The sequence below is a fragment of the Canis lupus genome, chromosome 2, assembly GCF_003254725.2.
Source record: "Canis lupus dingo isolate Sandy chromosome 2, ASM325472v2, whole genome shotgun sequence".
Classification (NCBI taxonomy): domain Eukaryota; kingdom Metazoa; phylum Chordata; class Mammalia; order Carnivora; family Canidae; genus Canis; species Canis lupus.
This window is the reverse complement of record NC_064244.1, coordinates 59,612,948-59,757,126: the sequence shown is the minus strand read 5'-3', so window position 1 is coordinate 59,757,126 and position 144,179 is coordinate 59,612,948. Positions and strand designations below refer to the sequence as shown.

At 43.0% G+C, this 144,179-nt stretch overlaps 4 long non-coding RNA genes across 23 annotated transcripts; 3 read left to right on the top strand and 1 right to left on the bottom strand.

Annotated features, from left to right (window-relative positions):
- Positions 1-34,928: 34,928 nt before the first annotated feature.
- Positions 34,929-76,711, top strand: LOC112660079 (uncharacterized). 19 transcript variants are annotated; one of them, XR_007407432.1, is made up of 14 exons: positions 34,929-35,133; positions 36,023-36,252; positions 37,465-37,527; positions 46,187-46,255; positions 46,712-46,846; positions 47,273-47,346; positions 48,002-48,131; positions 49,203-49,413; positions 49,696-50,801; positions 65,088-66,543; positions 66,630-67,221; positions 68,048-68,140; positions 68,294-68,684; positions 69,289-76,711. It is a non-coding gene; the product is annotated as an uncharacterized LOC112660079 (long non-coding RNA). The 19 variants fall into 19 exon arrangements; XR_007407436.1 differs by having other exon boundaries at positions 65,088-65,676; positions 66,394-66,543; positions 66,630-68,684; XR_007407419.1 differs by having other exon boundaries at positions 68,048-68,684.
- An 8,498-nt stretch (positions 76,712-85,209) lies between these two features.
- LOC112660080 (uncharacterized) lies at positions 85,210-96,803 on the bottom strand. The gene is made up of 3 exons (XR_003136689.3): positions 96,678-96,803; positions 95,123-95,233; positions 85,210-85,398 (listed from the first exon to the last, which is right to left on the bottom strand). It is a non-coding gene; the product is annotated as an uncharacterized LOC112660080 (long non-coding RNA).
- On the top strand, positions 96,635-115,618 carry LOC112660081 (uncharacterized). Of its 2 annotated transcripts, none has more exons than XR_007407441.1 (3): positions 96,635-96,983; positions 98,018-98,234; positions 115,441-115,618. It is a non-coding gene; the product is annotated as an uncharacterized LOC112660081 (long non-coding RNA). The 2 variants fall into 2 exon arrangements; XR_003136691.3 differs by lacking the exon at positions 115,441-115,618 and adding an exon at positions 100,833-101,253 and having other exon boundaries at positions 96,641-96,983.
- Positions 115,619-134,139: 18,521 nt separating this feature from the next.
- LOC125754080 (uncharacterized) lies at positions 134,140-141,701 on the top strand. The gene is made up of 3 exons (XR_007407438.1): positions 134,140-134,350; positions 135,334-135,535; positions 138,774-141,701. It is a non-coding gene; the product is annotated as an uncharacterized LOC125754080 (long non-coding RNA).
- The last annotated feature ends 2,478 nt before the right edge of the window (positions 141,702-144,179 follow it).

The window sequence follows — 144,179 nt, the reverse complement described above, 5'->3', positions numbered from 1 at the left end:
ATTAGAATTTTTTTTTTTCCTCTGGCAAAAACAAAAAGACTAGAGTTAGCACAAATGTGGCCAACTGTTGGCTTCCTTGACTGCCTGACCCATTTACGGCGATGTTTGCATCAAGTTTAACTCAAGCCCAAATTGAAGCAACATCGTTTACTCCTCGAGGCAAAGAGAAATCATAAATATACTGTTTTAAGACTCCACCCCCCACACCCCCCTTCCTTTTGCCCTTCACCCTCGCCATGTAGCCTTAGCTACGTAAGAAAAATTAAAGTTTGGTTCTATGAGTCAAGTTAGCTCATCTCCCCATAGAGCTGTGGGGAGGGAAGCATTTACTCTGTTTCTAATGAGTCTAGGCTCTTTGGAGATCAAATAAAACAAATAAAATGGGTCCAATAGAAGCCACTGAGGGCTGCAGGCAGAGGGAAGAGGATAGCAAGCTGCTTTCAGATTCTTGAGCCCTGAGGGGATGGGGAAGATGGAGCCTCCTCAAAGGGAGATGGTCGCCCCTCCAAGGAAGACATCTTCCTCTTGAAACAATTTATGCTGCTCACACTGTAGTCCAGTTCCCCCACTCAACCTCCACCACCAATTCTGGTCGTACCACGATCCAAAGGACAAGGTATTATTTTTATTGCTTCCTCCAGATACTCCTGAAGGTGAGGGGCTTTAAGAGGCTGCTAGGACAGGGATCTTGAATTCAAGTGTCCACAGAGACCAGGAAATGGGTGAAGCTGGCAGAGGGTGAGCAATAGGGAGCAAAGGGGACTGTGGCCAATTGGAGCTTCCTTGTCTTTCCCAAAGGGAATAGCCTTTACCTGACTCCAAATTATCATTGTTTTGTTTTGTTTTTAAGATTTTATTTATTTATTCATGAGAGACAGAGAGGCAGACACATAGGTAGTGGGAGAAGCAGGCTCCCTGTGGGGATCCTGATGTGGGACTTGATCCCAAGACTCCAGGATCACAACTTGAGCCAAAGGCAGATGCTCAACCACTGAGCCACCCAGGCACCCACCAAGTTATCATTGTTGAGGGACAGTTCATATGCTGTGTTGCCAGACCTTCTGATCAGTCATGATAGGCCCCAGCTCTAGAATTTAACATAAATTGTTAAATTCTTGTTTTTGCATGTAAGCAATTTATGGAATTTAAAAAAATATGTGAGTGTATCCATCATCATCTACCATTTGTGGCTTTGGTCTATAGAAAACTGAAGGCCCTCAGCAGACACTGTGTTTTCAGGTGAGGCTTTGGGTCCTACAGACCAGGGTTTGAACCCTGCCCCTCCCCCCCCCCCATTATGAGTCAGGAGCTCCAGATCAAGCAACTTTGCTTTTATTTTTTTTTTTTTATTTTTTTTTTAAAGTACTGATTTTATAATTTTTTTTTTTTATTTATGATAGTCACACAGAGAGAGAGAGAGAGAGGCAGAGACACAGGCAGAGGGAGAAGCAGGCTCCCCATGGGAGCCCGAGGTGGGACTCGATCCCAGGGCCCTGGAATCACTCCCTGAGCTGAAGGCAGATGCTCAAGCACTGAGCCACCCAGGCGCCCAAGCTAGCACATGCTTATGTAGGAAACCTAACTGTCACCATCTCCCCTCCCCAAATTAAAATGGCTGCCGTGTTGGTTGCGTTGTCCTGCTTATCATTCGAGGCCTGGGGGCACAAGTTAATTTGAAGGCAAGATGGTGACTCAGAGGAAGATAATCTTTTGTATGTGTTATTTATACAGTGGGCTTTGGACGCCAAAGGTCTCAGTGATACCTGCCTGCGTCTTTCACTTCCTCCATGTCTGATGGCAGAGAAATAACCACATGGATGACAACCACGACGGCAGACAATCACGGTCATGTCTTCTACATCGTGCCTTCTACTTGTGTTATTTCTAATCCTGACAGTAACACTGGATGGTTAAATATTTCCATCCCCCTTTTACAGATCAAGAAACTAAGGTTCAGAGAGGCAAAATAACTTACTGAAGGCCACACAGCTAGTGTGCACAGGTATTAGGTCTTGTTGCATTCGAAACTCATGTTGTATCTGCTGTTCGACTTTGGGAAGAACTCTCTGGTGGGTCTCTTTCTCCTCTCTCTTGATTTCTTTCAAGACTTCTTCTGTCCTGCTCATTCATTCATTCATTCATTCAAGTATTTATAGAGTGCCTACTGTATTCCAGGCTTTTCCTTAGGGTGTCCCAATAGGATTGATTTCCAGCCATCGTGACAAATGGCCTGTGGGGCCTTAGGGAAGAGAAGGGGGTAGTCAGTGCTGATAGTCCTCTCTGAGGCGATTGCTAGAGATCATGGCAGCTTGCACTGGGGTACCCGGCCGTAACAGAGGCTCACCCATGCAGAGGCAGAGTGAATAGAGCACATACAGATCCAGACACTTCACGATAGTCCTGACATGAGCACCCCGGCTCTGCTCCATGCACTGGTTCAGAGTCTGGCTTCCTCTCTAGTTACCTTGTCATCCCCTCGGAGAGGGGTCAGCAGACAGTAAATGTCTTTGGCTTTGCCAGTTATATGGTCTCTGTTATGACTCCTGACTCTGCCACATTGGAGCAAGAGCAGCCCGAGGCAGTATTCAAATGATGAGCATGGCCAGATTTGGCTGTCTGTGGGCTAGATTTGGAGTGGAGTTTGCTGACCCTGCCCTAGGGCATTGTCACTGTCTGCTGAATCTCTGCTTTGTCCAGATTCCAGCCAGTCCAAGGGGCAGGAGAGCATGGAGGAGGCACACCTGATGTGTTAAAGCCCAGGACTGGAAATGACACACAATGCTTGGCTCATGTTTTATTGGCAAAAACAGAGCACGTGGCCACAGTCAACTGCAAGGGAGTCTGGGTAATATAGTCTAGTTGGTCCAAAGGACCAAAAGAGAGAATGGAGTTTGTATGGATACAGTGCAGTTCCCACCATAAACCTTAACCAGAGCAAGGGAGTCTGCACGGACAGCGATTCTCTTTCCTCAGTGACATGTGTCCTTCATTACCCCTCTGGTGTCATGTTCTGCTTGGGGCTGGTGAAGCCCATTTGGAGGCTGCAGGAGAGTGTCTTGCAGCAAAGATATCCTTTTGGATTTGATCACCTGGCTGTGAATTACATCCCAAAAGATTCTCATTTCACTATAGGTCCTTTCAAAAAGCCAGCTATCCTTGAACATTTGGAGGGAAAAATGATATGCCAAATTTCTTCTTGTGCACAACCAGTGAGGGATGCACTCCGATTTTTTTCAGATTCAGTTGTGCTCTTAGGGCTGCTCTTGCCCTGCAGAATGAGCTCCAAAGAGTCTGGAGAAGATGCTTTCTGTTTGGTGCCCTGGCATCTTGGGTCAGCCACCTCTACTGGCACCAAACGTCTGAGAAATCAGCAAGGGTTTTCCTCTAATAGCCCCAGAGATGAGGAATAATGGGAGGTAGGGCCCCTGAGGCTTTCGGGTGGAAGAGACAACAGCATCCATCCAAACTGCCCTGGGCCCAGTGGAGAATCTGGAGGTCCCAGCGTGTGCAGAACAGAAGCAGGAGGATGCCTGGGCCTTATGTTCTGCTAGAGGTCCAGAAGCCTGGGTGTGTTCAGGCATTCTCTTCTGAGGACAGGGCATGGCCAGGAGGCTACTGCAATCCCTCCCGGCAATGGGAGCCCCTGACCACCAAATGCTTGTCTGTCAGCCTCCTGACAGGGCTTGTTTTGACCAGTTTAGTCTCTACATTTGAAATATTACCACCACAGAGGCCCTGCCATCCTGCCATCCTTCAAATGCTGGGGAGGATAGAAGTATGGAAGGAGAGGCCTGGTCAGGCAACATTGTTGGCCTTTGGGAGTGTTGGGCAATAATACCTACTGCATTTTCCCTTCATCCATCCTTGAGAGGATGAGGGGTACTGGGAGTGACTGTGGGAAATGCAGTCTGTGCAAGAGGCTCACATGCTTGTCATGGAGGTATTAGTCCAAGGCCACAAGGTGGAGGAGTGCCATTTTCAGAGTCACTGATACCCCAATGAGAACCACCTCAAAGCTTTCTGCATGTTGGGATGCCTGGGGAGCTCCGTGGTTGAGCATCTGCCTTTGGCTCAGGTAGTGATCCCAGGGTCCTGGGATAGAGTCCCACATCCAACTTCCTGCGGGGAGCCTGCTTCTCCCTCTGCCTGTGTCTCTGCCTCTCTCTGTGTGTATCTCATGAATAAATAAATAAAATCTAAAAAAAAAAAAAAAAGCTTCCTGCATGTTAATAATCACAATACATGGTACCGGCCAAGACTTCATGTGTGCTACATGCCACATCATGTGCCCTTCTGAATCCCTCGATGTGTGTAAAACTCATTTAATCCCCACAGCACCCCAGGGCATTGCTCTTATTACCCACACTTTACTGATGAGAAAAAACAGGCACAGAGGAGTTACGCACATTGCCTAAGGTCACACAGCTTGGACCCGCACAACCAGAAGTCAAGCCCAGGCAGTCTGGTTTTGAGTCTGTGTTCCTACCACACTGGACTATTTCTTGGTACATGAGCTGAAGAAGCATACATCAAAAAAAGCAGCCACCCTCTTCACCTTTTCTTTTGTTATCTGCAAGTGGCCGAAGGAAAGGAAGGGAGGCAAGGAAGAGAAGGGCAGGAAGGGGAGGAGAAATGAAGGGAGGAGAAGAGGAGGGAAGAGGAAATCCAGAGAAATAATGAGCAAGAGGGAGAAATCGGCCTGGCTGAAAGCAAACCACCCTCCCACTGCTGTTGAAATCTACATTTTCTCCTGGCTTATTTACAGACTGGGTGTTAGATCCTAATAAATGGGAGGATTTTTTAAAAGGTCCTCAGGATAGCAGAGCCAAGCTAAGCAAACGGCTCGTGTACACAGCCCAGGCGAGATGAAAGGCCCCAGCCGTCCAGGACCACTCAGGCCCCTTATCTGCCCCTGGCCCTCTGTGGGTTTGAGAAAGCCCAAGTGGGTGGCACTGGCGGAAAGTTCAAAGTCACTTTTTGAACAGATAGCGCAATCAAAAGTTTGTCTATCTGTTGAAATATTTAGGAGAACAAGATATCACTTTGACCCGCCTACACCTGGGACCTTTCTGAATGCTGTTAAGATGTGTTTCAAGCTTGTTTGTAGTCTTAATCTTTAATGGGCTTCTGCGTTTTTCAAAGGGTAGAATTTGGCACAACAAAACCAAACCAAAAAAAAAAAAAAAATTTCTCCCCATCAAGAGAGGTATGCTTGGTGACCTTAGCCATTCTCATGCCTTCTGGAAATCAAAAGAGAAAAAGGTGTATGGTCCTATCTCAACCTCAGAGTGGTAGTAGTGTACCTCTAGTCTCCTTTCTTCAACCCAAAGCGCTAAGATACAGAGCTGAAGCCACCACCTGACTCCCCAGGAACTGGCCCTCAAAGAAGGCAGGGAACCTAGAAATGAGGCTTGGAGTTTATGGCGAAGTTGTTTTTGTCCTGGGGATCCTGGGTGTTTGAAACCAAACAGGATTAGTTCACAGAGTACAAGGATAGCTCTTTAGAAGAAAAGTAATCTAGCAACTGAACAAAAGAAGGCAGTTAGGGCACAGAAACTCTTCAGTAAAAACTGGAACGTCTTGACTCTCTCACCCCCAAACCAGACTGTCCCTGAGTCTGCTTATTTTTGTCCCTTACAATCTTACTGGGACTGTAAAATGGAGATAATACTGTCACCTTAACAGAGTCAGCATGAGCTCTAAAGGTACAGAGAAAAAAAAATAATAAATAAATAAATAAAGGTACAGAGAGTGTAGGTAAGATGTCCACATGCTACTTGGCATATAGAAGGAGCAAAATGTGTAGTATTGAAAACAAGCAAACAAAAAATGTAGCTTCTTTTGTCTCTTTTTCCTCCTCATCTGTATCATCAATCCTCAGGATGACTCCTGTGAGTCCCCCAAAATAGATCTTCTAGCTTGAATACAAACCCTATTTGGTTGTGTGGAGATCCCTGCTGCTTGGGGGATACCTCCTCCATCCCAGAGATGACCTCATGGCTAGCTATCCTCTCCCTAGCCCATGAGCCAAAAAAGAGAGTCCGATCTTTGACCTTCACATTCCAGTGGTAGTCTAGAGCCAGAGCAGGTGTAAAAGTAACTAGGAAAAGGGTAAGCGTTGTTCAAGATGGCAGCCCCAACCCACCTGCCATGGTCTTTCCATGTGGTGGTGATCCCAGCAGGTCAGCTATGGATCACAGCCTATTCCCCACCACCATCACCTCCACTGCTTATGTTTCTCTGGATCTATCTCTTTTTTTTTAATATTTTATTTATTTATGTATGAGAGACACACAGAGAGGCAGAGACACAGGCAGAGAGAGAAGCAGGCACCATGCAGGGAGCCTGACATGGGATTCGATCCCAGGACCCCAGGATCATGCCTTGGGCCAAAGGCAGAAGCTCAACTGCTGAGCCACCCAGGTGTCCCTCTCTGGATCTATCTTGTTAGAGCTACTATGTTTCCAGATCCTGATTCCTCGTCTATGAAATGGGGATAATCACAAGATGAATCATAGTAATAATACTTAGCCATTAATAGAATAATTAATATATGCTAGGCCCTGTGATAAGCAATATTGCTTTCTACAATTTCATTTCAATTTTCTTAGTAAGCAGACAGCTGCAAATTAAAACTGCTCTGCGACACCGTTATGTTTCCATCAGCTGGCAACAATTAAAAATGTCTGACAATACCAAGCACTGGCAAGAGCATACGATCGCACCACTGTGTCGGGAAAGAGTTGGCAATAGTCAGTAAACTAGAGTAGTGCATACCCTGTGAATTAGCCATTCTACCTCAGGCAGAGCCCTAGGGAAAGTCTCACACATGTGCCCTGGGAGACACATATAAGAATCTATACCTGGGTGGGGGGCGTCTGGGTGGCTCAGTTGGTTAAGTGAGTGACTCTTGGTTTCAGTTCAGGTCATGATATTGGGGGCGTGAGATCCAGCCTCCTGAGTGGGGCTCTGCACTCAGTGCTCAGCATGGAGTCTGCTTGAGATCCTCTCCTCTCTTTCTCCCCCTCCCCTACTATCTCTCTCTCAAATAAATAAATAGGTAGATAGATAAAATCTTTTTTAAAAAAAAGTATTTTCAGGGGTGCCTTGGTGGCTCAGTTGGTTAGGTGTCCAACTCTTGATTTTAGCTGAAGCATATGATCTCAGGGTTGTGAGATTGAGCCTCATGTGGGGCTTCGGACTGTGTGTGAAGCCTGCTTAAGATTTTCTCTCCCTCTCTTTCCTTTTCTATCCCTCTCCCTGCCTCCTCTCTCTCTTTCTGTTAAAAAAATTAAAAAAAAAATTTTTTTTTCACAAAACATTACTCTTGAGATTCAAGAAAATTGAAAATAATGTAAATGTCCATCCCCAAATGGAACATTCTATGGCAATGAAAATGACTGCTTAGTACCATACATATTAGCATGGATGAAGAAAGCATATAGCAGAAAAATATGAAAAATATTTTGTAGAGGAACATATATAAGTAGTTCGAGTATAAAGAAATACTTGGAAACGAGCAACCTTAATTCAGAGCAGCCGTTCTCTCTGAGGAAGGGGTGGGGAGAATGTAATACAAGAGAGAGACACAAAGGTGGTCTACTATATTTGTAATATTACTTATATATATGTATATGTGTATATGTATATATATATAATATATACTTTTTTTTTTTTTTTTGAGAGAGAGAGAGTGCAAGTAGGGGGTAGGTGGTGGGGATGGGCAGAAGGAGGGAATAGAAAGAATGTCAAGCAGGCTCCATGCCCACTCTGGAGCTTGCTGTGGGGCTCAATCTCACAACCCTGAGATCGTGACCTGAGCCAAAATCAAGAGTCGGCTGCTGAACCGACTGAGCCACTCAGGTGTCCCTGTAATATTATATTTCTTAAGCTGGGTATATGCATGCTCATTATATGATTTTCTCTTAATATTTGGGGGATATCTTAAACATTTCATAATTCATTGGTAAAAATAAATTAAATTTATTAAAATACAACAAGCAAATGAAATTGAGTTCAACCGTTCAACCTCTTGGAAGGAAGAACCTGCTGGAAAGGAACCCACTAGAGCTGCAAAGGCAGCCCACTGAGGTCAGCCAGGGCCCCTGGCCACCCTTCCAGGGCCATACCAACGGGTCAGGAAGGCTGGCTCCAGTCCCAGCCATAGGCCTCAGCAGAAGCACCCTGGCAGGAATTCTAGGCACAGGAAGGGTCAAGACAATGGGCTGAGAGCAGATGGGGAGCATGAAGCCCCTGGACCAACAGAGGTCCTGTCGTGAGTCGGAGGGAAATGATGGATTTATATATTTAATGGAAAGGAAACTGTGGCAGAGCAATAAAACTATGGTCATGTAAGCAGGTATGTTTGGGGGGGGGGGGTGTTTAAATCTACACTCTGGAGCTCCTGCTCTGGTACAATTCTTTTGTTAGATCAGGTAATATTTTTGAAAAACAGCATTACAAAAGGTTAAATGTAGAACAGATGTAAGTTATAAAATACAAGCTGATCAAAGCTGAGATTTTGAGACAGATATGTTAGCAAATGATGATAAATCCGTCCCAGTAGGACTGTAAGAAGCAGACAAATGTAACTATGGAAGAGCGAAAGTCAAGGGTTGAAACGGGGGGAAGGGGAAAGAGTGAAAACAAATGTTGGAACTAATTCTGGGGAACTCACACAGAACATCAATGAATCTGTGCCGAGAGAGGACCGAGACAACGGACACAATGTACTCCGTTTTCTTTCAAAGAATAATCAAATTCCTGGGTTTTGAATAATCCAATTACGGATTCCGATCCCAGAGCCTCAGCCATCTCTCCTTGCACCGGTTTCTGACTCTGGAGTTCAACCTTCGCGAGCAACAGATGCTGGGTTCTGGTTTAAGGCTTTTAAAAATCGGCTTTTTCGAATTTGGGCATCGAAACCCGCTCATTAAAAAGCCAGATAATTTATAGTCACATCATTAAACCGCTTCCTCAGCCTACCACGATAAACTTATCATGGGAAGGGGGGGGGGATTTCAACAAAACATTACCACTGCTTTCTGGGAAGGCAGCAGAGGAACAAAATTAAATAAATCAAGCCTCTCTGTGTCAATAAATGAAGCCCACGAGAAGTAAACTATTTACTGAGGCTTGAGTGAAACAGAAAACATTTAAAGATCAAGAAAGAAAAAAGGGGGTAATTGTTCAGGCTGTCAGCAGGGGACCGCTGTGATAATTTGATCTGAACTCTGCTAACAAATGACCGAGCCGTTCTTCCAACTTTAGTATCTGTTTATGCTCCTACAAATTGAAACCCCGCCGCTCAGCTGCGCAGAACAGGGCCGGGTACAATAGCACATCAGCCCGTCGATTAGTTCAAGGTGGGGATGGATTAGCTGTCCATCCCAGGCTTCCAAGCCCTCCAGAATATTTTGTCTTTCCCTGCTGGGGTAAAAGGGTGCAGACATATGTAACTAATAAAGAAACAGGCTTCTATGGACTGGAGGTTGAATGGAAGGAATGCAGAACAAAACTATAAAATAATAATAGACAAAGGGGCAGTGAGGACCAGGCGGCGGTGGGGACGTGCAGGGGGGGTTGGAACTCAATACCTCTTCTGCTTACCCAGGCGGGGCTGTAGCACCGGCGTCCCCCAAAAGTTTTCAGAATGGAAGGGGGGCCTGTTGTGTGTATGATCTCCTAGCACACGGCTCCGGGCCAGGCGTGCCAACATTCAGGACTGACGGGAGATCAAAAGCCTGATAAATGAGAGGAAAGGGAATGTTTGACCCGCTAAACCATATTCTACAAGAATCCCAGGCTTTTAAAGTAATAAGCAAGGCCATAAATTACAATGTCTTGGGTATATTCTGATATATTCTGATGCACACGAATGCTATTCGTATATAACATTTTTAGAGAGATCTATGAGCACTTGAATGCATAAGAATCTAGCTCACTATTAGAATTCTGCGTCTAGAGTCCCCATTTGGAGAAAAGCAACTTATCTTCCTGGGGTTTCAGAAGCTAAAAGGGATAATTAGGTGAAAAATATGCTTTAAATAAATGGGAGCAAATGCAAAATGACACCAGCCATCCATACACTGCTTTCTTGGATCAATAATGAGTCACATTTAGAAAGGGAACTTTGGGATCAAATGGGAAGAAAAGACGAATAAGTGAATGCTTAGGCATAGCATAGGGTTAAAACCAAGGGCTGTCGATTGATTGGAGGCGTTTCTCCACCATTTTGAGCCTGTGATCTTGGTCAGCATACTTGGCCTCCTCAAGTCTTGGTTTCCTCACGGGTGAGTAACAGCAATAATCATAGCCCCTGCGTCCCAGAGCTACGAGAAGGCGAGAGTAGGCAGGGCATGTAGGACACAGTGACCTAACCCACGGGAGGTGTTCAGTAACTATTACGTAACATTTTGTTGATATGGTTATTATCATGATCACTGACAGTGTACAGATGGAAGGAGAGGTATATTTGGTTAATCTATCAAACAACTCTGCAGAGAAATCAGAAAACTTGGGGAGACAATTATAAAGGAAGCCACTGCAAAAGTTTCCTACTAATTGGATTGTTTCATTGGCCTCCCTTTTCCAAATTTTCAAACCATTTGCCCCAACCTACTCTGAGACAAGGCTGACAAACTTTCCAGCAGAGGGCACTGGCCCCATTGAAAGTTGAGGAGGCCATTTTGAAAATGGCTGCCTTAACTGTCCCAAAGAAAACACGTCTGCTAGCCACTGAGACAAAAACATTTATTTCCGTCCAGGCAAATTTGCCTTCAGACCAAAAGCATCTCAAGATGGTCAATGGTTTTGCCTGCTAGGATGCTGCCAGATAAAACAACTGCTTACTAGGACCAAAATAACTCCAAAAGCCATGTGATGAAGAAAGCATGAAGAATGCAGAAGGAAAAGCATCCTTAACCTCAAGCCTTTCATCCTTCAGCGAGCTTGGTCGTTCTCAACCAAGGGTGATTTTGCACCCCAGGAGATATCTGGCAAGGTCTGGAGGCATTTTTGGTTGTCACACGGAGAGAGAGAGAGAGAGCTTGCTACCGGCATATGGCAGGCAGAGGGCAGGGATGCTGCTAAAGCTTCCACAGGATGTTTAGGACAGGCGTCCACAACACAGAATAGTAGGGCCCAAATATGAATAGTGCCAAAGTCGAGAAACCCTAAACTACACATAGATGTGACGCTGGTCTTCCTCTTGCCTCAGCTTAGCTGGGGCATACGTTAATGGCAGAGATGTGATGTTACTGAGTCTGAGTCTCAGCAAATTAAAACAGAAAATTATAGTGAACAAAAGCAGCTTTTGGCCAATCAAGCTTCAATCAGGAAGGAGAAAACACAGGTGCTGAAAACACGACTTTGATTTTTTTAGCCCTGAGCTTCAGAGAGGACAGCATGATTCCCGAGATTGTCCAGTTCTTTTTATTTTCTCAAGGTGGAGAAGCTAATGGCCGGAGACTGAATACTCACAGCTGTCCTTAGAATCTCTGGGGGATGCTGAATACTCTAGAAACTAACCAGAGATGGGAGCTAGATTGAGTGGGAGGAAAATCCAGAACGGTGTTAGTGTGGATCCCAGTTTAAATCATAGCTTCATCTCTTAATAATTGTGTCACCTTGGGCAAGTTAGTTAATCCCTCTGGGTCTTAGTTTCATATCCACAAAACAAGGTTATCCCCATCCACCTTGCCAGACTGCAGGAGGCTTAAGTTAAATAACGTATCTAAAGCTCCATATTCTTAACTTCAAGAATGAAAGACATGTCAAAGTGCCCAGTGGATATTGACATTAAGTTCCAAAGGTCACCAATATTTACTGAGCACTCAGTAAGTGCTGTGATTTGCATTGATTAGCTCACTTTAGCCTTCTATTACTTTCCCCATTTTACAGATGGAAAAACTGAGTAGGAGAAGCAGGGTTTGAACCATAGCGGTTGGATGCCAGAGGCCATACTCATAACCTCTACCCCACCTGCCACATTTAAAGAGGTTAGGGCTGGAAGAAATATCAGAGATCATTTAGGCAATCTTCTTCATTTCTCAGATGGACAACTGAGTCCCACGGGGACTGAGCAGTTTGCTTGTGATAAAGCTGGCATGGAAACTAGGGGTAGGGTAGGGTCCTGACTCTCATTTCTTCCAACAAAGAACAGCTCTGAATTTTTTTTTTTTTTTTTTCAAAATCAGATACCATTTTCCCAGCACAGGGTAAACACAGGACAAATCACTTAGCATGTGTATCTTAATAACCCGACTTGACTGAGATGAATGAATTCACATTCAGTCATCATATAAGCCTATTAAATATTCCAGGAGGCTGCAGTATACATTTTAATGGATGTTGAAACACTAAGCGTGTGTGTTTATGGCTCTTTTAATCTTGCCAGTTTTACTAATATGATTAGTTCAGGAACCATTTCACATTGAGACTCAGATATCAAAAGAGAAACACAGAAGTTTCTAGAATATTTTGTACCTTGAAAAAAAAATTTTTTTTGAGTGGAATATTTGGTTCTCAACCATGAGCTCAGTTAGGAGAGGAAAACATGAATGGCCGAAATCATGACTTCAGTGCCTCTGACGCATCCATGGGTAGAAATCTACCATTGCGTACTTTGAAATGCCCTCCTCTGTGGTTGTTAATTGTGCTACTTCCCTTTTGGGGGACCCCAGGACTTCACACACAGATATTCCCGGCTTCACTCAAGTTCCAGGCATGAGGGTACATAGGGCACCAAGTGGAGTGCCCCCAGTCCTGCCTCTTCACTCCCTGTGCCTGATATTTATCAGATCACCCACTGTGCCATGGTGAACAGCGGCCAAATGAGGAGCTCGGTGTCTGGGAAATGATTGAAATGGCCAAGTGCCATGGTGAGAGTTGTTTGTTCTGGGAATGGAAGGAGGAAATTGTCGGAGGAAGTGAAATAGGAAATGAAGAGATCAAAGGGAGGAGGAAATGAGATTGAATTGAACCCTTTCTGGATTCAACTTTGCACTCTTAACCCATGTGAGACAAATGATCAGGCTTTAAGCAGCTGGGGCCTGTGAAACACTCTCCAGCCGGTGCATCCTGGCAATGGCAGCCCCCATTACCTTACCCCAAAAATGACTGCAGCTGGGAAGCTGAGGGTAAGCCAAACCCACTTCTCATGGAAAGAACAGTGGTGAGTGTCCCAACCAAATCCCCAAATGCCAGTTTAACCAATAAGCCCCTTAAGCTATGGGATAGGATGAGTATATAGAGCCTGAGCCAGACTCTCTCTCCAAGAACGAAGTGAGGTCTCACCCAGAATCAGCTACTTTCCTAGTCTCCACGGTGGGAAATGGGGTTTCCAGAAGACACAGTTAACAACAGAGATTGGGTTCCAGGGCATAACGGGGTTGTGAGCTGTAGGGATTCAAGCCCCAGTGATGGTCCTTTGTCCTGGCCTGCATGTCTGGGTCATTGCAAAACCCAAGGGCAACTGTCTGCTTCCGGTCTTAAGGAGTTAATTCCTATATTATCCAACTGGAGTTCTGATCCCTCACCCCAGGTGACACAAGTCTTTCAATAACAGAAATTTATTGATCACCTAGAGGAAGACGTTAGGGAGACAGAAGTGGATAAAACAGACTAAAATCTCTGCTCTTGCTCAGCAGATGTTCTAGTGGGGCAGCAGGCAGTTAAATGAGACCAAGGTCTCTTGAGGTTAAATACATGGCATGGAATGTTCGAAGATGATAAATACTAGGGAGAAAATAAAGATAGGGAGATAGGGAGTGTTCTAGGAAAAGGGTCCAAGGGGAGCCTCCCTGGGAAGGTGAAGTTTAACGAAGGCCCTGAAGGAGGGAAGTTAATGAGACTGGGGGAACATCTGGGGAAAGAGCTTCTTTCCTTCTCTTCTCTTCTCATAGCAAGCACGTATCCACATCCTTTTTGGGTCTTAAAAGGGTTTTACTTCTTGCAAATAGGAAAACTGGTAAGACAGAAACAAACAAAAGAAGGGTCTCCTCCTATTGCAGTATCTCCCAAAGGCCCACTGAGATGCTAAATATAGGACTTTGGGTGCCCATCTCCAAATCTCCAAACCAGGCCAATCTGCATTCCAGAAAACACAGCTGGAGGGTCTTCTAGGCACTTGACCTAAGGATGAGGTGTGGGAGAGGCTGGGAGGGAAGAGGAAGGGTAGGGAAACGGCCCTGGGCCTGGAGGAGCATCCATGGGTTTGCCTGGCATCTGTCCTTCCTTCATCACCTCCTGTCATACCTCTACAGACCCTGTTGGGTTGGTAAGACTTGGGACCTGGGGTAGGGGTAGGGGTTGGAGGTAGCGTTATTCCAAACAGTGGAGAAATATCAACAGGCAGAAATTGAGACAGAAGAAAGGGGCAGGAAGATGATTTCCAAGGCCACTTTTCTGGGGAGGCTACTGTCCCTGCTCTAGGGATCCAAACAGCTGCCTTTAGACACCTACACTCCACAGCTTTGCACAGTAGAGCATGAGGAGGTCTATGGTATCAACAAGCAATACCAACATTTATAAACATGCACACACACACCCCAGACAGGATCCTAGAGAGCTGAGAGTCATTGCCAGAAGTACATGGTAATGAGGTCTATCCATGATATGCTCGAGGTCTGTAATTTCCACGTCACAAGGACTTGAACTCTGCCATCCTTTGGTTCCTTGGTGTCTGAATACCATTCCTTGTCTGAGGACAGTTTGAAACCTGACCTTCTAGTCATTTCTACTTCTTTCTGGAAACCCAGGTGGATGTTGGCTATGGTTTCCCATTCTGTAAGAACTAGATGAGATAGCTCTATCTCTCAGCCTGTGCTCTCTGTAAACAACACTGTCATCCCAGTGGCTGGCTCCTTGGGACAGTTCTGGTGCTTGAGTGCCTATTTCGGTGGCATGATCTCACTACCTGGCATGTGTGGTCCCCATGCTCCATACTCCCAGGACTCAGAGATGGAACCAGGCCCACCGTGACTCCCAACCCCTCTCTACACCCAATGCACACACGCGCACACACACGCACTCCTTTCTGTACCTAGTAAAGTTGACTTTGCTGAAGTTTTGTGATGACAGGAGAGGAAGAATGGAGATTTGGATCACAGGTACGCAAATGACTTCCTAATGGCCAACCCTACTCTTGGAAATCCTTCACTTCCAGCCATCAGAGATTTTTCCGTGGCTGAGTCACTCCATATAGCTAGCCTGCAGCCATTTCCTATTCTCTTCTCCTGGCATACCGTCCCCGAGAATTTCTAATTGAGTTCTTGTCAGCTCCTGCTCTCACACTCAGATCCAAGAGGTCTACCGTGGGCAGTCCCAAATCTATCGAGTTGTCCAGCAGAAACCAAAGATCTTTTTCATAAGATTCCCTCTTCTTGGAAAGCAAACTCCCATTTCAGATATATGTCAATAAGCTCTATAATTTGGGGGCTCAAATGGGTTAATCATGGGGCAGGACAACTCATTTCTCTGTGATGCCCCACATGATGCCAGAACACATTTACCTCTAGCATACATTTCATAGTTGTTTGGTTAAGCTAAAAACGCTGTTGGGGGAAATCTAGGAGAAGGCTCTCAGGGACTTAGGGGAGAGTGAAGGCTCTGAGTGCTCAGGAGGCAGGTGGGGAGTAGGCACAAATCTGTGATGTGAGCCTACAAAAGCAGTAAGAAGAAATTTTGTTGGCCCCTCTCTCTGCCTGTCTCTTGAAATCTGACCCATTTGTGGTGGCTGATTGTTATCCTGCTGACCATCTTTTTCTCAAGAGCGTTTACACACATCAATTGAGGCTGCCAATCATATGGCCTTACGTCATGGGCTGTGTGGTCGGCGTGTGACTCAAGCTGACCAATCAGCATATCACAGCTGTTGCCCATCAGAGGCATCTCAGGTCTTCTGCTAGAGCTTAGAGGAGAAGTGTGTTCTTGTCTCTGGGCACTAATTAAAAGGATGATGTGACTATCTTGGGTCTTGTTTTCCCCATGGGAGATGGGGGCAGGTGTCAATGCATATGCTGGTGTCGGGGCTTGAAGGGGGTTCTGCTGAGCTGCTCGTACATCCTCAGACTTACTGCCCAGGATTTCTGCCTTCATTGCCACAAGGTCAAATGGTGCCATGCTGTCTCTTCTCTCCCAGGCTGGATTTTTCAACTCCTTTTCCTGTCTCCCCACCCTTCTGTGCCCTTCCTCTGACCTGTCCCTGATGGTCATCTGCCATCTGGTTTAACACTTGATTCTGATAACCCCGAGTTTCACAAACTTCAGTCCCCTATACATCACCTTTGCTTTTATTCTTTTTTTTTTTTGCTATAACCACCTGCCATCTAAGCTACTAATTATTTAATTAGCTTCTTCACTATTTTTCTTAACCAGCTTATTTTAAAAGCAAACTGTATTTCATAAGAATAAACTGAAAACCAGTGGTTACTTGGCATAAATAGAATGTAAATAAAGACACACAAAAGTCGTGTTATTAGATGCTAGCTAAATTTGTGCCTAAGGTTCTGTCCTGAAATGCCCTTTTCATGTTAGAAGGGAAGCTGGCAAGATTTAGCAAAGTATTAAAGGCATATTGGCACCAAACTTAGACTTGCTCTTGTCATTATGAAAAAATTGAGAAGGGATGGAAATGAGTTAATTTTCTCATTAATCACTAATTAATGCCATGTACATGTACCACCTAAAATTGCTTGAGTGCCAACAGAACTTTGGAAAATGCTAAACTAATCAACAATCAATAACTATGCCATTTTATTTTATTTCCTTTTGTCCTATGCTCACCATGTTTTCTCCAACTAGACCATAAACCCCTCAAATGTGGAGGTCAGACTCCACCTTCTTGATAATTGTATCCAAGAACCCACAATTGTGGGGCCTATTAATAGTCCATCAATGCTCATCGTCCTGGTCAAAGGTTTGGAACTCTTGGCAAATGGGGCGATATTTCTCTAAAGCTTTATGGAGTACGCTCATGTTCTTAAGAGTCTCTGAATGACAATGAATGAAATTCTCAGAAATGATCGACTTCTCTCTAAAATTTACAGCGGAGAGCCTTTTGGAGGCCACATTCTGGTTACTGTCAGAGTTCCCCATGCACCCAGGCTATTTTCTCTATATTGCCCTTGAGGACGGCAGTGAGACAGATCAGCTTTGCCATCAGCTCACCAGACATGATCTGACAATGCGATTCCCCCCCACCCACGTTGAAATTGATCCATACTATGGCACTCACACACATGACAAATACTGGGATTCTGAATTGGATCTTAAGGTCAGTTTTCTTTTCCATGAGTATTTTATGGCAAGATCAGGTTTCAGAGGAGAAGCACACAAAGACTCAAGAGTAATTTTGTCTCATTAACAGCCCAGGGGAGTCCTAAACCTCTCTTCACTGTCCTGCCTGGTTTGTTTAGTGGCTGAGTTGTAGGTGGGTGGGTGGGGGTGGGGGATAGATAAATTGGTAATGAAAATTATACTTGAGAACATAAATCCTTTTTGGGAAGTTAGCAGATAGAGTGCTGATTTGTTACAAGAATAGGATCCTAGCCTTCTTGGACTAGGAATCTAGTTTTAAAATTAGCCTGATATTTAACATTTAAGGACAATATCATATGTTGCTGTAGTTAAAGACCTGAGCAGAATCTCAATGAACCCTCCAACAGGAGTGATTTGTTAGCAGGCACTTGAGATCACCAGCGACAATTCATTTCTGTAGAGTAATGTAAACTAATTATCTACAACGCAGAAGCAAGGACTGTGCCTGCATGGTAAATTGCAGAATATTGCATTATAAGAAGAAATATTAATTCACATAACATAACATTAAAATTGATGACAAACTTTTTCCTTTTTTAATTGTTTAATTTTTTAATTGCTATTGTCTTACAGCAGCAGACATCACGTACCTCAAGAGGCACACAAATGTATTTGCCTGAAAGCACATTCTTTGCAAGAAAAAGACATGGTTATTCAGAAATGACTGTCTATTAGTTCTTTCTTTCATTTCATGGAAATTTATTTACTCTCCTGAGAAATACATTTTAACATGGGGGGGGCTGGATTTTTTCTTAGTGTCTTAGTGTATTTTTAATCAGAGCAGGTCTTAAACTTTTAATAAAATAAAGGAAGCATAGCCATCAAGATAAACATGAAATCCTAAGAATTAGCATTCTGACTGGAGGGTTGGCACTTTATACTTTCTCTCGATCACAAATTGTTATTTGCCACCATTTTCTGTCCCTGAGTGCTCAAGATAAAACTGACAATTTGATGGAGAGATTCCTATCACTTAGTTCTCTCTATAGGTATAGCAGAAAAATGCCTAATTGAATTATTTATTTCTTTGCTGTTCCAAATGAAATTAACAGTGTGTGCCCAGAATGAGTAGATCTTGCCAAGAATGTCAATCAAGCAAGTGGCTCTCAGGTCATTACACTTAGATCAGATTGGGGTGGAGGAGGGGCAGAGGGGGCGGGCTTTTCAGGGCACCATGTTGTCAGCTCCAGGGCTGGTTCTTCATTCAAACTACCAGCTGACTCTTCCCTGGATTTCTCTACAGCTTTCACTTTTGTGGCACTCTGAAACTTTCTGGGGTTTGAGCGTTAAGACCCAGAGCTAAAAAAAAAAAAAAAAAAGACCCAGAGCTCCAGATTAGTGGGCATGGGCTGTGTGACCTTGTTCCCCTCCCTCCCAACCCCAGCTGATCAGACCAGAGGTTCTGACCCAAAGGCAATAAATAAATTGCTAGACAGTTCTATGGCAGAGTCTGGTGCCAAGAGTTCTGCCTAAATCGAGGCAAGGGAGTTGAACAGAGTTCCCTCCTGGGCATATGGGCTGAGAGGCTGAGTTAGTTAAGGTTGTGCAGACAGGTTGTGTAGAGTTGTGGCTGGAGGCCATGCTGAGTCAGCAGAGGTCAAGGAGGAGTGGGGAAGAGACAGAAATAGAGAAGGCAAGAAAAAAACAGAGAAAAGAAATTATGTGCCCATGGGAGAGAGGTGAAGAGGATTGCCTGGCCCTTGATCGTCAACAAATCCCCTGAAACCTGGCTGTATTGTCCTTGGATTACAGTATCCTTCCAATAACCACATATTTTTATTTCCACCAGCTTAAGTGGCTTTCTGTGCTTTGCTACCTACATCAGGATGACTAGCGCATCTTTGGAGGAAGCACATGGACTGTTTCCTGATGGTCACGTGTCCTCTTACCTTTGGATGTTTGCACACATTGCTGTCTGCCTATAGCACCTCTTCCCTGCCTTTGCCCAGTCAACAACTGCTCTTCCCTCATGTCTCAGCCAGGGAACCCCTCTCCCAGAAGCCTGCCCGTCCTACCATGAGCTAGGTGCCTCCTCTTCTGTTCCACAGCCCTCTGCTGTGGCCTTCACCACACTGTGCAGCAATCAGCATCTCGCCTGTCTTACCAGGAGCCCTGTAAAGGTAGGGCTGTAACACCCAGCTCTTAATTTGAAGAGCTGGAACACTGAAAAGGCTGTATATCTTTTCATTGCAAGTTTAAAAGTCTAAAAACCACTTCCATAATCTTGCATTCACATTCTTCAACTTGGCCTTCAAGGCTCTTGATAATCTGACCCCCATTGCAGTTCCTGACCTATTTCTCACTACCGAGTCCCATATGCTGTTCTAGTCAATCAACAAAGACATCAAGAGCCTACTTGGATGTGCAAAACACATGGTTGCCAAACTCGATGTTTGCTGTTTTTGGATCCTGTGAGTCATTTCCTCACTTCAAAAGACTTCACTTGGAGAATTATTTCTCTAATAAATGTCTCTTCTCATCCATCTCTGGTTTTCAAAATCTCCAAATTCTCAAAAGTTTCCCCCTGAATCCAGTTTAGAAACAAATTCCTTCTCAAAGTGGTCTCTGGTCCACTTGATTGATCTTCTACTTCAACTGAAAGGGAAAGTGTATCCCTAGGAATCCCTCTGCACATACCAAAGAGCAGTCTTACAGTATTCAGAATCGTCTGACCTGGATCTGCCTTATGCCCTCCTTTAAAATCATACCCTCCTCAAGAACAAGAGCCATGCCTTATCCAGGGCACCCTTGCCCCAACATGCACACAAACTAAACAAAAGATTTTTACCATGTACAACATCCTTGGGCTTAGAGAAGCTTAACTTTCCATAGTACTTTATTCTTTTTATCAGAAAGTGGGAAGTGACAGTAAAATGACATTTTGCAGACTAAGGAAAAATCCTGCAAAATTAATGCCTGGGATATTTGGCCCCATACCTATTTTCTGATCCACAGGCTAGAGGATGATACATCTTAGGTCATTCAGGTTTCAGTGACTAAAAAGAGGTTCAACCATGGCCACTATTCTACTCACTAGGTCATTTAAATGGACTGGTCCATCTTAGAAAAGATTTCAACAGGGCAGCCCAGGTGGCTCAGTGGTTTAGTGCCACCTTTGGCCCAGGGTGTGATCCTGGAGACCTGGAATCGAGTCCCACATCAGGTTCCCTGCATGGAGCCTGTTTCTCCCTCTGCTTGTGTCTCTGCCTTTCTCTCTCTTGTGTGTCTCATGAATAAATAAATAAAATCTAAAAACAAAATATATTTAAAAAAAAAGAAAGAAAAGATTTCAACAGATATTATTCTGGTTTAGTTGATTAACCCGGATCTTGCTTACTGAATTATTGTGCCTTCTTGTCCACTGAAGTGTTACTGAAGTTAAGAAACACTGAGGAGGAAAGATCTTACCCTATGTATTTAATTTTAAGCCTCAGCATTAGTACTTACCATTACTAATACCCCAAAGAGAGAATGGGTATCATCTCTGTAAAGGAAAATAAAAACAAAACAGAATTTCAGGAACATGTTACCAAAATACTACGTGTTGAATGCTTACTACATGCCAGCGATTGTTCAAAGAGCTTTATCTGTATTAGCCCACTCAGCCCTCACAGCGTCCCTGAGAAGTAGGAGCTGGTTTTTTGTAGATGAGTAAAATGAAGCACAGAAAGATTACATGACGTGCCCAATGGAAGAGCTAGTACTGATGGAGCTGGGATTTGAACCCCAGCTGGCTGGCCTATTAACTTTTTCTCAATCGCTGTGCTTTACTTCACAGAGCATATGGGTGAGCTGGGCTGCCCTACTGCAGGGCTTTTAAACTAAACCTTTGTCTGCTAATAACTGATCACTTTGCTCTGTACTCTTGCAGCCTAAGGATTTTAGAGGTGGTTTTCCTTCATCTTATCTGTCCACCAAGGAACTAAATAATGAAACAAAGCAGGTCTAGGATATTTGACCCATGGCAAATGCAGGATAGGATCTGAAAAGTCAGTTTCTTTTCTCTAAATCTCCATTTTCCCTCTTGATACCTGTGGCGGTATTTCCAGAATTCAGCCACCAAAGCGCTGCCCTTCTGGCTGTTCTCCATCTGCCAACTCCCACTCCTGATGCACTTTCATCCCTGCTCCAACCTGCTCCTTGCCCTGGGAGCCTGACCTCTGAGGACTGCATCTCTCAGCCTCTCCCTTGACCTTGGCTTCCAGTTGGGTTAGGCTGTTAGAAGGCATCAGCAGGATGGGGAAAGATTTCCCTGCTTCCCTTTGGGCAGCAGCTATCTTATTTGGCTCTGGGGAAACCTTCCCTTCCCTCACCATTCAGCCCTGAGAGGCTATGGCTTCCCACAGATCCTGATCCTCGATGCACCCCATCCCTCCTTGGTTCCCCCAATCCTGCCCACATCTCTATTACTAGTCATTTCATTAACCTCTTTCCAGCTAAAATTCCTTGAGCATGGCACCTTTGCTTTACAACAACCTTCTTGATTTTGCCATATCTGAGGACTACTCATATTAGTATTTCCCTAGTATTTTTTCTTAAAAATCAATTAATTCATCTTATGTTTTAATTCTTTTTAAAGTAGATATTCAATTCCTAGCACCTAAATTAAAAACCAGGGGCATCTGGGTGGCTCAGGTGGTTAAGCATCCACTCTTGGTTTCAGCTCAGGTCATGATCTTGGGGTCATGAGATCAAGCCCTGCATCAGGCTCCATGCTCAGCAGAGTCTTTTGGGATTCTCTTCCTTTCCCTCTCCCTCTCCCTCTGTCCCTCTTCCCACTCCTGTGTTCTCTCTCTCTCTCTCTCTAAAATAAACAACAAATAAAATATTTTTTAAAAAATGAAAAACCATGTTCACTTACTCTAAATGAAATATAACTATATATTTAAAAAAAAAAAGTAAAGCAGAAATTTTGTTATCACTAACTCTGGGCAGCTGCCGTGCTTGCCAAGACTCTGAGCCTGAGTCCTCCCCCTCTTTGGTAAAAATGGAGATGAACAAGTATTTAAAAGGTTGTTAAGGGCATTTTACCAGCAAACTGAGACATCTTGATTGATACAACCAGAAGGATCTTGAGATGACTATGAAGGTAGGGACTTTCTCATGGTGGGATCTATGTTATTTGGTACGCCATCTAAAAGGCAATTTGTATCTCAACTTGTGGATAATACTGCCCCACAGCAACCAGTAGCAAAGTTGCTACTGACTCAGTTTATAGCCTCAAATTATGTCTTTGAGATGAAACTAGAAGATAATAGAAGGTAACAGTTGCTACTACAAGATACTAGAAGATGGCACTAGCATAAGGAAGCATAATAGACACTTACACAGTTGCATGAAATAATTAGCCGTCTCTCAACACCAACAGCAACCACCCTGACAGTAATAACAAAGACACATGCTTTTTGCTTCGAAGAGATGTTGGTCTTTCTCTGCTAATACTCTTCACTACGCCAACTTGACAAACAGGAACAAGTGGGTAGGTCAAGTGTCAATGTCAACACGCGTGTGTGCATAGGTGCGTTCCTGTGAAGTTGTAGGTATGTGAGGAAGTTAAACTTTACCAGAGCAAACAGTGTGAGCCATGCACACGGTGACACTTCTTATTGGCTGGTGTGGATGGTGCAGAGACATCTGTATGTTTCTCTTTCACAGTTTGATCACCAGACTTTTCATTTCACAATCTCAGCATCAACTGTGTTGATCAGATGTACACATGCCTAATCAAGAGTTCCAGCGAGGTTGAAAACACTGGGTTAAATCATGTCCAGGGGCTTTCTTTTGTTACATTTACCCAACCCTGTTGCTCCTGCTGTGTTTTATTAGGCAAATATAAAATTAACAACACAGCAATAATTATTTCCTAAACTGGTTCCAACACAAATTTCCAATTTGAGGTCAGATGTATTGCCTAATAAAATTTTTACAGCTGCAGTCAAATGGTGGTAGTTAATTCCTGGAAAATACAATTCTTAATTCGCCAGAATTAGTTTTAAGTCTTGATTCATCCTATAAAGACGAATGTGTATTACTGCAGTTTATACAAAATGTTCAAACAGTAATATCCAATATAATAGCTTGCATAATTTCAGCTAATTCTGTTAGCGGTATTTGACCTACTTATACTTTCACTGAACCATACATCACGGCTTTAAGATCATTGGGTCTGATCTTTCTAAATTGCCCTTTCTCGAACTGTATGAGCATTGCTTAATGTTATGCAGCTAAACACGGAATCATGTCAAAGAGGAAAGAATAATTGGAATACCCATGAAGGAGGATTCTATTTGTACTCCTATTGCCACCAGTCATTTGTTACTTCGAGACCTATGCCTTAATCACAGACATTGAGCCACTGTTCTGAACTGGAAAATTTACACCCATAGACTTGCAGAATTCAAAACGTTTCATCTGCTCAGGTTCCTTGGTACCTTAAAATTAAAAATGTAATTAAAAATTTAAGGATTAAATTCAAGAAGAATATTCATAGTCAACACAGCACCTGCTATGTACCAGGCCCTGTTCTAAACGTTTCATATACGTTACCTTTTTAATCCTTACAACGGTTCCAAGAAACATGAGTTTTTTGTTTTGTTTTCTTTTTTTTTTTCCCCCACCCATGTACAGATGAGAAAACAGAGGCACAGCGACAGGAATGTATCAAATACAGTGAAGTTGCAAGACAAGTGGAAGATGTGGGATTCACACCCAGGAAACCTGGCTGTAGAGCCTCTGCTTTTGAGCATTTTGCAATATCATGCGAGATAAAGAATCATACCTTAAACAAACAAATGATCAACATTCCCCATAGATGGTGGGTCCCTCTCCTTTTCTTTTTAGCTATGTAGCGACAGCAGCAGGAGAGGATTAGGATACATATGAACGATTTAGAGATATAAAAGACCAATAGGAAGATAGCATTTGAGGTCTTCCTTTATGATCTATCTCATCTAAACATTGTTTTCTAAGTGTCCAAGACATGCATCAACAAAAATCTAGAAACTTCTCTGAGGATAAAACCTACACACTTCTGAAAGAGGCCACCTTCTGCAAAACAAATGCAGACCAACTTCTTGGCGAGAATCACGCAAGTTCAGTCATGCTTTCTTTGGCCTCTAGAAATAATTTGTTCCTTGGCACCTGGTTGCAGAGTGGTTGGAAAAAGCAAAACTGTTGTACCCTGTCAGGCCTGAGTTAATTCCTGTTTGGCCACTCCCTAGCTCTGTGGCCTGAAGCAAAGCACATAATGGGTCCATACCTTCATTCTCTTCATTTGCAAATGGAGTAGATTTTTTTCTTTCTGCCCCATCCTTTATACTCTACTTTCCAGGCACTGATTTCTCTGTCAGGGTTCAGGAGTTGCAAGCAACAGAATCCGGCTCAGACTAACCTAAGCAAAACGAGTTTGTGAGAGAGATGTGGAAAGTAAAGAAAAAGAATCAGCTGGGGAAGGAACAAGAAGCAGAGCTTCTCAGAGTTACAGCCACAGCTAAAGAGATAAAGCATGCCAAGTCCACGGCACGCTGAAAGTGCTCAATAAAGGCTCATTCTTTCCCCTTCCATCCTGGGCTTCTTTTCACCAAATTCTTCATCCATTCCGACACATACTGTGCGCCTACTCTGTGCAAAGCACAATGATCAGTATAAAGAATGTGAAAAGGAATAACTCAGCCCCTGCCAAAAAGTCAGCAATGCCCTCATCCAGAGTATTATTTTATGTTGTTGAGAAATACCCAAATGAATCATTCATCTCTGAAATAAATGGCTAATGTCAAAACATTTACTAATGCAGACAACGCTGACTGAAATAAATGGCTGAATAACCCATTGTTTGGAAATCTATGAGAGTAATATATATTACAATCAGATAAATCAAAATTACAAAGGATTTTCTGCTGCTTTTCAAAATGCTTGCCAGAAGTTGGTCAGATGACAGTAAGAAGGATAATCAGTTTAACAAGTGGTTGCCGGTTACCTCTGGGGAATGAGCTGGGGAGGGGGGTGCTGAGACACAGGAGGGGGTGGCGGACACGGAGGAGGACCACATTTCATCATATGATCTCCTGGAGAGTCTGAATTGTTCAACTAAATGTGTTTATTCTAGAGTAATGAAATAACAAGTTGAAATAAAAATATACTCATCAGGGCACTTAAGGTTGATTTAAAAAAAAAGAAAAAAAAAAAAAAAACCAAAGAGCTTGAGCTAGGCTAAGCAGAAAGTGGGGATTTAGTGGCTCTGAACTTTAGGTAAGGGAGAGAGTAAGAGTGGAACCAACCAGCCAGACATTCTCTCTTTATATCTCTGTCTCCACCACTGCTTCTCATCCTGAATCTCTTCTGGTGGCTGCTGTCATGAAGTTCAAAGTTCCATTAACAGTGGTTCCAGGGCTTGCATCCTCACAGCTTTGTGACTGGAAAGAACAAGTGTTTGTCCCTAGTTGTTGTTGGAAAATCCCTAGGGGAGGACCCCCTTCCCCCTTCCCCCTCCCAGTCACCCTTAGCCTGGGGTTGAAGGAGTGTAATTGGCTCTGCTTGGGTGAGGCGCTGACTCATCGACTAACCCCTGGGGCAGAGAGGAGGTGGTTGTCATGTGCTCCACAAAGAGGAAGGTGGGAGAGGAGCGGAGTGACATCATCAATCTAGTCCCTGGGAGGGGGGTGGCCCTCTCCATGTATGGCTCTAACCTCCTGGCTCAAAGAAGACCTTAGACACCTGATCCTCAATTTTGGACAAGTCTTAGGAGAAAGAATGTGAGCATCTGAGTTGTTCATACTAAGTCAGGAAGTAAAGAGTGAGTCACTATTCTTGCTTCCCTTCTAAGCTAAATCCAATTAGATAAAGATTAGGACTGCAAGTCCCTTGACTTTTTATCTTTGCATCCTCCGGACTGTGCATTCATGTCATGAACGTTTATAGAGTGCCTAAGATGTGCTGGATACCATGGGCATATAGCCATAGGCAAAATGCACCTGGTGGAGCATGGGTTCTAGTGAATGAGACAGCAGTAAAACACACACACACACACACACACACACACACACACACTCACGCACTGTTATACAGTTCTTCAACCATTTCAGGTTATGATGGGGAGCTAAGAAAAAGCTTAAAGCAAGGTAAGAGGCTAGAGTATCAGGTATGGGGGCTGCATTATAGAGTGTGGTCAAGGACAGCCTGTTAGAGGAAGAGACCATTCAAATGGAGACCTGAGTAGATAGAAGAGAGTTTTCTGGACAGATTCAACTGCATGTGCAAAGGCCTTACCATGAGCATAGGGTGCAGCAAGGAAGGTACCTGGTGGTGGGGGGGTGGGTGGCACAGAAGGGGAATGGGGGCGAGGCAGAGTAATGAAGAGGGACAGGCTGGTTGGCCTGCTTAGAGGCGGCCTTGCAAACCAGAGAGGACTCTGCACATTGGTGTGTGATGAGCAGCCAGGGAGTCCTTGAAGTAGGGGAGTGACAGGATCTGATCCATGTCTTTAAAGTGCCTGGCCAGTGGTAAGCTCTCAATAAATATTAGTTAACAATTAACAAAAATGCTCAGACCAAAAAAAAAAAAAAAATTAATAGTCTCCCTGGCAGGAGAGAGACGGTGCTACTGGCTACTAATGAAAACAGATTGACATTTGTCCAGTGCTTTATACTTTACAAAGCTCTTTCACCCTGATGATCTCATCTGACCTCTCATATGGACACAGATCTATGACCACAGACACCAAGGCCCGTGCGTGGCACAGACAAGTCTGCTGCTGCACTGCACACAGGTGTCTCGAACAGCTGTCAGAGGCCAGCGTGGGCTGAGAGCTCTGAAGCCCCCCCTCCTTAGCATGCTCTCCCAAACCCAAGCAGGGAGATTCTCACACTCATCTTCCTGAAACTATCCTGAAGGCTTAGTTTTGCAAACCAGGGGCCCCGGGGAGACCAGATCAAGAGCAGATTATGTATGCTCTGGAGGATTTCCTTTCTTTCTCTCTCTCCCTCTCTTCTACTCAAACATGGGGGCGGGGGAGGTGGTTTGGTGGCTAGAAAAGAAAAATTATTTAACTTGCCCCTCAGGCCTGGGATTAAGGCTATTAGAAACAATGGCAGTGGGGAGCACCTAAAGGAGTCCCTGATTTAAAGAGCTGATGACAAGGCCCTCAGTGACATCATGGGGCCACTCTTGGGAGCAGAGCTGGACAGTCACCACCCCCAGACTCACGGCGCCTCATGCCAGGGCCTCAGAAATTACAGTGTCCACTGGGTTTCTCGGTTTTCGGCTAAAGTCATCTTTCCTGGACTATTCCCCCATCCAGACAGGAAAGGGGAACTTTTACCCTTCTCTGGGCCGCCCTGGCACACAGGGAGGGGGCTGGGAGGGACGAAGATACCCAAGGAGATAGGTAGGTTCCCCCCCTCCCCGCCTCCACAATCCCAGGTAGGTCCGGGTGCTGGTTCCAATCCTCTGGCTCGCAATCTTCTGTGACTGTAGGCAATGGGTTTAACAGCTGCCCAGCCAGACAGTGCCAGATTTGAAGCTTAAAGGAGCTCCTGGTTCAAAGGCAGCGGTAAAAGACACATTTCAAGGGCAAGCCCCTTAAGACGCGGCCCAGGCAGGGATGGGAGCCCTGGAGCTCAGGGCGCCGCTCTCAGAGGCTGGCCTGGCCTCGCAGGCTGGCCTTTACCATCTCAAAATGCCATTTCTACCCTGGCATTTCACTTTAGATACGGTGCTTCAAATGTCCTCCATCTCAGTGTATTTTTAAACATTTCTTCGTGCCACTTTCCAGCTACTTCTTACAAGAGTCATAAGCTGGGGGCCTTTAGAATTTGTGGAATGAGCGCAATTGTTAACGGGCTGCCACAGACTCAGCAGCAAAATGCATGTGTGCCTTCTGGACCCAAAAATACAGTCATAGCGGAAAGAAAGCAAATCGACATTCTCTGTTGTCAATCATGTTTATTAAATTAAAAAAAAAAAAAAGTCCTCTCTCCCAGGCAGTATGAAAAGTGGGGGCCTGGGCGGGGAGCTGGGGGGCGGGAGATGAATTTATTCTGTGTTGGAGAGCTCAGCTAAAAATGTCATTAACAGACACAATTATGCATTCTGATGCAAAGTGCTTCAAGCTGACAGTGTTGGGGGGGGGACGTACAGTGCAGCTCCCAGACCACAGGCTGCAAAGTCTCTAACAACTTTATTCATCGACGCTGGCCCGCAGTTCAATCCCACTTCCTTTGAGTATCTCCTGCAAATAAAAGGCCCCATTCTTTGGCTTCCCCGGGCTTTCTTCGGAGTGAAAACATCACTTTGTGCCCACGTTGTGTTAAAATAACAGATTTGTGTTCATTCCTGTAGGTTTCGGATGAGGGGACTGGGGCGGACTATCTTCACTGCGGATGGCGAGGCGCCTTTTTGGGGAGGAGGCTGCAGAGAAAGGGTCTCCCACAGGGAACCTTTGTCCCGGAATGCAAATGAGCCTCCGCGAACGGCGGGACAATGCCAGCCCGGTCCCAGCCGCGAACCCATCCATCTGCAGCTACTTTGTTAACCCGATGTTACGTGCGTTCTTTCTCTCACACAAAATACTTGATGTTGACAGCTGTGAATTTTAAACAACCGTTCCGTGGTATGCTTTTCTAATTTTGTGTATTCAGATCGTTTCTCCATATTGGGGCAGGAGTGGGGGGGGGGGGTTGGAAGCCAAGTACCTAGGTTCCTTCCTTCGTTGAGAGATTTCGTGCTTTTGCAAAGTCAGAGCGGCCCTGGTTGGTAAACACAGTGAAGTGTGCCCCCCCCCCTTCCCCCAGCAGCATTTGGCATGACCTGGGAGGGCAGGAGTACTTTCAAAACAGCAACGGCTGCCCAAGATGACAAGCCAAGCTGGTCTGGAGGCAGGAGCCTGGAGTGACAGGCCCACTCAGACATACTCCGGGGGTGCCCAGAAGCTGGGGTCCTCCTTCATGACTCCCCTTGCTTATCTGTAGAATGGGCCACGACTAAACGTTCTCCAGAGGCCAAAAAGAAAGACCTCCTGTATCTGGGCCGACCCAATTTTATTTCCCCTGTCCAGTTCCAATCACATTGTTCTGGCTGCCATTTTTCTTCTTAAACAGAGTGCAAGAGCGTGGATGTTAAGTTTTTAAGCATAAAAGAAAACCGAGAGAGCTCTCAGACTGAGGCTTGTGTTTTTAAGACACTGGATTGGCTGCACAGTTTTTTAGTTTGTGTATTTATTTATCTCTTTGCATCTTTGACATGAGGCCAACCAAACACACACGTGACAGAAACAAGAACGCTAAACAAGGAAAAAGAAGGTTTGCGGTAGGGCCCTCAGAAGGCTCATTACGTTTGCTGTCACTGAACTTTGAAATCTGACTCAGAGCCTCCCTGGCAGCAAGAGTGAAAGGGGAATGATGACCGATGACAAAGCCTTACTGCACTGCTGCACACAGTTCTTCGGACAGGAGAAAAATTTTCCAGAAGCTTCATTTTAAAGTAAACTTTAGAAGGCACCTGGGTGGCTCAGTCGGTTAAGCATCTGACTCTTGGTTTTGGCTCAGGTCAGCGTCTTAAGACCCTGAGATCCAGCCTCATACTGGGCTCCACACTCAGCTTAAATCTGCTAGAGATTCTCTCCCTCTTCCTCTCCTTCCCCCTCTGCTCTTCCTCCCACTTGCTCACTTAAATAAATAAATTAAATAAATAAATAAATCTTTAAATAAGATAAAATAAAATAAACTTTACACTCAGAGCTCTTCAAAAGGGGGCAATGAGAACAGAAGTTTGATGCCAACATGAGATTAAACCCAGTTACACAATTCTCAGAGCTAGAACAAAAGAGTGGGGCAAATGGGTGCCTAGACTGTCTAGGGCCCATTCCAGTTGCTTGTTGGCAGCTTTGAAGACTTCTGTTGTGAGAAGGATTCAAGGCCACATCTAGGCTGGACAAAGAGGGCAGATGTTAGCCCGCATGTGCTATGTATCTCCTCACCTTGGGCTAAATATATACAGCACAAATGAGCAGATTTCTGGTGTTCCACTTAATCCAAAGATAGAACTGGAGTAGACCTCAAGAGTATATATGGCTATGGTTACCTTTAGGCGTCCCTGAATAACACTCTTCTTGGTTGGTTGGGTCTTCCAGAAGATCTAGAAGGCTGATTCGTGTTTCTATCAATGCTTATAAGTCAGAGGAAGCAAGTGACAGGGTTAATAGCCTACACTGGAGAAACCTGCCCTGTCATCACATCTCCCTTCAGAGCCACACCACCTCCTTGTGGGCCTGGGCCATATACTTTTTTTTTAATTTGTAAAATATTTATTTCTGCAGGACTTTGGGGGACTTCAACTTTCTTTTACTTTTCTGTATTGTTTGAACTTATTATAACACATACTACTTTTATGATCAAAAGGCGGTGGATAAATAATTTTAAATTAATCAGTTTTGTTTCGTCTTTTCACCTCAAGTCATACCAACATTCTATAAGGAAGGGCTAGTCTCACAGTGTACTAACACACCGAATTGATGAGCAGAACTTCATCTAGCTGAATTCCAAATGTCCAGAACCTTGTAGCTCAGGCCACCCTTGGAGGAAAGCACATGAGATAACAGTTTAGAGCATTTGTGATGTCTACAGATTCGTGTCTCTGACGGAGTCACCCACTCACACCTACGTCCCAGGAACTCCACATCCACAGGACAATGGCCCATGGTGGGGGGGTGGGTATTGAAGGCTTGCCGATTCCCCTATAATCATGAAAACAATTTTTTAAAAATCACTAATAATCCAGGCAGGAAACACAAGAAGGACAAGAAGGAAATGCGTAAAAAACAATTTTGGAAATGTGTTAAAAAATGGAAGGGGTTGTGCCAAAGACATAAATTCCAGGTAACTCGGCTGGATCCATAGGTCCTGCCTTCCACCTCACGGTGGGGATCTGTGCATGTGTGAATTTTCAAAGCAGCTTTTCTGGTTAGCCTTCAATTAACCAGAAAATCAAATTAATTGTGCATGAAGTTCTATTTCCAGGACACAGTCTGACCCATGGAATATGCAAATCTGGGTAAAAAAAAATAAGTCATGCTAAAGTGGGGCTCTCTTGTATTTGTTTTAGAGCATGGAAGAATGGAAAAACAAGACAGTGAGGGCCCCGGGCCAAAGAAAATGCTATATTTAGATGCGAAGGGCTTTGTTTGGCCCTGCTACCAGTGTAGACACAGCCAGTCAGGAACAAGGGGGCCATTCAATCAATCCACCTGACACGCTGCTGTCGCCGGCTCGGCCTTGAGTTCCACAGGCACGGAGCTCAGAACCATCCTGAAAGAGGCTGTCGGCTGAGGAGGGCTAACAGCTGCTCTGTGGCAATTAACCAGCAGTTTCTGTTGCTGAAGGAGATTATTTTGGATGGCGTAAAGAGATTCAAATAAAAATGTCAACGTGCCCATTACGGATGAAAGTTAGAAAAACTTAAGTGGCCCCGAATTAATCACTATTTGACAGGGCGGCCCGTAAATGAGTACTGAAAATCCTCCACAAATCTATTTTCCTGCCTTTTTGGTAATTGTAAAGAAGCTCGTCGGGGGTGGGGAGGGCATTTCTTGGCTACAACCTTAATTCATCTCGGAGTGAAGATTTAATGACAAAGTTACAAGCCCTTAAAGTAGCATTTATTGAGGGGCTAATGAGCGTCCCTAAGAACTCTGTTAAAAAAAAAAAAAAAAAAGAGGCAGCCACCATCACAAGAGGCCTTTGAAAATACCGAAGAGGGGGGAGTTCATTAGTCTTTTTTTTTTTTTTCTTTCTTCCCCTTTCTCAACAATGAATATTTCTGCTGCCAAACCTTCAGGAATAGGGTTGGTTTCCTTTCAAGTCATTGATGCAGATTTTGCTTCTGCGCGGAGTCCAGACAACCTCTCGGAGGAGAAGCAGGAAATCACACCGTCAAAGGGAAACTGTGCATTCCTTCCTCCCCGGCTGGGTCGGCCCCTCACAAACACTGGATTTATGCTGCGTTGCCAAACCGCCTCCGATTTCCATGCCCTCCCACGGCTAAGATAACGAACACTGCCTTCGGCCTCTGAGAGCTGCACTTATTTAAAACTCCAGCTATGCGGTAACAAAACCGGCTGCTGTCACCCCAAATCGAGCAAATGAGCTCCTGTCCTACAGCATAAAAGGTAAGAGAGTTATTGAATGTTCCCCGCAGAGCCGGCCCCATTCGCCCTTGCCCTTTCTTGGCACCTACCCCCCCACCCCCACCCCTTCTCCTGGAATCTTCTAGGCCCTCCTGCCTCCAAGCCTCCTTCTGTCTCTGGGAGCACAGGCAGGACTAGCTGGGGCCAGTCTGTTTGAAACAGATCGAGTTTTCTTAAGTCAGGATATTTTTTTTTTCTCTTTTAAGTAAAAGTCCTTATAGGGAACCCTGTAAGGAAAGTGGAAACTAGCAAAGCACTTTGACTTCCAGTCTCTTCTGGGCAGTGCCCAGGCACCAAAGTATGGTACGTCTTCCAGAAGCGTGAATACAACTGAACAGTTAACGGGACGTGGGGAAGAGACGAGGGTGGAGGGGGAAGCTGTACACCCTCAAAGGTGAAACAGGTATCCTGACTCCTCCTCACTCACGTCCAAGAGAATCATGGTTTTTGGAGCTCTTCTGCCCTGGGAGTCTCGAAAATGATCTACAGCTGCGGTGAAACTGACACGCAGAAAATATGAGTGTTTAGAAACTACTCCCGTCACAGTTTGGCCAAAACATCCTACTTCTCTTAGGACAGAAAAGAAAGGCTTTGCACTACAAGTGCCTCCATTGGGAGAATACATTCATTAAAATGACATTTTGCACAGCTGCATGAACCCGGGATCTGGGAGATGCTTCCTGTGTGTACCATAGGCCCCGGCTCGTGAGGGTTCACACCCGGTGGCACCGTACCAGGGCTTTCATGGCCAGGTCACTCGTTCTGAAGGAACTGCCCCCTCCATATCACCTGGGAAGGACTCTAATTCGCCCCTCACTGGGGACATGTCTGTATTTTGGAGACCATCTCTTTAAATACAGTCACCCCCGTAATGCTGCACATCATAGGTTTTCCTTCCGAAGGTTGACAAAATTCAACGGGCATCGGGGTTTTTTTCAGCAGCACATAGGTAGTCTTCGGCTTCCAAGAGTGAAGCTACAAAGGGGGCTGACAGCTCAGGTCATGAAGGAGAAAACATACTTGCTCTGCATCCTCAGGACAACCACTGCTGAGGATGTGAAGGGCCACTAATAATCAAGAGTGATTATATATAATGTTATTATCAGAATAGCTTTGGCTTAGGTACCAAATGATGGAGTAACACTTTGTATCCTTTTTTTTTTTTTTTTTTTCAGTTAGGCCAGGCAACATGATTTCAAGACTGATGGCACGACCTTCACTTATCTTCACCACTGAGAATCCAAGAGCTCGGAGAGGTTCATTACTGTGCCAAGCTCCCGCCGCTAGTGTGTATGGAAGATGCAGGACTCAGCCGGAACTGGCCTGCGTGCAAAGCTTTGTCCGAAATCACTGCTCTGGTCCGCCCCTTACACTGCTGCCCACATTCACACCGGCCTGACTGTGTAGCCACCCTTCTAGCAACTCTAGCGCCGCAACACTGAGCCCTGCGCTCCCCAAGGAGGGGCGTCCCCGGCCAAAGCGAGGGCATGGGCTGGAGTCAGAATGCCTGGGCTTGTTCCGAACCTGGTCTGCCGCGGGCCGGCGGGGCGGGCCTCTGCACATTTCCTAGCCTGTGCCTTCATCTTCAGAATATCAAGCTTTTCTTTTTTTTTTTTTTTTTTAAGATTTATTTATTTATTCATGAGAGACACACAGAGAGAGGCAGAGACAGGCAGAGGGAGAAGCAGGCTCCCCGTGGGGAGCCCGATGCGGGACTGGACGCTGGATCCCGGCATCGGCACCTGAGCCAGGGGCAGACGCTCCACCACTGGGCCACCCAGACGCCCCATGATCAGACATTTCTAACTAACATGGTCGCTGTAAAAAGCGAAATGGGCTAACGTGTTTAGATACAGGATAGTTTCCGGCACGTAGTAGCCACTCAGTTAATGCTAGGGAAGGAGGAAGGGAGGGAGGGAGGGAAGGAAAGAAAAAGAAAGAAGAAAGGAAAGGGAGAGGGAGAGAGAAAGAAGAGGGAGAGAGAGAGAAAGGGAAAACGAGCGAACCCAAGGAGGGGCACCTGTTCTCCTGCGCACTGAGCCACCGCAGAGGGGCGGCATCACCATCACCCCCCGAGGGTACTGGGAGCACCTCGAGGCTTCGCACGAGCCTCCCAGGCAGGCGGCCCCGGGGCCTCCCACGGCTCACGATCTCCGCGGCCTCCTCCGCACGGCCTCGTCCCCACCGGCTCCCCAGGCGGCGCCAGCGACGTCCCCGCCCCGTACCGCCCGCCCGCCCGCAGGAGCCAAGCTGCCGGTCCCAGCATCCTCAGCGCTGGGCGGGTCACGTGACCACCCCGGAGCCAATCACGGGGCCCGACGGGGGCCGCGCGCTGATTGGCTCTCTCCCGTCACGTGCCTCTGCGCTGCTCAGGGCGGGAGCCCCACGGAGAGGGCGAGGCGGGCTGGTCTGCGGAGGGAGATGGGGTGCGTGAGCGCCGGGGCCGCAGGGCGGGGGCTGCCGCGAGGGAAGCGTGCCTGCTGAGAGCGGTTCCTCGTGTTGCTGGCGTCGCTGGTTTCGAGGTCGTTGGTGTGGTCAAGGACTAGCGCGTGGGTGTGAAGCTTGGCTTCCTTCCTTGGAGCTGCGTGGCCCTGGGCAGTTAGTCCCCCTGCGCCCGCCCAGCTTCACGCCTGAGTGCGGTTAGTGCTGCGCCGCCCTCGTGGGTGGGTCGCCGCCCGCCGCCCGCCGCCCGCCGCCCCGCGGGTGTGCGTGTCAAGTGTTGAGCGCGCCCGTTGAGGCGTCTGCCGAGCGCCTGGCGCGCCCCCGACCGTTGCTAGGTTGGTGGGATGCCCCGGGGAACGCGACAGAGCAACAACAAGATCTTTGCCCTTGTGGACCTGACCCTCTAAGGCAGAGAGAGGGGACAGAGAAGAACGAGATAGTCACGCGCAAGTTAGGTAGAAGCAGGATGAAGAAAAGGAAGTGGGTCAGGGTGAAGGCGCCTGGAAGAGCAGGGGGGCGGGGGGGGGGGGGGGGGGGGGCTGGAGCCGGGACGCGGAAGCCCAGGTCTGGAGGCGTTTGGCGGGTTAGCGCTTGGTGGAGTGGGGGTATTGCAGGAAGGGGGCCTGGCAGTGCAGAACCCCAGGGTAGGAGCGTGCTTGGGATTTCTGAGGAGCAGCAAGGAGACCAGGGCGGCTGGAGACAGCAAGACAGAGAGGGCAGGGATGGTGGCGTATGACCGGGCAAGGCAAGAGAGGAGTTCAGGAAGGGCCTGGGAGCGCAGGGAAGACTTGGGATTTCACTCCTAGGAAGTGGAACCCCTTAACAGGTTTGGAGACTAGGGGGGAGCGGATGTGACTTCCTCTGTGACGGGCCGGTGGTGGCTGCGGCGTTGAAAATAGAATAGCTCTGGTTATGATTGTTCTGATGATGACTACATTTCAGTTCAGCAGGTGGGAATGCAAGTACCTGGTATGTAAAGCTCATTTGGGGATACTCCTAGAGCAAACACTCCAAGGGGGCTGTCTTGCTCTTATCTGAAAAATAAGATGCACCTCCGATGCACTTTTGGTGCATTTTCTCTTCCAGGGCTTCCAAAGAAACAGGACCAGGAGATGTGCAGATTCTTGATGTGTCAGGCTCATTTGGTATTGTAAATGACTCCTCTGAAGAGGCCTCCTTCATTCAAAGGCAACATCTGTCAGGAATACCACGGATCTCTGGGAAAAGCATGGTCTCCTGAATCAACAGCCATAATGACAGCTTGTTGAAGATTTACATGGCTTCTGATTTCAGCCTGATAATTCCGTTTTAACATGGTGAGCTGGCGGTATTGGCACTCAGCTTGCTGAGCGTATCTTATGTCATCGGATCATAAGAACTGGCCGATGGAGCCTAAAAGATAAGTCCGAGGAAGTAGATTAAGAGTGTCTATGGTGATTCTCAGCGAATGGATCCGAGTGCCAGAGGGATGGGGCCCGATGGGAGGTAGATTATATGACAGGTGCTTTTAAGAGAATTGTGTGCAGTCTCCTAGTAACCTCACCCTGTGCTGGCTAAGCTTTGGGCTTTCTTTGCAGAGAGGAGAAAAGAAGGTCCCCTGTGTGGAACACCTTGTTAGAAGGGCAGGGCAGGACAGTGAGACTTGCAGATCGTTCCATCCACTGCGTGTTTGGGATGGAAATCCACGGAGACCCTTCAGAGGAGAAAGATGCGTATTTAAATGTTTCGTATTCCTGGTCTCTTAGAAACCATTAAGGCGTCTCATTTGCAATTTGTCTAAAATCTTTTGGGATCCATCGAAGCTTCCAGCTAGTATCATCCGTTAAGGCTAATAAATCTCCTATGTTTGTTTTTCTACCTTTTGGTCTTTTAAAAACTTTGTATTACAGTATAGTATTTATACAGAAACGTGCACAGATCATACTGTACAGTTCGATGAATTTTCCCGAAGTGAACACCGTGATGTAGCCAATACCCAAGCACATAGAGTATATTGCCAGAACCTCAGAGACCTTTACAACAGAAACCACTATTCTAACTTCTAGTACTATAGAGTATATTGGGCTGGGTTTTTAGATTTTATTTAAGTGAAATTCTGTATTTGTGTATAGTTATAGGAAATTCTCTATTAATTTTATATAAATGAAATTCTACAGGACATCTTTTGTATCTAACTTCTTTCACTCATATTAATTTTGTGCGATTCATCCGTGTTGCTGTGTGTAACAGTAGTTCATTTATCTTTATTGCTATGTTCCATTTTATGAATATACTATGATTTCTTTTTTTTTTTTTTTTATACTATGATTTCTATAGCCAATTAACTAACAGACCTTTGAGTTGTTTCTAAGTTCTTACTGTTGTAAGTAAAGCTCCTATGTATATCTTTTGGTGAACATTATGCATTTCTCTTGGGTATGTATCTGGGATGGAAATGTCTGGGCCATAGGGGACACCTATGCTTGGGGTAAGTACATACTGCCACAGTTTTCTCTATGTGATTCTACCAATTTGATCCCTATCGGCAGTGCATGAGAGTCCCACTTTTCCACATCCTGGACAACATTGGCATTTTCACATTAGCCAGTCTGGTGAGTATGAAGTAGTAGCTCATTTTCATTTTAATTTGCAAACTATTATCTTTCTTAAAAAAGATTTTATTTGTTTATTAGAGAAAGAGCACAAGCAGAGGGGAAGGGTAGGTAGAGAGGGAGAAGCAGACTCCCCACTGAGCAGGGGCTAGATTCCAGGATCCTGGGATCACGTCCTGAGCAGAAGGCAGATGCTTAACAAACTGAACCACCCGGGCGCCCCTGCATACTATTATCTTGTCTTTCAACTATCAGACACTTTCTGGACTCCTCCTCTATACAGGGTCAATATAGCAGACATCTGCACACACATTATTCTCACACCAACCTTACGGGACTCAGGGTTTTTTCTCATTTCCCACAATCACATATAGGGTCTCGGTTTGGCCAGAATATGGGACTTTCAAATGCCAAAACCAGGAAAAGTCCCAGAAAACTAGGATGATTGATTATCCTATGGCTAAAAAAAATGACAGAGCAAATATTCAGAGATGTCCTCACTTCAAGTTTTCTTCATTATATGTTATGTTCTCACTACTCCAGGGGAGGTCCCTGGACCAGCAGCATCAGCTCTGTTTGGAAGCCAGTAAGAGATGCACTATCTGAGACCCCACCACAGACTTTCTGAATGAGAATGAGCATTTTTCCCCAGGTGCTGTGTTGTACCCTCACAGTTTGAAAAGCACCACTCTGTGCCGGTAGTTCTCAAACTTGATTGCACTTGGGAATCATCTAGGGAGATTTACTGTTACTGTGGCCTGGATCTCATCTCTAGAGGTTCTCAACTAGTTGGTCAGGGAAGCTGCCTGGACAGTGGATTTTTTAAAGCCTCCTGAGTTATTCCAACATGCATCCAAATTTGAGAACCAACGCTCTCTCTCATCCATGTCATGCAACCTTGGATAGTATACCTTTATTGTAGTCTTTTCAGGATTTCATAAGCAAGACTCTGATCACCTTCATTTGCATAGTTTAAAGAGTTTAAAGATTTAGGTCATCATGTCTTTAGACAACTCCCTCCTCAGACTGAAGCATCCAGCACCGGTCTTTGTTTTCTGCTCATCCTTTTGCCCTCAAATGGAAGCACTACAATTACCTTACAATTCTGAGTGTAACTCATCCTGAGTGGATCTTCTTGTCTAAGGAGAAAGAAAAAGGATTCAAGCCTGCATAACAGGTCAGAGCTCAGCTGCACAGACATTCCCCAACACCCACATACTTGACAGCAGAGACAAAACATCCAGATTATTGACCGTTTCTTCTTTTCATCCCAATGATCTGAGTTCACAGGGCTGAGATGCAATTAAAAGCTAGTCCAGGCTAACAGCCAGTGGGCCACAGTAGCTCAGGGGAGCAGTAGCTCTAAGAGCTGGCAAGCCTTTGCTTTACAGATCCTGATTATTCTTTCATGGTTTAGCTTCCAGCACATGGCCTGGTTTCCATGTAAGACGATAAGGCCTCTGTGTTCTTTCACATGCAGACTAAAGACTTCTGGTTACTTAGATGAAGAAATCAGGTCCTAGTGATGGCAAAATATTTACATGTTGATTTAAGCTTGTCCATGAAATTGGGGATAAGGAACATTTCCATTGAGAGGGGGAAACAAAGAGTTCAGAGCTACAGTGGCATTTCAGTGGTATTTATTTAGGTAGAAGAGGCTTTTCCAGTGCCTACTCCCTTCCTTTTCTTTTCCCCTGGATGATTTTGGGAAATCCTTAAGTTCCTAGTACAAAAACAACCAATATTGTGTTATCTTGTTGGGGTGTTTGTGTTTGTGTGTGTATGAAGGGTGAGAGTTGGAGAGTACAAGAGCTGTCTGAAATGTGGAATCACATAGCTCATTGCAAGATAGTTTTTTCCATATTTGCAAATGTTTCAGTCTGTGTCACACTATAACATACTGTGATTATACAAAGGGATTTCCAATTTGACTTGTTATTTGCCAGTATCTGCAAAGGTTAGTTTTTTTCTGCTTCAAAATAACATTGTTTGGGAACAGACACACTACTGTTTTAAGTTTTACAACATTCAATTATTTTTAAAGATTTTATTTATTTGAGAGAGAGCGTGCACATGAGTGTGGGGGAGGGGCAGAAACAGAGAGGCAGAGAGAATCTGAAGCAGACTCCACACTGAGTGCAGAGCCTCATTCAGGGCTCAATCCCATGACCATGAGATCATGACCAGAGCTGAAACCAAGACTTGGACGCATAACCAACTGAGCCACCCAGGTGCCCCTACAACATGTAATATTTTAAAGACTTACAAATCTTGAGAAAGATACTCCCGGAAGCATCCTCCGGACTCTGGTGGGAGATTTTATATAGTTAGGCATCATTATAATAATTTACTGTTTGTTGACATTGAGCGTGTACTATGATCCAAGGTGGTCCTATGTACTTTATACATATTAGCATATTTATTTCCAAAGCCCATTGGAAGAAATGTGTTGTTATTTACCTTTTACGAATTAAAAACTGAGTCTGCAGTTGATAAGTAACAGAACCAGGGTTCAAATCTAGGTTGTCTGATGTCCAAGCCTGTGACTTTCCAGTTTTAGTCCTGGAAGTCCTGCGTCCTGGGCAGCCCTTCAGTCCCCAGCAAACCTGGACAGTTGGTCATCCTACCTGTAAACACAATACTTGACCTCCTCCTGTATACAACTTCTTAGACTTAGGATATTCATATTCTTGCAATTCCAACACTGCTGTCCAATCCAATAAGCATTTTCAACCATCAACTGTAATCAAAAAGCTCTTTGCTAGGTGCAATTAGGATCCAGAAATAAAGATGTAAACCCTACTTTTTAGGCCACTTGCAAGTAACCTGAAGGGAAGAAAATACATGTTATTTTATCAAGAAATCATGCATTATCTTTGGCACTGTACCTGTGCAAACACCAGATTTCGGTGTTTGTGTGTAACGCAGATACTGATTTTTAGTTGGCCGCATAATTATTTGCTATGACAGTACAACATCTTTGTGAGAACAGTGTGGGGCTGGGGTGCTTGGAACTGCTCATCCATGCAAAGAATTCTTGTCAAATATTTTAATGAGAAGAAAAACATGGCAGTCATGATGAAAATCCAAGGTGACCTTGGGCTGAGCAACACATTGCTGATCACCTAATGGTTTTTTAAGGCCTTTTTTTTTATGATGATGATGATGGTGATGATGATGATGATGATGGCTTGTTTGCAGAGTTACTGTCTAGATGAGGGAGAGGAGGAGAAGCGGATTGGGAGACCACCTTAAGAAAGCATCTTTGTCTCAACATTAAACTTTCATTCCAGCAAATACCAGATAACCAGCCTCTAAAGCCTGTTTCTCCTTGGAAGAAATTCCCCTTGGTTATATGGTAGGAGGAAGCAGCATTGGCCTTACACCACCCTCTCCTCACTCCATGGCAGGCAGAGTGCACACCTAGCCTTGGCCAGCCTGACATCTCCACGCAGGACTCTGTGTCCTGGATGAACAAAGAGGAGGGCACAGTTAGGAATTCCCTTGAGAAGCAGTGGTGTTCAGAACCAGGCACAGTGACCTCCATATGTCCCATAAAAGATGGTGGAGATGTCCTGCCCATTGTCTGGGGTTCTAAATCTTTCCCTAGCTTGGTGTTCTTGGTCTCTCTTTCAGCCAGGACTGATGTTCAGTGGGTCTGAATTAGTGACCCCATGCCAGTGGTTAAAGAGTTAAAATACTTTGGCTCATTTGATGAGGAACCCACAGCCCCCAGCTCCCCAACTGCACCTGCACGTGGTGCTGCTGTGGCTGAGTGAGCCCCCTTCTTTGGAATCTACTCAGTTTCCCCCATCATCCAGGAACCTAAGGGTTCACTCTCAGAACAGCAGGAGGCCACCAGGAACTTGCTCTAGCTCCCTTCTGATTGGACAATTCCAGGTCCTGTGAGTTACTATGTTGAATATCAATTCTATGCACTCTGATAAACTTTGAATACAATCCCCTTTTCTCCTTAAGCTAAGAGAGTCCATTTCTATGTTTGCAACCCAAAGCCCTGATTGATACATGCACTTCTACACATTTAATTTTATGCAGGCTATATTTAGGGAAGGAAAATTTATTTCTGATAGGTATGGGAAAATGAGTTACAGAAGTGTACCTGCTGTGAGGGACTTATGTGAAAGTACTCCATCTTGACATGAAAATATTAAGACATGAAATTAACTTGGTAAAAAACTAACACGGATTTAATGTTTATGTTTGCAAAGGTCTTCCTTCTTTACTGTATCTCATTACAGAGCACTTTGCTCTACCCTCTACATTTGAGATACAGGTTAAGGCATGACATGTTTTGTATTATCTCAATTTAGAGTGAGGAGTGACTAATCACACAACCATGATAGCACAGAGCAGGGGTAACCAGCTGGGGCTCCTGATCTAAAAACCTGCCCTGTTCCCTTTGTATTTTGTTGCTTCTCCAGGTGGGTTGTTCACCATGGTTGAAAAATACCGAAGTCCCCTGCCTGCCAATTTCAGAAATTCTACTACTTCTCTTCCCCCTTTGGATTGAAGTATTGTCTCTAGCACAAGTTTTCCAGTTATATTTAAGCCACAGTCATCCGGAGTACTTTATCAGAGGTTACTTTTAAAAATTAGCTAATGCCTACCTAGGAAAGCAGAACATTGAGGGAATGGGAGCTTCAGAAGGGCCACAGGATCTTTGTACTTGCTATTTCCTCTGCCTGGCAACCAGAAATAGTTCATAGGCTCTGATAAAGGTCAATGTAATCCTGTTGTTTTGATTTTTTCTTTCTCCACTCCCACCCTCAGTAACACCAGCTCCCTAAATTGATGGAAGTAGAATAAGGATCAGGAGAAAACGTCAGAGAGTATAGGTTAAAAAGTCTCCCTCTTTAGTCAACAGAACATTTATGTGGAAAGTTTTGGTCAATGCCTGAAAGTAATTTCCTGGGATGGACTGAATTGGAGCATGATTACAGAAATTAACTTCATTTAATCAAAATATAGCGGGTGGGTGGGAGGTTGGTGGGGGGAGCAAATCATCTAATCTGAAACAAATCGGATTAAGACCTTTAGAGTTCCTAAACCTTGGAAATACTATGGTGCTCCCCTGATCTACCATATAGAGTTCACAAACGTATGCCACCATAAAATACAAAACTCCTATAGAATATATATGTATATAAAAATAGCTCATTGGAAGAATTTCTTAATGCAAAATTCTGGCTAAGCTCATCAGAACTTAAATTTTTGTGATGTCTCTGTTTTTTCTTATGCCATAAGCACATGTTTTGTTGGTTTCTTGAGCAATCTTGTACTCACCAGGAGTCAGAATACAGTGTCTTAGACATTTATGAACAGTGTGGTCCTGGTTTAGCCTCAGCTTCTTCGGATATAGGACTCATGATGTCTATTTGCCTCCCACAATGAGATTTTGGCTATGACAATGCTTGCTAAATAGTAAAGGGCTGTATTATGTAGGCCGTTATTAATTCCGAGTGGTTAGTGATAGATTGTAAAGACATACTCAATGTTCCCTAAAGTCTGAAAGTGCCAATGACTCTAAAAACATGTTCTATGTTATGCTCAAAGAGCAATAAGGTAGGGGAAAGTACAGTAGGTTTTTATGCTTTGAAAAGGAATCACTTGCAGCCTTAACATTTGTTGGAAAGGCTAGAAAAAGGGCATTTTCATACTCAACGAATATATATCTCATGATCATGAATCCACAGTCAGAAGTTACTGGATGATGCCCACCAAAAGATAGGGACATAGATCCAGGAAACAGAGATCCAACTTAACAAAAAGAGTAAAGGGTCTCTCCTTTTTGCCGCCATCCTGGTTGTGTGTGGTTGACTGTAATTGCCATGTCTTCTCACAAGACTTTCAGAATCAAGCGATTCCTGGCCAAGAAACAAAAGCAGAATCGTTCCATTCCCCAGTGGATTCAGACAAAAACTGGTAATAAAATCAGGTACAACTCCAAGAGGAGGCACTGGGTCTGTGAGGAAGCATCGCACATCATGAAATAGCAAACATAATTGGCACACATATTTAAGCCACGTGGAGATTACATGTTCCTATCCTATCAATATGGAAACATCCTTCCTACCTGGTCAATAGACATGTCTTATCAAGGAAATGATTTTCTCTGTTACTATGCCTCTATACCAGTAGGTTGGTTCAGTAATAAATGTGAGACCTTTCAGCCGAGCTGCTGTTGTGTCCTGATTTGTCAAGTACTGAATTCCTCCTCCTGTCAGATCTCACATAGCACTGTCTGATAGAACTTTCTGCAGTGATAGAAATGGCCCTTGACAACCAAGTATTTAAAGTGCGGCTAGGGGAGCCTCTGTCTGCTAAGCATCTGCCTTTGGCTCAGGTCTTGACGGGGAGTCTGCATGTCTCCACCTCTCTGCCCCTCCCCCTGCTTATGTGCTCTCTCTCAAATAAATAAAATCTTAAAAAAAAAAAAAAAAAAAAAAGTAAAGGGATTCCTGGGATGATGCTGAAGAAACATATAAAGAAGTCAAGGTAGAGGACAGTCAGTCCAGACTGAGTAGGAGAATGTGGTGCTGCTAGAGTCCAAAAGGGATGTCTCCTAGAAGAATCCCAAACTGACCAAATAGCAGATGTATTTTAAATGCTGAGAGAAGAGTCACAGTTTTGATAGGGAGTCTGCAAGTGGTAGCTAGAAAACAAGGCTATTAGCAACTCCAGAGAAAACAAAAAGTTCTACAAGAAGGAAATGTAATCATAATTAGTGGCTCAGTTGAGGGTAATATTGATATGAACATGACAAGGTAAAGGCTGATTATTGAACTAAATCAAATTGTGACATGACTCTATTGGGAGGAAGGTGACAGGAAGTCAGCCTGTGTGTTGCCAGGCACGTGTGTTGGGGGCAGTGGTGAGAAATGCATTAAGACCAAGAACACTCATATTCTACGGTAGGAAGTTAACAGACAATACCTGGATTTAAAAAGAAAAGCCATACAATCATGTTATTTAGAAACAAGGAAATGAGTTTCCAAACATATGTCAGAATGAACTGAATATATCTTTTAAGGGTGCACGATTGGGGTGAGTGAATAGGAAACTGAGGAAGCAAGGGGGAGTCTTATTGAATTTTAGAACCAGGAACATGTATAACTTTGGGGGAAAGTTTTTAATTCAAAAAGAGACAGGAGAATTCAGGCTAGGATGACAATAGACAGGGCAGAGGTCTGAGCTCTTCAGCCACAAACAAGGGGGAGTTAAAGCAGAAAGTGCAGCAGCCAGATTAAGAGCCGCCAGCTCTCTAGCTTGACTCTGTCTTCGCCTGGGAATTAATAGGTTACAATGAACATCTCTACCTGGGAAAGGCCTGGCTGGCGCACAGGGTCAGCACTCCACAAACACTGACAACAGCAATAATGAAGCTGCCAATCCCAGGGGCACGCCGGGGACGCATCTGCCACAGGCTGGTCTTGCAAGCTGTCAGCTTTCTTAAATGCACATTGCCAGGCCAGAGGAAAGATGTCACCTGCTCTCCCTGGTGTACCTTCACTGGTTACTGTGTCTGCTCATTTCCACAAATTAGGTCCCAATATGTCCAAATATGGGTTTCTTTTGTTATAAAGAAGGTGCTGCTCTGACTTGGACCAAAATTATTGGAGAGCCCACAAAAGTAGTCTGAAAATGGATTACTAATTTGAGATCCAGGTAGGGAAGTCTTGGTGGGTTCTTTGACGCCCCCCCCCAAAAAAAATCTACACAAACTTGCATATTTATGCAGATGTGCATCTGTTTTGTGAAGGTTCAATACTTAGCTGTGCAAAGGGCTGGGGTTGTGACCCAAAGCACCAGACTAAAAGCATCAAATACCCAGCCAGGATAGAATGATGTCTCCATCTTCGGGCATCTCACCTATTAAGGACTATAAAGAAAACACAAGCATTTTGGGGGTCCATAGGCTTTTAGATAATTCCCAGCACCATTATTTCAGGTTTCTTCATCTTGCAAGAGTCAACCCATTCAGCAACTACATGTAGAGGTAGGGATGTCAGCCTAATGTAGCAGGAAAGATGCAAGGCATCATGGAGAGCTCATTGGCGCTTCACTCTTGAACAGGACCCTGGAATTTACAATACCCTCCACCTCCGACCCCACCCCACCCCCAATGCTATATTGCCTGGTGACCCTCCAACAGCCTGGAAAGGAGCTCATTTTAGGGACTAGAGGTGAAGGCTGAGATTCATTAAACATAGGAGACTGTCAGGGCACAGTACAGGTATCTGTAGCAAAGACCTCAGGACCAGAAACACATAGAAGTGGTGAAGAGCACTGTTGTCAGAGCCACTCAGTCTTGGGTCCTGTTTGTGCCATATTAACAGATTGATTTGCGGCAAGAGGTTTCACGTCTGCAAACCTCAGCTTCCTGGTCTGTGAAATGGGAGTCATTTTACCTGAGTCTTCAGATTTTTCCCAGGATTATGTAATGATATTAAAGGATTTGATGCCAGGGAAATGGCTAGCATTCAGCAGACAGTCATTAGTATCATTACTTTATAAAAAAAAAAAATACATAAACAAACATGATGGACTCTCATCTTTTAAGGAGAAAATAATTGTAACATTATATCTGTTTTTCATTCCAACAATAATATTCTTATCTGATTACCTTCTATTTCTTTAGTTCAGTTGTTCTCAGCTGGGAGAGAAGGTTGTCCCCCAGGGGGCATGGCAATGTCTGGAGACATTTTTGGTAAGTCACTACTGGGGGGATGCTACTGGCATCTAGTGGGTGGAGGCCAGAGATGTTGCTAAGCCTCTGTAATGCACAGGGCAGCCCCCCACAACAAAGGATAATTTTGCCAATGGTGCTGAGGTGGACAAAGCCTGTTCTAACACTAAAAATGAAACTTAAATGGGAAAAATATACCCTAAGGACCCTACTGAGGGCACCCCTCCGTTCTTGGAAGAGACAGTGGTTCCATTTTAAGAACATCGTTTCCAGCTGCTCAGCTTGTCATTTCTATTCTGACAATCAGAGAGAATGAACGTCTGCGTTACTGTGTGGCCGCAGGGTGAGGCAGCCCAGCGCTGGGGATGGGGGGTACCCCTCCAGAGGGGCAAAGCTAATGTCTAGGACTTTTGTAGAACAACAAAGCTCTATGAGTGTCCATTGTGTTATTAATTTCAACTTTTTTTTTTTAAAAAGATTTATTTATTCATGATAGACACACACAGAGAGAGAGAGAGGCAGAGACACAGGCAGAGAGAGAAGCAGGCTCCATGCCAGGACCCTGGTGTGGGACTCGATCCTGGGACTCCAGGATCATGCCCTGGGCCAAAGGTAGGTGCTAAACTGCTGAGCCACCCAGGGATCCCCTAATTTCAACTTTCAGTAGGAAATCGGTTTCCAAAGGTAAATTGAAGCTTAAGGTATGTTCAAAGCATCAGAGAGCAATTTCGCAAGTGTAACTTTTTAACATCCCCAAACCTCTCAGACATCATTCTAAAATGAGGCTTACTCTGATTGAGTTTGCTGACACCGGTATTAAACGGTGATTTTCATGTCATGGTTTTGGAACCGTTGACCATCCTTGCAAATATTACCAACATAAAAACCATTGCACAGAGACAAAAATTTTAGATTATTATTTACTCAACGACACCCTGCCTGTTTCTGATTGGGTTTTCAAAGACGGAAAGGCTAAATTATAGAAATAATACAATCACCCACACATCCCTTTCTCTTCTGTTATAAATCCATACCCAGATATGTTGACATGAAGATACACGATATCACAGAAAGGACATCCAGAGTGACAGGAGGACTCCAGCGGTTGAATGGTGGGTTTTTGTTCCAGCTCCCAGAGCCCGTCATCCTCCATACCTCTCATCAGTCTTTTGTGTGAAAGTCTTTGCTAAGAGTCAAGTCTCAACTGATAAGGCCTTGGAGACATAATCATTTTCCATTGACAGCACCTTGCAACCAATTCACAAACATTTTCATATTAATATTGAGCAATTTCCCTACATTCTAATCCATCAAAGTAGGCTATTAATCCTTCCTGTACCATTCTCTATTCAAATGCTAACAATTTTCTTCTCACAAGCTAAAACATTTGTCCGACAGCCCCTCACACAAAGACCCTGCATTGTTAGCGATGATGGATCAGAGTGTTAATATGAAGGATGCAATGTAAATTATATCATTGATACTGTACATATGTAGCGGAAGAAAATCTTTTTAAGAGATCATTTGTATGCTAAAGATAATGAAAGTGATCCCATGGTACAGCAACCTTAATTTTCCTTCCTAAGAGAAAAAAAAAAGGTTCTTTATAGTAGAGAATATGGAAAATCCATCATGATTTACAAAGGCACAAATGCCATCGTTTACTTTCTGAAAAAAAATACCCCGTTTCATTTATTTATTTATTTATTTATTTATTTATTTATTTATTTATTTTATTTTAAGGATTTATTTATTTATTTATGATAGACATAGAGAGAAAGAGGCAGAGACACAGGAGGAGGGAGAAGCAGGCTCCATGCCGGGAGCCTGACGTGGGACTCCATCACGGGACTCCAGGATCTTGGGACTCCAGGATCGCGCCCTGGGCGAAAGGCAGGTGCTAAACTGCTGACCCACCCAGGGATCCCCTACCCCATTTCTTTTAAAGAACTTATTGAAATAACTGGATAAACCATGTTAAAATCTCTTAAGAATCACATACCCTATGGTTACCAGGAGAACAGTATGGATAGCAGAGCTCAGTTTGGGTTGGAAAATAAATTCAGGGTAGTGAGAGGTCAGATGATTTATATTAATTATCTAATTTATTGAATAGTATAGAAACTTGGAGGGGACTACATTTGTGGTTCCCCCCCCCCCCCCCCGCCCCAAGGAGAGTGGTGAAGATAGCATGTGTTAAGAAATAGGATGGAATTTGGTTGATGTTCACATAACAATGTTTGTAATAGCACCTGGGCTCTACATCATTATAAACTCCTGGGGGCAAGAACTGACCATCCAAATGGGGTCTTGTGTTATTTTTCCAGAATACATAGCAAATCAGAGGTCTTAAGTAGCACTAAACTAATCACTGTGATGCTTGATTCACTTATATTTATTTATTTTCCACTTCTGAGTTGTCTGGTCTCCGAGTTTCCTTCTGTATTAAATGGCTGCTTGAAGGCAGGTATCTTAAATTCACCCTTGATATCTTTTCACCAGACCCCACCTCCATCCAGTCTTAAGACTTGTCACTTCTTCCTGAAAAAACTCCCCCTTCCTCATCTGTCTCTCCATTAGCCACTTCCACCACCTTCCTCTGAGACACCACCATCTTCCATGCGGATGCTGGCTCATCTGGTCCCTTTAGGGGTCGCTTCACCCCTTCCTCACAAAGCAATCCTAGGGATCTTGAAATGCGCATTTAATCATGTCACTTCACTGCTTTAAAAAAAAATAAGTTAAAAATAAAACAGAATCAGTGGTTTTTCTTATCCTCAGGTTCATGTTCCAGTGTCTTCCTGGGGGCTGACAAAACTTTGCTAATCGGGCTCCAGCCTATCTATGTGACCTCAGCTCCTGCCACTTAAGTTAGAGAGTTCTCCCTGTTGGCCAGTGCCTTCCCTTCCAACTGTCCTTGCCTATGCTTTTGCTTGCCTGGAAAACTGTTTCTCATGTTCTTTTCTAGGTTAAGTTCTCTATGTATCCTTCAGGAATCAGCTAGAACACCATCTCTTAAGGAAACCTCCTCTGATGACAACTCCTTGTACCACCCTATCCGGCCTCCAGTCTAAACCAAATCTCCACGTACCGCCTTCATTTTCCCTTCAGAAAGATCAAGGATCTGCCTAACATTTATCTCCCATTAGGACTGCACAGTCCAAAAGAAGAAAGATAAGGTTGGTTCTGTTCATTCTTGTATCCTCTTCACCCCACACAGTACTTGTCATATAAACACTCACTAAACAGTTGAGAAGTGTTAAATGAATAAACTTATCTGCACAGAGCATTTTACTAGGAGCTTGGGGGGATAAATACAAGTATAAGACACACTATCAAGAAATTACCATGTGAAACTTGCACTCATTTAAAAAAAATGACAGCAGAAAATCTGAATCTTTATGCTTTTATCTATTTGGAAATTCTCTCCCCCATCTTTGTATGCATTTGGTTTCTTTCAGGATTTACATAGTTTTGCATCTGAAAAGATACTTGGTGGCTCTCCTCTCCTGTTGAACTCCATTAAACCTCATTATTGCTTTTCAAGGATTAAGACTTGCCCCCAAGGAATTAGTGGGGAGCACCCCCCTCTTCTCAAGCAGCTCTTGTGATAGGCTGGTCTCCAGCCCAGGGAGTAACATCCAAGGAGTTTAAACTGCTTCTGGCCATGAACCAGTCAGGTGTGATACTCAGGCAAGAGAGAAAAGAGGAGGAATGAGTAGAAAGGAGAGAGAAGGGAAGAGAAGATCAGAGAAGGAGAGTTTTGAATGGAACGTCTTCTGTGGGCATGCTCAGATAAGGACTTATGCCTCAGATCGTTCTCTCTGCTAGCTTCCCAAAGCCCTCTGTGATAGGTATCGAAGACAGGAAAGGACCCTGATCCAGAACAGAAAGAGCTCTGGGAGATCACAATGAGGAAAACCAACCATCCAGGGTCTCAGCAATCAGGGCAGGCCAAATCCCTCCATTGGGAGGACTCCCTGGTCCTCCCTGAGTGCAGCGCTGGGCATCAAACATCCTGCGAATGTCTGTACACTTGGGCTTCATTTCCTCCAACACTACATCCTGATGACTCCCTGATGATAATAAGGATCTACTTGGCACAACCAGTCTCCTTTCGCCTGCACAGAGCGCTCAGAGACCATGATAGAAAGGCTCACTCTTCTTTTTACTTAAGGAAAAGACCTGTCTGTTTACAATGTACTTGTCATCTCCACTCCCTGCTGAAGATTTGCTGCAGACAGTGAGCAATCATTTTAAACCAGATCTAGGAAGTCTTGGTATATCAGGTTTTCAGAGTATCACCTTCTGCTTTGGCTCATTGGCTTAATCTATTTTTCTTAAACCAAGTGACTCTCAAAGAGATGGTTACATAGTCACAAGACAACATGTGGCTTTTATTTCCTCTTTCCTATCAAGTGTCTGAAAAGCCCCGTGCTGGAAGTTAAAATAATCCAGGCAGTCGTAATCCTTGCCTGCTGAAGTGGTGGTGAAATGTGTGACCGAGGAACGTTTCTTGCACCTGCTGGTTTGCTATGCAGGCTGAACTTGGTGAAGCACTGGAAAGGTTGGTGGCAAGATGTCAACCCGGCAGCGTTTGTTTCTAATAACCAAACACTGAAAACAGCCTGAATGCCCACGGCTAGGGATTGGGTTATGCACATGATGGCATAGCCCTGTGGGGGAATAGAATGACCCTATCAGCCAAAGCTTGGAGAAATACATGCCCATGATATAATGATATGAAAATTGCTGAATACCCAAACACCTACATAGCATCGTCTCAACTATGTAACAATGCACAGGGTAAAACAAAACAAAACAAAACAAAAACAAACAAAAAAAACCACCCTCAAGATCTTCACTGGGAAGTAAGATCACGTACATTCCCCCCTGACTTATTTTACACTTTTGTACTTTCTGACTTTTCAATGAGGGAAATGCATTCTTTGATAGATAGAAAAGAGTTTTGTATCTATTTCTGTTTCTCTCTCTCTCTATCTATGGTCTTCTTAAGGCCAGAAAATTGGTTTCCAGAAGATATCATACATTGATCTAGATAGATAGTAAAAGATCGAACATTAGCCCCAGGCTTAGCTGCCCCCTGCTCACCCCATCTCCCTGGAGACCTGGGTCCAAAAGAGAGGAGTTTCAACCATTCTACCTACACTGGTAAATGGGCCAAAGAATCCTCCTGAGAAAGCCAACTTTTCCCCATCCCTGGTGGCCACAGGGACTAGTAGGATCCAGGCCAGTTTAAACAGAACGAGATAGTTTATCTGACTTTCAAAAGAGCTGGATAGGCATTTTGGAAGTGGAAGTGAGAGGAGAGAAACCTGCCCCTTTTTCCTGGGGCATTTAGCGGGGCGCCTCACGCAATTGCACATTTACGTTTCCTAATGAGGCTTACGTTCAGGGGTGTGGTCCACACACAACCACATGGTTGCCCAGAGCCTTTCTGCCCCTGGTGCTGAAAGCCAGGGGCTAGATAATTATTCAAGGTCAGATTTTTCGAGTTGGATGCCAGGATAAAAAAAAAAAAAAAGCAAACATTAAGGGTTAGCCAATACTTCGCAAACACTCATTTAAGGATTTCCTAATCACTCTAAGTGGCTCCTCCAGCTCTTGCACTTAAAAGGCTGCTGTTTTGTGTGATGTCATCTTTCGCCCATTATCTCAGCAGTCAATTTGCAGTGTTCGGAGAGGCAGCAAGAAAATGTTTGCAAACATCAACATTCTCGAGTCTTAAAAGATAATCCCCCTTTCAACTCCCTATGAGTGTATCAGCAGCACAGTTAGGTTTTCAGATTCCTCTAAATGGTAACACCACCAGCTGGATTGTACAGAAAACCTTTCTTCTGAAGAACTCAAAGACGTTTCTGAGTGGTATCACATCAATCACCTAGCAAGTCCTCAGAAGACTGGCCAGGCAGGTAGTTGGAGGGTAATTAGAAATGCGAATTGATAAAGCCCCTTTAAAATAGCTCCCAGAGGCAGCTCCTACCTGAGGGAATCTGGTGTACGATTTTAGTTTAAGGATAGCTGGTGCCAAGAGGTTCCGACCCACTGGACATTTGCATTGCTTCATTAAAGTCTTCAAAATAGCTATAGTATCATTAGCATCTCCATATTGCCAGGGGAAACTGAGGCAGGCAGAGGTTCAGCAACTTACGCAAGGCCATTTAGTTTAAGTGACAGCCCCAGAATTGGAACTTAACCAGATGTGTTTGACTTTTTAAAGTTTCACGTCTAACCCACCACATGGAGACACAATCTCCTTTCCCTCCTGTGGAACATTTTCACGAGCACTGTGCCAAGAAGCCTTCCTCTACCAGTGCAAATCTTGCCTGAGTAGAATGTTTTAAATCTTGGTTCCTCCAGGTATGAGCTGGGTGACCCTGGCCAGTCCCTTAACTTCTCTGAGCTGCTGTTTCTGTGTTTGCATAATGGAAATTATAGTTCTTACCTTGGAGGGTCTTTTTTTTTTTATAGAATTATTAACACTTTTTAAAAAATTTATTTATTTATGATAGTTACAGAGAGAGAGAGAGAGAGAGGCAGAGACACAGGCAGAGACACAGGCAAAGGGAGAAGCAGGCTCCATGCACCGGGAGCCCGATGTGGGATTTGATCCCGGGTCTCCAGGATCACACCGTGGGCCAAAGGCAGGTGCTAAACCGCTGCACCACCCAGGGATCCTATGGAGGATCTTTTTTTAAAAGATTTTATTTATTTATTCATGAGAGACAAACATAGGCGGAGGGAGAAGCAGGCTCCATGCAGGGAGCTTGATGCGGGACTTGATTCCAGGACTCCAGGATCATGCCCTGGGCTGGAGGCAGGCACTAAAACTGCTCAGCCACCCAGGGATCCCCTATTGTGGACATTAAATGAGATAATGCATGTTAGATACCTACCAGGGTGCCCGGACACAGTAAGTGTTCAACAAATGCTTATGTATTATTATTAGGATGTGTAATCTAGATAGTAATATAACACATATAGTTTTTATTATATCTTATTTATATAAAAGTGCAAAGAAATAGGATTGTTATTATTAGTAGTATATACATTATATATTACTATAATGCATATATTTATTTTGATATCTTATTTACATATGAGTATAACAAATAAATAGGATTATTACTATTACCATTATTAGTATATATTCATATAATGCATATTATTATTATATATTATTTACTTGAGAGTATAATAAATGAACAGAATTATTATTGCTATGATTAGTAAATATATCCTATATATTTAGTATAATGATATATTTATTTTTATATCTTATTTACATATGAATATAATAAACAGGATTATTACTATCACCATTATGATTAGCATATATATTCTATTTATTAGTATAATACATATATTTATTATCATATATTATTTATATGAGCATAATAAATGAGTAGGATTATTTTTATTACTCTTAGTAGTTATGTATCTTATATATTTGTCTGACACATATATTTATTATATATTACTTACAAACAAGTATAACAAACAGGATTATTGTTACTATTCTTCTTATTATTATATTGTCCCTAAACTCCCATCATGCTCTTCAAGGGCTCCACCTGACTTATCCCCAAACTGACCATTTGTTTAGAAGGATTGGCACGCAAACTCTGTCTTTGGGATCTGCTCACCTGAGCCTTCAGCTTCTTGAACGTGGAAGAGAAATGTTCCCACTCTGCTCTTCCTTGAGCCTGGTTCTCCCTCTGCAGTCACAGGGGAAGTATTTACTAAGTAAATCCTCAATCCACTTCCAAAGCAAGGAAGCTGCAGTTAATTTCATATGCGGGGAGAGAGCCCATGGCTCAACATTAGTATCCTAATTTATGAAGAGTGAAATAAACTCCAGACTTGGCCAGCTGATTCAGGTGAGGGGATAATAGAATAGCAAGCAACACCCTGCCAAGTAACTCAAATTGTATAAAATAAAATTCAGCAATATTTAAAAGTAATTCAGCTCATTTGAAGCTTCTAGCCATTCCCAAACTCAGTAATAACTAAAGCATGCAGCGTAATGAATAAAATGAAAATGTGACCTGGGATCTCACCATTTATTTAGAACTGAGAAACTGAAAATTGCTCTCTCTAACTGATGGGCCTAAAGTTATTACTTCATTCACTTAAGCATTTTACATAAGGCAATTCTCTGATGATAAATCACATTGAAATTGATTTCAGTTTAAAAATGAAAAAAAATCCACATTAACATGTGGACGCTTAAAGATCTGTAGATCTGAATTATTGGGGTGCTCATGCTAAGAATGGATGACAAATTGAAAAATAAGCATGTACTCACTTTTAGAAAATAAATCTGCTCCTCAGAACCACCCATTATGCAAGGAAAAATAAACTGCCTCTCATTTCATTAGGAAAACTCATTTGCATCAACATTTATACTTACATATGTAATAATGCATGGTCCCAGCCTGAATACAAGGTGGTAATTCAATCAAAAAGCTCCGTTGATATGCTATCATAAACAGCAAAAATGGAAACAGAGCCTTGGGAATAAATCACCCTCTTACTATTCAGCTGGGACCATACTGGGCTATTTTACACTACATGCATTGGTGCAATATTTCACAAATATAAAAAACTGTATTTTCCTTTTATTTACTGACATGTGGCTGTTGAACTGGCAGCTTATGGGACTCCAGCAGGTGCAGGGATGGATCCCAGTGGTGGAATCAGACGGCAAGCGATGACAATAAGGCAATTAAAAATTTTTTAATTAAAATAATTTTAATCAAAATTTCGAGGGAAAAAAAAGACACTTGAAATTTTAATCCAAAGCATAAGGTTTATACACACATCTCCATTTGGAGGGAAGAAACCCTGGTGAAAATTAGCATCATTTTCAATGCAGCCATATTTTCAGTTGCTAATTAGACATCTTCTCTTGGCTGATCATATAATTTAGAAAATGGGTAAGTGGCATTTTACAAGTCTTTACAAGGTTATTTCTTAGACAGTGTTGAGTAATCTGGGTGGCATGGTACATGCTGTTTCCTCTGCCTGGAATATTCCTCCAGTGTATCCTCCTGCGGCTGGCTCCTTATCATTCAATTTTGAATGCATTTTCTCACTGAGGCTTCCTTAATTTCCTCCCTGTCACTGACCCTGCCCATCGTTCTCCTACATCATCCTGTTTTTTTTTTTTTTAAGATTTTATTTATTCATGAGAGATGCAGAGAGAGAGAGGCAGAGACACAGACAGAGGGAGAAGCAGGCTCCAAGCAGGGAGCCCGATGTGGGACTCGATCCTGGGACTCCAGGGGTCAAAGGCAGACGCTTAACCCCTGAGCTACCCAGGCATCCCCCCATTCTGGTTTTTAAAAAAACATTATTGCAGGAATCTTTAAGCATGTATTTTTTTTAAGATTTTATATATTCATTCATGAGAGACACAGGGAGAGGCAGAGACAAAGGCAGAGGGAGAAGCAGGCTCCCTGCGGGGAGCCCGATGTGGGACTCCATCCCAGGACCCCGGGATCACTACCTGAGCAGAAGGCAGATGCTCAACCACTGAGCCACCCAGGCACCTCTCTTTAAGCATATTTAAAAGTAAAGAGAATAATGAGAATGAGTCTCAGTTTCAGCATCACTGACACTTGGTCCCCGCTTCGTTTTCCTCTCCGCGGCCCCCCACTCCACCCCTGCCCGCGGCCCCTGGCTACCTTCTCTCATGCCCTGCAAATTCAAAGCACATTCAGAACATAGTGTCCTTCCCTCTGGAAATCTGTTGGTGTGTTTCCCCAAAATAGAAGGACTTTAAAAAAATATAATCATAACATCATTATCACATCACAATTTTTTATCACAATTTTTAAATTCATAGTAATTACTATCCATATCACCACATCACCAGGCAAAGTGTTCACATTTACCCAATTTGTTTGAATTGGGATCCAAATGAGGCCCAGTCCTTGTAATTTTCTGTGCTATATCAGTCTTTAGGATTTTCTTACATCTCTTTCTATTTTTTCACTTGCAGTTTTTTGGGGGAGGATATAGTTGTGTTAAGCTAGGTCAGAGGTGCCTGGGTGGCTCAGTCAGTTAAGCATCTGCTTTTGGCTCAGGTCACGATCCCAGGGTCCTGGGATCCAGCCCCACATCAAGCTCCACACTCAGCAGGAAGTCTACTTCTCTTTCTGCCCCTCCTTCTTCTAGCGCTCTGTCTCAAAGTTTTTAAAATCTTTTTCTTTTTAAAGAAGCTAGATCATTTGTTTTGTAGAGTCTTCTATAATTTAGATTTGCTGATTGCATCCTATGGGTCATTTGATAAGTACCACTATCCCTTGTATATCCTGTAAATTGGTAATTAGGCCTAGAAGCTTGAGCAGATTCAAGTTCAATATGGTTTTGCAAGATCATTTCATTGGCAGTGTTGTGTTCTTTCAGTCGGAAGTATACACTATCTGTTTTATCTCTTTCCATAACATTACAACTCATTGGTATTCATTACCTAGATCCGTTGATTCATTAAGTCTTGCAAAAGTGATGCTCCACTTCCAACATTCCTTCTCCATTTATTAGCTAGAAAACTTTTATAAGGAAAAATTTTCCTTCATCAACTATATGGATACCCTGAGATACAAGTCATATAAAAAAGTAGGATAAATACTTGATTTATCAGTTTTTCCAAAGATTTAAGTGGTTCCCTAGAATTCCCCAAAGGGACCAATGACTCAGTGATTGATCTATAACTATCTGTCTAGCAACTATCTGTATCTATCTATGTATCTATCTAGGACCAAAGTGACCTTATTGTAAGTAAATTTATTTAGGGGGACATATAAATGTGGTTAAAAAATAAGTCAATTAAATTATAGAGGAAGTAGGACAAAGATATGTCCCAAATTGGGACAGTTGTAAGTAAGTGATGGAAGTTTGGAAAATGTTGCCTTAGAAAGCAGTTCTCACCAGGGTTGGGTAGGGGTTAGGAAGAACTGGGTTTGATCCATATCAGCCAATGGTATGAGCCTACCTGTTGTTAGAATTGATCCACCAACGGAGGGAGGTCAGCTTGGAACCTGGGAAGCACTGATACGAGGAGGCAGAATGAGATGAACCTACAGGAGGGGATAGCCTGTCCCATCAGAGTTCTGATGCCCCTGCAGGGCCAACCTGCAAAGGGTCAGAGGCGCTGGACTGTCCTCACATTTTCTTTTTTTTTTTTTTTTAAGATTTTATTTATTTATTCATGAGAGACACACACACAGAGAGAGAGCGAGGCAGAGACACAGGCAGAGGGAGAAGCAGGCTTCATGCAGAAGCCTGATGTGGGACTCGATCCCAGGACTCCAAGATCACGCCCTGGACCGAAGGCAGGCGCTAAACCACTGAGCCACCCAGGGATCCCCTGTCCTCACATTTTCTTTTATTCATCCAGCAATGGACACTTAGGTTGTTTTTATGTCTTGGCTGTTGTGAATAATGCTGCAATGAGTGTGGGGTAGAGATATTTCTTCAAGATAATAATTTCATTTCCTTGGACTAATGCTTAGAAATGGAATTGTTGGATCATATGGTAGTTCTATTTCTAATTTTTTGGGGGAACATCCATATTATTTTCCCTGGTGGTTGCACCAATTACATTCCCACCGAGAGTGCACCAGGATTCACTCTTCTCTACATCCTCCTAATGCTTGTTATCTCTAGCCTGTTTGGTAATGGCCATCCTAACAGTGTGAAGTGATATCTCATGATTTGCGTGTCCCTGATGATGAGTGGAGTTGGGCTCCTTTTCATGTATCTGTTGGCCCTTTGTATGTCTTTTTGGGAAAAACAAGTCTATTCAGTTTCTTTGTCCAGTTTTTAATCTTTTACGTTGGGAATTGTATGAGTTCCGTATATATTTTCATTTTTAACCTCTTATCAGAGATAAGGTTTGCAAATATCTTCTGCTCTTCCCTGGGCTGCCTTTTGATTTTGTTGGTTTTCTCTGCTGGGCAGAAGCTTTTTAGTTTGATGTAGTCCTAACCTGTTTATTTTTGCTTTTGTTGCTTGTGCTTTCGATGCCATATCCAAAAAAATCATTGCCAAGACCAATGTCAAGGAGCTTTCCCCGGTTTCCTTCCTCCGCCCTCTTTGAGGTTAGTCATGGTCATGTGATTTGCATTGGCCAATAAAATGTGAGCAAGTGACCCCAGTGAGGATTTGTCATGTGCTCTCCCCCTGCCACTGCAATCTACTACATTACAAAGGTGCCTATTCTCTTAGCCTAGATCCTGGAGTGAGGATGATCCTTGCAGATTGGGTAGGGAGTCCCCTACCCAACCTGCAATGGACATGGAGCATTGGTAAGGAATGAAGATTGTGGAAGTAAGCCATTAAGATATGAAAGTGTGTGTTACTATTACCTTGACTGTTACAGATAGGCACAGGTGGGTGGATGGCTGGTGGAAAGTATTCTCTGGAAAGATAGAATCCAGCCCAGAATGTCTCAACCCTGGCACTGTTGATATTTGGCCTCCATAATTCTTTGTTATAAAGGGGCTGCCCTGTGTACAGTAGGATGTTTAGCAGCATCTCTGGCCTCTACCTATTAGGCGTCAGTGCCACTCCCTTCCCGAGTTGTGACAACCAAAAATGTTTCTAGAAGATTATTATATGTTTCCCGGTTGGAGGGCCACACTCACCCCCATTTGAGAAGTCCTGCTCCAGACAGAACACGGCAAATTCAGCAAATACGTATGGGTCAGGGTGGGGCTGAGAGAACAGGGAATGGAGGAAAATGAGGCAGGAAAAGAAACGGGAACAACTCATGACAAGAGATTCAGGCTGCGGACAGACGTCATCAAATCTGTGCTTTGGAAAGATCGTCCTGGCTGTTCTGGATCACTCTGAAGTTTCCAGGCCTCTTGCCAGTGAGCCTGATCCCAGCGAAGTGACATGTGGGAGTTGCTGCCCACAGCACAAGTCCTAGTTAGCATGAATTAGTGTACTGGTTTGCATGAGCCCATCCCAAACACGGTCTGTCACCACTGGGTTCAGCATGAGCTTCTGGAAGTGAAGTGGCAGTGGGGTGACTGCACCCATTTAATACATGGGGAATTATAAGGCTCAGATAAGAGAAGTAACTACCCAGGGCAGCATGGCTAGGAAATCCACATCAATGGCACAAGACTGAAGACTTTTGCAACACACAGCCCATGCTTGACTCCAGTGAAGGGTGAACATAGATTTGAGATGAGTAGGAGAAAGAACTTTCTGACACTGAGTCATCGTAGAAGTGGTGTTTCTCACGATACTCCTACATATGGCTTATGCACGGCAAACACTCTTCAAGAAACCTTAGCAATATCCCCTCACTTAATCTGCATAAAACCCTATATGGTAGGCACTATTGTTATCCTCTGTAATATGCATGGAGAAAACAAGGCAGAGAGAGTTCACATAATTCATCCAAGCTGTAGAGCTGGGATTCAAACATGATTTGTCCATAGGCCGAACTATATTGCAGTGCTACCTCTTAGAGATCTTATCATGTTGTGGGCTTCCAGCCACTGGAAATTTCAGCCAAGGCTGCTCATTTTACTAAATGAGATAGGACATGTAAAAACACCAAGTATGGCGCTTACCACATACCAAATGCCCAAGCTCTGGAAACCGACCTTTCAGGGGGTTCCCGCATGGATGCTGAGAGCACTAGAAGTCTCTTGAGGCCCCTTGCAGCTGGTGTTGCTATCAGCATCCCCACAGAGGCATAAGCAGCCCTGCACCCTCCAGGGCTAGTCTTGCCAGGAGAAAGCCAACAGCTTGGACAAGCACCACGGCACAGAAACCTGAGCAGCTTACATGGCATAGCACCTGCCATGCGCCAGACCACATTCTGAGCAAACAGCCAAGCATTAACTCATTCAATCCTCCAACAATCCAGACTCAAATACTGTTATCACTTGGGGTTTACAGATCAGGAGGCAAAAGCTAAAGGAGATCAAGTAACTTGCCCAGGAACTAAAACGAGACTCAGATTTTTTTTACACAGTGATGCTGAAGTTACAGACTCAGAGGCTGGTCCTGAAGCCACCACCTAGTTTAGAATCGAAATGGGCCTAGATGTTATACGTTCACAAAAGCGACTCCAGTTGGAGAAAGTCAGATATTCAAGAAAGGGATGCTCACCTGTCAGTGATAAAACCAGAGGCAGAGCCTGGGTGGTGAGAGCTGTAGCAGTAAAGAGGCCCTGTGCTTGGTCTATAAAGAGCTCAGAATCCAGGCAGGGAGAACCAAGGCAGTAGGAAGTCTCTCAGAAAGAAGGGAGGACCTGGTTAGTGCCATCACAGAATGGATACCGCCCGTCTGCATTTCAGAGACTCGTTGCACGCCCCACCTCCTTTTAATTCTATCAGCAGCAAGGAACAAAGCCAACCTTACCAGTGGAGTTCTGAGTGGCCTCAACAATTCACGGAGACCTTGATACCCTGGAGAGCAAGGAATGCTCCGTTTGTTAACTATATCTCCTGCAACCGCATGCACACACACCTGCAGGTGCACACATGTGCACACACGCATATGCACACGTGCAGCAGGAAAAGGCATCAGCAGCACTGCCATTGCCTCAAGGGCTCTTGATGGTCAGGTGGGAGGAGCAGAGGCCTGAGTCTGGACACTTCCACCATCCCCCTGTTAGAGCACCTGCTTTGTGCCATGCCCTGGGATTAGTTAAAGCCAAAGGTTAATTTTTTAATTAATTTATTTTTTAAAAAGATTTCATTATTTATTCATGAGAGACACACAGAGGCAGAGACACAGGCAGAAGGAGAAGCAGGCTCCCTATGGGGAGCCTGATGTGGGACTCCATCCCAGGACCCCAGGATCACAACTTGAACCAAGGCAGATGAGACACTCAACCACTGAGCGCCCAGGTGCCCCAAGCCAGAGATTTAAACGAAAGGTGTGTGAGGTGCCAGGGAGCAATGATAGGATGTTTTCTCTGAGTGGCCTGGTCAGTGGAGGCAGGACTCTGTCCTCTTTAACCTTCAGATGCCCAGGCCCTTACGGTGTCAGCCACACAGAGTCAGCCAACAATACACATCTCTTGAACGGCTGAATGAAGAGGTCTGTGACCTTGGCCAAGGTCAGCTTCTTCCTGGCTAGCATGAGGACTCTGCAACCCTCCGGGAGGATGCCTTGTGGAAGGTCTAATGAATGAACGTCTGGGAGAGGCTTCCAGGAGTGCAAGGCAGGTGCCCACTTCCTAGGGAAAGAATCTACTTTCTGAAAATGGACCTATTCACCAGATCTCCTGTAACCATGAGAGAATAAGCTTCATCGTGCAGTTCTGAGTTTTTATTTTACTCTCTGGCTTGCTCCCAGCGAGTGAGCAGAGCTTCCTCGTCCTCTGACCCCCAGCTAGTAGGCCTGCAGAATGTTTGGGGGCACCCCCACCCCCATGCAGCTCAGCCTGTGGGCAGCCCACTTTCCCTTCCTCCGCTCGTCTCTCCAGCACGCGCCATAAAACCTTTCGCTGGACCACGGAAAGGCAGCACTGCCTCAAATGCTGGGTGATTCAGGAAGCTTCTTTCTCATTTTAATTGGTTTCCTAATTGGACTGTTTATGGGGTGTGCAATAGCCTGGGATGAAAAGGCTAGGCGAGCAATTATGTGCCTGGCATTCCTATCTGGCAGGAGTTAATACTTTCATAACAAGAAGGAGAAACCCCCGAAGTTCACCAAAATGCCATGGTTTTGTTCTCAAGAAATACCTAGATTTTGAAACAATCCCCCAAGTCAGAAATGGTGTCAAGCCCTGCTTACCCAGTAGCAAGTGGGCGCTTCGTGAGTCTTTGGGTTCCTTTTTGATTTAGTGGAACTTGCAGAACGGGGGGCTCTCTGGGGCCTGTCAGGTTTATAACTGTGCACTCCCTTCCTGGCTGCAGATAAGGGGGTAAGGAGGGCCCTTGAGGGGCCTGATTGATTCTCTGGAACGAAGGTTTGTCTTCCCTGGCGGGATGGATGACTTCATTCTGGTAGATGAGGTCACCCGAGTCAAGGCAATAAAGTGTCTGATATTCACATGAAAGCCAGTTTTCAAAGCAGCCTCTGAAGGCAGGCCTCCCCGTGCCCCCATTTGCCTATACTCCATCAGCAAGCTGTGTCTACACTAAGACCCTTCTTTCCTTGGTACAATTTATTCCAGAAACTCCCCTCCCCACCACCAAGAAAATTCTGAAATTGGATGGTTCTGATTTATAAAAATTTGGGGACGGGGCGCTGTGCAGAAAACCTGTCCTTAATGACTTGGACATTTGGCTGAAAGAGGCTGAGTGATGTTTTCCCAGAGGAAAGTATATTCTAAACACTCCACATCATTTCAGCTGGGTCTTTGGTTGTTTTCAACAAGCTCACTGGGCTCTTTCAGCCCTGGAAGTCCCTGGTATCAATTTTCTGGTAGAGAGCAGATCGGGAACATAGCTGTGGTCTAATCCTGTAGATTACAAGTAACTTTTTCATAATGCTGCTGCGCTGACATGGCAACACTGGGGGAAGGTTTGGTTTGGGGGGGGGACAGAAAAGAATTTGTTTTCCAAGAAAGGAAGAAGAGGGATGCCTGGGTGGCTCAGTGGTTGAGCGTCTGCCTTCAGCTCAGGTCATGGTTCCAGAGTCCGGGGATCGAGTCCCACGTGGGGCTTCCCGCAGGGAACCTGCTTCTCTCTCTGCCTCTCTCTCTGTCTCTCATGAATAAATAAATAAAATCTCTTTAAAAAAAAAAAAAGGAAAAAAAAAAGGAAAGATGCTCTCTATGTCAGCAAATTTGAAATCTTAGTCCCCAGGGCAAAGTCTGATTATGATTTGGGTTTTGAACTGATCTTATTTGGTCCCATTTGACGTGCTTTCTAGAAACTGGTTCAGCACTTGGTGCTTGGTGTTGGATCTGAGTCATTAGCCAACTTCCCCAAGCATTGGTTTGTTATGTTAAGTAGTTCCCACCCGAATGCAAATAAGGAAATTCTCCTGTATTTTATAGAAATTGAGATGCTCTCAGTCTGAGATGTAACATCGGTGTATGTGTCTTGGAGAAAGGAAGACCAGTGGGTATTTAAACCATATCCCAAACCTTTCTTATCATTTGGAATTTCTGTTGAAGAAGTTTTTGGAGGTTTTGTTTAGACATAGATTTTTATCACGTATCATCCTTGGCATTCATAAAAAAATGGAAGTGGGATATATCAGTTAAAGCAGTGACAACCAGGTCATGACCACTACTTGGCTGGAAGCAATTGTAAGAAACCATCAATTGAAAGATGCATGATGACCTTAGAGATGGTCAGATGAGACCTGGTGTGTGTTATAGCAGAGGGAACACGGGAGCTTGGCACAAGTAACTGCTCAATAAAGTACAATCATTATAGTATTAATTATTAATCCTGAGGGGACTTGTAATGTGTGTAATTGCAAATTTTCTCCTTTTCCACTTTTTATCACAAGGGAGATTTCAACAAGTTTAATGTCTGGGTTTTCCGGGACAAAGGCAGTGCTTGCCACCTGTCCCACAGTACCCTGGGGTCTGACAGCCAGGATCTCTTCCGGTAATTCCACTGGGGGTCATCATTGACCCCATGTAGGTCACATGTCCACCCTGAAGCCTGGATTTGGGATGTTCTGGTTTGCCAGACTTGAATCAAGTGCCCACCTCTGCAGCCAGGGCTGGAATCAGCCTTATCTCAGCATTCTCATGCAGAGGGAGTGGGAAGGAGTGGTTTCCCCCGGAGGAGGATCAAGGTGATGATGCATTACCATAAACAGGAGAGATGGCTGTGGGCAGTTAAAGCCACTTCATTGGATTCAACTTGGCACTCAGACATCCACCTTGATGAGCCACCTTGAGCCCAGTCCTTCCCAGGAATTCAGGAAGCCCCTGATACCCTCAGTTCCCCCATGAGGACCTGGAGAACTCACAAGACCCTGGCAAGCAGTAAATAAGGCACAGGGTTACTGGACAGAGGACTCCCAGCTCCCCATGTGAGACAGTCATGGAGCACTGCATCTCTTCCCAAACACATGTGCAAGGATGGCAGGGGCCAGTGCTGAGCATTCCTGGAAGGGGCTTCCAGCTACACTCAGCAAGATCACCACCCAACTGTGCTTGTGCTTCCTCTTTCATATTGCTGGCTATTGAAAAAAAAAAAATGTAGTCAAACACATCTGAAATACTTCAGCTAGGTTAACATTCCTAAAAAAGACAGAGGCCATCAGTTAAAGAGATTGAGAAAAATGTGTCAGCTGCTCATTTGTTAATGGGGAATTCTAGCTTTATCCCTTAAATACCCACCCCTTCAAGAAATATGCTAGCTTTAAGTTTTTCTAGCTGTAAAACATCACATAACTTGCAGAGATGAATTTCCAATATTATCAAATCTACTGTCGTATTTCCCAAAATGTGGGTGTGAGTGTGATGTGAAAAAAATAACTACTGTCAAATAAGTTTGGGAAATACTGTAATCATTTGTTGCAGAACTTCTCAGAGACTTTGATGATAATGGTGTTACTCAATAGTTGCTGTATTATTATTAGCACATCTATGTGTCGTTCACAAATAGTTAATTTTCTCAACAATATCTTTATAAGGTAAGGAATATAATAATATCATTCCCATTTTATAGTCAAGGGAAATGAGGCACATGTGTTCAGTGACTTGCACAAGGATGTGGCCAGAATTCAAATCCAGGCTGACCCCAGAGCTCACATTCTTTTAAGCTCTGAAACCACACTTAACACCACTTGAGTGTTGATATGCTTCATGAGTTTCCAACGGAAAAAGGAGAAAAAGTTGATTTTTTTCAAATTCATTTGACACAAATCCTTTCTTTTATAGGATCTCATGAAGTTAAGCTTGCACACATCCTGTGTTGGAAAATGCTAGCCTACAACAATTGCTCAGTTTTCTAAGCTCCACTGAGCCCATATTTATGGACCATGAACACCTAGCATATTCCAGGTGCTGCATCTGTGACTGGGGTAAGGCAAGATTCCCACCCTCGGGGAACCCACCATCTAGAAGATAAAAGGACAGATACTTCGGTGCCATGTTGGACATAAGAAAAACAGGTTGTGGATGGGGGGGCAAGGAAATCAACTCTATCTGGGGATATAGGCTATTAAAAAAGGAGGTGGGCCTTACAGGGTGAGTAGAACCCACCAACCAAAGAAAAAGGGACAAGATCATTGCAAGTGAGGAAGAAGCACAGCTACTTCTACTCCTCCCCTGTGGTAATGTTTCAGAAAGAAATGCCATCTGGAATGTTACAGGAGGCCTCAGAATTGCTTGTGAACTCTCTAACTCTTGTGAACTCTTTTCTCTCGAAGCCCCTCTAACCAGGAAGATGGCACACAGGTGATGCTGGGTCCCTGTCCCGTGGGAAGGTGGCTCGCCAGACTCGATCACCCTTACTTGTCTCCAAAAGGTGCCAACTGAGTTTTGTGAGGTCTTGAGCATCATCCAGAAGCAGATCTCATCACCGATGGGGCAAGGCTGCTCTGCACAATGACCTTATGTGGTGGTTTTAAAATAGGACTTTCTTTGACTCTCTCCTTTGAAAAGATAGAGGCTTAGTTCCCTCCCCTTGCATGTGGGTCAGATTCAGTCACTTAATTTTTTAAAAAGATTTTATTTATTTATTTGAGAGAGAGAGAGAGAGAGAGAGAAAGAGAGAACAAGTGGTGGGGAGGAGCAGAGGGAGAGAGAGCCAGAAAAGCAGAACTTTGCAGGGCTGTATCCCAGGACCCTGAGATCATGACCTGAGCTGAAGGCAGATGCTTAACCCACTGAGCCACTCAGGTGCTCCTAGTGACTTGATTTTAATGAAAACAACATGACCAAAGGGATTCTCTTTGGCTTCTGGGGCTAGGTCATAAAAAGCCTATACAGCTTCTGCCTGGCTATGTCTCTGTCTCTCTCCCTCTCTCTCTCTTCATATTTCCCTGTCTGTCTCTTTGTGTGCCTCCCTGTCTCTCTGCATCTCTGTCTCTCTATGTCTCTATCTGTGTGTATGTCTCTATCTCTCTCTGTGTCTCTGTCCCTCTCTGACTCAGTCTCTTGATGTGTCTGTCTCTTTCTGTGTGGGTCTCTGTCTCTTGTTTATCTCTCTTCCCCACTCTGGACACTCATGTCTGGAATGCAGCCACCATGTCTTGAAGAAGCCCAGACCACCTGGAGAAGCCACATGGAAGGATTCCCCGGCTCGTCCCAGCTCAGCTCACCACCAGTGCAGCCACACATGGAATCACGTGATGAGTGCCCTGAAGCCACCCAAATTTAGCTCCACAGCCAGGTAGTTGTAGTGGTCAGAGATGGGGAGTATCCAGAGAATTCCTCTCTTTCTAAAATGCCTACTTGTGTGTATCTCTTATTCACTAGGCCCCATGTGAAGAGAACCACAGGAAAAATGCAGAGGACAGCACATTTATTGGGGGCCTTGGGACCTAAGAGTGCCCAGGTCCAGAAAGTTCTAAGATTTTGGCTCATACAGAGGCTTTAGAACCTTTTTAGCAGATACCATGCAAATTCCACCAATGCTCAAAGCACAGTAGTGATGAAAAGCCTTTCAAAAGGAGTTGGAGACCTCCATGGCTCAACCAGGCACTCCTGGGCATATTCAGTCTGCTTTGCTGACTCTTGCCAACTGGCGGAAGTTTCTCTTCACTCAAGACCAGCCACTTCCCTGGAGGATCGGTGACAAAGCAGCTCCAGTGTAGCTGGGGAAATCCTGACCTTGGCCTCTGATAGTTCCTGAACCCCTCTACACAGGGGCAGGTGCTGGGTGAGGACTGTGCAGAGGAGGGAGGAGGCCATCACGCCACCCTTCGTGAGCTTCCAACCAACGCCACCCTTCTAGCCTTGGTTGGGTGAAAGCTGCTGGAGGCCACTGTCCCAGCGCAGACACTGCCAAGCTGTCAGCTTTCAATTACGGGTTGGAAGAATCTTTCCCAATCTTTCTCCTTGGAGGAAGGTAATTGGGTGTACCTTTTCTTAAATGCTTTAAGAGCCAGGATTGAAATTAAAAGAGTTTTCTCTTCAACTGTTAAAGAGAGAGCTGAATTACCCAACAAAGGCAACGGTCTAAAGCATTCTGGGGAATGGGGGTTTTTGTCTTCATTATGGAGGAAGGACCTGCTGCTTGCCAGGCTCTGCGGAGCGACAGCTCTGAGCCAGGAGCTCTGGACCCTGGGTGGAAACAGGTGGTGAATAAGTAGTGGCTGAAATGGTTAATTACTATGGCAGTAAGTGGCACCGAGAAATACAGGGGACTCTGAGGGTGGCTATGGAGGGAGAGTCAAATGCACCCAGGGAGTCAGGATTCCCTGCTTCCTTCCATCTCAACCTTGTCGAGGCTGGTGCAAAAAAGTCCCTCCCTGAGCTTTGTGGCAGCCTTGTGAGAGACAGCTCAGAGGAAGGAAGGTTGCAGCCAGCTCCCCCCTTTCTTTATAACCAGCATCCATATCCTTCCCCACGGGGCGCCTTCAGCAGGTGCATGAATCCATCTCCCACACCCGCTGCCGTCCACACAAATAAAATCCTAAGAATGGCCAATATATTCTGAGCCAAGTCACAATAGCCCGCGAGAAGAAATGCATAAACTCATAACTTCAAACCTAGGCTATTTAGCATCCCATTAAAAATATTCAAAATATAAATCAAAATTCATAGGAATAAGTAATATTCAATTTAGAATTTATGGCATTTTAAAATAGGATGATTTCCTCAAATGTGCAATAAATTTGGTTTTGTGGAATTGCGCTTGCCACCTTATCATGACAGTTGCTTTATCTACACAGCCCACCAAAGCGGAGTCACTTTATAGAATCTAAATTCACAAATCAACTGTCGTCTTCACTTCACTGATTCATTGCTGATGGGCCTTTCACAAGGTAAAAAAAAAAAAAAAGAAATCCCTTCCGAGTTGACAAGAGTAATAAATGGGGAGGTGAGCGCTGCCCATCCATCCGCTGGCCCGCTGACCTGCCTATAGTGATACACAGCAGAATAAACTCATAAACCAGCCGCCTCTTTTGACCTCTCAGAGTAAATGGAAACAGAAGAGCGTTTATGATGATCACTCTGAGGACTGGGGGTCTGACCAGAGGATTATACAAACTCGAAGAGCACCTTGAAAACAGGAACCCAGGCCAGCCTGTGGAGAATCCAAAATTTTGAGATTTTTGGAGAGGTTTTCCCTTCATCAGTTTTCATTGTCCCCGCTGTTCTGTTGTTTATTCAGGTGAGAGAGTGCTGGTGCAGGACACACAACGGGGAAGGGGCGCCTCAGAGTCTTGCAGAGAAAACATGGCCTTAAGTCTTAGGAAGAAGGGAGGAAGGAAACTGACCAAATCAAAGCACACGTTTGTATTGCAGAGATGCCTAGAGCCGCCTGTGTGTAGTTTCTCCAAACAGCGAGTTCTAGACCCAGACAAGGTAAGGAGGACCCCTACTTTGTTAATGCAAGACATGATGATGATTAATAAATACACAGCCGTTAGTTCTTTACTAAAAAATATAAAATTGTCTTTTATTTAAAAGTCAGAGCTAGAAAAAAAAATGCCCTCAGTTAATTTAAGAGTGACCCAAGCTTAATAACCTGGTTAAAAAAAAGAGCGAAATTTATAGAATGGAAAAGCATATTTCAGTCCCCAGTTGACAATATTCAAAGCCAAACTCTTAATTGTGGTTGACAGAAAAGTCAGAAATGAGTCCAGTGGCATCTTAGTCATGACACAAGCACATGGGTTTCAATTTTCTGAACTTAATTCTGGGACAGAAATAGCATGTATGGATTCAGATGACTAACAAGATGTTGAATATCAGCTAGTATCCAGAAATGCATTTCTGCTTGCAAGAAGTACTCCACAGTAGAGATGTATATAAGCAAGGGGTAATTCTGACCTCATATTTAGAATCTGTACCCAGATGCTCCATTGGCAAGGTAAATGTATGTGGGGTTTTTTTTTTTTTTTTTTTAAGATAAAGGAATTTTAAGGAACTATTTTTTTTTAAGATTTTATTTATTCATTCATGACAGACACAAAGAGAGAGAAAGAGAGAGGCAGAGACACAGGCAGAGAGAGAAGCAGGTTCCATTCCATGCAGGGAGCCCAACGTGGGACTCCATCTGAGGTCTCCAGGATCACACCCCCTGGCTGAAGGCTGCGCTACACTGCTGGGCCACCGGGGCTGCCCAGGAACTATTTTTAATAGTAAATATAGTACCACATTATTATAGGATGGTTGGAAGAGGAGAAAGGTCATGCGGAAGGACATCACCCTACTACCACAACTGCATTATTATTATTTTGTGTATTCACATTTACTTTCACGTATGTTCATGGGATAGCATATACATAATTTTATATTTTTTATTTTAATAAGTTTTTTTTACTGTTTGCTTCCTGCTTTTTGTTATTATAGTTTTAATGGCTGCATAATTATCTATCAAATAGATGCACTCTAATTCAGGTTATCATCCTTTAGTTTCTGACTGTTGGATATTTAGGCAGCTTCTAAAATTTCAGATTATAAATAAGGTTCTGATTACTAACTTCATATTTGTGAAAAATATATACTCGTTGACATTTAAATTTCAAAGGACTGGTTAAATAGCAAGTTAAATATAGCAGAGGAAGGAATTAGGGAACCACGAGATAGATCTGAGAAACTTAGCATGCAGAATGGAGGCATAAAAAGATGGAGCAGGTGAAAGAGAGATTGGGGGACACACAGGATGAAATCAGAAGATCCAAATACATTTCAGAAGAGTTCTGGAGATGAATATAGGAAGAATGGGAGGAAATATCATGTGTAAATTATAGATGAAGGCTAAGAGTTTCTCAAAATTGAATTGTCATGAGACCTCAAAAGAAACATATTAAATATTGGGGAGAACAAATTAAAGAAATCCACACTCTTATGTATGGTAATGCAAGTGCAGAATACCAAAGACAAGGGAAAGATCCTTAAAAGCAAATCAAGACTGGAATCAGAATGACAATAGGCCTATTAAAAACAATCAAGGCTAGTAAACAATAAACAATGGAAAAATGTCTTCATGTTGCTGAAGGAGAATACTTTTCAAAGTACACATAGTTAATTACTCAAAAGTAAAAATCACAGAAGTTTCCAAGTAAAGACTGATAAAACTTACTACTCAAAGATCCTTGCTACTAAAGGATGATGTAGTGAAGGAAGGAACTGAATCTTGAAGGAGGAAATGGAATTCCAGAAGCATAAGGAGTAAAACTGACAAACTTTCTACAGACCACATTCTACAACCATAAAACAACTAAGTTATAAAGAAAGAGCTAAACTTAGTGTGTATTCAGGAATGAAACAACGTGAATGACTGCAACCGAAACCTCCCATAGAGATGGGTCACAAAAGAAACTATAATCAAAACAGTAAAATATTTAGGACCAAATAGGTAATAGATTGGTTATAAAAATTCATGCTACAAAGACAAAAGTATACTAAGTAAAATAATTGTAGCTCTGAAGTCACAGATTATAAAAGAATTAATGAGATCCAACTCAAGACTTGGAAAATACACCATGTTTAAGATAGTAGGGATAAAGAAATAACAAAGAATAAAAATCAATAAAATGGAAAGTAAAATAGTTTGACTAGCAAAATTAAAAGCTGCTTCTTTGAACAAACAAATAGATAAAATTCTGGCAAGATTCATTAAGAAAATCAAGGAAGAAGGCCCAATAAGCAATATTAACAAGAAGGGGAACATAACCATAAATACATAGGACTTTTCAAAATCATGAGAATGCTATGAACAGCTTTATGTGAATAAATTTTAAAACTCAGAGGGAATGGAAATGCTCCAGAAAGAGATGGAAATAAAAATTGACTGAAGAAGAAATAGAAAACCCAAGAAGTATGTTAAATCCACATAATCAGGAGTCACAAAACCACTTTCCACAAGCATTAGGCTCAGATGGCTTTCTAAGTGAGTTTTATCAAATCATCAAAGAATTGATAACCTTTGCTTTATACAATCTATACCACAGAACAAAGAAGGTAGAAAATTTTCCATCTAAGAAACTAGTTAATCTTGACATCAAAACAAGGACAATACAGAAAAGTAAAACTACTGGCTTACTTATGAATGTAGATGTGAAAATCCTTTTTGAAAAATCTAGCAAGGAAAAAAATTCACAAGCAAGTAGGATTAATCCCTTCTAGAGCAGTTTAAGATTAGAAAAATGCATTAATGCAATTCACCATATTAATATATTTCAGTATAAAGACTGATCATAACAATAAGTGCAGAAAGAAAATTCCAATTCAACTCAACTCTTATTCATGATAAAAGTCATGGCAAACTGGAAATTGAAGAGAATGTGTTTTCCGTGATAAATAGCATCTATCAAAAACTCATAGCAGATATTCTATATGGTGGTAAAACTTGAGAAGCATTATATTTAAAGTCAATAATAAGGCAAAAATGATTTCTATTATCATTTTTATTCAACATTATTCTGGAGGTTGTATAAGGTGTAATAAAATAAGAAAAATAAAGCAGTAAAAGAATTTTAAAAGCATAAATTTTAAAAATTGCATTATTCCTATGCATTATTAATATCATTGTCTCCATAGAAAATCTAAAAGAATTTATAAAGTCTAAGATAGTGCGGTAAGGTTGCTAGGTACAAGATCAACATACCAGAAGCAGTTACGTACCTACATGCTAGTGAGACACTATCAAAAATGTAGTTGAAAAAAAAAATCTCATTTATAATAGCAGCAAGCATTATGAAGTGCCTGGGATTAAATATATACCAAAATGTGCAAGGCTTTCATGATGAACATGATAAAACTTTATGGAAGATCATGAAGTACTATAAAAATAAATTCAAACTATTTGTGGAAGGATGTCTCAACATTACAAACATGGCCATAATCCTTGAGTAAATCTGTAAATTCAGGGTGCCTGGGTGGCTCAGTCAGTTGAGTGTCTGACTCGATTTTGGCTCAGATCATGATCTCGGGGTCCTAGGATCAAGCCCCACATCAGAGCTCCATGCTCAGTGGGGAGCCTGCTTGAGATTCTCTCCCTCTCCCTCACCTCTGCCCCTCCTTGCCTGTGTGTGCACTCTCTCTCTCTCTCTCTAAAATAAATAAATAAATCTTTTTAAAAAAATCTGTAAATTCATACGATTCCAAGCAAAAGTCCAGCAGGTCCTCTTAGAAAGTCACCAGTTGATCCTGAAATTCATATGGTGTCATAAAGGTTGTTCAATCACACTCAGTAACTCTAAGCTATTTTCACCATCACCATCATCTCCATGTACAACATGGACACAAAGCAAGGACTTCAGGTCTCTCTAGTGATAATCAATTTCTGTTGTGATTTTCTTCTAAGAAAATGCATCTTGGAAATGGCAATTGCCATTTCATCAGCTACTGGAAAGACAAGTCCCATGACATTGCTTTTGCCAGCACAAAGACATTTGTTTACTGGAACTATCAAGCAGTTGCTGACGTCCAGGCCCCCGTGAGGCCATTACAAATGACAGTTTCTTACACACTAAGGATGCCTCACCTGACAGTGCAATGCCAGGAGACAAAAAGACACCATTTGAGCATGAATAAAAAACAGAGCTCTCTTTAGAATGTGAAGCAACACTTGTCGAACAAACGTGACCTTTCTGTTTTCTCAGGAACCAAGGAAACTTCCCACCATTTCTCTGGTTGTGATATTTGGTATTTTTACATGTCTTTCAGGAAATGCCATCCTTAGAAGGATGAAGGCTGGACTATCCCACTCGATGCTTAGGCTTCTCATTTGATCTTCATTCATTTACATAACAAATATTTATTGAGCATTTACTACATGCTGGGCATAGTTCTAAAGGCTAGAGGTGCAGCCATAAATAAAATGGTCAGAAATACCTTGCCTTTGAGGGGCTTACGTCCTAGTTGGGAGAGGTGGGTGTAAATGAGGTAATGAAGTAAAAATACATAATATGTTTGCTGGTGGTGAATGCTTAGCAGAAAGATAAAGCAGGAAATGGGACAGGCGGTATGTGTGAATATATATATGGTAGTGGCTTAGGGCTGAGGGGGTGTCTAGAAGAGAGAAGGTGACACAAGTAAAGATCTGTTGGAGATGCAGGAGTGAGGAACAGTGTTATGAAAAGAAGGAACAGTAAATACAAAGTATTTGAGGAAGGAGAGTCCTGGCTCATTCAGGAGACATCAAGAAGTCCATTATGACTAGAATAAAATGAGCGCAGGGCAGAGTAACAGATGAAGTGGAAGCAGTGGGGAGGAGCCCAGTTGATGCTGGGCCTTAGAACCCTTGTGAGGAACTGGCTTTTGGAGAGGTATGGGGAGCTCTAGAAGGGTTTTGAGCAGAGGAGTGACAAGACCTGACGTATGTTGTTAAGTTATCCCTCTGGCTGCTGCCCTGTCTGCATACCAGAGGGGGCTTAGGTGGAAGCTCAAAGTCCAGGTGAGAGGCCACTGAAGTGCATTTGGTGATCAGTGGTGGTACTTGGGCCAGGAAGGCAGCGAAGGAGAGGGACCCCAAGCTTCCACAGCATCATCTTCCCCTAAAGCCCAGACATTGCAGGAATTCAAGCCTCTCAAGTGCCCTGTGGCCCCTGAGAACACTTTGTTGAGAAATTGCATTATTTCAGGGGGAGCTTTATCACAAGCATATGGGGATGGTATTCAGATGAGGTAGCCACCATCTAGTGGGGGGTGGAATGGATTCTGTTTTGCCCAGCCGTGGCTGAAGATAGTCTTCTAGAAGATCCTTCCCCTGGGTGAAGATCCAAAGGTGAAGCCATGAATCCTTTGCAGAACCTACTGGAAAGAAGAATTTTCTGATGTGGTCAACAGCCCCTCCAGACGTTTCCAGTTGTCACCAACACCCTGGAACAACAGTGGGTTAGTGACCCTGACTTCCTCTACTTGATAATAAATATGTGAATGTAGATAGATATAGACAAAAAGATATACAGTGATAAATCCCTGTGTTTTTCATTACTACTTATTGATCTACTACTATGTGCCAGGCATCACATTAAGACTTCAACATAATTTATCTTATTTAATCCTCTAAAACAAACTCAGCGTGGGGGAGGTATAAATAGCCCAGTTTTACAGATGGAAAATCAGGACTCAGAAAAAAGACACAAGTCTATACATCCATTAAGTGATGGAGTTAATATGAAAGCTGGCCTGGCCTCAAAGCCTTATGCTCTGTCCACCATCCCACACTGCCTGGAATTGGTTGACAGACACTATTTCTCTTTTTTTATTATATAGTTGGCATACAATATTATATTAGTTTCAGGTGTACTGCATCCGTGATTAGATATTTATCTATATTATGAAATACTGACCACCATAAGTGCAGTTACCATCTGCCACCATAAAAAGTTATTACATTATTATTCCCACACACCCTATCCTGTATGGCCAATGGTATAGCCACCGTCATCCCTATGACTTATTTACTTTATTATTAGAAGTTTGTATCTCTTGATCCTTTTCACTTATTTTGCCCATTGCCACATGTCCCTAACCTCTGGCAACCACTACTTTGTCCTCTGTACTTACGAGTCTGTTTCTATTTTGTTTGTTCGTTTTTTGTTTTGTTTTGTTTTGTTTTTCTTTTTAGATTCCACATATAAGCGAAATCATACAGTATTTGTCTTTCTCTTTCTGACTCATTTCACTTAGCATAATACCCTCTAGGTCCACCCAGGTTGTTGCGAAAGGCAAGATCTCATCCTTTACTGTGGCTAAGGTATATTCCATTGCATGTAAATACCACTTGCCTTTTGACCATTCATCAGTTGATAGACACTTAGGATGTTTCCATATCTTGCCTATTATAAATAATGCTGCGATGAACATAGAGGCACAGGCATCTTTTAGAATTAGTGTTTTTGTTTTCTTCAGCTACATACCCAGAAGTGGAATTGCTGAATTGTATGGTAGTTCTCTTTTTTACTTTTTGAGGAACAGAAAAAGTACCATGCCCAACCGATGAGGTCCCCTTTTTGCTATATCCTCCACAACGCTTGTTATTTCTTGCCTTTTTGATACTTGCCATGCTGACAGATTTGAGGTGATTTCTTATTATGGTTTTGAGTTGCATTTCCCCGATGATGAGTGATGTTGAGCATCTTTTCATGTATCTGTGGCCATCTGTAACCTTCTTTGGAAAAATGTCTATTTTGATCCTCTGCCCATTTTTCTTTTTTTTTTTTTTTAAGATTTTATTTATTTATTCATGAGAGACACAGAGAGAGAGAGAGAGAGAGGCAGAGACACAGGCAGAGGGAGAAGCAGGCTCCATGCAGGGAGCCTGATGTGGGACTCAATCCCGGGTCTCCAGGATCACACCCTGGGCTGCAGGTGGCACTAAACTGCTGCGCCACCGGGGCTGCCCCTCTGCCCATTTTTCAATTAGATTTATTTTTTTGGTATCAAGTTGTAGGAGTTCTTTATATAATTTTGATATTAACCCCTTATCGGATATATTGTTGATAAATATCTTCTCCCATTCGTTAGGTTGCCTTTTTGCTTTGTGGATGGGCTCTCTCACTATTCAAAAGCTTTTTAGTTTGATGTAATCCCAGTTCAGACACTGTTATTTCTGAGGGTGGTTTCTGGTTCATTTCAATGGGAGGTTTTGTGGACATGAACTTTATCTGAGCTGTCACTTGGATTCTTCTTTATTCCTAAGTAAATGGTGTAGAACAGCGGTTTCCAACCTTTTTCCTAAAGGATCAGACAGAATATTTAGGCTTTGTGGCTATCTGGTCTCCATTACAACAGCTCACTTCTCCTGTTGTAGCAGGTACATGACCATAGGCAACACACAAACAAATGTGTGGGGGCCGTGTTCCAGTAAATCTTTCTTTATAAAAACATGTGACCTCGGCCCCTGGGCCAGAGTTTGTGAGACCCCTAATGTTGAGGCTGAGAGAATCGTTCCCAGATCTGGGCTGACTGGTTCACCACCCACGGAATGTGCAACCTTCAAGAATTTATTTCATCTCACTGCATGAAATTGAGACAAGGTTGTGAGGATCAAATAGCTAAATATGTATGTTACTTAGAATTTCTCAAAATGAAAAGTATTATTGTGTGCCTTCCTTCAACATTGATTTCAGCATAAAGAACTCAAGTCTAAGCAAGCCTACAGACCTTAAGATCTCAGAGGAGAGAGCACTGTGTTTTGGATGACATCCTATTGATTTTCAGCATAGTCCATATTTTCGTTGAGTACCAATCATGTGCCAGTCATGAGATGAGGATGGAAGGTGCTGATGCCCTGATGTGCTCTGTGATAATGTTTGAGTTTGAGAGAGTACGTATTTTGTTTATCAATGAAAAAAAAAAACAACTTTCAGACCAAACAATTATTTTAATTTAGTGCTTTTTTGTTTTAAAACCAATCCACTAAGATGTGACTCTGAGGTCCTTAAGTACAATTCACATCTGAATTTGACTCCAGTCGAGTTTGGTCATTACAGTTTAACCACAAGGGTATTAATTGAAACACTAGGAAATACCTCTGGTCAGTTTCATTATCTAATGGCACTTGGGCTTTCTAATGCATCTTAATAAGAGCTCCTGCATATGCATAGACTATTAGATTTTACAAGGAACAGTTTCTACTGATTAAAAAAATAAATAAAAACTGGCCACATTCTCCTTAGGCTTCAAGTACTTATTTTTTTTCTATTAATTTTTCCAAATACGATTGTACTTTAGGACAATCACTGGATTTCATTAAACGCTATTAGAATTTTTGCTGTTGTTGTTGGTCTATAAAATTTAAAATCCTCTGCTGGTTCAACTTATATATCTGAATTGAGTTCCCTAATGTTACTGAGTGCAAAGATGCATTCCCTCAAGTGTTCATAATTTCTACAAAAAAATGGTAGCTTTATGCTAGACATAACATTTTGTTTTCCTTGACTTCATTTAAGAATTAAGTGTACCATTTGCTAATTAAATTACTCAGTATTGACTCTAAAACTTTGTTTAAAACCTGATTTGATAAAAAGCCATTTGAAATGTTAGTCCACTGTGTTCTTTCAGGGTGTGGGAGCACTGATACTTCATGCTCGACACATGATCTGGGTTCCACAAGATTATATTTTTGTTTTGAAACATATTGAGAACACAGTCTAAAATAAAAATGCTCAAAGCTGTAATCATATCAATTTATTAAGTACTGACTGAGTTCAATTCAGATTTATGAGGGGAAAAAAGGAAATAAGAAATAACAAAGTCCTAACCTAATAGAAATTGTGAAAAGACCTCCTTTTATTTTTTTCTTCAAAGTTGGCTCTTGTTCAAGCTACATATGGTCACATAATCTTTTAAAAAGCACAACTCAAGTCTCAATTTAATTATGTAATAGCATAAATGGAATTACATTGTTGATGAAGTTCAGTGCTTTGGCTTAAATGCACCAGGCTGGCTGAGTGACCCTGACTCAGTGCACTTGGCCATTGAGGCAGCCCAGGGCGCCTCCACTTCTCGCCTCCCTAGAACTAAATCACAGTCACTGGGCTGGATGGATCCTTCATATTCATGGCATCCCAGTCACCTTGTAAACATGTTCATAATGCAAGGTTAATAAGTGCTTTACAGGAATGCATTCTGTACTCTCTTTCTCCTTTTTGTATTTTTGGGGGGCCAGGGATTAGCTAATGGAAAAGCGTTGGCTCTCATAGAAGAATTCTAGCTTGAACTCTGAATGGAGACTGGGTAAATATTTTACCATGCATTTTACCTTGAGCTCTATACCTTTCTAGCTGTCTGCCGCAGAGGCCAGTCTCCATATGGCTAATGATCTGCAAGGAACATAAAGGACCTGCAGATCAGCCTTTCTCTTATAGATGAAGCAACTAAAATATGGGTGAGTACCTTTGGCTAAAGGTCATACCCTCAGTGGCTTGAACTCTGGAGCCTGGCTCTTCTGATGTCAGCCCCAGACGTTGGGTTAACACCACCCTGTGGTGTACAAATCACCAAGCTAGACTCCCTCCTGTCCTGGCACTGTCAACATATGCTTCCGTCATGGAACACATCGCTGTGTCCTGGTGTTTTCCAGTAGAGTTGAAATTCTTCAAGGGATTGCTTTTTTTTCCTCCTCTGTATTCTCGGCATCTAAAACAGGGTCTGTCACATATTTATAAATGGCACTGTGACTGGACAACTGTCTCTGCACGATGACAGATCTTGATACTTTACAATTATTAACTCATAGAGATCTGTTTTCTCAGATAAAGAAACAGACCCAATTAAAGTTAGGTCATCTGCCCAGGTTCTCATTACCAAGCAAGTGGCGAGTAGGATTTGGACCTGAATCTGTCTCCCAAACCCACACTTTTTATGTCATACCCAGGACTAATGGAGCGTGAGGTGGAAAATGACAAGTTCCTACAGGAACCATATTTGAAACACCATGGGACTTGTGGAAGGAATCACCATTGGCCAGGAAATCTCCTGGGCATATCTACCCTCCAGGATTCTCAAATAACATCTGAGTGAGTCCAAGAGCTTTCTTCCCTGCTCATTTTCCAGTGGGAGTTTGTCCATGGCAGTGTGCTATACCTTTTTGCCATTAGACCCGAGAGCCATAGGAGATTAGCCTCTTCAGTGGAGGAGAAGGAGAGCACTGTGGCCCGGTTAATCAGAAAGCATGCCAAGGTACTTCCACTAAGCCCCAAATAGCTGTGCTAATGCAGGGCAAGCAGCAGCCCGTGAGCCACTTAGCAACTGAGCTTGAGCCTCTTAGTGGTGGGTAAATCCAACCATGGCTCACACAGGAAGCCACCTGCCAGAAAACCACTTGGTCACAGCACCATCCCCTGCCTGCCGCCATGTGTCATGCTACCTCATCAAAATCACTCAGCTGCTCCTTAAAATTTGTGAAGCTAATCCTTGACCATTCAACCCATTCTTGCCAAGCTCATGCTTACTGGTCATTAGCTACAACACCAACTTACATCGTCTGTGAAAAAGGATTTGTGGTGATATTTCTGGCCTTTGAACTTAACATACGATGGAGGGATGCCTTCTCACAACTCACTAACCTGCTCCCGTTAGAAGGAAGACTTCTGGTTCAAATGAACCAGGGTAACTTACAGAGTAACTATTTCTGTTGTTTCCTCTTCTATGACCTTGCCTTTTTAAAGAAACATCTATGGTTTTGTTCACTTCCTTACTTTTGAAAAAAAAGTCATCCTCTTAGAAATCAAAAGTCATCTCTTCTTCATTTTAAGTAGTAGGAGGTAATAACTCATCAGGCTTCCCTTTTTGCTTGGATTGCCAGGAAGCTCCAACCAGAATTTTTCATTGCGTATGCTTTCCCTTAGCTTAGATAGAGTCACCATAATCACTACCCCCTTATTACTCAACATTGTTCTTTTTCTATTCTTTTACTGTTTCTGACCTTTTTTGGGGGGGAGGGGGGAAACTACCTAATTCTTTTTTGAAAGGCAGAGGAGTATAAATAATTGAATCATTCTTGACCCCAATACACACTGCAGATAAACGTAGTCTTTCAGAAATGATTCTTCCCTTCACCCTGCCATTGTAAAATTCCCGCTGGCACATCCTTCATATGAGCAGAGAATCACTGATTCTATACCTTGCATTTGGCCTCCAGCCTAGACCTCAGACACAGACGCGGAGTTAAGGCCCCTCTTTGAGAACTCAGGACGATCAATGTTATTGCCACTGGCAGATTCCGGGCCCCTCCCACAGCCTCCCTCCAACAGGTTACAGGATCAAGATATTCTGATGCTTGTTATCACTTATTATGGCTGACATACAACCATCCGAGAATAACATCTATTTTAATGTCTGAATTATTTTTTCTAAAATTAATGGGCAAGATCCTAAAACTCTCCTTATTACAAAAGACAATTTGATTAATCACAAATAAAACCCCTCTGAGCATAAAACGAATAAGGTTTGAGCCACTTCGAGTTATTTTTTCCTGTCTGATAAAACCATTATCACGTTTACAGCTTTTACAATGCTGAACCACATTCCTTTGATCATCTTATAAAATTAATTGATCTTGCTTATCTATTGTTCTATTTTAAATCATTTAATTGGGGATATTAAGAGAAGTAATGGTAACAACTAAGGCATTTATTAGGCACTGATGTTCAAACTTGCAGTATGATTTTCATAATCTGAATTTCTCTATCACCAAATTCTATTCTTGTGGGAATTTACATATAGAACACCTCTAGCCACAAATAATTTGCTATTGCTTAACGTTCTGAAGGACAGACATACGCTGTGGCAAATCACTGTAGCTATACTTAATTTTAATTATTCTTTTAAATCAGATAGATACCCTGCAGTGAAATTCTTATAATTAAATAGAAATTAAAAGTTTCTAAAAGCCTTAATTTCAACTTCAAATTTAAATGCAAATGAATGCAGGGAAGAGTCTCCCTCCCCCACCCACACTCTCCAAAATTGTGAGAGAATTCCCTAAAAGCTTGGGCTGATTATGAAAGCTTATTTTGGCTTCAAAGAGACCCCTCAGCTCCAAAGCCATTTCATTTTGTGAGGCCTGGCCAGTGCCACCTACTAGATAATCTGGAAGACCCAGTTTCCCCAAATGACAGATGCCCAAGAGAATTCTTTTAGTTTGAGTTCCCCTGGAAGTAGAACCTGTGAGAAGGATCCAAGTGCAAACTGCAGGGAAGTGGTCCCAGGAAACTGAGCCGTAGAATAGAAGAGCGAGACAGAAAAGGAAGGTAGCCAATAAGAGGTATGTTAAATCAGTTGAACTGGGACTTGAGCCTGCTGGAGAACACTGGAAGTCAGTGTAGAATGCGGTGGGTCTCAGACTTATCCCATCAGACGAGTGAGGGAGCTGGGGTGTTTAACCACCCCTCCTGTCAGGCCTTGATGTGGTGTGCTTCCGAGCAAGTCAGCTCCCTGGCACTGAAGTCCTTGTGTGTGAGCCTAGTGAGGGCCTCAGCCTGAGAAAGACCCCAGGGAAAGGGCCTCAGGTCCTGAGAATCCCCGAAGGACCTGAAGAAATCAGGCCCCAGGGGGTACCGACAGCATCCCCTGCAAGGAGCTAGCCTAGAAGTTCCAAACTAGATGCAGCTGGCAGCTGTGTTTCCGTTGACTCATACAAAGTTGTTTTGTTTTTGTTTTTAACATTGAAAAGTTTTACCCAAGAATTGGGATGTCTGCATTCTTTGAAAAAAAATGATCTAATCGATATAGGACAGGATTGGAAACTTTGGAGCAAATTGACTAGCCAAAATTTGGCGACTAAGTTGTGTGTGCCAAGTATGTAGCCTGTGGCATATATTTACACAAAAGACCCCAAGACTAGGTCCTTGTCCTCCAGAAAGTGACAGATCCTCCCTGCAGCAAAGCGGTGCCAAGTGGTCTCTGAAGCTCGGAGGAAGATGCAACATGAGAAGGACTAGCTCTGAGTCCTGGGCATATGCACCAAACTTTTTTTTTTTTTAAAGATTTATTTATTTATTTATTTATTTATTTATTTATTTATTTATTTATTCATGAGAGACAGACAGAGAAAGAGAGAGAGGCAGAGACACAGGCAGAGGGAGAAACAGGCTCCACGCACGGAGTCTCCGACATGGGACTCGATCCTGGGACTCCAGGATCACGCCCTGGGCTGAAGGCAGATGCTTTTTTTTTTTTTTTTTTTTTTTAAGGCAGATGCTTTTAACCGCTGAGCCACCCAAGGATCCCAAATGCACCAAACTTTGTTCTCCAGCTATATCCTGGGACAAATATGCCCTCCAGGCCTACCCATGGTCCAGCCATGATGGACTTATATAGCACTTGGGGGTGCACCAGGCACTCTTTTAAGTGCAGTGCATGCATTTAGACTCTTTGAATTCTCGTGACATCTTATGGGGGTAGGGACTATCTATGGGGCAGGAAACATCTTTCCCACAGAGAAGTGGATGCTCAGCAAAGTTAAGTAACTTTGTCAAGGTAACACAGTAAGAAGCAATGCAGTCTGAATGCACTCTGAGTCCAGAGTTTGGGCCCTTAACCAGTAGAGCACTGTCTCTAAATGCCTTCCAGAAACAGAACCAATGCCTACCTCCTCTCTCGAGTTCCTGTCACTCCTCCCAGCTAGAGCCCTCCTGAGTCATCCTGGTAATTCAAGATCCAGCTTCCTGGCTCCCTCCAAGGTCTGCCTAGACTCTCCACCACTCCAATCACAAACTTTTGCTGAATTTCTGCATCACCTTGTGTCTGACCTCTGCAACCTGACACTGAACCCCACAGGGTCACTGACAGGGATCACAGTTCTGAGGGTAGGAAAAAACATATGGCAGGCAAAACCACAACTGGCTAGATCAAGTTCTCATCCAAAAATAAGAAAAGTGGCATTAAACATATTTTAAAAAATACATTGATATCGATGTTTCAGACAGCATCTGTTTCTGAAAAAAATTAGCTTCTTTGCCTCTAGGAACTGCTGTGGAAGGTGACATTGGCTGTGACCTCAAGGTGCCCCAAGAAAGATGTGCCCTTGACTTTTATGCCATAGATCTCTATTAAAGTTATCAGACTGGCTCTTACTGATTTGAAATTTTAATGTCATCTGCACCTGAAGTCATATCTCTGTTTTCCAAAATCCTCAACAAAATGTTAGTGTCTTCACAAATGATTAAGGTCCTTATGGATACATTTTTTTCTGGACTATCTCTCACTCAAAATTCACAAAACTCTCTTTATACAACACCCTATGTCTTTCCACATCTTCATGAAGTAAACTTAAAAGTCTTCAGGGGCAGGTAGGTTATGAGAGCAAGTAAAGTGACCCAGGTAAGAAATAGGACAAATTGAAGGTTACTGGAATGTAGGTACCTTCTATTACTGAGGGAAACCCCAAAATCCATATCGCAAAAATCTCCCCGATGATAAATATTGCCAACTAATTTAATTTTTTTCAATGTAATGCAGACCAAATTTCATACGTGTGTGTGTGAGCTGCAGAGACCCAGTTAGTAGGCTAGTAGGCAGTGCGCCTAGTAGGCAGTCATTGTCATGTTGTTTAAGCACGTGAACTTGTCACATATCAGTGGTGACAGAGGTTAAAGTTCTGAAATCTACACATAAAACCAGTGCTGTGATTGCCAAGGGTTTCGATGCTTCTTTTGAGGCTTTTCCTTCCCAAAGCAGTAAACACCCAAAGGAGACTTGCACCTGTCAACCAATTGAGTCTTTCATTCAACAAAAATTTGTGAGCACCTGCCCTATGCAAAGTCCCGCACTAGACACTGGGGGAACAGGAGTTAACAGGAAGACCAAAATTCTCCTCCTTCATGGAACTTACCTCTTAATTAGAAGATGACATCCACCACACCTGAGAAAATAGGAGTTGGGGCAGGTGCCGGACGAGACACATTGAAAGGACTGATGTCGCTGGGTGCTGAGCTCAATGCAGCCAGGCTCTACCAGCTGCCCAGCCCACAACCCACTTCCACTTCAAACCCGGGAACCTCACGGTCATTTTGGATCTCATTTTTTGCCTACAAGTAGCCGTATCCCAAGCCAGATTGAATATAAGCCCTGGCACTTTCTCTGCTTCATCTCTGCCCACGCTTCGAGGCTGTACACGGCAGCTTTGATTGTTTCACTGAAAACCATTTAGCAGACGAAATATCTCCCCGCAAAGAGTGATCGTCCCTTGACCTGTCCTTTCAGGCTGAAGTCAGCGGGAGATGCTAAGAAGGCACGTGTGTTATTTGACAAGTGTTACATCTGCTACAACAGCAGAGACACAACCTTAACGCTCATCGCATGGTGCCATTTTGAACCCGGTGCGCTGGCGGGATGGCATTAAGGGGTAATGGGAAAGCTGATGGCTCACGGCTGACACACCGGGATGCACAGACAGCAAAATAGCAGAGCGGTTATTTGCTGTGATTATGATCGTAACCCTAACACGGGACTCAGACACTCATTTTGCTCCAGAGATGTGCATGTGCGGCGCGGGGGTTCTTGAGCCGCTTTGTGGTTGAGAGAGTGGGGACATCTCGGTGACACATAGCAAATCAAAGTGAGGCTCTCCCCCACCCCCATTCCCATCCTCGCAGAAATAACACAAACTCAAGGACACTTGCAATAGGAGCAGCCAAGGAGTAGTGTTCTTACTAGAAGGGATTAGATGAAGTGTGGGTAAAAGCAAGTCTCATCTCCTCATGGAAAATACTGGATGTGGACATAGTAGAGGAGTAGCAGCAGGCTATCCGGGTTCAAGTTTTAGCTCCATCTAAGCTGCATGAATGGAAGGTATTTTTATTTGTTTTGTGAGGTTGGTGTCTTCTTCAGTTGCCACAGGACTGCCACTGTCAAATACGGAGCCCTAGTAAGGGGCTCCATCCGAGGCCCATTTTACAGATGAGGAAGCAGAGACCAAGGAAGTTGAGTGCTTCCTGGAAGTCACACACCAAGTATCTCCTCTGGGCCAAGCAGCACTGTCCCCTGTGCTGGACCCAGAGAGGATTCAGATGGGCCCAGCAAGGAAGCATGAAGTATCACTTCTGCTTGGGGTAGAGATTGACCAAGGTGAGGGGAAGCCCACAGGAGTGTGAGACAAACTTCAGGATACTGGTAGTGGGTCTGTCTGCACCCAAATCCCATTCTCCTTTTTAAATAATTGCCTATTTTGACTTACAGAGCCATTTAGATTCCACTGATCTATCTACCATGGGCACTAGAAAGAAAGAATATATATGTTCTAGCTAACTGATATAGGACATATCAGTTAAAAGCTTTTCAGTCATGAGTGATGGGAAATACAACTCAAACTGCTTAACAAAGGAATACTTTGCATTTTAATTTTATTCTTATTTTTTTCACAAACTGATCATTTTTGTTATTTTAATTTTTTTCAACAAATAATTTTTGAGTGTGTTCTTATAGGTAAAAAAAAAAAAAGATAAGATTGCCACCTTCAGGCATGGCTGGATCCAGTGGCTCAAACAACATCATTAAGATTCAGTTTCTCAGCACTTCTTAATTAATGTTTCCCTCCATGTTGGCTTCACCCTCAGGCGAGTTTTCTCCATGTGGCAGGTCCCCAGCAGCTCCGGGTTCATTCTTCATAGCTCCCAGCCTGACGAGAAGAGAAAGCTTCTTTTCTCCACGCAGCCTAAACAAAATTCCCATGCCTGACTCTCATTAGCCCAAGTTCTCTAACATGTCTATCTCTGAACCAATTGCTGTGGCCAGAGATAGGATTGTCTGATGGACCAAATCAAACCACAGGCGGGCAGTGGAGTCCACACTCCCCAAACTACGTTGGCTGAGGTTACAAGAGGGGGCAGTTGCCCTGGAAGAAAACTGAGGTGGTTGTCAGAGGGCTGATCTGAGACACAAAGATGCCCACCAAAGGAGGCTGGCCTTTGAAGAGAAAGCTAAGACCATGAGGAACCCCTGTGCCGGTGGTGGTGGGCCTGGGGAAGGTGGAGTGGAGGTCTCCCCAGGTTGCTAGGATTTCATTCAGTGGAAAACATGCAGGTAATTTTAATTCCAAAGAAATAACCAGATTGAGCAATTTCCTGTATTGGTATTCCAAAAAAACTAACTAGCAAAACCGAAAACCAACAGCGACAACAAAAAAGCCAACACCAGCCACACACCAAGCACCTCTGCCTTCGATGCCTACTGCTAGAGCGCTGACAGATTGCCAACACCCCTGCCACGGGCCTTGTTCAGCAACCTACATATTTAGGCCGCCTTCTCGGGGGCACTGGATTCCGTGGCAGAGACACTCTTGCATATTTATTGCAACGGTGCTCTGCGCACATGCTGTGTGTTGGCTTGCTGGCTCCTCACGTCTATTTCCTGGCTTTCTATTGATTTGAATAAAATCATAATTGCCACGGAAGCCTTTGTAACTCAACTGGAAGTGATCCACTCCCCAGTGTAAGATGTACCATTTGATGTCATTCTAGAGTGTTCTTATCTCGTCTCCGAGTGACTCAGAGTATTCTGGGTTGCTTGACTCTCTCCCCCTTGCAGATGCCAGATGGAATCCTGCAGATTAAGGGGTCGAGAACAGTCAGTGTCCACAGCTGAAGAGAGAGCACTGCTGCAAGCTGCGTGGGGCTGGGGTTTGCTTGCGGAACTGTAAGCCCTTCAAATAGCTCCTGTCCTAGAGTTGGTGAGCACTACTTTGAGATGATTCTTGGCCTCAGTTTCTCTTATTGGAGAGAAAGGGGTGGGGAAGCAGCTGTAGGAGAAAAAGCTAGAGTCCAGCTGTGTTAAAACTTATTTGAGTTTCATGGTTTCCCACAAAGTTTGAAATAAACAGCATTTGGGCACGAGTCACCACGCCACCAGCCCCAGAGATGGGTCTTCTGATGGACTCATCCTGCACGACACAAAGACACTCACTGTTCTACGCTTCTAAAGATGATGGGCCATTCTCAGGCACGAGTCTGAGTGCACACCCCCAGGCTTGGAAAATCTACTTCCTCTGACCGCGGCTCCCTCATGACCGGCCTCATGCGTCAGTGAGAAGTCTGGCCCAGGACCGGCCCACGGGGAATTTGAGCATCAGGCTAACTGGCTTCTGGAGGGAAGGGACCATCGGAGGGATTGGGAATCTGGGATCTTGCAGTGTTCCCTATGTGCGGGTATGGACGGCAAGGGGGCTGGAGACAGAGGCCAGGAGTGACAAGCAGGAAAATAAAAAAGAGAAAAAGGCTTGTTTGCCACTTAGACAGAAAGGGATGATCATGTGCAGTGTTCCCTAGATAGTTCAAAGCAAAAAAAAAAAAAAAGAGTTTCTAGATGGACTTATTGGCCACTACTTTCGAATGGTACCGTAACAACAAAAAGGTTTGCCTCTGGAGGTGTCTACTTCTCTGAGCATTTCTCCTCTTCTGTGGGCTGTAGACTCATAAGTTCACCAGCAAATCGGGGGCTCCTGAGTCCAGGTATGGATGCTGCTTGAATTTGCACCTCCCTCCCACTCCCCCTGCCACCAGTTTCAAATCCAGAAGCTTAAACTGAGTGTCCGTGTTAGCTTGCACTCCAGGAGTCAAGAGAGTCTTCTTGGCCTTGGTTTTCAACAAGAGGGGTCAGCAGATATGGATTCAGCCAGTTTGAGGGGAGAGTACCCTCTGTGGCGGGAGCTTGGCTAGGGCAGGAGATACTCAGGTTCGAAGGTCCTCGGAGGGCTCTCATTGAGAACTGCGCACTGATGAATCAGTTATGAACAATAAACTGTTCAGACAGTGGCAGTGGGGGTGCAAAGGAAGGGGTGCCAGTTTGTGAAGGGGGAAGCACCAGCAGGAAGGGCTTGAACCGGGCCCTGAGCCCCCTGAAAGATGAAGACGTGCGCTCATATAGCATTCAGTCTTTGCCAGGAACCGGCCCAAGAGCTTTGCATCCATGAAATAATTTCATCTTTACGAGTCTGTGATACAGGCACAGCTGTTATCCCAGATAAGGAAACCGAGGCACAGCCACAAGACCAGGACAAGGGGGAGGCCCTAGAGTATCTCCCCACATTTTACACCCTACCAACTTCCCTCACTCTACTCCTAGCCCTGTGCGCAGAGGGCCTGGGACTGGCTGAAGGTCAATGGCTAGTAAGTGGCAGAGCCGGGATTTGGAGCAAGGTGGTCTGGCCGCAGAGTCTGAGCAGAGTCAAGTCATGCTGGCCCTCCACAAGTGCGTATGGAGCCCCCCCTAGAAGCCAGGCACTGCTGTGAGCACGGAGTATAAAGACAGGAAAACACACGCTGTCCCTGCCCACAATCTAGTATGTGTGGAGGATTATCAAGGAAGCAAACAGAAAATGACAGCTCTGATATGCACTGCAAATGAGAGGTCCATAGCGCTATGAGGATAATAACAGAGGGATCTGAGCCAGTCCAGACGAGGGCCAGGATTGGGAGGGAGGAGTGAGCTTCCCAGATTGAAAACAGAGCCAAGATCAGAAGCCCGAGTAGCAGTTTGCTACAGAAAGGAGTCAAGTGTGTCAGGCCAAAGGAATAGCACATGAAAAGCCCCTTCCTGCCGCTGGAGTGAAGGGAGTGGTCAAATGTATACCTACCTGGAGAGGCAGGTGGGGGCACAGGCCCTGGGGACTATGATAGAGTTTGGTGCTGATCCTGAGGGTGCTGGGGATGGGCTGGGAGGAGCTCCAGGAAGAGCAGACAAGTAAGGAGTAAGGAAGCCATGGCAATAGTGGAAGGAAGAACGGGGAAAGACTGTTCTAAGACAGGTGCTAAGGGTGTGGAGCAAAGGAAAAGGTCCCAGGAGACATAAAAGGGGAACAACAGCCAAGACGTGGCCACCAGCTGGAGGTGGAAGATGAGGATGACCATGGTGGCTCTCCAACACTTCTTAAATTGAGCCACTCTGCTGAGGGTTAGTGGTGTCCCATTAAGGTTTTAATTTCTCTCGCCCTGACGAATCCTAATATTGAGTACCTTTTCATATTCTTCTTGATCATTCGTGTATTTTCTCTTCTGAAGTTCCAGCTCAAGTTTTCTGGCTTTGTGTGTGTATGTGTGTGTGTGTGTGTGTGTGTTTGTGTCTTTTTGTTTTGTTTTGCCCATTTTGAAATTGGTTTGTCTTCTTGATATTGATTCGTAGGAGTTCTTTATATATTGTGGATATGAATTATACTTTGTGAATATCTTCTCCCAGCCTGTGGTTAGCTTTTTAAATTTTACAACAGTTTCTTTCATCAAGAAGAGGCTTAAATTCTGATTCAAGTTTGGTTTATCATATCTTCTCTTACATGGTTAGTTCTTTTTGCGTCCTACCAAACCTGACCTGCCCCAACATTATAAAGGTATTCTCTACATTTTCTTTAAGAAGTCTTATGGTTTCAACTTTTACAATGAGGGTATATACGCCCCCGCTGGTGTCCTGGGGGTGCTGGGAGGGTAAGTGAGATGACAGGTCTGGGGTGTTTTCTTCTTGCAGAATGCCAGCTCACAGCCTGGTTCCACCCACTGCGTAGCTAAGGACTTGGTTACTACTTGCCCTCTAACTCCCCCTTCTAACCCACTGTGGCCCTCCAGTGCTGACTTCCAGAGGGAAGAGGCCGACATCCTGCTCCCGGGGAGAAAACACGCATGCATTTTTGGTTTGTGTTTAATCACTGCTGGCACAGAGTGTGATGCTGGTGAAATCTTACTTGCTCCATCTTTATAAAATATTTCGTCTTTTAATTATATGAACTGCCAAGATCCGGGTGCCTGCTTTAGTCATTTCCCCACTGAGCTCTCAGCACCATCTCTCTGTGGCCTCTTCCGAGCATCTATCACGTGTTTGCAATCGCTCCAAACCCATGAATCATATTTAAATGCTTTCCATATCCCATAATTCTCCTTTTACTGCTCTATTCAGTTAATTACACTTGCTCCCTATTCATTGGAGACATACAGTTTGGGCTGGGATTTGGAGAGAGAGGGAGAAAAAAATGAAAACAAACTTCATAATGAAAGTTCCTTCATATTTGTGAGGTTTAATCCAGGTTTGTGTTTCAGCTTGCACTTTGAATTCTTTCTCTAACTGCTCCTAAGTAACTCCATCTGCCTCTGGGTCGGTTCCCATCCTTAGACTCATTGGTGGAAATCCCTTTGTACAAGGATTGCCTTCATATTTAATATATTTCTAACATATCATCAGCATCGCACCCACTCATGTCAACCACATCAGGCCAGATCGCTCCATTTCTCCAAAGAACTGAAGACTTAAAAATGTGCACAGCACAGCCAGCTGGTGGGTAGCAATGCTACTTCTTTTAAATAGTAAAATTGAAAATGTTTGTAAATGCACGTGTGTGTGTGTGTGTGTGTGCATGTGTGTGTACACAGTTGGGGAGAACAGGTGATTGAGTGTAACGCAGAGGAGTTAGCAACAGGAATATTGACCTGATGCTGGCATCAGCCCACAAACCTGGCATTTCATTAAACAAAGAGAGAAATAAAATAATACTAAAGCTTTATCAGTTTATAGAAATTCCAACCTGGGGGAGGGCGCCTGGGTGGCTCAGCTGGTTAAGCAGCAGACTCTTGGTTTCAGCTCAGGTCATGATCTCAGGGTTCTCTAATGAAGTCTTGCCTGGGGCTCTGCACATGGCATGGAGTCTGCTAGATTCTGTCTCCCTCTCTCTCTCTCCATCCCCTTCTACTACTGCTCTCAGGCTTGTTTCAGTGCGTACTCACGCACACGTGCATGCACACACACACACACCCTCTCTCTCTTTTTCAAATAAGTAAATAAATAAATATGGAAAATCTTAAAAAGAAATTCCAACTGGGAACACAAGGTGAAAAATGAAAGGTGATATCCTGCCTATGGTCTCCATGGTCCACATGATGACTCCCTGCTCTCGCTCTGACTCCTCTTCCTCTCTTCTCCCCTGTACTCTGCTTTAAGCACACTGCCCTCCTTTCTGTTCTTCAGATACACCAAGACACTCCCACCACAGGACCTTTGCACTGGCAGTTCCCTCTTCCTGAAATGCTCTTCCTGGAGCTAGCTTCTTCACTTTCTTATGTTTGTATTCCAAAAAGTGCCTTCTCAGTAAGGTCTTCTTTGGTCCTCTTATCTAACATTTCAACAACCACCACACCAACACTTTCTTCACCTTCCACTGCTTCCTTTGCTTTGCCTTAGTACTTGTGACCATTGGGCACACTACTTATTGTAGTTATTTTTTTTTTCTTCTCTCTCATCTTTTTCCCTACTAAAATGAAGCTCTGGGGAGTGGGTTTTTTTGTTTCCTTTTGCTCACTGCCATATCTCCTGGTGCTGGCATGGAGAAGGTACTCAATAAAAATTTCAGCTAGATGAATAAACAAAGCCACAAAAAAAGATAATTTTCAATGCAGGGAACAGTGTAGCATGTTGCTGTGGGAGAATCATTCAAGTGAGTGTGAAAACTGAGGACCATCAAAGAAAGTGCAGTTGGTGAGATGATCTACTGGTTACCAATCCCTTATCCCATCTTTCTTTCTATAGGTAATTTGAAGTCATATAATATGTAAGCCTTTGTGTGGCTTCTTTTACTTAACACCACGTTTTGGAAGTTCACCCATGTTGTAGCAGATAGCAATACTTCATTTTTTTCATAGCCAAATAATATTCTAGTTTAAGTATGTACCACATTTTGTTTATCCATTCATCTGCTGATGGACATCTGGGCTGTCTCCATCTTTGGCTATTGTGAATAGTGCACAATGACCATGGGTATACAGGTAATTGATATTTAAGCAAGTACCTGTAGATATTCCTGACTTTTGAGTATATGCTTAAGAGTGAAACTGTGGCTTTATGTGATAATTCTATGTTTAATTTTTTGAGGGACTGCCGAATTGTTTTCCATAAAGACTGAACCATTTTACATTCTTCCTCCAACATACAAGAGTTCCAGTATCTCCACATTGCCACCAAGACTTGCAATTTTCTGGGTTTTGACTGGAGCCATTCCAGTAGGTATAAAGTAGTACCTCATTGTGGTTTTGATTTGCATTTCTTTAATGACTAGTTTGTCATTTCTCTAATTTCCCAACTGACTAGTGATGTTGAATATCTTTCCATATGCTTATTGGCCACTTGTATATCTCCTCTGGAGGGCTACATTTCAAGTCCTTTCCCCATTTTCAAAATTGGATAACTTGTCTTTTTGTGGTAAGATTTTGTTGTTGCTGTCATAAGAGTTCTTTATATATTGCAGATACTAAACCTTTATCAGATAGATGATCTGTAAACAGTTTCTCACATTCTGTAGGTTTATTTGCTTGTTCTTGACAATGTCCTTTGATGCACAAAAGTTTTTAACTTTCATGGAGTTCAATTTATCAATTTTTTCTTTTGTTGTCTTTGGTGACACATCTAAGGATCTTTGCCAAGTTAAAACTCATGAAAATTTACTCTTATGCTTTCTTCTAAGACTTCTATAATTTTGGCTCTGGTATTTAGGTTGTTGATCCATTTTGAGTTAGTTTTACCATATGGTATGAAGTATAGGTTCAACTTCATTCTTTTGTAGCTACATATCCAATTGTTCCAACATCATTTATTGAAGAAACTATATTTTCTCCATTGAATGGTCTTGATACCCTTGCTGAAAATCAACTGGCCATGGATGTAATTTTCATGCCTTGGCTTTGGGGACTTAACACTCACTCTGGCCTCTATCTCCTTTTCAGGCTCCACACCTTCTTCCTAGCCATTAAGGCTCAGTTCTGTGAATATTTTTTTTTTTTTTATCACTCCATACTTGCTCTTTAGGCAATCTCTAGCCTTAATTACCACTCATTTGTAAATAATGCATAAATGTGGATTTCTTGCTAACTCCTTTTCTCAGAGGTTCAAACATGCACATCCAACTGCTAACTTGCATGGGTGTACGTGGCTGTCAGAAAGTCATCTCAAAATTCACATGTCTGAAACAAAACTATGGAGCTTTTACCTCATTACCTGGTTCTCCTCTGATGTTTCCTATCTTAGTTAAGAGTATAATGAGTTCTCCTGTTACCCAAGCCCATTGTCTAAGGGTCAGTCCTCCCTAACCTCCCATGGCTGATCTTCCAGCAAAGCCTATGAATTACATATCTTATCAATCTCTCAAATCCACCCATTTTCTTCCTTCTCTACAAGTACTGCACTATATTTGAGGCCTATGTAAAAAAAAAAAACCCATAAACATTATTTGGGAACATAACGTTTTTAAAAACAAATGAAAGGATATACCATGTCCATGGACAGGAAAGTTAATATTGCACAGATGTCAATACTTCCCGGTTATAGACTCAATTCAATTATAGTCAAAGTAATTATTCATTTGCACAATAAAAAGTCACATTGGTTGAGTACTAAATGTTGACTGCTAAGTACTAAGTGACAAGGCAATTTAAGAAGTGTTCTGCAAAAAGAAATTAATAATAATAAATAAATGAAAAACTAAGAACCCTTCTGCAAATTAAATGGGCAGAGATATTGAAGATGTTGTGGAAAATAATAATGAATAATAAACTGATAAACACAAAAACATAGCATAAAACTGTAATTATTAAGCCAGCACGTTACTGACATAAGAATAGACAAAGAAATCAATGGAACTAGACATAGATTTCTGGAATGTCAAATTTCTGAGCAAATGATTGCAATCAGCAGTTTTAGAAAAACCAGTTAGCTACAGAACAAAAAGACATTTTGCTTCATATCCTATACCGGATAAAAATAACTTCTAAATCAATACAAAACTGTGTAGAAAGTGAAAAGCTAAGTATCTAAGTAGACATTAAGTAGATATATGTTTTTAGAAGGAAAAGACATTTCTAAGCCTAAATGCAAATGGAAATACCAGGGACATAACAGGAGGTTTGGATGCATAAAAGTGGAAAAGACATTACAATATCTTACATTTAATTAAAATCAAAATGTAAATATTGAATTAAGTAGAATGCAAAATATCTTATATACAGAGGGTTAATATCTTTAAGCTCTAAAGAATGTTTACAAATCAGTAAGCAAAAATGAAAGCCCTTGTAAGCAAATAGTTAAAGAATCCAAACAGCTGTATATATGTATATATACCTACATATACATACATACATATATAATGCATATACACTTATATACATATACACACACATATATATAGCTGTTTATTAAAATGCTTAATTTAATATAGCCACAGATTGCAGACAATAAGAAGGCTTGAAAATGTCTGAATGAATTAGGTATACATACTATGATGGAATACTGTACAGATATTGAATACACTATTTTAAAAAATATCTGATAAAATGAAAGTATGCTCACAATATAATGCAGTGGAAGGAAGAGAGAGTAAAGAAATATATAGGATTAAAGTGTGGGAAGAAATACCATAAAGTGTCATCAATAATTTTTCCTGAAAGGTAAGCATATGGGTGACTTTTATTTATTTGCCATCCTTTCTATCATGTTCTAAATTTTCTATCAAAAGAAAGGTATTTTTGTTACTTAAAATTTCTTTTAATAATATATGCATTATTATTATAAAGCTTTCAAATTGTGGGTTAAAATATGGAATCCTTCCCTTGCCTCCTGTCCCCTCTGTGCCTCTCTAAGAGTGATTACTATTAAATTTAATATATGTTCTTCCAGACACGTCTCTACATGTTTACAACATATGAATATACATGATAAATATTTTCACAATAACTAAGGTTATTTAATACAAAACAAAACAAAAAGAACTAGGGGAGCATAAAGAGGATTCGCTAGGTATTCCAGCCAATTATCCAAAAAGTAAAACTCAAGGAATGATGACTTTGCCTTTGTCTCAGGGCTCAATCATTCACTTTGATTTTTGAATGAGCAGAAAAGAAAATCTATGGAAAAATGCTAAGGTTGTGGTGGTGGGCAGGGTACATTACTAGATAGCTCAAATAAATTATAAGCAAATGATATATATATATATATATATATATATATATATATATATAAATGTTAAATATATATATATTTATACTAAAATGTTAAACATGCCCCAGTTGGTGCTCTTTGACGCTTTTGAATAAGTATATTTGGGAGAGTAAAAGTAATGTTTGAAATACCAATAAATACAAGGGGAAAGATCGCCTGCACAATGGGAGGGCAGAGCAAGCCATGTGGGGTGTCCCTGTCCTCAAGCCCGGCTCCTGTCGCTCCCCGGGTGCGGGTGGTGGGCAGCAAGGTGAGGCCGAGGATATTCCACGGCTCTAATCCCATTCTACTTTATGACTCGCTGTAGAAATGACCTCTAGCGAGATCTGGCCCTTGTTCTATCCAGCAACTAGATTTTTCTTACAGAAAATAAATTAAAAAGGTGTGACCTTGCTGAAGGCTTGCCGAGAAAATGAGGTACATCTTGTCACAGGCAGAGGAGCCTATTTGTTCAATTTGAAAGGCTGCCGCTTTGCTCCGATTAGAAGTTAAGATAAAGGCTGGGGATGAAAAGAGGGGAAACATTTCTAAGCAAGGAAATTAAAGGGCTACATTGGAGACCCTTTCAGCACTACAGTGGGCTTTTTGTGTGGGGTTTATCGGGCCCCATCAGCCACACCTTGTCCCTGTGCTTGGGGCTCCCTCTCCTCCGTGCACACAAAAGCCTGCCGTGTAGGGAGCGAGCAGAAGCCCCCCCCCCCCATAGCCATCAGGGGCACCCCCCACCCCCCCACCCGCTGCAGGTCGACGCTGGGAAAGTGACCCACCCAAATTTGACTCACTGGGTAGAAGACTCAAAGTCATTTCGTCCATTTCACTGAAGGGACTCAGTCAAGAAGCTTCCTATCCTCCTGGCCATTAAATGTAATATATCTTGGGAGAACTCCTCCCAAATTCACTCAAATGAAGGGACACTGAAATGCCTTTGTGTCCCTGAAAGTTTCAAGCCAACCCATGTTTCCATCCAAAGCCCCTGCAGCAAAGAAGCCTTCTTTCAACTTCTCTCCTCATGGTATAGACATCTTTTATGTCCCAGAATGTCTTTCAACTTTTGAAGTCATGGCTCATTTGGGAAAAGAGGAGGCAAGAAAAAAAAAATGCTGGGCTTTTCCACATGCTTTACATTTCTAGCCAACGTTCTGTTCCCTGGTTCTCTTTGCCCACGATAGCTGTATGGGCCAGACTTCTTAACCTAGGATTCAACGTCTTGATCACATGAGATAAACTCATCTCTCCAGTTTTCTCCCTCCTCATTCTCTCCTACATTTCAGTCTTTAAAAAAAAAAATTATTTATTCATGAGAGGCACACAGAGAGAGAGGCAGAGACATAGGCAGAGGGAGAAGCAGACTCCATGCAGGGAGCCCGATGTGGGACTCGATCCCTGGACCCAGAGATAATGCCCTGAGCCAAAGGCAGACGCTCAACCACTGAGCCACCCAGGTGTCCCTCTGTTCTAGTCTTGAACATATTTTTCACATTTCATATTTCACCTCCATGTCCTTGTGTGAGCTGCTCATGCTGCTGGAATTCCTCTCCTCACCGTACTTATGCGATCATGTGTCTTTGCTTGCTGAGACTGCCTATTTGGGGAGTGTGTTTGTTTGTGAGGGCTGCCATAACACACTAGTAGCACAGACCAAGTGGCTTCAACAACAAAGATTTAGGGCAGCCTCGGTGGCTCGGCAGTTTAGCGCCGCCCTTGGCTCGGGGTGTGGTCCTGGAGACCCAGGATCGGGTCCTGCAGACCCAAGATTGGGTCCTGCGTCAGGCTCCCTGCATGGAGCCTGCTTCTCCCTCTGCCTGTGTCTCTGCCTGCCTCTCTCTCTCTCTCTCTCTCTGTCTCTCATGAATAAATAAACAAAATCTTTAAAAAAACAACAACGACAAAGATTTATTTTCTAGCAATGTATTTACTGTTGCCCCACGAGGGCAGGGACCATACCCAGCTGGTCTCCATCATCTGCCTAGAGCCTGCAAGAGTTCCACGTCTGCACTTCATCCATCATGGACTGCCCTCCACAGAGCCTAGCATGGCTTCTCATTCTTAGCAAGCCCTCAAAGAAGGTTTGTTGCCACTGGAGTCTGCAGTAATGTTCTAGAACCAGAACAAGATCCAGAAGTGTCTTCAATTTATTAAGAATAACTTAGCTTTGTTCACTCGGGTCTTAGCACAGAGTGCGTAAACACTGAATTATTTGAGAACTGGTGGTAGTGGGAGCCTGAGGATACATCTGTGGAAGTATGCGTGGTGAGAATGGGGCTCAGAAAGAAGGTCATGTATCATCAGCCTGGCTGTCTATCAGGGTCCTGGCTCTGGCATTTACCTGCACAAATGATTTCCCTTCCCTAGGCCCTGTTTACCTATTTGAGATATACCTCAAACAATGAAAAGCCCCTTCTCCATCCCGAAGACGAGGAGGAGAAATAGGGCTTCATCTGGGCCCTCGGTGGTAATTTCATAGTGGTCTAGTCCAATTTCCTTTTCCTCTTCATGAGAACAAGGAGAGAACTGGGGTGGGGGTGATGGATTCCCCCACCAAATCCTGTGGCAAATACCATTTAGCACAGGAATACCTACTATTTCACTTCAAGGTGGCTTCTCTTCCATGATGTCAGCACCATCCCTCTCTTTTCTCAAACCTTAGCCAAATCTGCTGGGCATATGAAGGGCTCATGTGGGTGGGTTTTAATGCAGAAACCAAAATGACTAAGTCTCATACCTGAGCTGAAGGATCTCGAGTGATGGGAAGCATGGAAGTATGGCAAAGGAGTCCACAGAATAACACAATGAACCAAAAAAACAAAGTCATGTGGGATGGAAAAAAATGCCCCCACCTCCACCAAGTCAAGGAGTCAGTTACCAACTACCCTCCAAAATCTCCTGAGAGGTTAGGAAGGTCATGGGACTCTCTTCATGCTTGGAATGGGATCAGGTCAATTTCTTTTGGTTCTCAAGAGAAGGATACCTCAGCCAACATCTGAATGAGGCTAAGATGCCACAGTTGGAAGAGTCAAGTCTCATGGCCTTCTCCAATATTAACACTCCAATCAAAATGTTTCCAGAAACATTTAAACAGTACTTGGTTACCATTTTTAGTTTGGAGACAATAGTTTTTAGAAAAGAACTGAGCTTCTTCCAATATTATGCACCCCCCCATCCCAGAAATACTCTCTTTAGATGAATGTCCAGCAGAACAATTGGTCTATTGAATGAAGCCCAAAAAGTCTTACTATCAGCAAGAAGATCCCTGGGCTTAATCTTATTATGTCGATCTTATTTAGCATTCTAAGAGTGTTGGATGCTTGGTCACCTGGAAGAACAGGGAAGAAATGCCACCAACTACCAGGAAACCCAACCATCAGAAATGCCTGCTCCTTACAACAGCCAGTGACAAGGAGAATTATGACACCCTCACAATATTACTAAACACTGTCAGGAACAAATTGCGGTATCCGACCTTAATGATTGCTGGCTGAGACTGCAGGCTGAGGCTGCCTTGTGAGTATTTCTGTAGACATAGTTCTTTAGAGTCCTTCAAGTTCACCTTCTATGAAACAGGAATCCAAGGAGTATTTGTAAGACATTTGATATGCCATGCCACTTAATAACAACATTCATGGTGTCACTGTGTCCCAATTTGTTCACTCTATCTGCATCTATATTTTATGTGTGACTAAAGACAGAGCTCTATTACCTTTTGCTTCTCCCTACTGGCAATACTAATCATAATAATAACCACCATTTTTGAGTGCTTATTAAGTGTTCAACCAGAGTCTAAGCACTTTATTCGCTTTGTCTTTTAAGCCTTATCTGTAATGATCCTGTGAACTTAGCACTGTTATTTCCCCGGCCTTACGCATGAAGACAGTGAAGCTTAGAGAGATTTAAGTGTCTCCCCAAGGTCCAGGTCCCATAGCGCGCAAAAGAGACAGACAGGATTCAGATCCAGAGCTTGGGCTTCTCTCCATAGACCCCGCTTTTATCTATAATCCAACACACTCCCAGCAATGCTGATGCAGGTGAAGGGCAGTGTGGCTAAACTAGTCTGTGGTTAATGCCTCTGAACGTCTACTCAAACATGTTTCCACCTGTCATGGACAACAGAAGCAAGAAGCAGGCCAGGATAGGCGGTGGTTTTCATGACTCGCCTCTATTCTTGCAGCCCCATGCTTAATACCCGCCCTCATACCACAGTAAGATCAATGGTAAAGAGCTAAGTGAAACTACAAGTGAGTTAAAACTACCGGTATTAAGTCAAATAGTGTTTCGGGATATCTGTGTAGCATGTACGTTACAGACCTGACTATTATAACGGGTTATACGTGATGAATATTTTCAATTAGAGGGCATGAAAAGTCATTGATTACAGGCCCAGGAGAGCTGATCTAAAGGAATAACTAAGGATGATTCTAGCAGTGGGCATCGAGGCCTGACTGCAGCATCAGACAAAAAAAAATATCAGGGGATCCCTGGGTGGCGCAGTGGTTTGGCTCCTGCCTTTGGCCCAGGGCGCGATCCTGGAGACCTGGGATCGAATCCCACATCAGGCTCCCGGTGCATGGAGCCTGCTTCTCCCTCTGCCTGTGTCTCTGCCTCTCTCTCTCTCTCTCTGTGACTATCATAAATAAATAAAATTAAAAAAAATATATCAGATGGTTACCTTGATCAAAACAAGCGCCAGGGATAATGTGAAAATCCAAGAATATAGGACCATAAAGGAACTTACAGCATGAGAGGCCAGGGCACACAGAACATATTGAGAAGGGTGTTACACACATCAAGAAGAAGCTAGAGGCTCATTCCCCGGTAAAAAGGGACATGGCAGCTCTCCCCTGCTCCATCCTTATAACGATGGTCAGCCATGGTCCGTTGGGAGCTTGGCCGCATGTTAAGTTGGCCTTGAACTCCAGTTTCATGGCCTGAGGCACACGTACCTTGAAGCCTGTAAGCTCCCTTGGCTCACTTCGTTTCTCTACCTCCACATTCCTGGGGCTACAGGTGCTGCTTCCTCACATCACAGTGAACAGGAGGCTCAGCCAGAGGCTTTGCCAAGCATTGTGGGAACTGAGGGGCTCTATGAGTTCAGGGGCAAGGACACAGGGCAGGGGAAAGGTGCATTATCACCCACGGGCAGTCACTAGCTCCCTGCCCTACTTCCCCCATTCCTCCTCATGCTAAATATGCCCGCATGTCTTACTCAGAGCCCCTCAACCTTCTCCAAGGGCCCTCCAGAGTCTCCAGCTCTATCCCAAGCACTTCAAACTTTTTTGCCACAAGGAAAGATAAGATCCGGTGAGTAATACTTTCTTCATCTCATTTTCTTGGGACTATATGCGAATGTCTGGCTATAGAGAACAAAGTGGGGGTGCCATTATGAGGCCTCAAGAATCTCTGAATCAAATCCTGTATTTGGATTCGTCCTTCACTCTGTCTCCTTAGATACTACCTCACAGAAGTGAGATTTTGCTTTTTTAAAATTTATTTGAGAGAAAGAGAGAGAGGGAAGGAGCAGGGGGAGAGAGGCAGAGGCAGAGGGAGAAGCAGACTCCCCGATGAGCGGGAAGCCCGATGCAGGGCTTGATCCCAGGACTCTAGGATCATGACCTAAGTTGAAAGCAGACACTTAAACCACTGAGCCACCCAGAGCCAAACCACTGAGCCAATCAAGAATTGGGCTGAGTATCCCTGCTTTTTTATTTGAGTTGGACCTTTCAGTGCTCAGGTTTGGGGATACCGCCACCCAAAATGAGAGGTTCAAAGAATGCTTCCAAAAACCAATCTCTTGTCCTCTCCACCTCCGAACACTTCACGGGTGATCCACTTCTCCATTCAGAGCCCATCTCTAAGGTGACAATGGAGCCCACTGAGACTGGCCCGGAGCTGGTGCTCATACAATGCATGGCTGGAGCTTACATAGCAACTAGAAATACATTTAGTTTTAACCAAATTCATTCCTCTAGATAATGGAGTCAACACGCTAAACACTTCATCAGCTACACTCACAAGGGGAACTTCCCTGAGCAAAAGAGGGAGATTTCATTGCTCTAATCTGAACAATGATTCAAAAGCAACTTGAGTTCTGTTTTCTGTCTTCAGTATTACTTGCTGAAATCATGTTGTAAATGAACCAAGATGCCTGAAGAAAGTAATACGATGAAGTAAAAGAGGGGAACAGCAAGGGAGAGAAAAGCAGGAAGCTCCCTCTTTTGGAGGACTGACTACGTACCAGACACTAAGACAACTAATCCCTAGGATGATTAGAAGCTCCCGAAAATGTGTTGATTGCCTTTTTCCATTTACGTTTTTAATTAAGTGGTTTTCCAGTTTTGTAACTTTGATTTGCTATAAAAGGGCTTTTGCAACACTTTCCATCATGCTTCCTCTTTCTTAAGCTTTTCAGACCCAATTTTATATATTCTAATTGCAAACTCTAGTTCAAGTTCCTAAAACACTCTCTTATAATTATCACCAAACAAATGCAGTGATTCCACAAAGCTCAAACATGTGTCGCATTAATTCTCACAACCAAAATACTTTCATTTTTCTTGGACTCCAAGCAAAATGGACCATAAGCACAACGTTTGATAAAATGACAGGTGGAATTCCATCCAATTAAGACATAAATATTTTTCCAGAGGCTAAGCTCACTGCAAAATAATAATCTTCACTCAACACATCTTTACATGTCTTCGGCAAAACACCTGTCTAAAACTGTTAACACTAAATATTTTGGGAGCTCTGTACTTCAAAGACATCCCTGAAAACGTCAAGCATTGTTAAAATGTTGAAGTAATTTTGGTTAAATGCTTCTGTGACAACTGTCGGACTTGATTTGTTTTAGCTGAATACATTCTGAATATTGCTCGGAATCTGTGGTCACTTGCCAAAAGGTGAGAATTGGGCTGGAGTCAAAAGAATTATATGCATCAAAGAAATGAAAAAATGGGGGGCATCTTTGAGTATTTTAAAAATGCAATTTATCTTCTAGGTTGGAAGCTTCAAAAGAATATTCTTACCAAGTGATAGCACTTGCAGTAAAACCCTAAAGTATACAGTAGAAGTCATTCTGATTCCTGGCCAAATTCATACCTGTAGAGTCACACCCACAGTTCTTCATGCAGAGGAAAAAGTATATTTTAAACTACCCTTGACAAAATTAGTGATTAAGCAATAAAGACTTGATGTGTTTTCCTAGAACCTTCTAGTTAGTTGGTTAGTAAGTGCTTAGAGTTCTTGGAACCACATTAGAAATATTAGAAGTAGTGAAAATATTCATAACATTGGTCCAACAACGCTGTTTCTCCTTCCTCTCTCCCCATTTTCAGATAGGTAAATTGAGGATCCAAGACCTAGAGCCAACCATAGTTAGTGAACGGAAGTGCCTACTGCCAAGAGTTTAAAAGTTTGAGCTGAAGGGTGGGTGGTAGGGGAGATCTTTATGGAACATATCAATACATGGTAAAAGGAGAACATAAATGTCAAGGAGGTCTAGTGAGATCAATAATAAGAGGACCTGAGGTTAGCTATTAATCACAATGGGCCAGACATCGCACTAAGCAGTATATGCATGATCTCATTTAATTCTTACAGTTATCTATACACAAGAGTACCATTATTATCCTCTTTTATAGATAAAATCTCTAAACAAGTTGTCCAGATCAAGCAGATAGCAACTGATAGAGTCAAGACATGGAGTCATTTCTGATGTCAAAATCCTTGTTCTTAAACATATTTTGATCTTCTTCCCCACATGTTCATGTTTCCAGAGCTTGTTTTTTTTACACGAATTCAAGTAGGTGCCATTATGACTTGAGCAATCTACGGTGATCATAGTTTTGAAGGGCTGGACCAGCTACAGAGGTCATGCTTAAGCTATGGAGTCTGCGGAGAGTGTGTTTTCAAGACTAAAAGTATAACGGCTATGGTCTGGCATTTTCCATGAGACCCCAACGAAAACACTCTGTCTCACTGTCCCCTTAAGGACTTATTCTTGGCAGACCACATGTTCACAAAGATGTCACAGAATATTCCAGGCCTCGACTTAGTCTGAGCATCTTGGAATCAACCCAAGAGTTATCCATACCCCTGGGGGCTTCCAGATCCCCAATCTAACCTATTTTTATTGATCACCATTAGGTCAGTCCTCAGACTGAACATCCAACGTTAGTCCAAACCAGACCAATCCTGACTGTGCAAGAAATCAGGTTTTTTTTTTTTTTTTTTTCCCCTTTCTCCATAATTGGCTTCTTTCTGGGGAAAATGTCAGAAACCTGAGTCAGACTGGAAGAAACAGAAACGGGGATATACCAGCTGAGGCATGTGTGCCTTGCAACTATGATGGAACCCAGGGACTGAAGTAGGGTGGGAGCAGCACTTTGGTCCTCCCACTGTGTTGCTAAGCTCTGGCCCTGGCTCTATCATTGGCAACACTCTTGGGCTGGACCTGTCCCCATGGAGGCAAGGGTCCCTGCTTCCTCCCCTGCAGTTCCAGGCTTACGTCATTCTCATCGCCAGCAATCCCAGCAAAGAGAAAGTTTCTCCTTCTCCATTTTGGCAGCAGAAACCCCAGCTCGGGTCTCCCAAGATTAGCTCACTCACGTGTCCACCAACCAAGGGCTGTGGCCCCAGGGATGGAGTGTGCTGATTGGCTGGGCTTGGGTCACATGATCCCTCCTAGAGGCTCGGAGATGTTGGGTTTTGTAGGATCCCAAGAGTTAAGGCCGGGGAGGGTTGGGGTTGGCTCCTCAGGAGGAGAATCTAAGACCTATTACCAGAAGGGGGTGGGAAATCAGTGCCAAACAGGCGAAATCAACAGATGCTTAGACCACCTCCCCTCCCCGAGACACTGCCACCCCAGCAGAGAGAGGAAGGGGGCACTCCTGGGGGGCTCAGCGGTTGAGCGTCCGCCTTTGGTCCAGGGCGTGATCCTGGAGTCCCGGGATCGAGTCCCACGTCGGGCTCCCTGCATGGAGCCTGCTTCTCCCTGCTTCTCTGCCTATTTCTCTGCCTCTCTCTCTGTGTCTCTCATGAATAAATAAATAAATCTTAAAAAAAATAATTTAAAAAGGGAGAGGAAACAGGGACCAGAGAGAGTTACCTCGACTGGGTACCCAGGAGCTGAAATAGGGGTGGGTGGGGAAGCCAGATTGGGGGGGGGGGTCTCAAACTTTAGTTACTCAGAAGCTCCAGGACAGCTTGTTAGAAATGCACATTCCTCTTCTCCACTCTAAGTTCGAATTCTGCAGGTCTGTGGCATGAGAATTCACATTTTTTAACAGCTCCCCTGAATGACTGGTGTGGTCGGAGGCCTGTGAACTGTACGCATTCAGGAGACATTGGTTTAGATCCTGGCGAGGGAGACCAGCTATTGAATATTAAATAAATGACTTTCACTAAATCCCAAATAATAGCCAGAGGGCGTTTTTTTAAAACAAACAAATCTTGACAGTTGCTTTGGTGAATTTCTCGCTCAGTATCAGCACCTCTCACTACCTCGTGGGCAGTGCAGGGTGCTTAATAAATGCTCTGGGAGATGAGGATCTTTATCAAGGCAATTTGCTGAGGGCTGGTTTGTTGATCGGTAATGTGGGGACATATGGGATTTACAAACAGCTTTGGATGCCAGATCAGAAACCCTGCAGTTTATTATTAATTGCATAAGCCTGATGATGGGAATACAGTATCTTAATAAAATAAGTGGACTTCTAAAATCTTTTTTTAAAAAGAGAGAGAGAAGGGAAAGGGGGGGAACACCTCCATAATTAGGAAATTAATTATTTGTAAAAGGCAGAAAAGTGGAAACAATGTATTATGATTTAAATTCTTCTGTCCTCTCTTCTCTTCTTGCCAGCCACACCCCCGCTCTTTTCTTTTGTGTTCTTTTCTTTAAATGCACCATTGGTAGATAGCCAAACGCAGAGCAACAGTGGGAGACATACATCTTTTTCAAGTGCTCCCCACAGGGCTGATAGGACAGGAATCTCAGGGAAGCTCCCTCCAACCAGGTCCTAGGAGAGCTTGCTCTTGAAACTTGAAACTTCCCAAGTGCTATCACTTCAAGGCACACAGACCTAAGAGGATTAAGGTAAGTATCCCTCCTAAAAGCCTGAAAAAACAAAGATTAGTTTTTAGCATCACAAAGAAACATATATTTATATAAGTTCTGAAGGAGAAGAAATATGTGAAGACTTTTGGAGAGGGGGTGGAGGTAAGGAGAGACGCTGGAGCAGAAAAGGCAAATCATCCCTAAACAAGGGAGAGAACATTCCTACAAGCTTATCCACTGTTTACAAGGAAACAGATTGGAATTAAAATTTACGCGAAAGCAACACAGAAGACCGGTGTGCCAAAACCTCATCAAGCTTAATTTATTAAGTGAGAACATTTGTGATTGGACCAAACGGCAGACTTTCTCTTTTTTCCATTGTATGTGAAAGGTGCTAAGGATTATTCATATAAGAATAGTTAAATCAACAGTTCCAGAGGAACTGGTTCATCTTCAAGAAAAAAAACCATTTCAAAAATAGCTTTCTATATATTCATAGTGGAATAAATCACTTAAACTTCTACAAGCTGTGGTTTCCAAGGAAAATCAGTAATGCAAAAGAAAAAAGTTTTGGAGGCAACAGTCCCATTTAAAAGTCGAAAGGAATCTATAAACTTCTAGAAAAGGCACATCCATGCGGAAGTGTGTGTATAACTCATTGGTTGCACTGGAAATATACTCCTTTCATATTGTCTTCAATCACACCGATCTTCATACAATTTTGTTTTTCAGTCTTTATTTCTTCCAGGCAAAAATGAATGAATACTTCCTCCTCCCTCAAAAGGAAATGGATGCAGATTTCACAAAGCGAGCAAAAAGCATTCATTTTGCTCAAAAGTAAACGTCCGCCAGAAGGTTCTTTCGTTTGAATAGACTGAGAAGGTAAACCTGTAGCTCCAACATGGTCATCGGTGACATGCGACCCATTTACTTCATGTCTCGCTCATTCCGAGAGAGACACCAGCATGGCAAATGGTGTCAGTATCCCCTGGGCTTCTGCGGCCAGGTGGGCCCGAGGCTAGTCCCAGAAACTCCAGAATTCGCCAAGACTTCAGGTGGACTGGGTTTTGCATCAGTTCCCTTTGTCAAGTCAGAGAGGTCATCTGTGTCTGCATCTGTGTCTGCATCTGTCTCGTTGACACCACTGGTGGCAGCAGAAGGTTATGCACTTCAGTGTTAAGGATCCCTGCGCATAAGAAAACTTCAAAAACCCGCTGTAACCTCCCTGGCTGTCCAGCAACCTCTACCTGCCCTCACACTGACAAGGATTTGCCACCACCAAGTGTTTCTGCCAAGTCAATCTACTAGCACTAACCAGATTCCACCCCCTAATTCCTTCATTCTCAGATGCACATGTTAAAATTTCTGAACAAAGTGTCGCCTTCTTAGAGCCAGCGAGCCCTCTGACGTGGGCAGTGTCTCCTCCTTCACTCATCTTACAATAGGCTGCAGCTTGAAGTCAAGGCAGTATGTAAACTCTCCACCACCCACTAGTAGCCTCACCTAGAAGAGAAGTATGATGTCTAAAGGGCTCAGCTCATCTGCAACAGCTTCCGCATTAAGGGTGGTAGGACACTGAATGCAAAGATGTATCCTGTCTATTTGGTTAAAAAAAAATCTGCCAAAGATGCCAAAGCATAAAGAAATTTTTCCTAATCGTCTTGAGAATGGGCACTTCTCTTCTGTCCAAAATTCTATCAAGCAGGTTAAGACTTGTCCTTGGAAACTAGGCAACTTCAGGACACTGGAGAAAGCCTTCTCAGTCTGCTCCCCACTTTCTGACAAGTCCCTTGGAGAGGTGGCTAATCAGGACCTGGCTCTGATCTCATGAAGACTCTTCCCTGGCGTTGACCAGATGCCCGTCAGCATTGTTGGCAGACTATTTTGACACTAGCAGAATCTTCTGAAAAAAGCAGTGAGTTAGAATAATGGACAGAGCTTTTTTATTCACCAAGTAGCAAAACCAGATGAAATGTCAAGCTTTGCAGGTGTACAGTGTCTTAGGTTGGGTTTCCCCCAAACAGCCCCTGACACGGGGATTTGAGTGCAAATAGTTTATTTTGGAGGTGATCCCAGGAAGCACCTGTAGGGGAGTGGGGAAGTGAGTCAGGGAATGGAAAGAAGACAATAAAGAGTGCATTATGGAGCAGGTTATTGCTGTGGGCCACTCGGGCTCAGTCCTCCTGGCAAATCCTGGGAAAGAGTGGAGAATGTGACTCAGAATTGTCCCAAGCAAGGGGGCAGGAAGATCGGGTGCTTCAACATCAAGCCCATCCATCACTGGTTGATGCTGCTCCCCTGGAGATACTAACTTTCCCACATTTGGGGCCTGCCTGATGCATGGGCCAAGCCTACCCCAGCAGCCAGGCAGAGAGTGGCAGGTGTTTACAGCAAGAAGTCATCAGAATGCAGGGACGGTGAATGCCGAGGAGATGCCAGCAGAGCACAGTGTCTGCTACACACAGATACTGTAGGTTTCTTCTAAGGCAACATCTCACCATTTCCAGGGATGTGACAATTTCTAAAAACAAGTTCGCAAGCAGTGAGTTTTCTTTGTCCACATCGTGTAATGGTCAAAAACAGAGCTGTGCAAAAAAAAACCATCTCTAATCTCCTCCAGTTATTTGATGAAGGAACGCAGATGGGCTTGGAATTCCTCCACGATCTGCTTCAGAGTCACAGATCGGTCACTCTGAAATGGGTGATGTCACTTGACCAAGGAGGTTCTACAGTTTTATTCCTCCTTCCAGACCATTCTGAGTTCAACTATTTGCAAGGTGCATGGCTTCAACAAGGCTGCCGCCAGCTCTGTGGATTATTAATTTCATCAGTGCTGGGATAAGCCATCTGATAGGATGCATTGAAACAAGACAGGTTTTGCATGGATAATTACACAAGTTTAGGCAAAGTTCTAGCATTTTCAAAGCAAGTCTACTTCTCATCACACATTTGACCTATAGGATTTTCAAGGTGGGCAGAAGGAAAATATTCCTAAAGGAATATTTTCAGCTTCGGGTTTCCATTGGCCCAAATCTCACTGCACAAGAGGCATGGCTTTTTACTAGGTCTTGTTACATCCAGTGCTGCAAGTAAAAGGGGCTCGTCATATTTCCTTTTCTTTTTTTCTTCAAATATTTTATTTATTTATTCACGAAAGACAAAGAAAGGCAGAGAGAGAAGCAGGCTCCCCATGGGGACCCCAATGCAGGACTCGATTCCAAGACCCCAGGATCACTACCTGAACCAAAGGCAGACACTCAGCCACTGAGTCACCTAGATGCCCCCATATTTCCTTTTCTTGAACATTTTCAATTAAGTGTGGCCTGATGTAATCAAAGGTGTGTGTGTGTGTGTGTGTGTGTGTGTATGTGTGTGTGTATTATGTGGGACGATCTTCATTCCTATCAGTGGAAGATCAACCATTATGATCAACATGTGGTACTATGTTAATCTGAGTGATTGTTCATATATTTTTTTTCCTTCCTCTTGCACTGTGGGTAGAGTACATTTCCCTACCCCACTGATCTTAGGCGAGGTCATGCGACTCACTTTGGCAAATGGAAGTTTACCACTAAACTAGTGGAAACTTACATCCTTGTGCACTTTGTTCAGTTCTTGTGCCTCTGCTATACTTTGTGAGAAGAGCATGTTCTGGGCAGCCATCGGTCGAGAGGATAGATAAAGCAGATCTGAGCCTGACCTACAGCTTGGATCCTGGAGTCCAGCCTGGTCCAGTCAAGTTGTGCCCAATCCACAGATCTATGGTTGACAGATAAATGCTTGTTATTTTAAGGCACCAAGTTATGGTGCATTTTGTTACACAGCATCATTACAGCAAAAGCTGACTGACATGTTACTGTATAAAGTAGCACCTTTTAGCACCTCATACAAGCTTAGAGTGAAAATATCATGGTACAGTTGGATTTAAGACCTTTTCTTTTTCCTCCAAAAGCCAAATTTTCAAAAATAAAAGGAAGGGCATCGTAAAAACAAATATTCTTTTTAGTGTTTTACTCTCATTTCTCCCCCCAACTATATGATCTGTGAGAACTGGCCTGTCATTCTATTCTTCTTCGTTTCTGTGGCTGGCACTAATTAGCAGTCCATTACAATGCCTATCTCCCAGCTGATGCCTTTTGATGTGAACTTTTTCAAGTACCACCTCATTGTAGTTATAACCTTACAACTTCTCACTCTGCCACAGTTTAATTTGTAATCAAAATTATGAACTAATGAAATAACACAAGGCTTGTTTTAATAGGGTGGTTTGCTTGTTTGTTTTCAAAATTATACCAATTTGCCACTTTACAATGTTCACACCTTTTTTTTTAAATGAAAGCTACATCTTCACTATCACAATTTGAAATGAGATGCCTCCTAGACTTGTTGCATACAATTAAACCACAACAAAAGGAAGCCGAAGTCATTTCACTTTTCATAAGGCTGTAATTATTCTTTAACTATTGGAATACGACATCCCTTAGGAGCTAATTATTGAAAAGCTCTCATCACACATAGGAAACACACAAACAAATCCTTCAAGCACAAAGTAAATGTTCAACATTAAAGAGCCACATCCAGGAAGTCATACCAATCAGTTGGTCCAGCTAATTACTAATCTGATTTTTGGAGTAGTTGCATTAGATAATTATGAGGCCTATTCATAACATGAAAAGCACAGCCTTTCATTGACTTTAATAAAGATCTAGCTGCAAGAAAAAATGTACTAAGAACCATAATACAAAATTTGCATTGTGGCAGAACCTGGAGAAGCGTGGTAGACGTTTTTTTTTAATAGAAAACATTTCCTTTATCACATGATAGATATATTTAATATATGTTTTTATGTATGTCACAGTAAAAGGCAAAGTGAGCTAGTGTGTCAATATGATTTCATATGAATCATGCAGTACTGTGTAAGGCCCAGTTCAAATTTTTAAATGTCTTATAAAATGCTTCATTGAGTCCGCTAAGACTTGCATTAGATATATATATAGTGTAGTAAAGATTATACCATGGATCATATTCTAAAGGAATCAAAGTCAAAGTCATATACACAATGTGGTGACTGCTTTACTCATTTTAAGATATATTTCTGTATAAGCATATTCAAATCCTTAATTTTAAGTGGTTTTAAAACCAATATGCACACTCATACACTATTGATGGGAATGCATATTAGCACAGATTTTACAGAGGGCAAGTAGTCCATAACTATGAAAATTAAAAATTATCTACCCTTTGACCTAGTCATTTACCTTTTTATCTTTATCTTGCAGATAGACTTGTATTAGTGCTCAAAAAAATGTATGAGGATGTTCATGACAGCATTGAAGGGTGGGTGGGGGAATAAATAAACAAATAATCAATCAAATTGTCAATTAATAGAGGACTGCTTATGATAAATCCATAAAACCAGATACTCGGCAGCTACTAAAGACAGAGAGAGAGAGAAGACACCTATATACACTGTCATGAAAAGAAATATTTAAGATATATTAAATGCAAAAAACTTAAGTGATAAAACAATGTATATAGTGCAGCCCTTTTACATAATCTAAAAATGTATGCATCTATATCCCAGATAAATATATACGCAAAAATTTTTCATCCCTATGTATGTTTATGTGCGAATTTGTATGATAGTGGGTAAATAGATATATGGATGACAGATGGATATGGATAAACCTTCTAGAAGGACACACAGGAAACAATTTCCAGCTCTTTCTTCTGGGGACTGGCACCCTTGCAGCACAAAAACAGCCGAAGACAATACGAGAAGGAGTGAGCACGGGTGTGTTTGGACACAACTTTAATGGATCAAGATACAGGCCATCCCATGACCTGTAGTTTGTGATCCCCTGCCCTAAGGATGGAATCCGGTCTTCTTTGTGGCTTTACGTGTCATTCATCATTTACATGCTAATGACTCCTGGAAGTGGGTCTGTCTGACTTCAATTTTGCCCCTGACTGTGATACTTGCATCCTACTGGGCACTTAACATTTTCACTTGGATGTTACAGCAGAGATGGGTCCACTACTCCTGTGTCTCCTTCCATAGCATAGTCGCTGCTAGGAAGCAGCTCCCTGGCCAAGCCAAGGCCTACCTTGATATATATATATATAAATAAATAAATTAGTCATCTAAAATTTAATACGTCTGAAACAGAAACTTAATGCTTTTCTTCTATGCTCCTTTCCTAATATCCCATTCTCAAAATGGCACCTCCATTTATCTATTTCTCAAGCCAAACACTTTGGTGTCATCGCTGACTCTCCTTTTCCTCACATACCTGACATCTAACCCATTAGTACCTTAAAAATATATCTCAAATTTGGTCATTTTGTAATGGCTCCACGTCTGACACCCTGACCAAAATCACTGTCATGGGCCACCTGGGCTATTGTAGTGGCTTTCCTGATCAGGCTCCCCATTTCCTCTGGACCCTTCACCTCTCCTTGTCTAATTTTCCACATCAACTCCTGTGTGATCTTTTCAATACATAAGTCAGGTCACATTACTCCCCTAGAAAAAATCCACATAATGGTTTCCATTGTGTCTGAAATGAAATCCAGACTTTGAAATCCCAGTGTCAAGGCCCCACTTGATCTACCCCATGACTCTCCAAATCCATCTCCCATATCTCTTTCCCTCCAACTCTGCTAAACTATAATGCCCTCATTAACTCTTCCTCAATCATGGTGAGCAAATTTCCCTCTCATGGTCTTTTATGTGCTGTTTCCATGATTTAATTTGCTCTGTTATTCACTCTCTAGTGTTCTCTTCTCTGAGAGGTCCTCTATGGCCACACTATCTAAAATATCAACCTTGTCATTCTTTATCACCTTGCTCCACTTTCTTTATCCTCACAGCATTCTCTACTGGATAGTAATATATCTTATATTTATTTATTTGTGTATTTCCATTGTTATTGTTAAGATGTAAGTCTTGTGATGGCAGGAACTTCATCTGTTTTGATCATTATTGTAAGCCCAGCACCTTGAAGTATGCCAGGCACATACAAGACGTTCAATAAATATTACTTAAATGTTTCTTTTCCTTGATTTTTTCCAGAGCTCTTATGTATTGGGATCTGTCCTCCCAAAACCTTCATATATGACAAACAACCTGGCTATACATGTATAATATCATTATAAAGCCTTTCCTTGCAAATTCTGCAAACATTGTTCCCTTGTGTTCTGACTCTCAGGTTTGTAGAAGAACTTAGAGGTGACCTGATTTTCATTCTTTTTCAGATAATCTGATTTTTCTTTAAGGGTGTTTATAATTTTCTAAAATCAGTAGGTGGGCTGATGAACTATTCAGATCTACAAACTCAGACCTTTCTCAGCCCTAATTATTTTTTGATCGTTGCTTTTATTCCAAGTTTGCTTATATCCTCCTCAGAAACATATATAACCATTAAGTTATTATTAAGGACCTGCGTTGTGACACTACCTCATTGTTTCACTCTCTTGGTCTTGGTAGCATGGCTCAAGTTTGTTCTTCATGACACTCAGTTTTCTTTTGTATGTTTTGCTTTCTCTTGCATCTGATGAGGATTTTAATTTTGTTTTGGCATTTAACTTGCTCACAATTCTTCACCCTCTCACCATATGAGATTCTGTTGTCAATTTGTATCTGCCTTTTGGCTTTCATCTGCTTCTTCAAAAAATAATAGTCTCCTTGAGTATTCCATGGAGAATGCTAAATAGCTTTCTAATTTCCTTTTTTGTTTCTAGCAGAAAATTATTTTCAGAGGCCTACGCATTTTCTGAGTCTTCAGGATGAATGCTCTATGGTAGTCTTTCATGTGTTATACTTTTCTCCCTGTTTACTCACCCTTAAGTGAGGAGAGCTCTGTCTATGCCTAGCATTTGTCATCAGACAATGTTGCCTCAAAGAGCAGTACTCATGCAGTAGAAGAGCAGATACACATGTGTCTAGGTGACAGGGAGCTTGAATTGTGAGAAAGAGATGAATGAGTACCTGATTCCATCATTATTTTGGGATACAAATGGGGCATGGATTATGTTTCTCAATCCAATTCCATCAATTAGGAAAAAAGCAGCCAATCCTCCTAGATTCCCTACTTCAACTTATAAAGAATGTAACTTTTGTCTTCCACCACTCCCTCTATCAAATATTTCTTCTGCAGTTTTTCATAACCCAATTCATTTCTTAGATGAAGCTGGCCTTTATTTCAGCGATTGACAGCTGACATACATTTACTTTCTATGGTACTGTTGATGATGGACCTTACCAAAGAGTCTCATTATTGTTAATTACCAAATGGTAAACATTACCATAAATTAGAACCCTTGTGGACATCTACTTCAATCAACGGCCCTTTTCACCTATTTCCCAAGGCTTAAAATGCGTGTTGACAATATAGGGAGTTAGGTAGGAATGGGCTACAAGGATGAGGCAGACACAGACTACCCCCAAGGGAGCCTGTAGTCTGACAGGAATGAAAAACAAGTGCCTGGGGCATTTGACAATACAAGGCCCAAGTAAAGAAAAATAACTGTGGCATTGCAAAAAAAAAAAAATGACCAGGTAACATATGTCTAGGTTTGCCAGGACAAGGCTTCAGGGAAGAGGTGATATTTGGGTATGATTCAGTCACAGAGATAAGAAAAGGCTCCCAGCACAAGAAAAGGCTCCCAGCATGAGAAAAGGCTCTGATTAAAGTTTTCCCAGAGTTAGGAAAACTTGCCTGGGTAAGGATAATAACAAGGAATTGCATGTGGCTTGAGTATAGGGATGTGTTAGTTTCCTACCACTGTATAAAAAATTACCATGAACTTAGCAGCTTGAAATAACAAACATGTATCATCTCACAGCTTCTGTGGGTCATAAGTCTGGACTCAGCCTAGCTGGGTTCTCCACACAGGGCTAAAATCAAAGTCCTCCTCTCTGGAGCTCCTCTTCCAAGCTCATGTAGTTGTTGGCAGGACTCCATTCCTTGCTGTTGTATGACTGAGGTTCCCGTTTTCTTCTTAGCTATCAGTCAGGGTCCACTCATGGCTTCTAGAGGTCACTCAGGTTCCTGGCCCTGTCGTTTCCTCCTTTGTAGACCCTCTCACAACATGGCAGCTTACTTTTTCAAGGCTAGTAGGAGAATCTCTCTGACTTCTGGAAGGTTCCAATCTCTCTCTCTGTTTTAAAGTTCACCTAATTAGGTCAGGCCCACCCAGGTTAATTTTTTGATTTAACTCCAAGTCAACTGATTAATAACCTAAACCTACTCATAGGTTTCTCCCATATGCAAGGGGAGGGATGACATGTGGCATGTATACCATGGGGACAGGAGTCTTAGGAGCCTGATTAGAATTTTGCCTATCACAAGGGGTGATAAAGAGATTGGAAGGACATTAGCCTTGGTGAGTGAAAGTGTCAAATGGAGGACCTTGATGGCAAGCTAAGGAGTTTGGAGACTGACGATTTTTAGTTGAGTAGTAGCATAATAAGAATTAGAACAGAAGATGGCAGTATCTTTATCAGAATTCTGCAAAGATTTGGATAAAGTTATTTTACTGGCATGTTAAAAATTAAAAAGTTTTTGAGCAAGGATGGCAATTAGTTTGCATTAACACTGATCAAGAAGTAGCGGCTGTCTGGAGGACTCTGTTGGGAGGATCTGGGGCCATTTATAGGCTTAGCAGGCGGCAGTGCTGAAATCTCTTCGAAATGTCTCCTGGGGTGAGGGTGATGACAAGTGGTAGCACCAGAGTTGAGGACCGGCCACCCTTGGCACCTGAAATAGTTTCAGACCCGGCACCTCTGAAAAGGAAAAGAACAAGTCTATTTTCCAGGATTCTGTGGCTTAGTCTAGCAACCTCCAAAGCAAATCAAAAATAGCAAACATTAATAAGATCTTCAAGTCTTTTCCAAATGTCAGGAGTTAGAGCAAAATACAAATAAATTAATACACTGGGAGCTGCTTCTATTCGTTCCTCCCTCCCAGCAAAAACACAGCTCCAAAATTTAGGAATTTCTAACAGTCTTTTTAAACACAAGAAAACAGGTCTGCTGCCAGGCAAAGAATTCAAACGCACTCGCTCTGCACTTTGATGATACATTCCAAGGCTGCACAGAATGGGAGGAGGGAGTTAAACATCTATGATGGGTCTGAATCCCAACAGGAAGCACAAAGGCAGGGTCATGTGTGGGCGTGAGGGGTATGTCAGCTGGACAGAGCACACTCCCACCTGAACCATCCACTGCGCAGGCTATCCCACCTCCTCTCACTAGCCTCTGGAGCAGCTTTAGGTTTTCAGACTCAAGGGCAAAAACCAAGAGCCTGCATGGGCATTGTTGCCTATGACCAAAAGATCTTCCCTGGCTACTTGTTACTACTAAAGATGGTGCTTATGAGGCCATGACTCCAGGGCTCCACCTTCTAGTGGGTAGTAGATTAGGCTTACCACTAGACAGATGGTTTCTCTGCACACCGTCTTCCTTATGTCCTCTGAAGGAGTACACTTCCCCCCTCCATAGATATTGGGCGTGGCCATGCTTTGGGCCATTGCCTCATGGCAAGTGAGGTGTGCCTCCAGCCCACCCCAGTGTTGGGCTTGGCCATGTGACTTCCATTAGCCAATGGGATGTTAGTGGTTCTGATATAATCAGAGGTTTCCCTTCTTGTGTTTTAGCCATCACTGGGAGAGAAACATGCCCAGACAAATCCCTGGTCTGAAGAGGATGAGAAACATTTGGAGCAGACCTAAACCCAACCACAGCTTGGATTCAGGCCTGCCAGAGCCCAGAAGAGGTCAAGAAAGCTATCCCAGCCAACACAGGTGTAAGCAAGAATAAATGACTTAACTTTAACCACTGAGTTTAGGAGTGATTTGTTACACAGTTACTGTGGCAACAGTTGACAGGTACAGTGGGTGTGTGAGGCCTTAGGCAATTTACTTTCCCTGTCCCTCGGTTTCTTCACACAGTGAAAGGGTACAACAGTGGTGCCTCCTCATGGGGGCTGTTTTGAGGATCAACAGACACAAGGCATCTAAGTGACTGATGCAGAATGAGCATTAATAAATAATCCTCCTCTTGGTCTCTTTCTCCATTTATGTTTTCGTTCTGGCACAGATTGGTGGGGGAAAGGGGGGATAGCCAGGTGTGAGAGTAATTTCAAAACCAAGACTATGTCTACACTAGCGAAGGAGCCTAGATCTGCCCCTCCTTCTTCAATTAAGTATTGTTGCTCCCACACATATCAAAGGCCCTGCCATATGCAGCATCCTGGGTTACTACTCAGGACACAGACTTATGTGGTCTCAAATCTTAGACGGGCTGGGACGCCTGGGTGACTCAGCGGTTGAGCGTCTGCCTTTGGCTCAGGACATGATCCTCGGTCCTGGGATCCAGTCCCGCATCAGTCTCCCCACCTCCCTGCCTCCCTGCAGGGAGCTTGCTTCTCCTCTGCTATGTCTCTGCCTCTTTCTGTGTCTTTCATGAATAAATAAAATTAAAAAAAAAAAGATCTTAGAATGGCTGTAAGACAGCAGACAGTCATGGGTAAAGCTCTGGCGGCGGGAAGGAGGAGCCTGGGGAGGGGCTACAGATCCTGGGCCACTCAACAGCCTCTAGGGCCAGGCTGCAAGAGGCAAGTTACTCTCCTTGAGGCTGTGGTGTGGGGGAGTTACAGATCACTAAAGTCTGCAAGAAACTTCTGGAAGTTCTACCCCAAACCTAGCACCAATGAAGTGGCCCAGGGCAAGACTGTGGCTTGGAGCTCAGAGTTGAGAATTCAGAATCAGAAGGAGAAAGAGTCCCCTGGAAGACACTCAGGAACAAGCCAGAAGATTCATCTGGGCTGGGTGCTTTGCAGGACCCCAAGGCAGGCACTGAGAAGCACAGTGAAACAAGAAAAACCTTGAACTCTTCCAGACTGCCTGAGGTTCGAACTCTGGCTCAGCTATTTACTAGTTGTGTGACTTTGGGCAAGTTAGGTAACATCTCTGAACCTTATTTTCCTTAGGGTATTAGATACCAGAATTCTCTTGTCAGGTCCTTATAAGCATTAAAATCATTACATATATAAAGCACTCAGAATGGACTAGAGTAGGTCTATTATTATTGCTGTTGTTACAGGCTCACAACCCCATATCTGAATCTCTTGAGCTAGAGATATACGTTTTATAATTTCGAATTGTTCAGATTTTAGCAAAGAAATGTGCACATATAAATATTTTAGAAAAGAAACACGGAGCCCTTATAAAATTGTAGCAGGGTCTGGGGCTGCATTCTGTAACAAAATTATGTGAATATTTATGCAGTGAAATGTATGAATATTTAGATCAAATAAAAACTATAAATAGCTTGAAGTCTGTGTGGGTCAGGTTTTGTTACTATGTAAGATTTTTCAAAAAAGAAAGTAAACAAAAACAAAAAAAACTTTGAGTTTCTGGAGCTTTGGGGTTTTGGGAAATGCATAGAGGGATGATGGCTTCTATCACTGGAAGTGATTGGAGGCTGCATAAGTGTGTGAGGCCAGGAGCAAAGGGCAAAGAAAGGTCTGGAAAGACTGTGCGGGTGGTCTTGGAGCTGAGACTCTCAATGATTGGAAAAGCCTTGAAGGCAGGACTCAGGGAGCAATACAGGTACCAATGTGGGCAGGAAAAGGAGCCCAGGATGGATTGCTAAGAATTTGTCAAGAGGTAAACTAAGATTGGATTACAAGAGCCTTGAATGCCAGAATAAGAAATATGTATATATAAATTCTATATAGTGAGTTTTACTAGGATGAAACTGAGCACTCTCTGCTTCTGATATAAAGCCAGGCAGGTCCTTTAGAAAGGATGGTCTGGAGCAATGCCCTCATGCAACTGTGTGCCTTGCTCTAGAATGCTCTTTCTTTGACCTTCCAAGTCTTGCTCAGCCACGCCACCCACTATGGGACAGTGCCTTTCACCACAGTGGCAGATACTGTCAGCTTCCCACCCAGGTCACCTTGGTACTCACCTGTTGACACGGAAGGATGCTCACTGAGAATGCCTATGCGTTTCTGCCAAGAGATTTTTCTGGTGGACTCTGAGCTCACAAGCAGAGTAAATGGGAAACACAAAGAGTTAATGTCCTCAGAAACACCCCTTAACAAGTGACTGTCAATAATAGCTCCCATTCCTTCAGCCTTCAGGTAGCAGTTAAGGATAACACTGAGGCATGTTCCCCACTGTCTTCTAGGCCCCAGATGTCCCCTAGCAGTAACATTCAATGCATCTTATGTTGGCCTCCTGCCTATATTGTTTTGGTTTCATTCCTTAAAGGTAGGGATCCAAGTTTTGGGATCACCTTCAAAATAAACTGGTTGCACTTAAGTCTTTGTCTCCAGATCTGCTTACGGGAAACCCTACCTAAGTCACCAGTCATAGGAATGGACTTGACACTGCACTGACAAATTCATGCCTTGGTTCATGGTTTCTGCCAAGAGAAGCTAAGCATCTTGAGGACAGGAATTTTTAATTCACTTTTGAATCCCTGTGGTCCCTGGCAGAGGGTAAACATCAAAGAACGTGGATTGACCTGGAAAATTGGGTATGTTGCAATTACTTGCAAGTGGCTAAAGGTCATCAATGACTTCAGAGGTCAAAACTTAGCTTCTGGGTTTTAGTCCTTTGCTGTTACACTGACTGGCTTGATGATCTTAAGCAAGGCTTAGCTAATCTCTCTCTAAGTTTTAGTCCCTATCTATGAAATAGGGATAATAAAACTTGTCCTATGGAGCTACTATGAGAATTAAATGAAATCATGTATATGAAGCACCAAGCATATTTCCTGCCTCTCTGTGTTAATCATAGCTCTATACCCACCCTGTTCCCAAATAACCCCCTTCTTTACCCCTCACCTGTCCATAACCAATTCTTTGAGTCATGCTTCTCTTACCTACTTATTGAAATGGGTTCAAGGTCACATGCATATAATTTACTGCATCTTATCTCCCAAGCAGAAAATCTTAATCTTTAAATGAAGGCTTTGTGGCAATTTTTCCATCTTTCATCGCTAGCCCCCAACACAGACATTTTCACACACGCATCCAAATGCATAGACTTATTCTTTACATTGCCTGGGCCCTAGAATACTTGGAATAATACAAAGAATGGTCTTACCCATGAAGCTTATCATGAAGATCACAAACATGGAGCAGGAAACCCCTAAATGATGTTCCACAGTCAAGAAACGTGTATCATCCACATGGGATGTATGTGTAAGTGTGTGTGAGTGTGTGTGTGTGTGTGTGTGTGTGTGTGTGAATATGGAGGAGCATGCTTATGCAGGCATAGATCTTACCTGTCTTACTTCTTTAGTTCCCCTCCTGCAAGCAAATGCGGAGTCAGAAGACATTTTGATAGCATAGTAAGAGTCAGAGTTCTGGTTTCTAGTCCTAAAAAAGAGAGAGGGTTGGATAACTCTAAACATCTCAGCTTCCTCTCTGGGCCTCAGTTTCTCAACTTGTAGGAAGAAGGAAGAGTAAATGTTTTCTAAGGATCCATTTATAATGGTCTTGGGTTTAGAAAGTTAAATTAGAGAAAAATCTGAATATAAGAAGAATGCACCATGTGGTTTCACATTGTTCCTTTTTAAAACACCAACTGAAAACTGATGTGTTAAAAAAAAATGTCCATGCTATTACACCCACTATGCCTTCTTTATGAACTGGGGTAAGGAGGAGAGATTTATTGGAAAGTCAATAGACTACAGTATTTACAGGTCTACTGTATGTGCTAGTTTAAATTCAACATTTTGAATGGGGTAGAAACAAACACATCGGAATTTGACCAAGGATACATTCGTATGTCAGTTTAATGCTCCAGCTGTTTAATCAAAATATGAATAAAAGGTCTAAAGCCCAACAAGCAAAAATATCATAGTTGTGGGATTCAGTGATTGCTTCCCCATTGTCATCCAATTACTGTGTAATTTTTCCCTGTGACTGAATAACTAACTGTTAGCAAATAATGAAAAGGCAATTACAGCCACGCTTTGTTCCTATTACTCCCTTCGTTTTATTCTGGCTGTAATTATTGTCAGCGCTGGAGGTTTACTGTACCATGGAAGCAGCACCAGGAAGGAAAATGGAATGGGCCTGGTGCATGGAAAATTGCAAATGTCACAGCTACCTTCATCGGCACTGTTGGACTTCTGAGGTTAAAAAAAATCAGAGGAGAAAGCTCTCCATGTGGGTTTTACAAATTCTCTACCTCAAGCTGTTGTGGCAACTGGGAGAGTGGAGACAGGGGTGAGGGTGGGGGGCGAATGGGGAATCGGTACCATGTTTGTCCTATGTGCCTGTGTGCAATTCCCAAAGGACTGTGCCTTTTGCCGCAGTCTGCCTGAAAGCAACTCTTGAAACTCTTCTTTTAGCCTCTGCTTCTCATTAATGGTCTCCATGCTGCTTCATAATGGGGAGTGGCATATAAATGATGCATTTTATGGGGTTTGATCTTTCTTCAGAGAGGAAATATGCTGCATATGGACAGATGTCAGAAAAGAAAATGATGATTGTGCCCTCTTTGTGTGGTTACTGGGACCTATTTTTAGAAGCTTAAACTGATCATATGTAATGTACCTTCCTTTTTGACTTTATTTTTATTAAAAAGAATCTGTTAAAAAATTAAGAATTTTTAAAAACCAAACAAAAGAATAGAGGTACCTTTCTGATATTTTTATCTTTTATTTGCTTAATAAACATATCCCGAGTACCTACAATGTGCAAGGTAGTAGGCTAGGTACTGAGGAATCAAAGATGAGTATGACATGAACCCTAACCAAAAATGCTCCATCTTTACACTCAAATAAAAATCTCTCTGCATGAAAAGCAACTGAGCATAGTCAAAAGTCAAAAGAACTGTATGTTTAAAGACCTGGATTCTAATTCAAATTCTACAACTTATTTACTGATTTATTTTTGCTGTATCAGTTAGCTACTGCTGTGTAACAAACTATTTCCCAAACTCTGTGGCTTAAACCAACAATCATATATAACTAAAACTTACCGGTCTGCAGGTCAGTGGCAGGCTGTACTCCTGGTTGGGATTGGCTGGAAGCTTTGCTCCACATGTCTGTTCTCTTCCTTCTTGGAACAGCCGGCCAGCCTGGATTGTTCTTCTCATGTCTGAAGAGCAAGAAAGCAAGCAGAGAAATGCAAACACACCCACCAAGCAATTTCAGGTCTCTGCTTTAGTTATGTCTGCTAACATCCTATTGACCAAAACAAATTACATGGTTAAACACAAAACCAAGGATCAGGAAAATATACTCTACCTCTCCATGGGAAGAACTTCAGAGATAGATGATAAAGGGATTGAATACAGTTCAAAATGAAGAGCTGGAGGAATTAATGGAATCCACTTTACTTGCATGTAATTCCATGCCTCAGTTTCCTTGTCTGTAAAAATGGAGGTTTGCTTTACCTGCTTTAATTTTTTAAAAAGTTTTTTATTTATTTATGATAGTCACACACACAGAGAGAGAGGCAGAGACTTAGGCAGAGAGAGAAGCAGGCTCCATGCACCGGGAGCCCAACATGGGCTTCGATCCCGGGTCTCTAGGATCACGCCCTGCGCCAAAGACAGACGCTAAACCGCTGCACCACCCAGGGATCCCTGCTTTACCTGCTTTAAAATACTATTGGAAGGATCAAAAGAGGCGAAGAGTATTCCTATGTTTGACACTATAAAGAACGATAACTGTGTAAATAATTACTGCTCTTACCTACTTTTATTTTATTTTTTAAAAAGATTTAATTTATTCATTCATGAGAGACACGGGGGTGGGGGGGGGCGGGGAGAGAAAGGCAGAGACACAGGCAGAGGGAGAAGCAGGCTCCATGCAAGGAGCCCAATGCGGACTCGGTCCTGAGTCTCCAGGATCACACCCTGCGCTGAAGGTGACGCTGAACCGCTGAGCCACTGGGGCTGCCCTCTACTTTTAATACCATAAAGTGTTATGATTTCTTTTTTTTTTTTCCAGAACAAAACAGGAGATTCTCCATAAACTTCACATTTCTTTTAGTTCAACCATCAGGTATTCTTTCATCAGAGGTATTAAAATGGAAAATGGGAATGTCTTACTTATAGTAATGTCTTACTATTCGTTCTTGTATTTGTAAAATAGGGCACTTCTCCAAGACCCTGATCTGATTTAAGGGCAGAAGAATCTCAAAAGCTATTGTTTTGGTTCCTGTGGCGGCCAGCCCTGAGAGTCCCCTGGGTTTAAGGTGGAAGGAGAAAACATTTATAGGCTAACACAGCTGCTTTGGCAAACTACTGCCCTTGGGTTATTTCCATAGCAAAAGGAAAGAAGGTTATAAGGGGTTGATTGGCCATAAATAAATAAGCAAGGATATATACATTCACAAGGACAGGAGAAAGGCAGATTAGTAAAACCAGAGATAAGGACATAGTTAAAAAAAAAAAAAAAACCTCAGAGGATCTGACAGATTTGGATTTGAATCCTTGCTCTACTACTTAATAACTGGTTTATTTAGCTCCTTGGAGCTTCTTGTTTCCTTATTTGCAAATTTGGGATCTAATACCTTACTCGTTGTACTCTTGTGAGGACTCAGTGAGATATAATACATACATAAAGTTCCTAGCATTGCACCTGGTACATAGTATATACCCAAGAAATTAGTTCCCTTTTCCCATCCAGATATTTTGAAGTTTATTTTCCTGAGAATATGTCAGGTCACAGTTATTCAGTTCTATGACCAAGACCGTGAAATACTTTATTTTCCCCATTTACCATATCTCAGGCTAGCATGGATCGCAGTAATAGCAAAGTCTCCAAGAATAACTTTGATAACACGAGCAGACTGACTAAAATGTGTTTTGCCTGAGAACATCTCAATCACTGCAGAAGTCAGAGAACCCAAAGAACTTGTCCTCCTTGCATGTGGTGTACCACATCTGGTGCTATTTTCATTTGGCAAAATCCTATTCATATATAGATTAACTGTATTCATCCTCCAGGCCAGGTCATCTCTGCTTCTGTCTCTGTCTGTCTGTCTGTCTGTCTCTCTCACATATATACATAAACAACTTGCCTTAAATATGGTCGTCGTCTCTTGGGGGCCCGGATTGTAGCAATTTGAAAGCAAATTGGAAAGCCAGACCCTCTCATCGGGCTCAGAGGGAACCATGTGAGAACAGTATAAAAGAGAAAGAAGAAAGAAGTTGTTTACATGAGAATATTGATGTGAGTATCCTAAGAAACATAGCCAGCTAAATTCAACATATGTATTTTTAAAAAACACAAGTGAACATACAGGATGTATTGCAGGAATATAATATTTAATACTAGAATAAATTCAATATTATTAACCACATGAAGTTAAGGACAATAATTATGTGACAATCTCAGTAGAAAGTAGAAAAAAATGTTTTCTAGCAGGGACATCTAAAATTTCTTTTTATTTATGTTTTTAAAATATGGAACTAGTAGAAAACAGCCATCATCTGATAAAGAGACTATAGCAAAAGACATACTCAGTAGAAAAGCATTAAATGTGCTCCTTTTATTTTTATTTTTTATTTTTTTTCTACTTTTTTTTAAAAAAATATTTTATTTATTTATTCATGAGAATACACAGAGGAGAGAGAGAGAGGGGCAGAGACACAGGCAGAAGGAGAAGCAGGCTCCATGGAGGAAGCCTGACGTGAGACTCAATCCCAGGTCTCCAGGATCACACCCTGGGCCAAAGGCGGCGCTAAACCACTGAGCCACCCAGGGTGCCCAAATGTGCTCCTTTTAAGACAGTATAAGTCAATAACTCAGTGCCTTTATACTAACAATAACCACCTAGAAAGTGGTAGCAAGATAGGGTATTACCTACAACAAGTTAGAAAGTATCAAGCGCACAAAAGTCTTCTAAGAAGAAAAATAAATAAATGAAAACATTTTTCAAGGGCAGAAAGGAAGATTTAAATTAAGGAGCAGACATAAGGTGGGGGTTCAGTTGGTTGAGCACCCGACTCTTGATTTCGGCTCAGGTCATGATCTCGGAGTCATGGGATTGGGCCCCACATTGGGCTCTACACTCAGCATGGAGTCAGCTTGTCCTTCCCTCTGTTCTTCCTGCTCATGCTCTAAATACATACATACATACATACATACTTAAAAAAATAAAACATGCTCCTGGATGGAATGGCTTGGCAATAAAAAGATGTTAGATCTCCACAAATAAAAATTAAAAAAATATAATTCCAATCAGTGCCCTAACCAGATTCTGTACTTTATTGGTATTTAAGAGAGATATCATCACTAGTGAATGGGCAAGTGCAGATTATTTACTTAGTAAAAGGAGAAATGAACTCACAGCATGGAGAATTTGGATCACCACCTCACACCATAGACAAAACCATAAGCACTAGATGAATGAGATGAATTAAGACTGAAATATGGATAGTAAAACTTAAGAAATATAATCAGCAAATGCGATAAATATAACTGTGACCTTGGAGTAGATGTTGATTTTTTGGGTCAAAATCTAAAAGAGCAAATGATATAGTAGGGGGGAAAAAGGGCAGTGGGGTACCAAAAAGATATGAATATTTATTTCCCAGAAAGGAAAATAGAAATAGGTAACATATATACAAAGCTCATGCCTTGCTGATAGTCAGAAAAATGAAGATGAGAACACAATGTAATGGCATTTTATACCCGTCAAATTGGGAAAAGCATCTGGCCATCTGATAATATGCAGTGATGGTGAGGATGTTAGGACACAGGCACTCTCCTGCATGGATTGCTGGTGGGAATAATTAATGAGGTATTTTGGAGAGAAATTTGTCAGTAATTAGTGAAATTAAATACAAATAAATCCTGGGATCCTAGAGACCCCCTCCCATGAGTGTCTATCCCAGAGACATTCTCCCAAAGGTTCACATCAAGACATGGATGGAGTCTGATTTTTGAAGCATGGTTTGAATTGGCAGAGCTGGAGGTGCAGAGGTGTCTATCAGAGGCAGAACGGAGGGGTGAACTGTGTTTCTGGTACACAGTCCCTTACCTGCAATTTTGAAAAGGAAAAATCTCTGAAAATATGAAGGTGTTTTTTTTTTTCCATAAATTTGAGACAAACTTGTTTGGTGGCAAAACTTGAATCGGCACAAAGCTAGCTAGATTCTCTTTATTTCAGTTAGTGTGACGATTCACACATTTTGATGTGGAAATATATTAACGGGCATGATGACGGGATGCTGCCTAGGGCTTGCAGAATGAGATGTGTAGTCCGGTGTCTCCTAATTATAGCCCATAGAGCTATACAAAATATGTTCATATAAGTGTATGGAGAGAGACGCCTGTGTGGCTCAGTGGTTGGGCGTCTGCCTTCAGCCCAGAGCATGATCCTGGAGTCCCAGGGTCGAGTCCCGCATCAGGCTCCCTGCATGGAGCCTGCTTCTCCCTTTTCCTGTGTCTCTGCCTCTCTCTCTGTGTCTCTCATGAATAAACAAATAAAATCTTTAAAATAAATAAATAAATAAGTGTATGGAGAGGTGGATTCGAAGAGCCCCAATTAAATTCTCACCAGCAAGGATGCAACTATGGGAAGTCAGAGATTTGGATTAGGATGGGACATTTGGAATGAAGGGAAAAACATTTTTTTAAAATAGACTATAAAAAATGAAAAGAAGTACACTGGAAATGAAATGCAATGAAATGAAATTTAAAAAATAAAATAAGACAAAGCCAATAGATGATCATTGACCAGCAGTTCAGCTGTGAAGGGGAACTTCTATAGCAGCTTCCTACATGTATGTTGTTTCATTTTTACAAAAGTCTCATTCTCCCACACAATAACTTAAGACTTTCTTAAGTCTCTATCCTCCTCAAAGATTGAGTACTCAGAATTCGGAGCTCGAAACATACGTGTTGATTAGAAGTCTGTTGGGGCCAAATAAGTTCAGCTGGGGAGAATCATGATACCTAGGGTTCAGGGGTGTGTTCTCACCAAGGTCAGCCCAGATGAACTATCAACCAGCCAAAAGATCATTAGGTTTGTGAGGAGACCTGGCTTCAACTCCCAGCTCTGTCTGTTCTGTGACCTTGGGCAAGTCACTTTGCCTTGCTGGGCTTTGGTAGTCTCTATCTGGTCTCCGCCCTCTCCTGCAGATGACCTCTGTGATGGAGCCATTATGGATTCCTTGCAGGTGAGAACACACACACCTTCTGACATCTCCATGATTTTGCATGTCTAGTCTTCTCTGCTAAGCTACATGCCCATCACACCTCATTGCTCAGGGAAATCCCCAACTTGCCCTTCAAATCAGTACAAACCTCACTTCTACTGTGAAGCCTGTTCCCTCTCTGTTCCACTTACATCTGAGATAGATTTCACTTGGGGCATTTGCCAAATATTCTTTGGATGGATTTGAATGCATGACTGTTTTGTATAAAGATATAAACAGCTGGAGGACAGGAGCTGCATCTCATTCATCTCTATCATCCTGAGGCCTAGCACAGCTACTACCATGTATTAGATGCTCAAAAACTGTTGGCCTTCACTTGGGGCTTTATTAATTTGCAAGTAGCAAGTAGACTTGCAACTACAGTCAACTGACTTCCTAGGACTTGCTTCCTCAGATGTAAAATGGGGCAAATAATATTTCATAAGGTTGGTGCAAAATAAAAGCATGATATCACTGAATCTCAGGGTAAGAAGGAATCCCAAGGAATCCAAGGGTCGTTTGTCCAACCACCCAATAGAAGCAGACATTTCACAGTGGCACTCAGTACCTCCCAAGGTAGCCCAATTCCATCTTTGGGGCAGCTCTGGCTTTTAGAAATGAGTTGAAATCTATTATTCTGCTGGGTCATCCAGGGATGCAGGAACACGCTGAGGGTGAGCTAGCCTTAATTCTCATCCCCCATCACACTATATGTGTGTAGTCGAGACATTCACAACAATGTTCCATTCATCTAGCATCTGGGAGAGCAGGCTGATCTATGAAATACTCAGATGCTTTCTCTTGTATTTTGCATTTTGTTATTTAATTTGGATGATTCCTATCAGAAATATTTCAAAGTATGTAATTTTTTCCCTGCCTATTTACATGAAGGGTATGGATCATCCTTTAACCAAGCTGTTGATACGAATGACTGCATTGATGACGTAGCCTTTAAAATGGTGATGTTCTCAGGACTGCGGCCAGTGTATGAGGGGGTGGTCCCTGGACTAACCGATCCTAGGCAGCTCACATTCCATGTGCTTTGTGTTTTCTGTTACTTTTTATTTCTCTTCTAACACAAAACTAGAAGCAACCACTTGTTTCTGTAATTGTATCAGCTTCTAATAAGCTCTTCCTGCCCCTGCCTCTGAATGGTTTGCTTAGAAAGTACCATCTCCAAAGTTGTTAGTAATGTTGGTAAAGTAAGAGTAAGTAAGATCACTCTCTGTGAAGTCCCTCTATGAACACAAGGGGCTTTGTGCTATCTATTTTGATTTAAGTTCTTTTCTCCCTTCCAGTTGGCTGTGTGCTGGATGGAAGGGTTCACCTCATATTTCATTGTACTGATGTGTCCCCTCCAGCTCTGCCTTTGCCCTCCTTCACCTTGTTTGTGTCTCTCAAGGCTGACACCTAACATCAGCCAGCTTCCCCTGCCAGCTGGATTTCAGTTGAGTTTGGGCAATGGGAGGAACCAGGGGAAGATTGCAGGAAAAAACGAGAGAGAAGTTAAAGTTATAATCTCCATTCCTTCCCATTCTGGGTGATGTTCCCCAGTTAGAGGATGCCACCCTCCATGACCACAATTCTTAGCAGGTAGCCTCTCCTCCAAGGCTCCTGGTCTCACTGGCTCTGGTGATACCATCCCTTTCCCCTTATCTTTTCAAGCTTTGGGATGGTAACAGTTCAGGATGATTTCATCATCCCTTGTTCTTTCCCTTAATGCTACCCACACCTTTGAAGTTGTCCCTCCATTAAACACCCTGGAACCATCAGAGTGGATTATTTCCTGCTAACCTTGATTGAACCACTCACTCCCTTGACAAGTATTTATTGAGCATCTATGTGTTTGATACTGAGGATACAGTGGTGAACAAGACAGACATGTTCTTTCCTTTGGGCAACCTAAGTCTACCAAGGGAAGACACAGTTGTGACTGTGATGAGCATTTCAAAAGGGAGTGTGGGATGCTTTGGGGCCTACAACTATGGCAAAGTGGTCCCCAGGCAAGAAAATGTAGCTGTCCCTATACGCAGCTAAAATAAAACGTTCATTCTCTAATTTTCTCCTACCTCAGTTCACAATAAACAATAGTTTCCATCTGCCAGGTCAAAAAGCGACACCAGGACATGATCATCCCGACTTTCTGAGCTACAGAGATCTAGAGGTAAGAGGCAGGGAGGGCAAAAGTGAGGCTCAGCACATGCCCTAAAGAGAGGAAGAGAGCCCCAAGTGGTGTTCAAACTGGAAATACCCTCAACTTTCTCCACCCCAAATCAGACACCATTAAGTTCTCCCAAACACTTCCTACAATTCCCTCCTGCTTCCAGGAGACTACTCCATGTAACATAAAAGAGTGACACTAAATCTAAAGGTAAAAGGGAAGACGTCATTACCAGATTAATACATCATGAAAAAAATTCACTATTTCTGATAGATACTTAACAGTGCATTGGTGATTAAATTAATTGCACGTGGCGAACAGGAAGATAGCTCTTTAATGCATGTTAAATATTAACAATTTGAGATAATAGGAGTCTACACGGCTTCTCTTTACAGCTTCCTTTGTCAACGAAATGTACTTTCGTCGGAAGAAAGAGATGGTCTGGAATGTGATCGTCTTACCCAATGAAGGCCAGCCCTGCGCCCCACAACACCAGGGCCACCAGCAATCAGCTTAATCATAAATGACCGGAACCAAATGGATTCAGGCAGCCAGGCTGACTACTGAGTTTAAAAGTTTTATATATCAAGAGTCTGAATGCCAACTAAATCAAAACCTTTCAAGGCAAATCAAAGGGCCAGCAGATTTCTCCCCTGCTTCTGCCAAAAGCTTTGTTTCACCATTTCCTCCCAGGGCCATCAGGAGGCAGCGGCTGCTGGGGTGAAGTTCAGCCCCATCCAGGGGCTTCTGTACCTGCTCCATTGTCCCCAGAAAGCCGACCATCACCTTTACGTTAAGAGCATCAGAGGGCGGGTGGCCGGGGAGGTGGGGGGAGCAAAAAGGAGCAAAACAAACTGATTGATTGCAAGCCCAGCTATGATGTCAGCATGAATTAATGTTTCCCACAGCCATGCTAATCAGCTCCATGACATAATCACGGCTTCTATTACACCGGTGAGACATCAAAGTTATTCCAAAGATAACATAACACAACACTCGAAGCCCCAGGAAACTTCCACCACCGCTTTTAGATGTTTTATAAGGTTACCGATCTTTTCATTGCTGGGGAAACAAAAAAGCTGAAAGGAAACAGAATATTGAATTTGGGATGAATCAGGGTTGGAAAGTGATTTCATCGCAAATTCCAAATGTTCAAAGAGATAGTAGCAATTAAAAAGCTGCAAGGGGTCGCCCTGTAGAAGCAGCTCTGAGCAAACCTTTCTTAGGCGGGCAGATGGGCACAATTCCCAAATTGAAAAAAAAAAAAATCTAAGTCTGTATGAAAGGTATTTGTTCAAATGAGCAAATGAGCCCACGAAAAGTGGGTAAGATAGAAGAGTACAGAGCTCAAGATTTGCTTCTCTCCCCTGACCTCTTCCAGATATTTGCCTTCAGGCCAACTATTAATATCTCTGAGACTCATTCTTCCTCTGGAAACTGGAAATCATGATATCGAGCTCACAGCAGCGTTGAAGGGCTAAAGCGGGGAATATATTCACAGCCCTGCGTCAGAGTGGGCACCCGGTCAGCGCTCCAGTTATTATTACTACTACCGATGAACATTTGACATTACTCAACCCCAATACGCTATTATTACTAGTCGTAACACTTGTTTACAGCGTATGCTGTGCTGATGATCCACACACGCCACCCTCGTAAGTGCTCACAATCCTATGAGCTAGGTGCTGTTAGCCTAATTGACAGATGATGAAATTGGGGGACAGGGAGGTTTAAGTTACCTGAGACAGAGACAAGACGTGACAGCTGGACTTCAGACCCATGCCATCGGGCTCCAATCTGTGTTCTTCACCACTACTTTCTCTATACTTTGCAACCGAGTGTACACACATACACACACACACGTAGGCACACAGCACACTTATGCACCATCTAGAGTGAATGTTGCCAGTCCCTAACCATTTATCCTGATGATTGCAGACTCGGCTTTTGCAGCTTGACCTACTAGAATGTGAGGTCCAGCAACTCCACTTGCTCAGTATGACCTTGGGTAAGTCACTCAACCTCTCTGAGACTCAGTCCTTGATCTGTACAATGAGAATACTCTAAGAACCTACCCCTCAAAGTCTTGTTGTGGGAGTTAAATGAGATGGAACCTTTCAAGTGCTTAGCACCGTGACCAAAGCTTGATAAACACCTTTTAAGTTTAGCTATTGCTATTATTATAAACAAATAAAAATTATGTCTGTCTCAGTCTCTGTCTCTTTCTCTGTCTCTCTTTCTCTCTCACACACACTCACAGATCAGTGGCAATTGCGGGCCTATCTGGGATGGAAGCTTCTAGAAGCATATGCATCTGACACAACTATCCGTGCTACAAGGTTTCCCTCAAAGCATCTGAGAGTTACAGAGGAGGGAAGGGAGGTGGCCACTCCACATCCTACAGATGCCCCTTCCTCTCTCAGACCCTCTGCAGGCAGGTCCCTGTCTCAGCAGCTGCCCACTTCCTAGGTATGTGGGCGGTTCTGAAGGATGCCCATAGGAGGACGGCAAGCTTGCCCGGAGATGAGCCTCCAGGGCCAAGAATTCCACTGAGACAGGGGAGAACGGGGTGTTGCCAAGCCTCCTCTGCAGGCTCACTATGTTCCCTAATGGTTTCCTACTAGGTGAGGAAGCCTCAGTTTGCCTACTTGCTCAGTCTCCTCTATGCCCCGTGGCCATATGATCTGTGTGTTGATTTGAAGAGGAGCAGTGGACACCTGGCTCCTTTACTTGATAAAATGAGCAGTCCGAAGTAAAAGGGACACCATGGCTTTTGTGGTGTTTCTGCCACCATGTGGGTCCAGCAGGGGACAGTGGTGCTGTGAGGAGGGTGGCGTGGGGGCCATCTTCGGTCCTGGGGGAGCCACCATCAAAGCTTCACTCTGGGCCGCCAGGAGTCCTTCTCTGAGGATCCATCTACGGGTCAGACAGCTGGACCTGAGGAGGACAAGAGGGTTAATAAGAAAAGGATGGGAGCAGAGGCCAAGAAGAGAGCACAAAGGGAAGAGACAGACAAGAGGGACATGGAAAAGAAGAGTAGCCCCTTGCAGAAAATGTCGTGTCTCTAACTGTGGCCTTGGTTGTTACCCATTTAACTTAGTTTATTTGAGGCTGATGAAGAATGAATGAATGAATGAATGAACGAATGAATAAAACCAAAAATCAGCTACAATTTTGCCTAGAATTGGCTGGTTCCTTCAAGTGAAGAATCCCAGCTAACCTGGTTCCTTCTGCTTCTGGGAATTTTATAATGCGTCTGTGAGGTATTTCCTTTGATTTATTTACTTCCTTCCAACTTTTTTAGAATAGACAAAATTGGGGAGGAAGATGTCTAAATCAAGGAAGCCGACCCCTGTGACCTTCCTAAGTTTAGTGGCAATCTACTTTTCTGAAGCTGAAGCTAAACTAAATTTGGTACCTGATACATTCATTCTACAGATCAGTCTTGAACACGGTGCCTAACTGGGGACCCAGTGGTCACATATCCCCTGCCCTTGGGTTGCTTATGATCTAGAGGAAGAAAGAAATACAATACGGAGTGGTCAGTCAATGCAGTACTAGACACACCAGGTGACCAACTCACACCTGCTTGGCTTTACTACTGATTTCAGTCAGGCCTGAGTGGACAGCACCAGGCAGGGTGCATCCCATTGTAAGCCAACAACCTGGGTGTCACACAGCTTCATTTGCTGGATGCCCCTTGGCATCCTAGAAGCTGTGGAGAGCTTGCTCAGCCCATGTTCCTGCACAGCTAGAAAGTGTAAGGAAATTAATAATTCCTGGAGCAACATTTGGCCAGTAGGGACCGAACCAGCGGAGAGACGACTGAGATTCCCATCCTTCAGGTGGCCACGCTGGCACCACTCCATACACTTCCCAGCCGCAATCTCAATAATGGACCGTAACGTTGCTCTTCTTCCTTCCTGGTTTTACTCTCCCTGCACCCTGAGGTCACCTTCCAAATGAACGACCTCGGCCCAAGTACTTGGGTTGCTTTTGAGGGACCCAAGTCAAACAAAGTGATCTAGGTCATTCTAGAGGCATCAAACCTCATCTTGGGAGCAACAGAGGCAGGCATCCTGATAATGTGTAAACCAACCACTGAATGTTGAGTGGATGGTGGGCAAATCGAGATGCGCAATGAGGGAGAGGTAGAAAAGAGGCCCGTGCAGAAAGCACAAGTTGGAGCTAGAAAAACACGGCATGTTTGCAGGACTGCATTAGGCAGAAAGCCCACTCACATTAGAAAAATGTGTCTCTGGAACCAGACCGAAGACTTCTTTCCTGTCCTTGTTGGTAGACCCAAGAGCTACCTCTTTGCCTATTGCAAGTAATCATATGGGCTCTGGCAAAGGAGTTGTTTGAGTTTTTTTATTTGTTTATTTGTTTTAGCAAACATATTTGCATTTTGTGAAAGACCCATAGGAAAGCATTTTGTATGGTAGGTGGAGGCCTTCGGCTTGCTGGACCAGAGAAAGCAAGCAAAGAGTAGAGCAGGCCGGGTGGAACCTCTAGGAGCCTCAGTCCCTTCATCTGTAAAATGAGCCCATATGTCTCAGGAAGAACTAAGTCACTGGTACCGATGGTATCAGAACGAAGATTGTCAGTACAACCGATCCAGTCTGGGAAAATAAATGCAGTTGACCAAACTTCTTTGGACCAAAATGACAGACCACATCCATCCAGCCATCTCTTGGAAGAGCAGGTGTAAATAGTTTCCAGCAAGTAAGATATTCCAATTGAACACAGCGGGGCCAGGGAAGGGCACGGGGGGTAAAAGGCAGAGGGGGCTGGAAGCGTAATTGTACATTTTGACATTAAATGAATTACATGGAAATTATATGCAAATCATTATGTAAATGCGGCATATGTTGTTTTCGAGTTAACAGCTTGGACACTTTTAATAATTGCAGCATTTTTCAGGGTGAATTAAGAGCCCCAATAAACTATATTTAGGATCTACTTCAGATGAACAGGATTTAATGGCCTTTGTTTTTCATTTTAAGTGGCTCAGGTTAAGACAGAAACTTGAAATTCTCTCCCTTAGCCCTCCGAAGGCCATTATATATTATACCAGATTCTTCCAATGACAATGAGGCTATAGGACAATTAATAAGCACATTAATGCCAAAAGCCTTTGAAAATATGAACTTCTCAAGAGAGCACTGCTTTATTTTATTTTATCCTTTTATGCCTTGTGAACTGATGTCAAAGATTAAAATGAAATATCCTTCCTTCTATTGTATTATTCCTCCCTAATTTAAGAAAAAGGAACCCCAACATCACATTTCTGGTTCTTTTTTCTTCACTCTTGCAAAATGTCCTCAAAATGCTTATTTTCTGAGAAAACTCGGCCACTGTCCAAGCACGGTAGGTAGAGCGAGTGAAGAAGAGGCTTTCAATTTCCTTTGCAGACCTTCATTTCGGGAAATATTTTAGGCTAGATAACCTGAAGACTCTCAGATTACAAAACCTCTAGAACTAGTGGATGACATACAATGAACATCCTTTTAAAGGCAGCAAAGCGGAGCTTGAAAAAAAAGAAAAAAAAAATCAGGGAAATCCCCAAAGGCTTAAAACAGAGAAGCCTTTGAAGTCTGCAGAGTTACACGTGAAACGATACTGCAGCTGCCCCAGGGTGGGGGCTTCGTGGCAGCCAGTCTGGGCAAAATGGGGGCTTAGGTATTCACCACCACACGGGGATAGGAATTAAGGCTTTACATAAAGTCAGGACACTCAAGGAGCTACATCCCCTGTGACAGGGTGGACCAGGCAATCTTCTCACCAGCAAAGAGAGAGAAAGAACATGGCTTGTTGTAGACCTGTACCTGGGGGTCAGCTGGGCCCCTAAGTTGAGGGATGTCCGCTGGAAGTATCCCCATGGGCAGCTAGCAGACTTAGACAAGCACCGTGGAAGGACACAGTCCTAAACCTGCTTCTATAGGTTTCCCTCACATAAAGCTCCGCTGACAATGAGGTCACAATGCACAATTACAAAACACAGGAGAGAAAAGCCAGCTTCCTGGGTACCCCAAAGGCGGGGCCTCCAGGCTTCTCTCCCAGCATCCAGGAATAAACCGTCTGATGGTCTGAATAGGAGATTCATCTTTGCACCATCTCTGATTCCACAAATCCTGCTGATGGTTCTTCTCCATGAATGTGGTTTCTGGCAGAGGGACTCTCCTGCAATCTCCACGTGACGAGTCAGGAAAGCACAGAGAAAAGGTGAAACGCTCATGTTGTGCGGTTGGAGATATGATCATGAACTTCAAATCCCCAAACCCTCCAATCCTGGCCAACTGCCCACATGGAAGCACAACCCCAGGGCAGCATTCAAGAACTAAAAATGCTGCATCTCCTGGAGTGTTCAAACTGAGACATTGCATCCTGAGGGATGGATTTATATTGATGGAATTTTAAGCAGCATGACAGGCATTTTTTTTTTTTTAGATTTTATTTATTTATTTATTCATGAGAGATACTGAGAGAGGCAGAGACATAGGCAGAGGGAGAAGCAGGCTCCCCCCAGGGAGCCTGATGTGGGACTCGATCCCAGGACCCCGGGATTATGACCTAAACCAAAGGCAGATGCTCAACCACTGAGCCACCCAGGTGCCCCAATGACTGGCATTTTGGATAGGACTTCCAGGCAAGCAAATGAAGCCTCAGAAGTAGCTCATCTCATATATTCAGGGAGAAGACAAATTGGGGGAAATGCAGATCCCCAGGGACAACTGAGTTCTATCAGTAACCCTAATAATTTCTACTTCTTATTGAGGGTTTTTTTTTTTTTTTTTTATTGAGGGGTTTTTGAGTGAATCTCTGCTCTACTCTAAAATAAGCCCCATCTCCTTGGCCTATTTTTAAGGATATGACAATTTTGTTCCAATTTACACTTCTGGCCACATCTCCCAGGGCTCCAGGCAAATTGGATAATAGCTATTTTCCAAACACAGCTTTTGCTTCTCCACTTTCTGGTGTGTGTGTGGGGGGGTACCTGCCTCTCTGCTCCCTCACCCACCAGCCCCCATTCCCATATCCTTACAGTCGATGGCTACTCATTCCTCGAAGCCTGACTCAAATGCCTCTTCCTCCAGGAAGCCTCCTTGATTTCCATTTCTAGAAGTGACCCCACGTGCCTGGAGATGCTATCATATTCTGTCCACACCTCCCTTCCAGCCCTTATCCCATTACACTTTCCGTTGTAGTTCCTGGTGACCTCCAGCCTAGAGCCCATGAAAGACAAGACTTGGGAAAATATCTATAGAATAATTTGAAGAGTTGTATGAAGTACTTCTGAGATAGGACTACAACATTACAAAACAGTGCCTGTGCCACAAAAACCTAAGTGCCCATGTGTCCTCACGTCCTTCTGTGTGTAACATGGGCTTGGCTTCCTGTAGGCCACAGGTAAGTGAAATATTGAGGTCACATTTCCAACATTTTGGTCATTTGAATGCCTGTTGTATGTAATTCCTCTATCTGCATATGATCTATACTATTATTTATTTAACAGTTTTCTTTAAATTGACTCACTAGTTTTAAAATTTTTATTTATTTATTTGAGAGAGAGAGAGCATGAGCATGAGCGGAGAGAGGGGCAAAGGGTGGGGAAGAGGGGGAAGCAAGATTCCCTGCTGAGCATGGAGCCTGACACAGGCTTGATCCCAGGACCTGGAGATCACAACCCAAGCAGAGGTCAGACACTTAACCGATAGGGCTACCCAGGTATCCCTAAATTGATTCACTTTTAAAAATCTAGATTGAAAACAAAAACAAAAACAAAAAAACAAAAAAAATCTAGATTGATATATATATATACATATATTTATTTATTTATGTGTTTATGTATTTATTTTTTTATTTTTTTGAGAAAGAGAGAGAACACATGTGTGAGCAGGGGAGGGGGAGAGGCAGAGGGAGAGAAACAGAGGGAATCCTCCAGTAGACTCCACGCTGAGAACAGAGCCCACTGCAGGGCTGACCTCACAACCTTGAGATCAGAACCTGAGCCAAAATCCGGAGTTGGACGTTTAACCAACAGAGCCCTCCAGGGACCCCTAGATTGATATTATTTTAAAAGGAATCTTTTCATCACTACCATAACTGGGAAATTAATATCACTTGGAATAAAAAGAAATTGCCATACAAAATAAATACAAGTATAAAGACAACACTACTATGAAATTCTCATTGGACCTAATTGCTTGCCCAGAGCTCGGTGCTTGAGGCCTCTGTGTCTTTATTAAAAGGGAAGGTTAACAAACATTAGACAGGTGTCAAGGCTCCATGAGCAAATGAAGAGTTCCTGTTTCGGGTAATCAGGCCTCTGAAGGAGCGCGTGAAAGGGAATCTCCTAGTTACCACTGATTCAAGGTGATTCAATGCACTGCCTCGGGAAACCCTAAAATCCTAATATCATCTTGCTTGTTTCTAGCAGTGAGCGTTCAACAATGCGGTGGGGGTGGTTGTATAGTGCAAGGGATGCTTGCTACAGAATAAGTGAAACCCAAATTTGAACCCCACTGTTGTCACTGGATGGATGAATGATCTTAGAAAGTCAAGATGCTTTGAGCCCCAGTCAACCAACAGCAAAATAAAGATAATAGACCAGCTTTTAGAGGGCCAACATGAGCTTGGATGTAATATCTACAAAAGGACCAGGGAAGTACCTGGCACATGGTAGGGTGCTCAGTGTACCCTGGTAGTGCTATTCATTATTGGTGGTGGTGTTATGATTGGATTAACATCAAAGAGCACCTCTGAAGGAAGAAAAACAGATGGAACCAAACCAGATGTTACTAGGAGACAAAGGTAGACACAAAGGCTGTGCCCAAGCCTGAGAACCAGCATGGTTCTACTTCTCACTTTGCACAACGATAGCCAGAACTCAGCCCCAAAGAAGTTGTTGGGAGACTGGCTTGGCATGGTCTCCAGGTATCTTGGGTACCTGTTATCATGACTGCCAAGTTCCTGTTGGTACCAGGACGATGAGACATCGAGGGCTGTCATCCATGATCCTCCCCCCTCCCAGTGAGCAGTACAGTCTCTCAGAGAGGGTACAAGGGAGGCATGGGCAAGGAGTGGGAAGGGTGCCACTCCAGGGGTGGGGGAGCCACCTATAGAGTCAGAGGAATCAGACAGGGAGAGATAGGCAAAAATGGGGTCATACTGGGATGAACTCTCCCTTACCATCATCCCCAACCCCAAAGTCGCAGAAATTACATGGAAAAAATATTGTGAGTATTCTGTATATACAAGGCACAGAGTCCCTCTCTGTCTGTCTGTCTCTCAATATCATCAGTCTTCTCATCTTGAGAAGAAAAGATCGGAAGTGACCAGGCAAAAGGAAGACTTGTAAGTTGTGCCAGGCTCAACCAAAAGAGCACAAGATAAATAAAAAAAGTCCAAGTATTTGGCCAACATGATATGTAAATAATGCATTGGGCTTTCTACTTCCCATCCATATGCATGATTCTACATGCTTACTCAGATACTTGCCATGTACAAAGAAAGGGAAGGAGGTTCATGGTTTTCTTTCTTTTCTTTTCTTTTTTTTTTTTTTAGGTTCATTGTTAGGTAAACATTGCTAGAGTCCACTGTTTAGAAAGGGAACAGGAAAAAACATAGAGGGAAAAAAATAGAGCAGGGTGGGGGTCGGGGATCTGTCAATTCTATGATTATATTGTCTATACAAGACCATACAACTAATTTACATATTTTGTTCCTGAGTTGTCTAAACTGACCAGTTGTTTGAGTATCACACAAGCTCTGGAGCAAAGTATTTTGAAAACAGCCTGTTGTTCTCACACCTGAGTCTTGAAATGTTAGTGATGAAGTGAGTGGGGTTTAGTCTCCTTACCCTTCAGATGTTGGTACTACTCCCTTAGCACCCCCATTGAAGCTAAAGTTAAGATCCAAGAGACCTGAGTTCAAATCCCTGTCCCACCGCAATTGAATGTCCTTAGACTAGTCTTTTTAAATTCTCTAGGTCACAATATCCTCATCTACAATACAGACGAGCAAAATAAAAGTTCACTTTGAGTGAGCATTCTAATGTGCTAGGTATTGTACTTGGAGCTTTAAATCAGTTTATTATTTACAGAGGTTTCACTATTTTTAGAGGTTATTTCATTCATCCTTACAATCTAGTGAAGAAAGGACTGTCACTCCATTTTACAGATGAAAAATCAGGTTCAATGAGAATAGTGTCCTTGTGCAAGTTAATAATGGATATGACCAAAAAGCATACCCAGGTCCATGTGTGTCCTTTTATTATTCATGCACTCATTTCTTCATTCATTAAATGTTTGTTAAAGGTCTTCTGTGTTCAGAGATAAGCATTATTTAGAAATTTACCCTACAGGGCCACTTGGGTGGCTCAGTCTGTTGAGTATCCAACTCTTGATTTTGGCTCAGGTCATGATCTCAGGGTCGTGAGGTCCAGCTCTGCACACAGCAGGGAGTCTACTTGAGATTTTCTCTCTCCTTTTCCCTCTGCCCACCCCCCAAAAATAAATAAATAAATCTTAAAAATAACCTTACCCTATAGGAATGCTGTGACTATCACTAAGCTAACAGGTGAATGCACTTTGGTAAGCAGTTAGGTGAATGAATGAACATATGCTCTATGTGTTTTACTTCACAGTGGTGGCTAACTTCTGGTGAGAACTTTCTAGGTGTCAGGCTCTGGAAAGGACCCCGGCAGGGGGCAGAGACAGTACCCCAGCTGCCCAATTCCCCCTGGAACCACTGCTTCGAGGCCTCTCTGAGATGCCGGCATCCTGGGACCCCACTGCATTCTGAAGCAGCCTTCACCTTCCTCCACTCCTGATTCAGTCTAAGGAAGAGCCAAAAACTTAGGAAAAACTTCTGCTTGGAGCCAATCTCCTCCAAGAGAAATTCTAAAATACCCTGGAAGCAGCAACTTTCTTATCTAAACAGATGATAGCAAATTCTTTTCCTTCCCTGGCAGTGATCTCTGTTGGGGAGGAAGTCAGGCAGCATGGATGAGGCTGGGTACATGACCAGCTGTCCCACTTGAGAGCTCATTTGGATAGATACTTGGGCCTCTCCACCAATGATGCTGGTAATCCCTGAAAGATCTGTTCCATCCTCATCTGAGCAAGAGGCTCCCTCACCATTTGCTCACATCACACAAACACACTACAAAGAACATGGCCCCAAAGAGGGAAGGGATGCCCCGTATGTGTTAATAGGCTCACCATTGATTTTTCTCTACACTTGAGACTCCTTAGGACAACTTGGCATCTAAAGTTCTAAGGTCGGAAGTTAACCTCTTGACTCTTCCATAAGGAAACATTCATTCCTTTGGAATAGAGATGCACCAAATATTCAGTTTAAGCAAAAGCCTTGAAATGCATGACAACTTGGGGTGCCTGGGTTGCTCAGTTGATTGAGCATCTGACTCTTGATTTGGGATCAGGGCACGATCTCAGGGTCCTGGAATTGAGCCCCTCGATAGGCTCCACAGTGGAAGAAAATCTGCACTCAGCAGAAAATCCGCCTGAGGATTCTCTCCCTCTCCCTCCGCCCCTCCCCCAGCTCACATGCTGTCTCTTGCTCTCCCTCTAAAATAAATAAATAAATGTTTTTAAAAAATGCACAATAAATAGCAAGCATGTGTTTGTTAAAAACAAATTCATTCCATGATTTCTGATCCTTATGAGATTTTGATGATCTCATGACATTTGATTCTTTTGTCAGAAATAAGAGAGAAGGACTCAGAACAACAAATGTAATGATGGGTAACAGTGTCTTTTAAGTGGAGAGAGAGAAGTTAAAGAGATTTATTGTTTGAATCATTCTAATTAGTTGTACCAAACGAATAAATAAATATACAGAACAAAGGATTTGTAAGGAAAAGAAAAAGTGCTGTTACACAACAATAGCTAAAGACAGAAAAACACTATTATACAGGAACTAAACAAAAATATAATTGACATTGGATGATACTACCATCCTCTCTGATGTTGGATGATCCACTTCGACACAAGTCTATTTGGCTTTTATTGTCCGCTTCAGTCAATTCCCTTTGAAAAGAAAAATCAAACTCTCACAGACCCACAAAATCTCAAGGGCCTAGGATCCAGTTTGAGAAATGCTGTTTGGGGAGCATCAGAAGCTATTAAATTAAAATAGGTTTGCTGCTAGTGGTGAAATGAGTAGTCAGAGGCCTTTTCTTAAAGACTGTCTTAAAAGACAGGATTCTATATGCTGCAAGTGGAAAAAATCACAGGACTGGAACCACCCAGACCCTTGAGCTTGACCTTGACGTTGTCCCTTACTTCATTTGTGACCTTGGACAAATCCTGTAACATTTTGGAGCTTGTTCTTCATCACCTGTGGAAAGAGATTGGACTTCTTCAGGAAGCACCCCTTAGTCTCCCTTTTAATTATAAAATTATGTGGAATTTATTTTGCTTGTATGTTTTTGATATGTTAAGATGTTTAGACTTGCTCATATATTTATAAAACCACAGATGTGAAACATTGGTGTGTTTAGGTGGTCCTGGCTCCAGAGTGAGCATAGTTGAAGAATCACTCTTAAGAAGCCAAAGTAGAATATGAAAGAGTGATGAAGGATGAGCCACATTATCTGGTTGGACTTGACTCTGAGTTTCTTTCCTTTTGGTCAAATATCTGATAATGTTTTACTTAAACATCTCTGCCTGGTCCTAGCTGCTAGAATGAAGAGAAGAGGACAGTGTTCATACATGTCTAGGATGTGGGGAGGGGCAGCTTTGTGATACCAGTGTGGTGGTGGTCACTTGTCATCAAATGGCACCCAGGACAGGCGTCTCCAAAGATCAGAAAGGATGGCCCAAACAGATCACCCTCTGTGCCCTTGGTGGCCAGCTCCATTGAGCAGGATTTAGTCTTAGTTACAGTTGGTAGATTGCTTTACCTAAGCTCCTTTGTATAGGATGGTGGTACTTTTAATGTTTATATTTGCAATGGTGTTGATGGTAGGCACTATGGCTTACATATTGGCACCTATGGTTGGCCAAACCTTATACCCATTGAAAAAGTGAAGCCGAGGAGGAAACTCGAACACTCCCACTAACATCTGTCCATTAAACAAAGAACAAGCACCCAACTAGTCACCAAGTGAAGAGCAAATTTTCAACATAACCAATAGAACTTAGTTTGGCAAGTCACCAACTATGATTTTCTGCAAATGGAGTATAGAACAGCAAAACTCATATTCCAGTAAATATGCGCCAGGACCATGTGTGGCCCCTGGCAGATTCCCAGGGTGAGCAAGAAGACAAATGGTAGACCGAGAAGTTCACAGGACTCAGACTGCAAATTCCTGGAACAGTCTTATGAAAGTGTCAGAATATCAACTTTTTGCAAGAGAGTGTTTTGACAAATAAGAGCATTCTATTTAGGATTCAACTATTCACCGGGAGAGTTTAAGGAAGAGTGGAAAGTGCTCTCTTCATATTTCTGAGTATTTAAATTATGTTTTGTCATAATTTCACATCCAAGGCCCAACCAATCTTGACAGCAGTCCATGTAATATCTAGAAGTACAGCAGCTATTTTGTAACCAAGAGGACAAAACTATGTATTAATATTAGAAGAGTGAAAAAATAGAAAGAACTGGAGTCATGATGGCCCTGCAAAGCAGCTTTTTAACTTGGACCACCTATCTCTGGAGTTTGTTTTGTAGGAAAATAAATACCTATGTTTTTAAGTCACTATTATTTAGGTCTCCTGTCATTTGCCTGCCAGATTACCAGTTTATTATCAAAGGATCTAACTCAGGAACATCCAGATAGATGAGATGCACAGGGTAAGCAAGGTATGGGGAAAGGGCAAGGAGCTTCCATACTCATTGAATACCCCACTCTTCCCAACCCAGAAGCTCTCCTAACTGATCCTTTGGGTTCTTATGGAGACTTCATTACATAGCCATGATTGATTGATTAAATCACCACCTCCCCACCTCTCTCCCCTCTCAGGAAGATAACACTAAGAGTTTTTAGCCCTCCAATCACATGGTTGGTTACCCTGGCACCCAGATCCCACCTTTTAGTGCTTTCCCAAAGTCACATCACTGACATAAACTCAGGTGTGGTTGAAAGGGGCAATCAAGATACCTTGATTACTCTTATGACATAGGAAAGGATTTTAGGAGCTTTGTGCCAAGAGAGGGGACTAAGACCAAATATTGATTTTTTTATTATAAATTACAGTATCCCAACTGCTGATGACACTAGGTCTGTGCAAGAAATAGAGGGAAGCAACAGAGCATCCGATGAATCTGCAAATGGAAGAATCTTAAAATAGCCAACAAGTATTCACCAGAAAGCAAGGAAGACTAATATGAGAAGAGTGGCTGCAATTAGAAGGGGCTTTGCCCAGTCTACTAGAAGGTGGTGGGTAGGAGGGTCTGTAGCAAGAATTGAAGAGACTACAAGAATCTGGTTCCTCTCAACATCCAAAACTGGTATGATGGGACCCCCTTTGAGGGGAAGATCACACACTGAGGAACAGCTGGTAGAAACAGAATCAAAATCAAATAGGAGAGAGTCAAGACACCCCAAGGAAGGAGAAGGTATAAATAAATATGGGGAAGAGAGATACAGTCAAAAAAGATCAGAAAATAAACCACATACCTTTTAACACTACACTAACACACCATAAGAGAGAATTCTCTGAAGTTATAAAAGTCACCCTGAGCTACACTTCTTTCTAAAAGTTCTAGAAAACTATTTTTATATAAATATGAGCACTCCACATGTACTAAGGATAAATCTCATACAAAGTTATTTAAAAAAAAAAAAGAGGAAAAATTCTACAGAACAGTATTCCTGTGGACAAGGAAAGTCTGCCAGGAAAATAGGTCCACAAAATGGATTAGAATTATAAACTTCAATTTTTAAATGAGCTGAGGGGTGCCTGGGTGGCTCAGTTGGTTAAAGGACTGACTGGCTCAGGTCATGATCTCAGGGTCCTGGGATCAAGCCCCCAGCTGGACTGCATGCTTAACAGGGAGTCTTTTGAGGTTCTCTCCCCTTCTGCCTCTCTCCCTCCCCCTGCTCCTGTTCTTTCTCTCTCTCTCTCTCTCTCTCTCTCTCTTCCTTGCTCAAATAAATAAAATCTTTAATAGAAAAATAAAGAAATAAAATGAGCTAAAAGACAATGAGAAAATATGCAGGATACAAAAAATAATATGAATCAGAATTAGAAAAACCTGGAGAGGAAGCAATAGAAACTTTAAAAAGTAGAAATTTCAAAAACATTTTTAGGAAATGAAAAATTATACTAGAAGGAATAAAGGTACAAATAAGTAAGACAGCTTATGCCTTAAGATAAACAGAAGATCAAAACAAAAATATAGAAAAATAAAAGAAAAAGCAAGAAGGGTTTGAAATAAAAGGCAAATATTTAAGACAGGCAAAGACTGTCCAACATATGAATAATAGGAATGGTTTTAAAAATTTAAACCAGGACAAGGAAAGAGAATGAATACTAAACATTCAGGAAACTTTACTGGAGAAAACAAAGATTTGAAAATAGACATTGAGAGAATACAATGCATGCCCAAGAATATTGACCCAAAGCTACCAACACCAAGCCATACAGTAGAAAAATTAGTGATTTTAGAAAGAAATAAGAAAAAGAGGAAGAGAGGTTGCCTGGCTTGCTTAGTTGATAGAGCATGGGATTTTTCACCTCAGTCATGAGTTCAAGCCCCATGTTGGGCATGGAGCTTACTTTAAAAAGGCAGGGGAAGAAAGTGAGGGAAGGGAGAAAATGGAGTAAAATATTTAAGAAATTCAAGGAAAGAAAATGTGAGTCAATAATTTTTTATTTAATAAACATCACTTTAAAGTACAAAGGACACAGACAAATTTTATCACATCAAAGAACTCAAGTAGTATTGTTCTCGTGAGCCCTTCTTGAGGAATTTTCTAAAACATAAGCTTCAGACAACCAAGTAACTTGAAAGGCATCAACACAAGCACTGGTGGTAATCTCTAAATACAGTTACTTATGGAGTAAGACCCAAATAGGGTTAA